This window comes from Trachypithecus francoisi, unplaced genomic scaffold (assembly GCF_009764315.1).
Source record: "Trachypithecus francoisi isolate TF-2019V2 unplaced genomic scaffold, Tfra_2.0 Lachesis_group5, whole genome shotgun sequence".
NCBI lineage: Eukaryota > Metazoa > Chordata > Mammalia > Primates > Cercopithecidae > Trachypithecus > Trachypithecus francoisi.
The window spans coordinates 85,688,887-85,829,863 of NW_022681470.1; the positions used below are offsets into that span (position 1 = coordinate 85,688,887).

The window sequence follows — 140,977 nt, forward strand, 5'->3', positions numbered from 1 at the left end:
GAATGAGAGGGAGACAAAAGAGACAGATGGAGAGAGATACAAAGACAGAGAATGAGAGACAAAAAGAGATAGAAAGGGAAAGACAATAAATGAATGAAATTGAGAAACAGAATAACAGCATGTGAGAGAGAGGGAGACAGTATGAACCAGTGGGAGAAAGGGAGCTTTCCCTTGGGGCAGGGAGGACAAAGAGCAGGAATCCCCACAGCCACAAGCCCCTGATTAAGCCCGTGCAGGAGGGGTGTGCGGCAGGGCTGCCTGAGCTGCCACAGTGTAGGCACCACCAGGACACCCTACTGGGCAAAGGCGTCCCCCCACCATGCCCACCAAGGCCACCTCCCCAGCTGATGTGCTTCTCTCTGGACTTGGCCCAGCTAACAGAGTACATGAGGATGGGGTTCCAGGGAGCTGCATACCACTGCTCTGAGCTCAAGAGACCATGGGGAGGCTCAGGGCAGGGAGGCTGTTGGCACCGCCCAGGGAAGGGGGGCCAATCTCTTGGGTGGTCTTGGAGGAGTGGGGCGAGAGGTTGCTTATCGGGAAACGTTGCCTCCTTGGGAAGATTTATGAGGCCAGGCAGAGGGTGTCCCTAGGGGAGAGGGCAAAAACCACTCATGAGTCATTTGAAATGGAGCTGGACAAAGAGCTCAAGCAGAAGCAACCCACCCAGACTGCCAGCCATGGGCAAAATGAGCTCACGGGCTGCGCCGTGTGTGTGTGTGTTGTGTGTGTGTGTGTGTGTGTGTGTGTGTGTGTGAGAGAGAGAGAGAGAGAGAGAGACAGACAGACACACAGACACACAGACACAGAATAGCTCCTGGGCTCATAAGGTCAGGCCTGGGAGGCTGAGCCCAGCCCAGGGGCCTCTGCGGAGCCTGGCTCCCTGCAAGGCGGGGCTGCACCCTGTGGATCAGCTAGAGAAGGTGCCTGCATCCCCACCAGCACACACACACCCCTCAGGCAGCATCCAGCACAGGACCTCTCTTGCTTATTCTCATGGATAATACCATGTCCTCTGTCAGATGCATGCTGGACACTTGCATAGAAATAGTGCAGAGAGACCCCTGGTATCCTTCCCCTGGTTTTCCCCAATGGTAACCGCTTGCAAAACTCGAGGATGTTATGACAGCCAGGAAGTTGACATTGATACACTCCACTGACCTTGTTACAGGCACTCATTTTTGTGTGTGGGTGTTTAGTTCTATGCTAGCTTCATGTGTCCACTGCCACAATCAGGATACTGGACATTTCCATCAGAATGGGACCCCTCATGTTGCTGTTGCATAGACACAGCCCAACCCAGGAACCCACTCATCTGTTCTCCATCTCTCATTTTGTCTTTCGAGGATGCCATTTACCTGGAATCCTACAGCAGGTAACTCTTTGGGATTCACTTTTTTACTCAGCAGAATTCCCTTGAGATCCACCCAAATGGATCAATAGTTCATGACTTTTCACTGCTGCATAATATTCCACTCTACAGATATACCACAGTGCATTTGACCATTCACCCCTGGAATCTGGGCTGTTTCCAGTTTCTGACTGTTACAAATAAAACTGCTGTAAGCATTCAAGTCCATGTATTTGTGAACGTAAGTTTCATATCTCTAGGAAATATGCCCAAGAAAGCAAAGACTAGGTCACAGGGCAACTGCATGTTGAGTTTTGTAAAAATCTACAAACTGTCTTCCAGAGGGGCTGTGCCAGCAGGCACATTTTACACCCTCACCAACAGTGAAGGAGTGATCCAGTTTCTCCACACACACCAGGATTTGTAGTTATCACTTTTTTATTTCAGCCATTCTGATAGATGTGCAGTGATGTGTCATTGTGGGTTTAATTTGCATTTTCTTCATGGCTAATTATGTTGAACATTCATGATTTTTATTTGCCATGTGTGTATCCTCTTGATGGAATGCCTGTTTGTCTGTTGCTCATTTTCCTTTTTATTTTAATTTTAAAAAATATTTTAAATAGGCCGGGCGCGGTGGCTCAAGCCTGTAGTCCCAGCACTTTGGGAGGCCAAGACGGGCGGATCACGAGGTCAGGAGATTGAGACTATCCTGGCTAACACGGTGAAACCCCGTCTCTACTAAAAAAATACAAAAAAACTAGCCGGGCGAGGTCGTGGGCGCCTGTAGTCCCAACTACTCAGGAGGCTGAGGCAGGAGAATGGCGTAAACCCAGGAGGCAGAGCTTGCAGTGAGCTGAGATCCCACCACTGCACTCCAGCCTGGGTGACAGAGTGAGACTCCGTCTCAAAAGAAAAAAAAAAAAAATATATATATATATATATATATATGAAACATATATATATATTTTAAAATATATATTTTAATATATATATTAAATATATTTAAATTATATATTTTTTTAATTATATATTTTTTAAAATATATAATTTATTATTTTTGCCCATGGAGGCAAAAAACTTCTGAAAGTCCTGAGAACATGTGCTCCTGCCCACTCTATAACTGGATTTTTAATGTTGAGTTTTGAGAGTTCTTTATGTATTTTAGGTATAACTCCTTTGCAAATGTGGTTTACAAATATGCCCTTCCAGTCTGCAGCTTGTCTTTTCATACTCTTCACATGGACTTTTGCAGAGCAAAACTTTTAAATTTGATGAAGTCCCACTTAACAATATTTCCTTTTGTGGATCATGCTTTTGGTGTCAAGTCTGAGAACTCTTGGCCTAGCCATAGATTTTGAAGATTTTCTCTCATTTATTTTATGTGTTTTATAGTTTTACAGTTACATTTAAGCCTGTGATCCATTTTATGTTATTTTTTGGGTAAGGTGTGAGATTTAGGTTCAGATTCAGTGTTTTGTTTTTGTTTTTGTTTTGCCAATGGCTATCCAGTTACTCCAGCACCATTTGTTAAAAGGGCTGCCTTTTCTCTATTGAATTGCTTTTGAACCCTTATAAGAAGAATCAGTTGTGGATATTTGGATGGAGCTATTTCTGCGTTCTCTGTTCCATTGATCTATATGTCTGTCCCTCAGCTGTTACCACACTGTCTTGGTTTCAGTAGCCATATACTGTAGGAAGACTTACCATCAGGTAGAGCAATTCTTCTCATTTTATTCTTCTTTTCTAAGATAATTTTAGGTAGTTAGGATCTGTGCCTTCCCATACATTTTATTTTTTTTTTTATACTTTATGTTCTAGGGTACATGTGCATAACATGCAGGTTTGTTGCATATGTATACATGTGCCATGTTGGTGTGCTGCACCCATTAACTTGTCATTTACATTAGGTGTATTTCCTAATGCTATCCCTCCCCACTCCCCGCACTGCACAACAGGCCCCAGTGTGTGATGTTCCCCTTCCTGTGTCCAAGTGTTCTCATTGTTCAATTCCCACCTATGAGTGAGAACATGCAGTGTTTGGTTTTCTGTTCTTGTGACAGTTTGCTGAGAATGATGGTTTCCAGCTGCATCCATGTCCCTACAAAGGACATGAACTCATCCTTTTTTATGGCTGCATAGTATTCTATGGTGTATATGTGCCACATTTTCTTAATCCAGTCTGCCATGGATGGACATTTGGGATGGTTCCAAGTCTTTGCTCTTGTGAATAGTGCCACAATAAACATACATGTGCATGTGTCTTTATAGCAGCATGATTTATAATCCTTTGGGAATATACCCAGTAATGGGATGGCGGGGTCAAATGGTATTCCAGTTCTAGATCCTTGAGGAATCGCCACACTGTTTTCCATAATGGTTGAACTAGTTTGCAGTCCCACCAATAGTGTAAAAGTGTTCCTATTTCTCCACATCCTCTCCAGCACCTGTTGTTTCCTGACCTTTTAATGATCTCCATTCTAACTGGTGTGAGATGATATCTCATTGTGGTTTTGATTTGCATTTCTCTGATGGACAGTGATGATGAGCATTTTTTCATGTGTCTGTTGGCTGCATAAATGTCTTCTTTTGAGAAGTGTCTGTTCATATCCTTTGCCCTAATATCCAGAACCTACAAAGAACTCAAACAAATTTGCAAGAAAAAAACAACCCCATCAAAAAGTGGGCCTTCCCATACATTTTAGAATAAACTTGTCTAAACCCACAAATTGGCTGAGGATTTGATAGGAACTACATTAAACCTACAGATCAATGTGGAACAATTGGCATCTTTGCTATTTGAGTCTTCCAGTCCATGAACATAGCATTCCTATTTATTTAGGGTTTTTGTTTTTTACTTCTTTCATTATCATTTTGCAATTTCAACACATACTTGATCCTATACATGTTTTTGTTAAGTGTAACTAAATATTTCATTTTCTGTAGAGTGACTGAAAATGGTGTGTTTTTATATTTATTTCAGATTCCACATGTTCACTATAAGTATATAGAAATAGGCCGGGCACGGTGGCTCAAGTCTGTAATCCCAGCACTTTGGGAGGCCGAGACGGGCGGATCACAAGGTCAGGAGATCGAGACCATCCTGGCTAACATGGTGAAACCCCGTCTCTACTAAAAAATACAAAAAACTAGCTGGGCGAGGTGGCGGGCGCCTGTAGTCCCAGCTACTCGGGAGGCTGAGGCAGGAGAATGGCATGAATCCGGGAGGCAGAGCTTGCAGTGAGCTGAGTTCCGGCGACTGCACTCCAGCCCGGGTGACAGAGCGAGACTCCGTCTCAAAAAAAAAAAAAGTATATAGAAATAAGATTATTTTTGTGTGTTGATATTTTATCTTGCAGCCCTACAGAACCCATTTATTAGTTCTACAAGGTTTATTTTTTAGGATTCATTGGTATTCCTATGTAGATAATCATGTCATCTGCCAATAGGAAGAGTTTTATTTCTTCCTTTCCTATCTGTATGCCTTTTATTTCCTTTTCTTGCCCTATTGCACTGGCTAGAACATTCAGTATTGTGTTAATAAGAGTGATGAGAGCTAACATCCTTGCCTTGTCTTGATCTTATGGAGAAAGCATTCCTCTTTTATCATTAATTATGACATTAGCTATAAAGATTTTTATATTTTTAATACAAAATATATTTTTAAAGTCCCCCTCTGTTCCTAGTTTGCTGAGAGATTTTGTTATTTAATGGGTGTTCCTATTTCTCTAAGAGATTTTGTCATTAGTGGGTGTTAGATTTTTTCCAAATGCTCTTTCTGCATCAATACAATCATATGCTTTTTCTTCTTTAGCCTGTCGATATGATGGATTACATTGACTTTCAAACATTGACCTAGCCTTACATACCTGGAATTAATCCCACCAGGTCATGGTGTATAATTCTTTTTATATATTGCTGGACTCAATTTGCTAATATTGTGTTGAGGATTTTTGCTTCTTAGTTTGTAAGGGATATTAAAAATGAGTTGGGATTGATTCCCACCACTTCTATTTTCTAGAATAAATTGCATAAACTTCCTAGAATAAATTGTATAAATTTTTCTTTATTTTTCCTTTTTTAAAAAGTACAGAGACAGATTCTCACTGTGTTGCCCAAGCTGGTCTTGAACTCCTGAGCTCAAGTGATCTTCCCACTTCAGCCTCCCAAAGTGCTGAGATTACAGACATAAGCCACTATACCTGGACTTGTTTCTTCTTTAAATGTGTAGTAAAAGTCTCCAGTGAAACCATCTGGCCTTGGACATTTGGGGAAGAAATGTTTATTTACATCAATTTTTTTAAAATGGCCATACGACTATTCAAGTTGTCTATTTCATCTTGATGGAGTTTTGCTAGTCTGTCATTTGTGAGGAATTGGTCCATTTTTCCTAAGCTTCTCAATTTATGAGAGTAGAAATGTTCATGGTGTTACCTGATTATTCTTGTAATGTTGCAGGATCTGTAGTAATGTCTCCAGTTTCATTCATAATATTGGTGATTTGTGTCTTGTCTCCTTTTGTCTTTTTCAGTCTTACTACAGGTTTATAAATGTTATTGATTTTATTTTTTTATTTATTATTATTATTATTATTATTTAGATGGAGTTTCAATCTTGTTGCCCAGGCTGGAGTGCAATGGCACAATCTCGGCTCACCGCAACCTCTGCCTCCCGGGTTCAAGTGATTCTCCTGCCTCAGCCTTCCGAGTAACTGGGATTACAGGCATGCGGCACCATGCCAGGCTACTTTTGTAATCTTTTTTTAGTAGAGACGGAATTTTTCCATGTTGGTCAGGCTAGTCTCAAACTCGCAACATCAGGTGATCCGCCCGCCTCAGCCTCCCAAAGTGCTGGGATTACAGGCGTGCACCACTGTGCCCGGCCCTGATTTTAGTTTTTAAAGCCAAATTTTTGTTTCATTGATATTTCTCTATTGTTTCTCTGTTTTTTATTTCATTTACTTATTTTTCTTCTTTTTATTATTTTCCTCCATCATCTCGCTTTTGTTTCATTTTGCTCCTCTTTTCCTAGTTTCTTGAGGTGGGAATTTAGAATATTGATTTGAGAGCTTCCCTCTTTTCTAGCATTTACTATTACAAATGTCCCTCTCAGCACTGCTTTAGCTGAATCCCATATATTTTGATATGTTATAGTTTCATTTTTGTTTCCAAATGTGTACATACCAAACAACAGAGCCTCAAAATCCATGAAGCAAAAACTCGTAGAGCTGAAGATGTAGACAAATCCACAATTATAGTGGAGGACTCAAAATCTCTCTGTCAGAAGTTGATAGAACTACTCTAAGAAAATCAGCAAGGATATAGAAGAACTCAATAATACCATTGACCTGGAGGGTCTGCTTGACACCAATAGAACACTCCACCCAACAACAGCAGAATATACATTCTTTTCAAATGCCCATGGAACATTTGCCAAGATGGAACACACTATACACCTCAATGAATTTAAAAGAATCGAAGTCACACAGGATGCACTCCCTAACCTCATGGTGGAAGATGAGGACACCAAGCATGAAGCTGGCCAGCCCAGAGGGGAGGCAGGTGAGGTGCTGGGCCGGGTTTTGGTGCTCCCACTGGGTTGGCAGCCCTTCTCTCCCCAGATGCTCTCCAGACTCAAGATTCACATCTGTGAAGTTTCCTTTTTCATCTTGGCCGGAGCTTTGAGCAGTAATCCAACTAAAAGCAGCTCTAGATTCTGCCTGCCTTTTCACCTTCCCATGGCTGGGACTCCCGCCCATGACTACAGCTCCCTGGTGGGCCTCAAGGGGCATGAATTCCTGCATCCAGGCCCTTCCTGGCCCCAAGTACTTGTCCCTCTAAACCCCAAAGCAGCCCAAATCTAGTCAAGGGCCCCTGGTCCAAGGGTGCTCACTGATTCTCCTGGGAGGAGGGTGTGGACAAGCAGGAAGATGCTGAGCTCTTCACTTGCTCATGGGCATGTCCCTGAGGGTGGGGCCAACAGCCTCCAGGGTTGGCTCTGAACTAGTAGCTTTTCTCAACATGTGACAGGCTCAGCCTTTGAGGCCAGGGAGGCCTGTGAGTGGCTCCTTCAACCCACTGAGCCTCTCTGCCAAATTTAATTGACTCCCTGAGCTAGAACAAGATTCCAGGGAATATAGACCCCAGGAACATTTTTGCCTGAGATTTGGGTAAAGGAGCACCTTATGTCTTTAAGCCTGGATGCAGACACAGGCAGATGTGTCCCACCCAACAGTCAGCATGGGACAGTGGCTAGGTCCATGGCTCCCTACTCCTGCTGCATCTTACTATATTTTATTTCATTTTATTTCATTTTATTTTATTTTATTGAGATAGGATCTCACCCTGTCACCCAGGCTGGAGTACAGAGGTGTGATCATGGCTTACTGCAGCCTCAAGTGATCCTCCCACCTTGGCTTCCCCAAGTGCTGGGATTACAGGCATGAACCACTGCACTCGGCTTTCCTGCTGGATCTTTTGCCTTGGCCCTGCCCCCCACAACCCTGGCCAGCCAGCGGGTGTTTAACGCAATACAAAAGGCAGCATCCTCTCCTGCATGGACCCATCACTGAAGGTAAAGTCTGGGAGGTGGCAGGAGATCCCTCCAGGTCCTGCTGCACCTTCCTGGGCTGTGACTCTGCCTCACAGGAGCCTCATGTCCACCTCATGCCCATCTTCCACTCCCATCTTCCCATTCCACGAACTTCCAAGTCAATAGCTTTCAAGAAACAGTATAGGCCGAGCGCAGTGGCTCACGCTTGTAATCCCAACACTTTGGGAGGCCAAGGCAGGCAGATCACCTGAGGTCAGGAGTTCAAGACTAGCCCGGCCAACATAGTGAAACCCTATCTCTACTAAAAACACAAAGAATTAGCCGGGTGTGGTGGCAGGTGCCTATAATCCCAGCTACTTGGGAGGCTGTGGCAGGAGAATCGCTTGAACCCAGGAGTTGAAGGTTGCAGTGAGCTGAGACCGTGCCACTGCACTCCACCTTGAGCAACAAGAGCAAAACTCTGTCTCAAAAAAAAAAAAAAAAGCCGGGCACGGTGTCTCATGCCTGTAATCCCAGCACTTTGGGAGGACAAGGTGGGCGGATCATGAGGTCAGAGATCAAGACCACCCTGGCTAACACAGTGAAACCCCGTCTCTACTAAAAGTACAAAAAATTAGCCGGGCGAGGTGGCGGGCACCTGTAGTCCCAGCTTCTCGGGAGGCTGAGGCAAGAGAATGGCATGAACCCAGGAGGTGGAGCTTGCAGTGAGCCGAGATCGCGCCACTGCACTCCAGCTTGGGCAACAGAGCGACACTCGGTCTCAAAAAAAAAAAAAAAAAAAAGAAGACAGTATAACCGTATAACCAGCTCTCAAAGTGATGTGAAGTCAAATTTCTGTCACATTTCCAAGCTGTTTACTTCTCCAATCAAACCCTGACTGATAGATACCCTGAGATATGATGGTAAAGACATCTTGTCTGGGGGCAGTGGCTCAAGCCTGTAGTCCCAGCATGTTGGGAGGCTCAGGCAGGAGGATCGCTTGAGTTCAGGAGGTCGAGGCCAAAGTAAGCTATGATCATGCCACTGCAGTCCAGCCTGGACATAGAGTGAGACCCTGTCCCTTAAAAGAAAATAATAATAATAAAGACATCTTCAGGTGTGAGTCAGCTTTGCAGTGGGCAAAGGTGCTATAGTCTAGAATTGGTTGGTAAGTAGTGGTTCTGGTATCCATATACACATCATTATAGCAGGGTTGTCAGGATAAAACTGGGGTAGATTTCAGGGCTCTGAGAGAACATTTGGTCCTGGGGATTCTCCCTCCCCAGCCAGACACGACGCCAGGCCCAGAAGCCAGTGTTATCCTGTGTATCTCCCTTGCAAGCACCCAGGTATGGCCCCAGCTCAATTTGAGGAGGAGAAGGAAGGAGAAATGTTCCACAAAGATGTGCCGATGGAAAACCATTTTGAAGACAGTGAATTAACTGTTTCACAAATAAAAATAAAGTCATACCCTAGCTTATGCCACAAACAATTTTCAGGTGGATTAAAGAGATTTTAAAATAATTGAAATACAGGAAAACTTTTTATTGATTCCAGAGTAAGCAAGCGCTTTGTAAGCATAGGAAGAAAGTGTTGGTAGTATCTGGGTAGAATGATACAAAATTTTGGTGGCCATCTGGCAATATACCTCAGAGGTTTTAATTTTGTCAAAGATTTGTACTAATATAAATGTCTAAGCATTTATACTAGAAAAGTAACAGAGATGTACAAAACATTCTGCACAAGGGCAGTGATCAAAGCATTATTTACAATAGTGAAAAGTTACAAGCATTATAAATGTCCCACAGGAGAACATCTGCTTTCAAATAATGTTTCCAAGAAACTTTAACTGTTTAAAGACATGAGGAAATGTCTGGTGGAAGACAGCAGTTTAATCTGTTTAACACTCACTGGTTTCTTCTTCAAGATCTCACTAAAATAATCATGAATGAATGAAAACATAGAAGACCCATAGGGACAAGTTGATCAGGAGAAGCTCACTCAAGATATTACAACAAAACTTGGAAAGAAAGAAAAAAACAACAGAGAAAAGGTAACTGATAAGGCACAGCAGAGAGAGCTACAAGAGGATGGACGGCAGGGTCTGGGCAGCAACCTGGGACTCTGCTAAGGGCCGCCAGGACTGGGATGAGGATGCAGTGGCAAACAAGAGGATGGGTTAAGCAGCTCTATTGTGAGACTTCTACTCCCAGCCGAGATTAAGTAAAAAGGATCAAATTTACCCTCCCTCCTGAAACAACTAAAAAATCTAGACAAAATGGATGGAACCACAATTCCCAACATTAGCCAACAGGCAGCACAGGACAGCAGGCCCTGAGAGGGGACAGAGTGAGGTGGGTCCAGGCAGGGGCCAGTAGTCTCCCTGAGGAGACAGAGCCAGAGTCCCAGAGGCTGTTCTGGGCTGAGTCCTGACCCTTTCCTACCCCCAAAATCCATATGTTGAAGTCCTAACCCCCAGTACCTTAGAATGTGACCAGATTTGAAAACAGGGGCTGGGCGTGGTGGCTCAAGCCTGTAATCCCAGCCCTTTGGGAGGCCGAGATGGGCGGATCACGAGGTCAGGAGATCGAGACCATCCTGGCTAACATGGTGAAACCCCGTCTCTACTAAAAAATACACACACAAAAAAAAAAACTAGCCAGGCGAGGTGGCGGGCGCCTGTAGTCCCAGCTACTCGGGAGGCTGAGGCAGGAGAATGGCATAAACCTGGGAGGCAGAGCTTGCAGTGAGCTGAGATCCGGCCACTGCACTCCAGCCTGGGTGACAGAGCGAGACTCCGTCTCAAAGAAAAAACAAACAAAAAAAGAAAACAGGGTCTTTAAAGAGGTAATTGAGCTAAAATGAGGCCATGAGGGGATCCCTAATCCAATCTGACTGATGCCCCTATAAGAAGAGGAAGTCTGTACACACAGACACCAGGCTGCGTGTGCACAGAGGAAAGGCCATGTGAGGACATAGCAAGGAAGTGGCATCTGCAAGCCACAAGGGGAGGCCTCAGGAGAAACCAGCCCTGCCCATACCTTGACCTCAGAATTCTGGCCTCCTGAACTCAGAACATAAATGTCTGTTGTTTCAGCCCACCAGCCTGAGATATTTTATTATGACAGCCCAAAGCAAGCTGGCTGGAGTTCACAGGGCAGAAGACTGGAAAGGAGGAGGGAGTTGCAGAGGGCTGCAGAGTGTCCTCGTTGGGACTGATCAGTACACAAGGGCAAGAAAACTACCTAAGACAGGGGAAAGAACCACCCAAAATGCAGGAGAAAAAACTGGTGAAGCTCACACAAAACTGGGAATAGGTCACTAATATCCAGTTCAGAAAACCTCGCAATTCATGGGACATTGAGAAGAGGACAAGAAGGACACAGAGATGGCCAAATGAGCCCTTGACTATGAGTCACTCTGTGCTTGTTGAAAAACACTCAAAAGCAGTCTTTGAAAGGATCAAATTGCATCCCAAAACAAAGCTCAAAAACATTTAAAGAAATAACATTCAACAAGATGAAGTTCACAATGCCAGACATCCAGTCAAACGTAACTAGGCACGCAAATAAACAGGAAAATATGACTCATAATGAGAAAAAAAAATTATCAACAAAAACAGATCTAGAAATGAAAGAGATAATAGTAGATAAGATCATTTAAGCAACTATTATAAATACACCCCACATGTCCAAGAAGATAGAGGAAAGCAAGAGTATATGAAGGAGGTCTGGGCGCGGTGGCGCATGCCTGCAATTCCAGCATTTTGGGAGGCCCAGGTGGGAGGATGGCTTAAGGTCAGGAGGTTGAGACCAGCCTGGCCAACATGGAGAAACTCTGTCTCTACTAAAAATACAAAAATTAGCCGGGTGTGGTGGCAAACACCTGTAGTCCCAGCTACTCAGGAAGCTCAGGAGAATCTCTCAAACTTGAGTGGTGGAGGCTGCAGTGAGCCGAGATCATGGCAATGCACTCCAGCCTGGGTGGCAGAGCGGGACTCTGCCTCAAAAAACAAAAACAAAACAAAACAAAATGAAACAAAACAGAAAAAATAATAAACAAAAAAAGAGTATATGAAGGAGACATGTGGAAAATATTTAAAATACCTAAATGGAGATTATGGAGATTAAAATTTTCAAATAAAAAAATACAATGGATGGAATTAATAGCATATTAGACACTACAGCAGAAAAGATTAATGAATTGGCAATAGAAACTATTCCAAATGAACACATGGATAAAAAAAAGAGACAGTAGAAAACAGAACAAAGCTTCAGTGAGCTCTAAAACCATTTCAAGCAGTCTAACACCTGTGTAATTGTCCTCCCCAAAGGGGAGAGGACAGAAAGATTTGAAGTAAAAATGGCTAAAATTTTTCCAAATTTTAAGAGAACTATCAACTCACACAACCAAGAAGCTCAACAAATCACCAGCAGAAGGAACACAGAAAGGACTACCTTGACTGGATGTGACATAAGCAAAATAGCAAGGCAGGCAGTGCCAATCTCTTGCCCCTACCCCACCAGAAACAAGCAGAAATGGTCAGAATCAATTTTGTCAGAATTCTGGGAAGCAGTAAAAGGGTCACAGCAACCAAACAAATGCTGAATCAAGAAACAGGTGACTTTAAAATGGTAGGATGGTTCCATGGCCCTTTTACTTGCCCTTGCCCACTCTCTCCCTGGTGCAGCAGCAGTCCTGGAGAGGGAAGTCAGTATTCCCAGTGTGGGACCCTGGTCTCTCATATAAGATGGAGCATACCAGACCTGACTGGCACATTACTGTGCATGTCTGTCCTAAGCTGTCTGAGGGCCTAGGGAGAGGTGGCCCAAAGGACTCATACAAGGTGCTTGTCTTTGTTTTGCCTAACTCAGAATGCAGATGGAAACACCGCAGATATTGTGTGTGTGTGTGTGTGTGTGTGTGTATACTGTATATATATAAATACTGTATATGATACTACATATATAAACATATGTCATATATATATATAGAAAGAGAGAGAGAGAGCAAGGTGAACTCATCCCGCAGATGCCTAGGGCAGAAGATTATATTTGAGACCTACAATAAAACACTTAAGACCCAGTAGTAAAAGCTGGTGAGAGTTTCTTTGGAAAATCAGGGCATTCAAAAGCACCCATGGGGATTTACAAGGCCACATGCATACCCAGGGCAAGATGCATGCTCAGAAAACACCTGAGGAGATCCTAAGCTTCCACTTTGGGCTAATCCCTAAGCTAAGTGCAGGCTTGGATAAGTGTTGAAGGAGTACCTAGCACAGAGTCAATCTGTAAAGTCTGTGAGTGGTTATTTGGTTTCTGCTGTTTGTTTGTTTGTTTCTTTTTAGTTCCTGATATTGAAGGGAATCTCTGTCAAAACACAAGCTGAGGTCGAGTGCAGTGGTTCACCCTTGTAATCTCAGCACTTTGAGAGGCCAAGGTGGGAGGATTGCTTGGGCCCAGGAGTTTGAAACCAGTCTGGGCAACATAGTGACATGTAGTCTAAAAAAATTTTAAAAATTAGTCCGGCATGGCAGCGCTCACCTGTAGTCCCAGCTACTCAGGAGACTGAGGTGGGAGGATTGCTTGAGCCTAAGAGATGGAGGCTGCAGTGAACCATGATCATGCCACTACACTCCAGCCTGGGTGATAGAGTGAGATCCTGTCTCAAAAAATAAAAATATGAAATAAAAAAGCACAAGTTGAACATGGGCTATGGACAAAATGTCAGTGACTGAATATGCCTAGGAATACAGTCTTTGCAAAAAAAATAGTTTGGGAAAGTCATTATAGAAATTATCTGCTATAGCCTTCAATGATAAAAAATCCAGCAAACACTGGGAAAAGGGATAATCTGATTTCCAGAGTTCCCACATTATAATATTCAACAGTCTAGTTTTCAAAATAATTACACAGCATAAAAAGAAACATGAAAGTATGGCCTATTCAAAGGAACAAAATAGATCGAAACTGTCCCTAAGAAGCCCAGGCATTGGACTATTGGATAAAGAGTAAAACAATGATCTTAATTATGCTCAAACAGCTAAAGACAATGAAAATCAGGAAAACCATGTATGACAAAATAAAACTCTTAGTAAGATATAGGAATTATAAAATGAGACCAAACAGAATTTTTGTCATAAAAGGTGGGATAACTGAAATGAAAATTTCACTAGAGGGGCTCAATAGCAAATTTCAGCAGGCAGGAGAGCCTACAAACTTGAAGGTAAGACAACTGAAAGTACTACGTCTCAGGAATAGAAAGAAAAAAGAACAAAGAAACGTGAACAGAGACTAAGAGCTGTATGAGACACCATCAAGTGGACCAACATACACAGTTAGAGATTCACAGAAGAAGACAGAAAGAGGTAGAAAGAATAGTTGAAGAAACAATGGCTGAAAACTTCCCAAATCTGAGGAAAGACATGAATATACATGTCCAAAAAGCTCAATGAATTTCAAGCAGGATAAACTTAAAGACACCCACACCAAGACAAATTATAATCAAATTGTTGAAAGAAAAAGACAAAAAGAAATATTTGAAGGCAACAATATAAAAACATCTCATGCACAAGGGATCCTCAGTAAGATTAACATCTGATTTCTCATCAGAAAAATAAATGATGCCAGAAGGCAATAGGATAACATATTTAAATCTTGAAATAAAAAAGAAAGCTCTGTCAACTAAGAATTCTATATTTAGCAAAAATTTATCTTTATTCTCATTTGAGAATAAAAGATAAGACATTTCTAGAAAAACAGAAGCTGAGAGAATTTATTATCAGAAGATTGTTCCTACAGAAAATGCTAAAGGGAGTTCTTCAGGCTGAAATGAAAGGACATTAGACAGTAATTCAAAGCCATAAGAAAAAATAAAGAACACTGGTAAAGGTAATTACATAGGTAAATATATAGGCCACCATTAATGTACTTTTGGTATGGTTTGTAACATCTTTATTTTTCTATATGATATAGACATACACATAAAATAATATCTATATATCTAACTTAATTGGCACATAATGTATAAAGATGTGATCTGTGACAACTAATAATATAAACGGGGAGGAACAGAGATGTATAGAAGCAGAGTGTTTGTATGCTATTGAAACTAAGTTGGTATTACTCAAACTAGGTTGAAAGTGGTTACCTTGGGGTAACCACTAAGAAAATAACTTTAAAATACACAGAAAAGAAAAGAAGGGAATCAAAATTTTACACTACAAAAAATCAACTAAATATAAAAAAGGTAGTAATTGGGGAGCAAAAATTATATAACACATATAGAAAACAAATAAATGGCGGAAGTAAATCCTTTTATCAGTAATCACATTAAAGGTGAATTAACTAAAATCTCTAAGAAAGCAGATTGGCATATTGAATTTTAAATTGGCATATTGAACACCATCTATATGCTGTCTACAAGAGGCTCACTTTACATAGAAGGATGCAAAGAGGTTTAATATAGAAGAATAGAAAAAAGACTTTCTATGTAAATAGTAATGAAAAAGAGCTGGGATGACTATATTATTGTCAGAAAAGTATACTTTACAAGAGACAAAGAAGAACAATATATAGAGAGAAAAGCCTTCATACAGCAAGACAAAAAGGCTATAAACATATAAACACCTAACAGACCAAAAATGTATAAAGCAAACATTGACAGAATTGAAGGGATGAATGGTTCTGCAACAGTAGTTGTAAACTTCAATGTCCCACCTCAATAATGGATAGAAAAACCAGACAGAAGAACATTAAGAAAAATAGAGGATTTAGAAAATACTATAAACCAATTAAATCTAAAATGCCTATAGAGCACGCCACCAAACAACAATAGAATGCACATTATTTTCTTTCTTTTTTTTTTAATTATTATACTTTAAGTTCTAGGGTACATGTGCACAACGTGCAAGTTTGTTACATATGTATACATGTGCAATGTTGGTGTGCTGCACCCATCAACTCGTCATTTACATTAGGTATATCTCCTAATGTTATCCCTCCTCCCTCCCCCCGTCCCCACAATAGGCCCCGGTGTCTGATGTTCCCCTTCCTGTGTCCAAGTGATCTCATTGTTCAATTCCCACCTATGAGTGAGAACATGCGGTGTTTGATTTTCTGTTCTTGCGATAGTTGAATGCACATTATTTTCAACTGCACATAGAACATTCTCCAGGATAAATCACATGCTAAGCCACAAAACAATTTTTAATACATTGTAAGAGATTGAAATAATCTGAAGTATTTTTCTGATCAGAATGGAATGAAACTAGAAATCAATACGAGAAGGAAAACTGGACATTTTAGAAATGTGTGTAAATTAAACGAAACACTCTTAAACAACCAAGGGTCAAAGAAGAAATCACAAGGGAAATTAGAAGATAACCTTGAGTCACATGAAAATAAAAACGAAACATACCAAAACTTCTGAGATACCATGGAAACAGTGGTAATAGAGAAATGCATAGCTGTAAACACCTACATTAAAACAGAAAAAATATTTCAAATCAATAATTATACACCTTAAAAATTAGGGTAAAAAAGAGCAAACTAAACCCAAAGCTTCCATCCAAGAGAATGGAAATAATAAAAATCAGATCAAAGATAAGTGAAAAAGAAAATAAAAACATAATAGAAAAAATCAATAAAACCAAAAGTTATTTCTTTGAAAAGGCCAGCAAAAAATGACAAATCTTTCACTAGAACAGCGAAGAAAGAGAGACACAAGACTCGAGTTAATAACATCAGAAATGAAAGTGGGGACATTACTACTGATTTTACAGAAATAAAAATATTATGACTAAATGCCATGAACAATTGTATACTAACAAATTCAATAGCCTAACTAAAATGGATATTTCTAAAACACAAAATGTGTTAAAACTGACCCATAAAGAAAGAAAAATTGGACCAGTAAGGAGATCTAATCAGTAATAAAATCAAGGCCAGATGACCTCACTGGAGAATTCTACCAAACATTTACAAAAAAGAACTGGGTGTGGTAGCTCATGCCTGTAAGCCCAGCAGTTTAGGGGACCAAGGCAGGAAGATCGCTTGAGCCCAGGAGTTTGAGACTAGTCTGGGCAACCTGGTGAGACCCTGTCTCTGCAAACAAACAAACAGAAAACAAATAATTAATTGGGCATGGTAATGCACACCTGTAGTTCCAACTACTTGGGAGGCTGAGATGGGAGGATCACTTGCCCGAGCGGTAAAGGCTGCAGTGAGCCATGATCATGTCACTGCACTCCAGCCTGGGCAACAAAGCAAGACTCTGTGAGAAAAAAACAGCAACTAATATCAATCCCTTTCAAACTCATCCAAAAAATTGAGGAGGAGGGAGCGCTTCCTAACTCATTCATTGAGACCAGCATTACCCTGATACCAACACCAAACAAAGACACTACAAGAAAACTATAGACCAATATCCCTTATGAATATTGATGCAAAAACCCTCAAAAAATGAAAGCACAATGAATTGAGTAGCATAGTGGAAAGACTATATATCTGACCAAGTGGGATTTATTCCTAGAGTGCAGTAATGGGTCAACATACAAAAAACAATCAATAGAATATACCATATCAACAGAATGAAGGGGAAAAAAATGACTATTTCAATGGATTAAAAAATGATTAGAAAAATCATTTGACAAAGTCAGACACCCTTTCATGATTAAAAAAAAAAAAAAAACACTCAACAACCCAGAAATAGAAGGAAACTTTCTCTAGTTAAAGGCCATATATAAAAACCCCATAGCTAGCATCATATAATCAATGATAAAAGACAGATAGCTTTCCTCCGAGGACCAGGAACAACAGAAGGATGTTCACTTTTGCTATTTCTATCCAGTGCGGTAGTAGAAGTTCTAGCCAAAGCAATTTAGCAAAAAAGAAAAAAAGAAAAAAAGAAGGCCAGGCACAGTGGCTCACACCTGTAATCCCAACACTTCGGGAGGCCGAGATGGGTGGATCACCTGAGGTCAGAAGTTCAAGACCAGCCTGGCCAATGTGGCGAAACCACATCCCTACTAAAAATACAAAAAATTAGCTGGGCATGGTAGCAAGCACCTATAATCCAGCTACTTGGAAGGCTGAGGCAGAAGAATTGCTTGAACCCAGGAGGCGGAGGTTGCAGTAAGCCAAAATCACGTCACTGCACTCCAGCCTGGGCAACAAGAGTGAAATTTCGTCTCAAAAAAAAGAAGTTAAAGACACATTGGAAAGGAAGAAGTAAAATTATCTCTGTTCACAGATAATATGATCTTATACAGAAGAAATCCTAAATGATCCACAAAGAAACTGTTAGAGATAATAAAGAAACTCAACCAAGTTGCAGGATACAAAATCAACTTGCAAAAATCAGTTGCATTGTATACGGTAGTAATGAACAATCCAAAAAGAAACTTTAGGAAGCAATTCCAGGCAGGGGACAGTGGCTCACGCTTGTAATCCCAGCACTTTGGGAGGCTGAGAAGGGCAGATCACTTGAGATCAGGAGTTCGAGATCAGCCTAGCCAAGATGACTAAACCCCATCTCTACTAAAAAAACAAACAAACAAACAAAAAAACAAAAATTAGCTGGGTATGGTGGCTCATGCCTATAATCCCAGCTACTTGGGAGGCTGAGGCAGGAGAATAGCTTGTTCCCAGGAGGCGGAGGTTGCAGTGAGCTGAAATCATACCACTGCACTCCACCCTGGGCAATAGAGCAAGACTCCAACTAAAAAAAAAATAAGTAAATAAAAGAGAGAGAAAACAATTCCAAAAGCTACAGTCATCCAAACAGTATGGTACAGGCATAAAGACAAACATATAGAACAATGAAAGAGAATAGAGAGCCCATAAACTCTCATGTACATGGCCAAATGATCTCCAACAAGACTGTCAAATCCATACACCAGAGAAAGAATGCACTCTTTGATAAATGGTGTTGGGAAAAATGGATATGCACATGCAAAAGAATGAAGTTGCACTCTTAAGTTTACACTATAAACAAAAATTAACTCAAAATGGATTAGAGACCAAAACTTAAGACCTGAACCTATAAAATTTCTAGAAGAAAATGTAGAAAATTTATTGACATTGGATTTTGCAATGGTTTCTTGAATATGACACCAAAAGCACAGGCAACAAAGGTGAAAATAGACAAATGGGACTAGATCAGACTTTAAAACTTCTGCACAGCAAAGGAGACAATCAACAGAAAAGACAACCTACAACATGGAAGAATGGGAGAGAATATTTGTAAAACATATATCTTGATAAAAATTAATATCAAGAATATATCTAAAAACTCTTACAACTCATCAACAACAACAAGCACAACCAAATAACTTGACTAAAAAATGGGCAAAGGATGATTCCCTATTTGGGAATAGATGATTCCCAAAAGAAGACATACAAATTGCCAATAGGCACATGGAAAGATGCTCAACATCCTAATCATCAGGGAAATGCACATGAAGACCAATGAGATACCATCTCACACTCCTAAGGATGGCCACTATAAAGAAAACAAAAATAGAAAACATCAAGTGTTGACAAAGATGTGGAGAAATTGGAATCCTTATGCACTGTTGATGGGCACGTAAAATGACACAGCTGCTATAGAAAATAGTATGGAGGTTTTCGACAAGACTAAAAATAGAATTACTGAGCCAGGCATGGTGGCTCACACCTGTAATCCCAGCACTTTGGGAGGCCAAGGCGGGTGGATCACCTGAGGTCAGGAGTTCAAGACCAGCCTGACCAACATGATGAAATTCTGTCTCTACTAAAAATACAAAATTAGCTGGGTGTGGTGGCACATTCCTGTAATCCCAGTTACTTGGGAGACTGAGACAGGAGAATTGCTTGGACCTGGGAGGTGGAGGTTGCAGTGAGCCAAAATCATGCTGTTGAGCTCCAGCCTGGGCAACAAGAATGAAATGCCATCTCAAAAAATAAATAAATAAAAATAGAATTACCATATTATCCATCAACCCCACTCTGGGTATAGATCCAGAGAACTGAAAACAGGATTTTGAAGAGGTATTTGCACATCCATGTCCATTGCAGCATTAATTACAGTAGCCAAGGGGTGGAAGCAACCTAAATATCAATTGACACAGGAATGGATACACACACACACACACACACACACACACACAAACACATGACATATAGTATATATACAAATGTGATATGTGATATATACAAATGTGATATATATACACAAATGTGACATACACATATATACAAATGTTGGCTGGGCACAGTGGCTCACGCCTGTAATCCCAACATTTTGGGATGCTGAGGCTGGCGGATCACCTGAGGTCAGGAGTTTGAGACCAGCCTGGCCAACATAGTGAAATTCCCTCTCTACTAACAATACAAAAGTTAGCTGGGCATGGTGGCACGTGCCTGTAATCCCAGCTAGTTGGGAGGCTGAGGCAGGAGAATCAGGAGAATCACTTGAACCTGGGAGGCAGAGGGTGCAGTGAGCCGAGGTCGCACCACTGCACTCCAGCCTGGGCGACAGAGTGAGACTCCATCTCAAAAAAGAAAAAAAAAAGTTATATATATGCCTATATAAAAATGTGATGTGTATATATATAATATATGTGTAATATATATTATGTATATATACGAATGAGATATATACAGTTGGCCCCTTAGCAACATGGATCTGAATTGCGTGAGTCACTTACACTCAGATTTTCTTCTGCCTCTGCCACCCCTGAGACAACAAGACCAAGCCCTCCTCTTCCTCCTCCTCCTCAGCCTACTCGATGTGAAGACAAGGATGAAGAGCTTTGTGATGATCCACTTCCAGTTCGTGAATAGTAAATACATTTTCTCTTACGAAGTTCTTAATAGCATTTTCTTTTCTCTAACTTACTATATTATAAGAATACAGTATATAATACTATAATATACAAAATATGTGTTTACTGTTTATGTTATTGGCAAGGCTGCTGTAGTTAAATTTGGGGGAGTCAAAAGTTATACATGGATTTTCAACCATGCAGTGGTTGGCATGCCCTAGATTAAGATGGCCACTATAGAGAAAACAAAAATAAAAAACAGCAAGTGTTGACTGTAGAATGAAAAAGACACCCTACAAAATGGAAGAAAATACTTACAAATTATATATCTGATAAGGGATTAACATCCAGAATATATAAAGAACTCTTACAACTCAACAACAAAAAACTAATTTAAAAATCAACAAAGACCTTGAACAGACATTTTTCCAAAGAAGATTTATAAATGGCCAATAAGCCACACTGGAGGAGGTTGAAGAGACATGACAGCTAAATGCAATGCATGATTCTGACCAAGACATTCTTTCTAAACAAGGCTTTTTGGGACAACTCGTCACCCTTGAAGTGCTGTGACAATTAGAAAGCAGTAATGGGTCAAGGGAGTGTCTTGATTTCAGTGGTTGTATTGTAAGTATCAAAGTTCCCACGACCCTGCCTTGTGGAAACCTACCCATCCCTCAGTAGGGACCTAACCTCCCAGCCAAGCCCTGGGCATTCACTCATTCTTTGGTCCTTTGACTCAGAGACCAGGCTGCTCAAAGATTAGACAGTCAGGTGGAGGGGTGGGGACAGTTGTTCTCATGCCATTGGTGAGGGTTCTTTCTGAATGTCAGTTTAATGATATGTAGCAAAATCTTCAATGTGCATGACACCTTGGGGCCAACTGTCCCACTTTGAGGAATTCATCCTAAGAAGGCCTTCAGGGAAGGAAGAACACAACTGCCTGTTAGCAGCCCCAGGACTCAATTGACAGGCCTTCCCTGAGGAATGAGATTCTCCCCATCCCGTAGTGTCTCTCCCCCAGAGGCCTTCTCCACCCTCTCTGTCTACAGGCTTGCAAAAGCAGAGTCACCCCAGAGGGGAGGAGGCAGATGGGGAGATGGACCAGATAGGACAGAAATGTCCAGAGCATGCCCTTGCGCGTAAACCCAAGATGGGATTCTCCTTGTGTTTGTCTTCTCTGGAAAGGGCCAAAATAGGTACCTAGAGAAGAGGGAAAGTCCCACAAGAAAGGGAGGGAGCAGAGACAAAAAGCAAGATAGAATCAGAGAATGTTCTGAGAGAGAGTTGCGGGGGACAGGCCAGCCGGCCAGGATGGAGGGTCTGGAGGCACAGGCGGCTCCAGCCCAGGCCCCATCACTATGTGCTATGTGTGGATGCAAGTCCATAATCTCTCTGGACTGGTTTGCCCACCAGTGAGATGTGAGGCTGGGCATTTGGGCTGGAATTCTGGGATTTTCTATTCCATGGCACTGCCTAGGACAGATTAAGACCCTGGAGGCTGGAAGTGTGGAATTAGTGTCTATTTTCCCAGTGTCACAATGGCTCCCCTTGAGTTTATGATGGTCTGAAAACTGTGCTATTTTCTGAGTCAAGATCTGACAGAACTGGGCTAGAAGAGGGGGCTCTTTGGAGACCAGAGCCCAACTAAGCATCTGCCGTACTGCAGTGAAGAGTAACTGCTAACTCTGCTGCAAAACCTGGAATCTTGGTCCATTTGCTATTGCTTATGACAGCATGCCTAAAACTGGGTAATTTATTAAAGAAACAAAATTTATTTCTTATAGTTTTGGAGGACAGGAAGTCCAAGACCAAGGGGGTGCATCTGGTGAGGGCCTTCTTGCTGGTGGGGACTCTCTGCAGAGTCCTAAGGGAGTAGCGGGCATCCCAAGGGGAGGGTGCTGAGCATGCTAGCTCAGGTCTCTCTTCCTCTTGTTATAAAGCCATCAGTCCCACTTCCATGATGACCCATTAATCCACTGATCCATGAGTTGATTAATCCATTCATGAGGGCAGGACCCTCTGACTCAATCACCTCTAAAGGCTCCACCTCTCAGTACTGCCACTTCAGGGATTACATTTCAATATGAGTTTTGGAGGAGACAAATGTTCAAATCATAGCAACCAGCTTGAACTAGGCCAATGTAAGGCCCACCTTGGACAGGTGATAGACAGGTGAGCTCTCCACCGTGGTTTTCCAGGCTGACTAGAGCCAGCTGAGCTCACACATGTCCTGCCTGCAGAGAGGGCAGAGCTCATTTCCCAAAGGAAGAGCAGGGACCCCAGGCTCTCTACCAGCTGCACTAGAGATTGAGCCATCCATGGTGGTAGCCACTGGCCATGCGTGGCTACCTACATTTAAGTTGAAATTCATTAAACTTAAAATTCAACACTGAGTTCCTCAGTTACATTAGCCACACTGTCTAGAGAGAGTTTACACTGCAGCAGGGAGGAGGACTGAGTCCAGGGAGTTCAAGTTGGCTGGGGTTCACAAGGCAGAGTGCCAGACAGGAGTGACTGCATGGAGAGAGCTCCCAAGACTTTCAGAAGCATTCCTCAATGTATCCATCTGAGTGCTGGCCAGTGCACACATGTGATGAAACCACTACCTCAAAGAATTAGAGAAGCAATCCTCAGAGCTCACACAGTGCCAGCAACAGTTTGTCTTCCCAATAGCCAGAGTGGAAAAATCTAGTGATTCATAGGACATCAGGTGGAATGATCAGAAGGGTATTGCCTCAGTACTGGGGAAAAATTAGCCCTGGAATAAGTGCTGCTTAGGTTCTGCCTAGCAAAGCTTAAAAGCAAGCCTCAGAAGAATTAAACTGTTTTCAAGTAATTTTACTCCATTCCAGAATAAAGCTGAAAAATATTTATAAGAATACAAAAGTATTCAGAACCAAGTAAGGTAAAATTCACGATGTCTGGCATCTAATCAAAAATTACTAGGCATGTGAGTAAGAAGAAAAATGTGACTCATGAATGAGGAGGAAAATCAAGCAATAGAAACAACCATTATGACACAGATGATAAAATTAATAGACAAGCACATCAAAAAATTGCCTCTAGTGCTTCTGCATGTTCAAGAAGACAGAGGAAAGATGGAGCATGTTATGTGTGGAGAAGGAGTAGATATTTAAAAGCACCAAATCAAACTTCCAAAGATGAAAACTATGATATCTGAGCGGACACATGCACTGAATGGCATTGATGGCAGTTTAACACTGCAGAAGAAAAAATTAATGAACTTGAAGACATAGCATAGAAAAAAGGACTGCAAATATGAAAAGAGAATCAGTGAGCTGTTGGAAAACTTCAAGCAGCCCAACATAGAAGTAAGTGGAGTCCCTGAAGGCAGGACAGAGTTATCACAAGGAAGTGCCTTACGCATTTGTGGAGTCTGAGCACATCCAAAGTTCACAGGCTAGGAACTCAGGAAGAGAAGACCATGGACAGGCTCAACCCATGGGCTTTCTGTCTCTATCCAGACAACCCAGGAAAAAGAGAGAGGACAATGACTAATATCAACAATTAGAAAGGTGACATCTCTACAGATTCTATAGATGTTAAAAAATGAACAGGAATAAACGTCTACATGCCAATAAATTCAACTTCTATAAAATGAACAAATTCCTTGAAAGACATCAACTACCAAAGCTCGCACAAGAAATAAATAACCAAAATAGTTCTATAGCTATTTGAAGAACTGAATTTGTAGTTACAAGCCTTCCTACAAATAAACCAGGCAAGATGACTTCACTGGTGAAGTCTAGCAAACATTTAAGCAAGAAATAATAACAATTTCCACAAACTCTTCCAGAAAATTAAAGAGTTGGAAATACTCATGAGTATTTCATAAGGCCAGAAGTATCCTAATGCCCAAATCAGACAAAGACATTATAAGGAAAAAGAACTCTAGATCAGTACTTCTCAGGAACATAGATGCAAGAGTTCTTAACAAAGTTTTAACATATCCAATCCAACAATATATAAAGAGGATGGTACCCACCATGTTCAAGAAGACAGAGGAAAGATGGAGCATGTTATGTGTGGAGAAGGAGTAGATATTTAAAAGCACCAAATCAAACTTCCAAAGATGAAAACTATGATATCTGAGCGGACACATGCACTGAATGGCATTGATGGCAGTTTAACACTGCAGAAGAAAAAATTAGTGAACTTGAAGACATAGCATAGAAAAAAGAGGATGATCCCACCATGAGCAAGTGGGATTTATCCCAGGGATGCAAGGTTAATTTAATATTTGAATATGAAGTAATGCAATTCATTAATTGACTAAATAAAAACATATAATTGTCTCAATGAATGCAGAAAAATCATTTAATAAATTCCAATATTTATATAAAAACTCTCAGCAGATTAGAACTAGCTGCGAACTTCCTAAACCTGATAAGTGGCATCTATGAAAAACTACAGCTCACGTCACACTTAAATAAAACACTGCATGTTTCCTCCCTAAACATCAAGAACAACACAAGCACATCCACTCTCACCACTTTTATTTGGCACTGTCCTAGAGTTTCTAGCCAGTGCAATAAGACAAGAAAAAGAAATGAAAGGCATCTAGAATTTAAAGGAAAAGGTAACCTGTCTTTATTCATGGGTAACACAATTGTTTACATGGAAAACGCCAACAAATCTACAAAAAAGAATAAATCTGCTGGAACTAATAAGTGAACTTAGGACAGTTGCAGGAAACAACATCAATATGCTAAAAGTCAGCACTAGCAATAAAACATGGAAATGGAAAGAAGTAATACCACTTTAAATAGCTGATAGCTTCTGAACTAAGAGGAAGCTGCAGGTAGAGGGGCAGGTGGAAGATTTAGGAGAGTATGGAGGTGGTTGCTGAGCCTGGTATGAGAAGATCCTGGAGAGAACAGGAACGAATGCTTTGCCAAAACTTCTGGATCCGTTGGGCTGGAGGACAACCAGCAAGGAAGGAACCAGCAAGGAAGCTTCTGGACCCACTGGGTTGGAGGACAATCTCAGCAACCCTCTGAGGAGGGAGAGACAGAAACTCTCTGCAGAGACTGCAGGTTGTGACACAGAAGCTGATGGCCTCTATTTCCCTCCGTGAAATGGGAGAGTATGGTGCTGTTGACAGTCAGAAGGGGTGTGCAGGCTGTGGATGCTAGGGAGGAAGCCCACAAAGGGGCTGATGGGTTGGCCTTGTAAGAAACAAAACATCCTGTCTCCTTGGAGTCATATCTCCTGTGCCTTGCCAGGCATAGCGGGCCCCAGCCTCTTCAACCAGGGAAGACGGCAGCCAATGGATATCCGAATGGCATTCTCTCTTCACCTGTTCCCCCACTCTCCTGTTCCCTAGAACCATGTTCCCACATAAACCATCTGCACGCAGCACTTGTATCAGGTTCTAAAAATCCCACCATGTCCCTGGAGCTCAGGATCTTTAAGGCCGAGGGGAGGCCCTAAAGGTGAAGCTGGGGTGAACCAGAGTGAAGGAGAGCATCTCCAGTGATGAGGGAGTCCAAGACCCATGATCCTGGGTGATGGGGGTAGACAGAAAGAGCGTGACTATCAAGCTGCCCGGGCCTAGGCCCAGGCCCATGTGTGAACAGTAACCCTGTGAATCTTGCTCTTGGCCTCTGAGCCCTGGCTCTGGATTATGCTCCAAAGATGGTGACATCGCATCTCCTGTGGTCTCAGGGATCAGCTGGGTCATGCAGGCTTCAGCAAGTGTTGTGGTCACCACCATTCCCATGAGATAGGTCATACCCACAATGTAAAATCCCACTTGGGCTGCAGGACAGCCAAGGGCTGGGGAGGAGGCACCGCTCATACCACCCACAACCTTGCCCAGAAGGGGCACTGCCTCTAAGGGAAGATTGGACCCAGGTACCCCTTCAGTGCCGCCCTCCTCTGGCATCTCCACTTGGTGGCAGTATTGGCCCAGAGGAGGAACTCCAGCAGGCAGCCACCAACCGGTCCCTAAGAGCTGCTGTGACAGCAAAACTTAGCTCTTTCCACAGGAAAGTCTGGGGAGTCTAATGTCCTCATTTCACAGGGAAGTAAGGTATAGCCTGGGAGCCAGGATTCTGGATAATTAATCTGCAGGATTCCAGAACTCCATGATACTGTGATTTTTTTTTTTTTTTTTTTGAGATGTCTCTGTCACCCAAGCTGGAATGCAGTGGCATAGTCATGGCTCACTGAAGCCTCGAACTTGTGGCCTCAACCAATCCTCTCACCTCAGCCTCCTGAATAGCTGGGACTACAGGTGCACACCACTATACTCAGCTAATTTTTTATAGAGACGGAGTCTCACTATGTTGCCCAGGCTGGTGTCAAACTACCGGGTTCAAGAGATCTGCTGGCCCCAGCCTCCCAAAGCACTAGAATTACAGGCATGAGATACCTGTTTGGCCCACTGCGATTTTCTTTTATTCCCAAATTTGATTTTCTTATGATTCTAAGACTCTCCATCTATGGGTCCATGCTTGGAGAATCATAAGTTTCTAAGATCAGAGGGTTCTGCTGACTCAGTTCCCCTGCATCCTATGATTCTGTGTTTGGGTGATTCTAGCATTTCATTGCCATTTCATAGGATCAACCAGGATTAACCACATGGCTAAAGAGAGAGGCTGATGGCCCTACTTCCATGGTTCCTGGATTCCATCTTCTCTTCCCCATAGGAAGGTCCACAGTTCCCCACACATCACCAGGCCACCTGCAAAGAGAGCAGGTTCAAGAAGTCACCTTGCAATGAGAATGAGATCGTGTGTCTCCTACATCATGCCCTAAGGGAGAGAGGACAGCATGGAACTGGGAGGTGGATGGCTGGGGTGTCAACTGAGAAAGACATGTCTGTTGGACCCCAGAGTTGATTTTCATGGCATCCAAGAGCTGCCTGTGAGAACACACAAAGTTTGATTTGCAAAGGGATGGTCACACAACAGTCATGTGTCAGCTTTCTCAAAGGTGGCATCCATGGCACAGCATGTGAAGGGCTTTGAGTCAACAGACATTCCTGGTAAGAAAGCGGTGTGGGGGTGTGGAATGATCCCTGGAGGCTGAGACCTGGGGACCAGGGTCTGCCCTGCAGGCCCATTGCTCCTTCCACTTTGCCTTGAGCCCAGTCTTTCTGTACAAGGAGGGGCTGGCCTAAGGTTCCAGTTGCTTTCATCAGGTGGGATCTGGTGAAGGGTCAAAATGGAACTTTAAGGTGGGTAGTTGAAGGGGTGACACCTGAGGAGACAGTACTATCTCAAAACAGACTGAATTATTTCCCAAAGAGGTGCCCCAAGCCCCTGCAAATGCACTCTCCAGGGAGTCTGGCCACTGGGCCCCTTGCCCTCATTCCACAGGGCAGCTCAGAAAGGCAAGCTCACAAGGACCGGCTCGTGTTCACCCACCCCCTCGTTGCCCACAAGGACTCCCAAGCATGACCCCCATCCTGGCACAATCTTCTGCCCTGAAGCCAGGAAAGGATGGCCTTCTGAGTTGGAGTCCTGCAGTCAGTCTTCCAATCTTGGAGGGAAACATATACTCTACAGACGGTGAGCCTCAGAGAGAGCCCAGCCCTGCTGTGCTACTCTAGGAGGCTCAGGCGGCTGTGCCTCCTCATTCAGCCTCACTGAGCCTTTTCCACTTCCAGAACATGGTGAAATTCGCTTCCTTCTGACCAGACAGTGCTTGGTGGAGCACCAGGCGCACATGGTAGTTGCTGTCATCACTCCACTCCAGGAGCCTTCAAGAAATCATTTCATCTAACAACCCACATTTACCATAAGGACATTTTGGAGGCCAGGCATAGGGGCTCACCCCTGTAACCCCACACTTTGGGAGGCCAAGGCGAGAGGATCGCTTGAGCCCAGGAGTTAGAAACTGCAGTGAGCTATGACGGCACCACTGCACTCCAGCCTGGGCGACAGAGTGAGACCCTGTCTCAAACAAATAAATAAAAAAGAACCTTCTGGAGAACTGAAGGAAAGTGGATATTTGATAAGAGATCTGGGCTGGAGAGAAAAGGCTTTTAAAATATAAATATAATGGCAAGCTCAGAAAGACAGATACAGGGCAATGGTACGAAGCAGACCGGTAACCAGACTGGGCTGCTGGGAGATGCTCACTGAGACAAGCAGTGCAGTGGTGGTGCCCCTGCCACCCTGCTTTGTGACTGGCACGCACAGCAAGGGGGCAGAGCAACAACCTCTGTGGACTGGACCTGTCCTGGGCAGGGGCCTCAGCGAAGCCACAGACCCCGGTCTGAATAAATACAGAGCAGGAACCCAGAGCTGCAGATATGAAGAACCCACACACAGCCTCCCACAGGAGGCAGGTGACCCCCAGGAAAACAGAGAGTCCTGAGTTCACAGCCGTAGCTGCAAAGCCCTGCCAGGACATACCCACATCAGTAATGTCCATGCAGGCTTTCATGATGATATTAACGCAGAGGAGGTAATTCCCACAGTGCCTGAGTTGAACAATGCCAACAAAGGTGGAGACGGGGCAGAGGAACAGAGACAAGGAGTGTAGAGAGGGGCTGCAGACAGGAAGAGCAACTCACAACTGTGCAGGAGGGGTCATCGGCTGTGACAGGAAAACACACAGAGACTGACGGAAAGACAGGACAGCCATAGACAGGAGGTGGGAGTCAGACAGGTCTGTGGCCCAGAGACTGTGTCTCACCACAGCGGCTTTGGGGAAGCGGCGGCCATGTCATTTTCCTTGTCTCTGTTCCGTTGACCTGCGCATCTCAGGCCCAACCCTGGCTGCTCCCTTTCCAGCTGCAGTTCCCAAACTGTGTGCTAAGGCACCCTGGGACGCCACAGCAAATTCCCAGGGTGTTCCAGAATATCACAGCTGTAATCCTAGCTCTTCGGGAGGCCAAAGTGGGAGGATCAGTTGAGCCCAGGAGTTCAAGACCAGCCTGGGCAACATGGTGAGACCCTTGTCCCTACAAAAAAAATTTTGTTTTAAAGAAAGTACAATTGAGTCTTGGACAACATGGGGGTTAAGGGCACCAACCCCCTGCAAAGTCAAAAACTTGAGTATAACTTTTGACTCCCTGAAAATGAAACTACTAACAACCTCCTGTTGACCAGAAGCCTTGTCAATCCCATGCACAGTCAGTCAGGACGTACGCTGCATGCCATGTGTGTTATCCACTGTGATCCTACAATAAACTCAGCTGGAGAAAGGAAACTCCTGCTCAGAAAACCTAGAAAAGAAGCCAGACTCACAGTTCACGAGGCAGCAGTGGGTCCTCATAAAGGTCTTCATCCTAATGGTCTTCATATTGAGTGGCTGAGGAGGAAGATAGAAGCAGGGCTTGGTCTTCCTGTGTCAGGGTGGCAGAGGCAGGAAAAATCCATGTGTAAGTCACCCAAGCAGTGCAAACCTGTGTTGTTCAAGGGTCACCTGTCCTGCATGAACATCACCTTGTATGGCCTGGGAGCCAGGACCTTGAACAACAAGTAAGGGTGTTGCTTCTGGAGGGCCAGTAACTGCAGTTAAGTGAGGATGAAATAAAAACATGATTGATTTATTTTTAACTAATATGATTTTTTTTCAATAGCTACTAATCATTAAGTTGTTGGACCTAATTACTTAACAAACAAAGCCCTTAGGTATTTATTTTAGCCTGAGGAGCTGGGGGAAAAATGACTATAAGTTGTTTTCTTAATTTATTTTATTTTGTTTTATTTTATTTTATTTTATTTTATTTAGAGTCAGGGTCTCACTCTATCATCCAGTTTAGAGTGCAGTGATGCAATTATAGCTCACTGCAGCCTTGAACTCCTCAGCCCAGGTGATCCTCCCATCTCGGCCTCCCAAAGTGCTGGGATTACAGGTGTGTACCACCATACCTGGCCAACTGAAAGTTTTGACCTCAAGAACCCACTGCCTGTGGAGAAGGCATCCAAAGAGTGACCCCCCACAAGGAGGGTCAGGGAAACTTCTAGAAGGGACCAAGTTCCAGTGGAACTGAGCGTGGAGGGGCACTCTGTCTTCTGACCCTGTCCTGCTGCTGTTCCTTCCGGGGTCCCTCAGCCAGAAAGCCCCAAGAGCCTTGAACTCTCTGTCTGCCCAAACCCCTTCCCTGTTTTCCCCCAACTTATTTCTGCTCAAAGGAGGAAAAAGAAGGAAGCAAAAGATGACCAGTTAGTGTCTGAAATCCTGGCTTGCCCCACCCATAACAGGGACTAACACCTGCTGGAGACAGGGAACTCACTACCTCACAAAGCAAACTGCCCATGAGAGATGTCCCTCCCACCTGGCTTACCCCACCCAAGCAGGGGTCTTACAAAGCTTCTGGGGTGGGCAGCGCCTCCTCTCGCCTGGGGGCCTATTCTGGAAGGAGGGAGCATGCTCCCTGGGCCCACCAGCAGGCCAGAAATGATGTTCCCTCCAGCACCATCCATACATGAGAAGTTTTGTTTCATTAAACACATGGCTGGCTGCTCAGGGCTTAGCTCCAGAGCCACCCAGTTGTCAGGCCTTCTCACACGTGCTGTCTCTGAGGACCATGAGCCCTTTCCTGATGCTGGCTTGTAAAGGTCTCACCCACCTCCCCATTCTACCTGTTGGAATGTAGGTCTGTGTCCTGGCCAACAAGGAGGTCTGTGGAGACAAAGCCGGGTCTCAGTTACCTTTCAGCACCCACCCGGCATGCCCCCAGGAGCCTGCCCTATGCCTTGACCTCGACCTACCCCATCCCAGTCCCCAGCGCAATGGTCAGGTGGGGACATAGACCTTGACAGGTTGGTCAGAGATAGCTCCCTTTAGGCGACAGCAGAGGGCGCTTCCAGGGAGGCCCCTCACCTTCCGCTGCACCTCAAGCAAGGGAGAAGAGGTGCTGTAGGCAACATCACCGGAGCCTCGAAGACACTCAAGGGCAGCCCCTTAGGCCCCTGACACCCAGCTGGGGTCCCAGTCTTGCTCCCCCGCTCTGCTCTCCACCCCACCCCAGCCCAGTCCCACTGACTTGGCTGCTCTGGAGCTGAGGCTCTCAGGAGGCTCACAGAGGGAAGGAGGAACCCCGCGTGGTACAGGCAGGTGCCCAGGAGCTAGTTCCAGAAGTCTCCGCCCGCTCCTCCACGCAGCCTACCCTGGCTCTCTGGTATCCAGAGTCTTCAGAAACAGGAGCCTTCACTTGAGAGCTGGGTCTGGGCAGGCTGAGCTCCTGCCTGGGGCCTGGGCGTCTGCGCCTCCCTTCATCTTCCGCAGCCTGGGAAGCGGCCGGCTCTGTGTGTCCACTACCCAGGTGGCACTGGCAGAGGATGGGGCCTGATAGGGGAGAAGAAAGCAGCCAGGAGGAGGGGCTTGGGAAACCAAGGGGCAGGAGAGCAGGACTGAGCAGTCTGTGCTCACCTGCCCCCTTCAGTGAGGTCACCAGGCCCATCCTGTCGTGGGCAAGGCTGCCCTACTTTGTGTGTGCAGAGCTGGCATCCTCTGGGGGGCTCCCCATCACCAAGGCTCTAATCCCTGAGCCTCATTGCTGGGGAGGTGGGGGTAACAAGAGTCTGCATGCCTCAGGCTGGGATCCGTCGCCCACCCCACCTGCAGCCCAGGTTTCCCCCAGTACCATAATTGGGTGGGAATTTTGCTGCAAGGCAAAGTCCAGAGGAGCACAAACATGCTCCCTCCCCTCTCCCTCCCTGCCCCCATCGCGGCTTCCTTCCAGCGCTCTTCCCTCCTTCCCTTTGAGGGTGGGGGCCCCCTCAGTGCCTGGGAGAAGGGGGTGGGTGGCCGGGCATGCGTAGAGGGAACTGGATTCCCAAGGTAGTGAGGAGCAAAGGGAACTTTTCTTTAAAGAGAACGGCTGTCACTCTGAATTCAGGACTCCTGACATAGTCACGAGGTGACACCTAGGGCTGGTGTCCACAGGACCACAGGTTCCCTCTGCAAATGCAGAACCAAGTTGTGAGTGGGGCACACTGTGGGAAGCAGCTGCCTGCATCAGCCAGCCAGCGACACACCTGGGGACATCTCAGTCACCCCCTCCCTGAGAAGCTGCACAGAAGCGGCCACATGCCCATCCCTGCCTCTCCATGCACCTCCTTCCCGCAACTCTGCAGCGGCACAGGAGGCCTGGCCCACAGGCTGGGCAGTGCAGGATCCCCAGAGAACACACCACGGATGAATCTGGAGTTGCTTGGAGCTCTCAGAAGCTCCCAGAGCCTCCTTCCTCAATTCCAAAGTGGCAACCAAGATTCCTGCTGAGCTTCGGTCACAGTGTGACTGCAGAAGGACCAGCCGCCCTGGGAGAGTGCCTCTTAACCATCCCAGTTATCAGGTCCCCCTGGGGAGGCTGGAGACACTTCCCCTCTGCAAATCGCAACCTCCCCAGGCGGCTCCCGGGGCTACACAGGGATATGCAAATGACTGGGAGCTGGAGAGTTGACTGGTCACTGGGTGACCTTGGGCAAGTCACTTTCCCTCTCTGGGCTTCCCCTCTCCATCAGCAAACTCCTACCACTTAACTAAATAATCAGAAATCCCTCTGGCTGAACAGGCTGCATAGCTCTGGGCACATCTGGAGGTTGGTGGTCCCAGAACCTGGGGGCAGCACTGCGCTTCCCCACCGTCCCGTCGTCCCATCGCGTCAGGGGCTTCCACTGTTCTCTTCCCTGGTGGAGTGATGGGGAGAAAAATGGAGGAGTCAATCCCTGCGCCACAGAGAGTCCCACTCTTCCCCGACTGTGACCCACAGGCGCGTGGCTGCACCTTGGAGGTCCACCTGGCCGCTGTCCCCATTGCAGGCTGCACCCATCCCGGACCCTTCCTATCCGCCGAATGCGCGGGCAGCCCTGGTCTCAGAGGAAGGAGCCGTGGTCTCAGAGGCAGGCAGACAGGGCCAAAGGACGTGCACCAGACAACCGTCACTCCCGCCTCAAACCCCTGTCCCAAGCAGGTTGTTGGATGAAGGGGAGACCTAGCCCAGCCACCTCGAGGGCAAGAGACGGAGCTCGCCATAGACCGGGAGCGAGAGGGGGACTGCGGGTCCCACCGTGAGCTCAGGGCGCGCGGGGCTGGAAACCCAGGACGCGACCCGGGAGACCTGAGGGGGGCGGCCCGGGAGCTCCAGGAGGGCGCTTGCGGATCGCGCAGCCCCAGGCCAGCCGCCTGCCCATCTGGCGCACCCCAGCGCCCCCCGCACACCTGGGCGCCCGCACACCAGCACGTCCTCAGACACACCGGCACCCACGGCAGCAGGAGGGGACCAAAGCCGCCGCCGCCGCTCGGGCTCCCAGGGCCCCGCCCGCCCCTGCCTGCCCCGCCCGGGCCCCGGCCCTGGCGGGCGCCCCCCGCGGCGCTGCCCCGCCCCCGCCGCCCCGCGCCGCCCCGGGCCTCGGCCCGCAGCCCGGCCGCCGGCCCACCTGGCGCAGCGCCGCCCTCGGAGCCCGCGCACACCCGCGCACCCGCGGCCGCAGGAGGGCCCAGCGACGCCGCCGCGCCAGCTCCCAGGGCCCGGCCCGCCCCGGCGCTCACGCTCTCGGGGCGGACTCCCGGCCCTCCGCGCCCTCTCGCGCGGCGATGGCCCTGCTGGGATACTTCTTACTCCTCTGCAGCCTGAAGCAGGCTCTGGGCAGCTACCCGATCTGGTGGTGAGTGAGCCTCCTCGCGTTCGCCCCTGCCCCTGTGCGCCGGGCCCGCAGCAGACGGCCCCCTCGGGCAGGGACCCCGCGGTGGCCGGAGTCCGCGCCCTTCTGCTCCAGCCCCGCGTGCGGGCAGCGGGCGGTTGGTTTTCCTTGACGGCCACTTTGGACCTGTTCAGGCCGCTGGGACGCGTGGGTGGCGGAGCTTCCGGAGACATTGATTCCCGAGCGGGGGAGTGGGGGAGGTTGCGGAGGTCCTAGCTGCCCCTGGCGTCGGACAGGGCGAACAGTGGGCTGGGGAGAGGCTGAAAGAAGGTCGGCACGCACGGTCACCGAGGGGACAGGCAACTCGAGGCCAGGGGACAGGCGAGGGAAGAGGGCAAGCGAGAGGGAATTCGCCGGAGACTTCCCTCAAAAACCGTATCTTACACACAAACACACACACACGTTTTAAAACAAAGTCGGTGAGACAAGACTGAACAGCTCGCAGCAGCGTGGTTACGTAAAGAAAGCTGGGACCCGGCAGGGAGTGGCGCAGAGCCGGCGGCGGGGCGCACTGGGGGCTGGCCCCGGGCCCCGCGCGCCTCCCCGCCGCAGTCCGTGTGCGGGGGTTTCCAGGGGTCCTCTCTGCGAGCCCTTCGCCTGGGTCCGCCTAGCGAGGAGAGGCTGCTGTAGAAAGAGGTAAGGCTGAGTTAAGCACGAGGTGTGAGGGGCTCCAGGACCCTCAATCAGAAAGCACTTAGCTGCGCCCTCCACGCCAGAAAAGGCGCGTTCCGTGAGACCCTCCCCAGCCTGGCGATGGAAGTGCAGATAAACCAAAGGAAGGGTCCCCAAAGGTCTCTCTCAGTCCTCCCACCTCCATCGCACATATCCTGTGGGAGGGGGAACGGGGGCCACACTTTCGCCACGGCTTGTGATCCTTCAGAGCCCTCACCAAGCAAGGATCACCGCAGTTCCGAATTAAGGGCGCTCTGAGATGCCCAAGATTGGGGAACACAAGTGGCAGGAATGTGGGCGCTTAGGGCCAGGCGCAGCGCTGGTAGGTCCTGCAGTTAGAGACAAGCCTCCCCACAAGCGTGCACACCCCCGCCCCATCATTCTCCGACGGCAGCCTGGAATTATAATAATTACGCTGAGGGGAAGGGGGGAGACCCAGCGAGCCGAGGTACATCTAATCCGATAATAATTTTTCTCTTCGAGATGGTTCAGGAGCGGAGGCTCCCGCGGTAGAGGCGCCGGGCCAGGAGCAGCCGGGCGGGGAAAGGGCAGCCCTAGGCAGCTGACGGGCCTGGAAGTGGCCGCGAGGCCGCGGGGACGCGCTTCGGGGACCCCCGCGCACCCCTACTTCCGCGAGCCCCATTTCCTATGCGGCACCTGCGGCGCCCAGTGGCCCACCTGAGGGCCATGCTCGGGGCGCGCCTTGGGGCGCTGGGATACTGACGCGCGTCCAGACGGCCGCAGGGAGTCAGGGGCAGCGCGTCTGTCGGAGAGAGCCCTGAGGGCGGCCGGCTTACGCACCAGGCAGGCTTCTAATTAGAACCCGCCGCCGCGTTCCTGAGCGCAAAAGGAAGCGCCTTGGCCCCCGCGACCTTCCCATAAATGTCGCCAGCTTCCTGGCAACCCTGCGCCCTAGGATCTTTGTCCTGTCGGCCCTGAGTGTTCCTAGCCTCGGTCCCCGTCCACCTCATACGCATGTATACCTCCCTTTCACCTGGGCCCCCTGTGTTCTACCATGGAATGGACCCTGAGACACCCTCCAGGACAGTCAGGCATTCTGCAGGGGAGCCAGGAGGAGCAGAGAAGTGAAGTCCCTGTACCCTCTCCACCCTCCCATCAAGAGTGCAGGACAGTCCTTTGGCCACACAGGGAAGGGGGGCATAGAACCCCACCTGACACTGAGGGGGGTGGGTGGTGAGAACCCCTCCCCCATCCCTACCCCCACTTTGTTCTCAGTAGGGTTCTCACACTTGGGGATTCTCTGCTTCCTGAGAAGCAGCCTCCCCTTGGGGGAGGCTGGCTTCCTGGAGACAAGTCTGCCCCCTTCTTGATCCCCTCTCTGCCCCCAGGCAGGCTGCTCAGGCTGGAGCAAGGACATGCCTTCCCCCAGGCGTGAGCAGCACACAGGCAGCATAGGGAGGAAGACTCACAGAAGGACACAGCGCTGCAGGACCCCTGCTGCTGGACCCCTGCCACTTGTGTCCTGCAGTTTAATAGCCAGGGAAGATTCTCTCTCTTTCTCTGAGTCTTCTACCCAGTAGAGCGTCTCCTCCTTTCTCCTGTCTCCCAGCATCCTCCCCAGATTAAGCATCACCAGGGGAGGAAGGGACCTTGGCCCCTGCCAGGTGGGCTCCTGGTGAGCCCCAGTGGAGCAGAGCAGGCTGGGGTGGGCGGCCTCTCTGTAGCTCCTCACCTGTGCCCCCAGCCCCTCCCTAACATGAAGCCGCTGGCCCCTTGCTTCTCCCCCCTCCACCATCACCAGCACATGAAAGTGAAAGTGAAGGGAAATCTCCTCACCTGGAGAAACAAACCAGGAAACAGCCCAAATCAGGGTAATTAGGCTTTTGAAGTTGGCAGAGGGAGAGGCAAAGGTGTCCCTGTGTGGCCAGCAGCACTGTGAGAGTGTGAAGGGCCACCTGCCTCCCCAGGGCCGGGTGGCCCAGAGGTGTCTTACACCCACGCAGCAGATGCCAGCAGTCCCAAGGCCGAGCGGGTCTGAAATGCAGAGAGATGGGCCTGGTCTAACACTGAATGGCTCAGAGCTGCACAGACGTCCGGGGCATCCATTCTGAGCTCATCCAGTGACAGAGAGGAGCCAGGCAGGAGACAAAACCAAGGCCTATGCACCTGACCACCTGCGTCCCATGAGGCCACAGACGGCAGGAACCTAGTGACCCCCGCCTCCCTGCACACCCCTTCTAAGCTGAGTTCTCAGGAACAAGAATTCATGGAAGAGCCCACATGGACAGAGGACAGGGCAGTTGTGCTGCAAGGAGACCGTGGCTCCACCTGAGAACAATCCCCAGGCACGCCCGCACTCCAGGGCACTCTGACCACCTCTCCCTTCTTTTTCCCATGTCTGGGTTAATGACATCTTGTCATCTCCCCAGGGACCCCACCAGGACCCTAGAGGTAGGCCTGTGCCTCCCGCCACCACCTCCCCAGGGTCCAAGCCCATTTTGGGGCTCGCAATTGGATTTTGTTCATCTTTCAAGTCCCTCTGCTGCCTTTACCAGACTGGGCTGTGGCACTCCCGCCACGGCCACCTCCTGCTTCGGTTCTCAGTCCTGGCCCTCCCCTGGGACCCACACCCTCCCAGCCACCTGGAGTTGCTGCCAGGCCTGGCCATAGCCACCCCTGCTGCCTGTCAGAGCACAGCAAGCTCCGCCCCTCACCCAGCCCTGCTCTCCCTCTCAGGCAGTTCCTTCTGCCCGGCCCATCACCAGCTCCTGCTGGACTGTGGGCTCCCGAGCACAGAGGCCTGGCTGCCTGCAGATGGCCACCCCGGTTGTCCCAGGGAAGTGCAGTGTGGGCCGTGTTCAGCCTTTTTCCTGCCCCTGGCCTGCTCCACAGCGTCACTCATGCTCCCTCCAGGGTGCCCCTCACATCCCTCTGGACCTCGAGCTTGTCAATATGACAGAAACACATCGTGACCTCCATTTTTATAGGGCACCTCACACAGTCCTCCACAGAACATGTAGAAACTTTCAGGCCCCCCACTCTCCTACACACTCATGGGTGCAAACAACCTCCTGGGCACAAGAGCTCAGCCCCTCATCCCAGCCCCTCATCCCAGCCCTTCATGGGCTGGAGGGCTGGCACCCCTGGAGGCCCTACTCAGCCAGTGTCTGCACCACACCACCGCCAGGCACCTCGCCCCGTGTCCTCAGTCCTGATGGGCCTCACTGTGGTGGGGAGACAGACTGACTGGAAGACGGGTCAGGTGAAGAGGCAGCTTAGGGGGCAGGAGCCAGGAAGGGGTGCAGGAGGGAAGGAGCTCGGCTGGAATGATGGGTCAGGCAGACATGTGCGGCGTGTGGGCAGGTGGCTGCAGCACGGGTGTTTCGGGGACCGAGAGGGGCCAGTCGGGCAGGGCAGGGACATGGCCCGGGGTACCCAAAAGCTCAGATGGGAAGGGCCTTGTGATAGGAGGGATGGGTGCCACTCCTGGAGTTGCCCTGCCTTCACATTAGCCTGCCACTGGCGCACTCCCTCCACAGGCCCAGCCTCACCCTAGCCCCTTCTTCCTTCCCCCTTCGCCTGCGTCTGTCTGTGTCTCTCTGTCTGTTTCTCTGTTCCCTGTCTCTGTTACTCCATGTCTCCATACCTTTGTCTCTCAGTCTCTCCCTGTCTGTCTGTCTCTTCCCTGTATCTGTCTCTGCCCTGTCTCTGTCTCTTTGTGTCTCTGTCTCTTTGTGTCTGTTTCTGCCTCTTTCACTCTTTGTCCGTCTGTCTCTCTCTGTCTCTCTGTCTTTTGCAGTTTCAGTCTCTCGTCTCTGCCTCTGGCACTGAGGACAGCAGTCACTAGTAAATAAAACTCATGAAACGAGTTGAGTGGAGTCATCAGTCTCCCAGAGCTGTGGGATCTCAGGGCCCTGGGGTGGCATTGCCCCTCAGAGCTGCCCACACACAAACCCCTCCTGAGGGTGACAGTCAGGAGTGGCCACAGATCCATAGCCACCACAGGGACCCACCACACCCTTTCAGAGCACAAAAGCTCCTCCTGCCTGGCGCTGGCACCTCAGGCACTGGCCGACTTGGGCCCTTGAGGCCAGCTGCCCCTCTGACTCAAGAGGCTTGTTCCAACGATGTTTGCTTCGTATAAGCCTCCTGGAATCCTTTGTAGCAGGGAGAACAGGATAAGTAGATACAGTCACAGCAGCCCAGTCTTAGGGGTGGTGACCACTCAGTGGCCACTTCTTCCACTGGGTCCCTTGTGTACATCGCCGTGCTGCGAGGAGGGAAGCTCCGGTGTCCAGCAGCTCTCCCAAGATGCAGGCAACAGGGCTCGTGCCATCTCCATCGAGGGACCCCATTGGGGCTTCTCAATGTGGGGCCTACTGTGCAGAGCCCAAATGTGAACACTTGACCACCTGTCCATGAAGAAACCAGAACAGAAACTGGGAATTTAAAAAGGATTTGGTGACATTGTAGCGGCTTGACAGTGCTGCAACTATTTCTGTGGATTTTGTAATAATGGAAATTTAAAAACAAACCAACAGCATCCCTCTGTTGGGACTCTAGTCTGAGAAAGCCAGCCTAAAGCCACACCTGGAGTGATGGGGGTGGGGAGGTCTCTCAATGTGGACCACTGCCTGTAGCCCTCATCCACTGGATTTTTGACCGAAACGTGAGACTTCTAACTTACCCCTTTACGAGTAGTTGAAGGACTGCGTTGCTGTTTCTGTTCAGAAGACCCGCTTCATGTCTCTGAAGGCAGTTGGTTGGGGAAGAAGGATTAAACTCTGTGTGGCTCAAGGGGCGGGGCTGGGGCAGAGGTTGCAGGTGCCAAGGAGGCTGGTTCTGGCTCCTGAAGAGAAAAGGCTCCCTAGGGATGAGAGCCAGTGCCCCGAATGGTACCTGGAAAGTGCTGAGCTGCAGCTACCGAGGCTGAAGAAAAAGAATGTCATTCACAAAGGAGACCTGTACAGCCCCACAGACAGGGTCTCACTCTGTCACCAAGGCTGGAGTGCAGAGATGTGATCTCGGCTCACTGCAGCCTCGACCCTCATGGGCTCAAACGATCCTCCCATCTCAGCCTCCTGAGTAGCTGGGGCCACAGGCACGCACCACCACGCCCAGCTAATTTTTGTATTTTTTGTAGAGACTCATTTCACCATGTGGCCCAGGCTGGTCTCAACCTCCTGGGCCCCAGCAATCCTCCCATCTTGGCCCCTTGTGAGTAGCTGGGATTACAGGCTCATGCCACTACGCCTGGCTAATGTTTTTTATTTTTTGTTGAGATGGAGTCTTGCTTCATGGCCCAGGCTGTGCACTTTAATGTTGGACAATCCCCCACCCCACCCCTCACTGTTTACAACCCTGAGGCTGGTGAGGGGCACATGGCCTCTTCCTTGGCCTCCCTACTGGCCTCCCCAGGTGACACCCTGGAGGTGTCTCTCACGTTGCTGCTTCCACATTCCTTCCCCGGCAAAACGTGCCGCTGCCGCCCAGGGAAACTGGCAAGTGCGTGGCCGCGGGCACAGGAGCCGCTGTGCCTGCTGGGACTCGTTCAAAGTATGTGTCAGTAATCCCAGCTGGGCCGGTGGGCAGGAGGAGGTGCGGGTTGGGAGAGCTCCAGGCAGGGCTGGGCAGCCTGGACTGGGAAGGGGTGCCGACACCCAGGAGGGACCTGAGGCCCCTAAATCCTGGGGACCCTAGCCAGCTCACAAGGTGCTTGAGCTGCCAAGAGTGGTCTTCCAGGCAGCTCCAGTTCCACCACTGGGTGTGAGGGGAAGCCAGAGCCTCAGGGGTCTCCCGGGCAGGTGGGCACCCTCGGGCAGCCCTCGGGAAGTCTCAGCCTGGGTGAGCTGGGATGTCATCCACCAACAGGCAAACACTCCGAGCTTCAGGTCTGAGGAAGGAAACCTTATCCCTGCCCATGGAGTGGCCCTGATCTTAAGAAGACAAAGATTTGGAACAGGATGTTTGCTCCAGAGGCCCCACAGAGGGAAAGCCCACCGGCCCAAGCAGGACCCTCCATGGCAGAGACACGCACCTGCCCTGGTCCTCCATACCTGCCTGTGTTGCAGCTGTGCTGGAGCCAGAGGGGTCCCAGGAGGCGGCCAGCTGGTCTCAGGGCACAAATGCATCCTGGAGGGGCAGCCCTGGCAGGCCTGCGAGTGGAGTGCACTGGGTCCCTCTCACGCCAGGAGGAGGCTGAAATGATATCCAGCAGGGCAGCAGGGCCTGAGAGCAGTACCCCCATTCCATGCACTGCTCCCCTCCTCTCTCAGACCTTCAGGTAGGAGAGGGGTCCATAACTCCTTTTGACAGATGGAGAAACTGAGGCCCCGGAGAGGAAAGAGAGAAAGAGCAAACAAACAAATGAGTAACAGGGCCCAGTTGAAGCCCATGCCTGCCTTCCAGGCCTCCTGTCCACACACCTGGGTGGAGCATTACTGTGAGGTCCCCACACTCCCAGCAAACATGCAAGCACAGAGCCGTGCTCCTGGTACATGGGTGCTCTGAGTTTGCTAAATTTTACTGCTGAAAGACACCAGGCCTGGACTTGAGAAACCTAAGAGCCTGCCAGCCTCAGAAGGACTTGCACTGGAATAGTGGAAGCTGGATATCATGGCCACTCAGGATCCCCACAGCTGTGTGGCTGCGAGAAGGCCTCCACGCTTTGCCCTGAGCCTCCGTCCGTAGGGATTAGATAGCACCTCCAGTGCCACCACATAAGATGGGAAATTGCTCATGGGACCAAACCAAGCCGGAGAGGCCAGCATGGCATGGACTGGGCTGGCCTACCGCCTGCCTTGTGGTCCTGGGCCAGCCTCCTTCCTCCCCTGCATGTCACAGCCAGCGTCTCTGCCGTACCCCTGGCAAGCTGCCTGCCCTTTGGACAGAAGTGAGGGAGTGAGGAAGAAAAACCGTTAGTGCTTGCGGGCTGCAGGCATGGCTGCTGTGACTTTGGCCACAGGCGGGAGCCGTGGGTCTAGGTACTGGGGCCATTTTACAAAGCTACATTTGTGTGTGTTCTGAGTGAATATGACAGCCTCCCCTTCAAAACAAACTATTAATGGGGGGGGGGGGGGGCGGGGAAGAACCTAACAGCATTTGTGAAAATCTGGAAGGAAAGACAAGTCTGTGATCTTATCAACTTTTTCAACTTTTTGTTTTTCTAAGAATAGAAACAGTTTATGTTCTGTTTTTGAAAACTCACTAAGCATCATCTCCGTTTCTGGGACCTTCTGGATGATCACACGATGGTTCCAGTAGGCCTTGTGGTGCTGGAGTGCTGTGATCTGCTAGCCCAGCTCTGCCATTCACTCCAGAGCTGGGATTCCAGGGAAAGGGGACAGAGCAAGAGAGGCTGGAGATATTGGAAGAGCAGGGGCACATTCCCTTGGGACACCAATTTTGCATGGCCAGAGGGATATCTGGTGTCCCATCCAGTTGGGCAGTTAGAATTCCAGCCACTCAGCTGTGTGGTGGCTGGACGTGGGAAACATGGACTCTTCCTGGGACACTGTGGTGTTGGCAGTGATAGGGGAAAGGGAATGAATTCCTCATCCAGTGAATCACAGGCTCGGGGTGCAGCGCATGGGGTCAGGGAGGGCAGGCTGGCCTCAGCCTCTCCCCGGGGATTGGGCCCAGCCTTCCTGCCCCTGCTGTTCCCACCGCCCTGAGGCAGGGCCCAGGCCTCACTGCGATCCAGATCGATGGCATCCAGGAAGTGAGTAGGGAGTGATGGATGACAAGAGCACCGCCCCCTCCCTCCCTCTCATGCCTTCCAAGTGCTTACCTGTGGTTCTTTGTGTGAGTGACCCTCAGCAAGGACCCTTCGTCCCTGACCAGACACTTGTTTGCATGCCTACAAAGCGTGGGAGAGGTTGAAGGAGAGATTGGAGAATTCATCAGAAGCCCCAGAAGCCCAAGTGGGAGCTCCTGGCCCTGACTCCTGGCTGGGGCCACGCTTGTCTTAGAGCACCAGGCAGGACAGTGGCCACTCGTGGCTGCTCCGCCCAAGGCCATGAGCAGGCAGGAGCCACGGACTGACAGCCAGTGCTCAGGGTCTGTCCGTGCCTGTCACCTTCTGGGCACCTGATGTTGCCCCTTTCCATCCCCCCACATGCTTTAAGAGTCTGCTACTACCTTGCTCTTTTGGGGGACCCTTTTTTGGGGTGGAGGTAGGTCCCTGACCCCCCAGGGTGATTATCAGCAAGATTGACTCCCCAGAGCCTTGGCCCAAGGGAGCCCCCAAGGACCTTCAGAGTCCTCGTGAAGACAGACATGGCCATGGAGCAAGTTTAGACTCAAGGAAGCCGTAGAAGTTTCCCCGTTAGCCTTAGAATGTCCAAGCCAGAGGCAGCCTGGGTGAACCCAGCACATGTTCCCCATGGCACTCATGCTTCTGGGGCCACCCTTTAGAGGAACCTGCTCTAAACCATGACCACCCAGTTCAGCTGGGGAAACTGAGGTTCCAACAATCCCAAAGCTGCTGGTGCAACAGTTAGGGCCACCACCCATGTCCCCCTGGGTGGCCTCCTGGGGTGGAAAGGGGGCTGCACTGGGGACAGGAAGCCCTATGATGTCTTGGGTCATCAGCTGCAAGGAGGCTGTCCAGGCTCTGTGTGACTTGCACCATTTATCTCTGACTCGTTTGTAAATGTTATTTTGCAGGGACTGGGGTTTCATACATGTACTGGTCCATTCTGCATTGCTATAAAGGAATGCCTGAGACTAGAAAGAAAAAACGTTTAATTGGCTTAGGGTTCTGCAGGCTGTACAAGCATGGCACCAGCATCTACTTCTGCTGAGGCCTCAGGGAGCTTCCACTCATGGTGGAAGGCAAAGGGGGGGCACATGTGTCACACATGGGAGAGGGAGCAGGGGAGGGTGCCAGTCTCCTTCTAACAACCAGCTCCTGCATGAACTCATAGAGGGAGAACTCCCTCATTACCTCAGGGAGGGCACCATGCCATTCACGAGTGATCTGCCTCTGAGACCTAAATGGGTGGGACCCACTAGGCCCCACCTCCAACACTGGGGTTCACATTTCAACATGAGATTTCGAGAGGACACACATCCAAACTACATCAACACATTTGAAGGGCACTGTAGGATCTTAGAAAGCAGCAGCCCCTGGAGGCCAGCATGCGGGAAGCCCTGTTCTGCTGTATTAGCCCCGTGGCTGTGGCAAAGCTCCATTCCCTGAGCCTTGGCTTGCTGCTCTGGGAGGTCCCAGTGCTACCTATGCAGGTCATGTGGGTTTTGGGGAGCCACATGACTAGAACCTGTGGTCAGGTCACCAGTGAGCTCTGCCCAGCAGGTGGAGGCCAGGTAAGGGGCTGGGTGGTGGTAGTAACAGGAGCAATGCTGGGTAGTGGAACGGAGAAACAACCAGCTTCAGCAAGGCTCCCTTTCAGCGACAAGAGTGCTGGAAAGGTGGAGAGGCCGCAGGAGGAGGGAAGAGGAGGGACTAGCTCTCTAAAGACCACAGTGGCCGGGCGTGGTGGTTCACCTCTGTAATTTCAGCATTTTGGAAGGCCAAGGAGGGAGGATGGTTTGAGTCCAGGAGTTCAAGACCAGCCTGGGCAACATAGAAAGACCCCATCTCTACAAAAAATACAGAAGTTAGCCAGGCATCATGGCACAGGCCTGTGGTTCCAACTACTTGGAAGGCTGAGGCTAAGATGGGAGAATCCCTTGAACCCTGGAGGTCAAGGCTGCAGTGAGCCCTCAGCCTGGATGACAGAGCAAGACCTCATCTCTAAAAAAGTAAATTAATAAAATTTTACAAATAATAAAGGCCATGTCGATAGTCTGGCAGAGACAGTGGTGGCTCAGGTCCCTGGAGCTTGCCTAGCAAGATGCCGGAGGTGGCAGCCTGGCCCTCAGATCCTTCTTCTTCTCTGGGTCTGAGAAGCTTAGGTGTTGGAACTCAGAGGTGGTCAGGAAATGCCAGCATGAGCAGGAAAGGGAGAGGGAGTATCTGCTACCTCCCAGTGCTGCAAGACCCTGTCTCTACAAAAAATACGCAGACTGACCTCCCCAGTTTGGGCCTAAGCGTCCTTTTCATGTTCCAAGGTCGGATCCGGGAGTCCGAGTTGCATCGTATCTGATGCATCCTGAGAACTTGTGCTGAGAACAGGACCCTGGGGACACACCATCTCGAAGACTGGGTTCTCATTCACTCTCTGTTTGCAGAGCCCCTCCCCCACTCACTGCAGCCAATACTCCCTGGCGAGACCCTGAGACAGGCCTGTCTGTCCCTTGTCCCAGGCAAGCCTGGCCCACAGGGTGTGGGAGGAGGAAGTTACAGGTCATGGTTTCTCAAGCACTGATGGATTCCAGGCATCTGCATTCTCCTTGGATTAGAAATTTGGATCCTAGGAGGTTTGGGGGCTGGGGAAGGGATAGTGCCTGTGCAATTTAGATTTTTTATTTTTTTTAGAGACAGGGTCTCACTCTATCACCCAGTCTGGTGTAATCAGAGCTCACTGTAGCCTTGTTCTCCTGGGCTCAAGTGATTCTTCCACCTCAGCCTCCCAGGCAGCTGGGACTACAGGTGTGTGCCACTGCACCCAGCTAACTTTTATATTTTTGTAGCGATGGGGTCTTGTATGTTGCCCAGATTGGTCTTGAACTCATGGCCTCAAGCAATCCACCTGCCTCAGCCTTCTAAAGTGCTAGATTACAAGCATGAGCCACCGTGCCCAGGCTTATTTTTGATTTTCTGTTTAATGACCCAACTGATCCTTCAAGGCCCAACCAAAATCTGGCGGCCCAGTGAGCCTCCTGGGCCCTCCTCTGCACTGTTTCCTGGCCCCACAGGAGCTCCCCCTCTGCCTGCCAGCTTTCCACCCTCCTCAGGCAGGGTCTATGTGACCCAGGCCTTCTGGTGGCCTGGTGCTGTCAGAAGGAGAAATCTCTCAGGAAGAAACTCAAGGAACTAGAGGGGCCCTGTGGTCCACAGGAGGCAGGAGAAGCCCATCCTGACCCCAAACCACAAGGGCCCGTCAAGGGAGGGGACCCATCAGGGCTGTTAGAGGCCAGGGATGCTGGAGCCACCTCTGGGATGGCAGCTGGCCACCTGCACCCTGGCCATACTCAGGAAGATGGTGGGCCAGGGCCCACCCAGGAGGAGGGTGAGAGAGGCACAGAGCTGGCTGACTCAGCACCCTGAGAATGGAGCCTTCAGACTTGGGAGTCCCCCTTCTCTGCTTACCCTAGAGACCAGGGAAAAGGCCACCCCTCCCAGCCCCGAGCCTGAGAGCCCAGGTAACCCTGACTCCATGCTGGTCATAGTGTTCTGGGGGTGGGCAGAGTGACAGCCCCCAAAATGAATCCAGCATCTAGCCTTAGAGAAGGGATGCACCTTGAAAATGGCCACATCCCCCAGGGCAGTCCCTGTTTTGTAAGCAGCGAGCTCTAAGTGGATTCCTTTGTTTCTCCTCATTCTAAGTCTCCAAGTAAACAAGGACATTCAACTACTCAAGTTTTTCCTTCTTTTGGACACCTCTTGCTCACTTCCTTGGCTGTAAGCCAGGCTGGCCCTAGAGCCTAGGTACCCAGCCCTTCTCAGACACACTCCCAGGCCCCAGCCATGACACTCAAATGTTTGTCCCCTACAACATTCCATTAGGAAAATTTTCAAACATCTGGAAAAGATGCAGCCTTTGGACATCAAAGCCTTGTGTGTCCATAGCTCACGCTGAAGTCAGCCTGCTTTATCTCACACCCACCACCCTCTCCATTCTCTATCTATCTGTCTTATCTTTTTATGCTTACGTCAGTCTGCTCTGTCCCAAACACTGTAGCAGGTACGTCCTGAACCAGTGCTGGATGTTTTGCAAGTAACATCCCACATGGAGTCTCGCCATAGAATGGGTGAAGGGGAAGCATCTGGGTTCATGGAATGGAGACACCTCACCTGGGGCAGCCACCTCACCTCACCCTGGCTTAAAAATGGAAGCCCCTTGCCTGTAATCCCAGCACTTTGGGATGCCAAGGCGGGTCGATCACCTGAGGTCAGGAGTTTGAGACCAGCCTGGCCAACATGGCAAAACCCTATCTCTACTAAAAATACAAAACTTAGCCAGGTGTGGTGGTGCACACCTGTAACCTCAGCTACTTGGGAGGCTGAGGCAGGAGAATCGCTTGAGCCAGGAGGGGGAGGTTGCAGTGAGCTGAGATCACACCACTGCACCAGCCTGGGCAACAGAGTGAGACTCCATCTCAAAACAAACAAACAAAAAAAGGAAGCCCCTGCAGTCCTGGGCGAAGCAGACAGTTGGTCTCCCAGCCTTACCCTACATGGGCACCTCAAGGCCCCTCTGCTGGGGTTCCTGGGTGCTCTGAGGTACATGGTTTGAAAACCATGAGTCCAGCCCCTGTGGTCACCTCCCTGGCCTGGTTCAACCCACCTTCTCCTGTCCAGAGGCCTCTCTCCCACAGTCCAGGTCAGAGACAGTTGACCCTGGCCACCACCACTTGGGCCTGGGCAGTGGCAGTGCACACTATACCCCAGGGACCCCGGATGGTCATCCAGTGGCCAGTACTCAAGGAAGAGAGAGGATGGGGGAGGGAGACATGGAAAAAGACTGCCCAGCTACCTACAGCAGGGACACCAACCCAGTCTGCATCAGGGCTGGCCTTCCTGGGAGTGCTGGGATCTACAAAACGGTGGACGGGGTGTGCAGGGACACCCGGGGCAGGGTACCTGCATATAGTGAATGGATAAAGGAGTGAACAAGGGAGCCGACTGTGCAAGGACAGACCACAGGGGTGCAGGCTTGGGTGGTGGCCTGGGGATGCCCATGGGGTCTGGCGTGAGGTTATGCACTCAAATGGGGGCCAGACAGGAGGAAAGGTGACCAGGGAGAGGGAGGCCAGATCTCCAGAGGGTAGACATACTGGGGACCCTGAATGCTGGGAGTCCGGTCTAGAGGCCAGACTGGTTGGATCTAGTGGACACATCGACAGGTGGTCATAAGCATGAGGAACTCTCTCTCCACCCATCTCCACCAGTGCCCAAAAGGACCTGGTGATTTCTTTAAATTGAGGTGTATTTTGTACAGCAAAATGGAAGACCCTAAGTGCATGGCTCAATTCGTTCTGATGTGAAGCACTCATGTGACCAACATACCAGTTAAACATAGAGCACTTCAGCCAGGCTGGCCCGGCAGAGCTTCCCTGATGACAGGCACATTACCTATCTAACTGTCCCATTCAGGGTAGCCATGGGCCACACATGAAGCATGGCTGGTGCCACTGAAGGGCTGAGTTTTACATTTCTTGTATTTTAATTAATTTTAAACTTAATTACATTAATTTAAAAGACACAGATGTTGAATGCCTTTTGCCAAAGCAGAGCACAGCCTGGGAGCTGTTGGGACCTAGAAAACAAGGAGTGAGGTCGCCACAGTGCTGACTCTCCCACGGATGAGTGTTGCCTGGTCTTGAGTTCAGATTGGGGGACGCGGAGGGCCCCAGGAACATCTCACGGTTGAGCCCCTCCTCCCCACGTGCTCACGGGAGCCCATGCCTTTGGTTTTCTGAGCAGGGTGGCACCCTAGAGGCGGCTTTCATTTGTTTATTCACTCTTCTATTGATGGATGCTTGGGTGGCGTCCAAGTTCCTGCTCTCAGGCTCAAAGGCCTGGGAAGATTCCTGAACACATCTCACTGTGGACACGTGTTTACATCTAGGGGTACATAGCCAAAAGCGGGCCTGTGGGCTGGCAGGATGGGTCTGAGTTCCACAGTGATTTCTGTGCTAGGTCATGCCTACATCCCAGAAACCAGGTCTCCTTCTCCAATCCTAAAGCCAAAGGCATCCCTCCTCTGGGCAGTCCCCACCTGACCCAGTACCCGGCCTGAATTCTCAAGTTCTAGCCCTCAGTCCCCCAATGGGCTCCAGGTCAACCTGGTGTGAACGAGGCCCAGGCAGTTATACTGAGCAGGAATGCGGGGCTGCATCATGTCCTATTACAGATCTGGGCAACTTGGATTCTGAGCTGAGTATTGGGGGTAGGGCAGGTCAGGTTCCTGGCCTTGTAAAATCAGATTTCCAGATAAAACATACAGAAAAACACATAGATGATATCAAAACATATAGAAAAAATTAAATAGCCAGCATTGAGTATTTATTCCGCACACAGCATTGTGTCAAGCACTTCATGTATAACATACAGGCTTAAGAGCTGGGCAAGGTGGCTCATGCCTGTAATCCCAGCACTTTGGGAGGCTCTAGCAGGAGGTCACTTGAGGCCAGGAGTTTGGGACCAGCCTGGGCAACATAGCAGGTCCTTGTCTCTACAAAATGTAAAAATAAAAATTAGCTGGCTGTGGTGGTGTGTGTCTGTAGTCCCAGCTAATCTGGAGGCTACAGTGAACCATGATCACACCACTGCACTCCAGCCTGGGCAACAAAGTGTGATCCTATCTCAAAAAAAAAAAAAAAACAGTTAGAAGGCATGGTTTATGAACATTATTTTAGAGGCCATAGAGAATCTTTAATTGGAAATTTAAGTAAAAATTATCTTACTTGCAAAATAAGAAATCGGATTTCCTTCATGGTGGAAGCTGCGTCTCGCCCACCCCTCCACCCCGAATGCACTTGAGGCTCCAGAGCAAAGGGTCTGTAGCCTGCTCATCTGTGTTGCTGTCCCAGCCCCACACTCACCGCCGGGTCTTGCCCTCTGCAGGTCTCTGGCTGTCGGGCCACAGTATTCCTCCCTGGGCTCACAGCCCATCCTGTGCGCCAGCATCCCAGGCCTGGTCCCCAAGCAGCTCCGCTTCTGCAGGAACTACGTGGAGATCATGCCCAGCGTGGCCGAGGGCATCAAGATTGGCATCCAGGAGTGCCAGCACCAGTTCCGCGGCCGCCGGTGGAACTGCACCACCGTCCATGACAGCCTGGCCATCTTCGGGCCTGTGCTGGACAAAGGTACGAGAGTGGTCTGGGGGAGGGCAGATGAGTCTGGAGTGGGACAGAGTCTCCCGCCTGGCGCAGCCTGACATTCTCATCTGTGCACACGGTGGGAACAGCGCCTCACGCGGACGCTAGGGTCCTTCTCGCTTACTGCCAGGAGGACGATCTGGGGCTGAAGCAGGACTGAGCCTGCGGGGTTATTCGGGTATCCCTCCTCCTTCTGCTCCCTGGACAGGAAAGCGGGCATTCTAGGGTGACTCCAACCATGGCCAGCGGCGGGGTTGCTCCCAGGAGCCAGGGCACAGGCCAGGCTTGCAGAGGAAATACACAAACTGAAAGACATACAAGAAGGGAGAGGTTTGGAGGCACGCTGGAGGAGAAAGAGAAACAGAGAGAAAGACAGAGAGAGACAGAGAGAGAGAGAGACAGAGACAGAGACACAGAGAGAGACAGAGACACAGACACACACAGAGAGGAACAGTGAGATGGAGAAAGAGACAGAAAGATGCAGAGAGTGACAGACAGAGACACACACAGAGACAGACAGACAAAGACACACAGAGAGAGAGACAGAGAGGGACATAGAGACCAAAAGAGAAAGACACAGAGGAATAGAGAGACAGAGACACAAAGATGCAGAGAGACGGAGAGATAGAAATAGAAAGAGAGAGTCAAAGAGTGACAGAGAGAGACACACAGAGAGAAACTGAGAGACAGGGAGACAGAGGCGGCGAGAACATGGGCAAGATTAAAACTTTAACGTCTTTTATAAAAAAGTTGAGGTGAAATTCACATACCAGAAAGTCTGCAATTTTAAAGTATCCAATTCAGTAGCATATGGTATACTCACAGAATTGTGCAACCATCACCTGCCTAGTTCCAAAACGTCTTCATCAGCCAAAAAGGAAACCTGTGCCCATTAAGCAGCCATTCCCGTTCTTCTCCATTCCATAGCCCCTGGCACCCACCCGCCTGCCTTCTCCCCTGTGATTTAGCTACTCTGCCTGTTTAAGAAACGGCATCGCTCAATATTTTGTGTCTGGCTTTTTTTCACTGAGCGTGTTGATTCACCTGCACTGTGGACAGTTTCAGCACTTCATTCCTGTTCATGGCTTAATAATATTCCATTGCATGGATGGAGCACACTTGTTTATTCATTCTTCAGGCTGATGCACATCAGCGTGGTCTCCACCTTTTGGCTGCTGTGAATAATGCTACTGTGGCCTTTTCTTGGACATGCATGTGTTTGAACACCTTTTTTCACATCTTTTGGTTTCTGTATCTAGGATTGGAATTGCTGGGTCACAGGGTAATTCTGTTTTGCTTTGCTTCACCTGGGAGGTCAAGGCTGCAATGTGCTGGAACCATCACACTATTTTCCACAGCAGTTGCACCATTTTATATTCCTACCAGTATTGTTTGAGGGTTCCAGCTTCATCCTCACTGACACACTGTTATCTGGTGTTTGTATTTCTTACTTCCAGCCATTCTAGAGTGTGAAGTAGAACCTCCTTCTGATTTCAGTTTGCACTTCCCTGATGACTGATGATGCCAAGCACCATTTCATGGGCTTTGGGGCCAGCTGTAGACCTTCTTTGAAATGTTTAGTCAAGTCCTTTGCCCATTTTTAAATTGGATTCTTTGTCTTTGTGTTGTTGAGTTGTGAGTGTTCTTTATATATTCTGGATACTGGACGTGCATTAGATGTATGATTGGTGAATATTTCTCTCTCATTGTGTAGGTTTTTTCATTTTTGTGAGAGTGTCCTTTGATATGCAAAATGTTTTAATTTTGGTGAAATCTAATTTATTTATATGTCATATTGAAGCAAGAATTAGCTAACCTAAGGTCACAAAGATTCACACTATGTTTTCTTCAAAGAACCTAATAGTTTGTCTTTTACATTGAAGTATTTGATCTATTTTGAGCTCATCTTTGTATGCGGTATGAGGTAGGAATCCAACCACATTTTTTTGCGCGTGGAAATTCAGTTATTCCAGTACTTTCTATTGAAAAAACTGTTCTTTTTCCCATCAAATGGTCTTGGCACCCTTGCTGAAAATCAATTGCTCATAGACGTATAGGTTTGTTTCTGGACTCTCAATTCCAGTCTATTGGTCTATATGTCTGTCTGTCACCAATACCACACTATTTTGATTATTGTAGCTTTGTGGTATGTTTTGAAATTGGGAAGAGTAAGTTTTCCAACTTTGTTCTTTCTTTTCCAGATTGTTTGGAGGGGACAGGAAAAAAGATTGTTTTGGCTATTTGGGGTCCCTTTCAACTATATGCAAATTTTAGGAGCAGTTTTTCCATTTGTGAAAAAAAATGCTGCTGGGATTTTCATGGGGATTTCATTGATTCTGTAGGTTGCCTTGAGAAGCATTGCCTCCTTAACAATATTAAGTCCTTTAATCCAGGAGCTCAGAATCTTTCCATTTATTTAGGTCTTCTTCTTTAATTTTGTTTTTTTGTTTTGTTTTGTTTTGTTTTGTTTGTTTGTTTGTTTTTTGAGACAAGATCTCACTCTGTTGCTCATGTTGCTCAGGCCAGAGTGCAGTGGCATGATCACGGCTCATTGCAGCCTTGACCTTCCAGGTTCAAGTGATCCTCCTGCTTTAGCCTCCCAAGTAGCTGGGACTATAGGCATGTGCCACTATGCCCCCGTGATTTTTGTATTTTTTGTAGAGATGAGGTTTTGCTATGCTGGCCAGACTGGTCTCTAACTCCTGGGCTGAAGCAATCCGCCCGCCCTGGCCTCCCAAAGTGTTGGGATTACAGGGCATGAGCCACTGTGCCCAGCTTCTGTAATTTCTTTCAGCCATGTTTTGTAGTTTTTAGGGTATGAGTTGTGTACCTCCATGGTTAATGTATTCCTAAGTACTTTTTTTCTTTTTGATGCTGTTGTCAATGGAATCATTTTTCTTTTCTTTTTCTTTTTTTTTTTTGGTTTGAGACAGTGTCTGTCTCTGTTGCCTAGGCTGGAGTGCAGTGGCACCATCTTAGCTCACTGCACTTCTATCTCCCAGGCTCAAGTAATTCTCCTGCCTCAGCCTCCTGAGTAGCCATGCTTGGCTAATTTTTTGTATTTTTTTTTTTTTTTTTTTTATTGTAGAGATGGAGGTCTCCCTATGTTGCCCAGGCTGGTCTTGAACTTCTGGGCTCAAGTAATCCTCCCACCTCGGCCTTCCAAAGTGCCCGTAACCACAGGCATCAGCCACTGTGACCAGCTTGTAATTGCTTTCTAAATTTTTTTTCAGATTTTCCATTGTTAATATATAGAAATACAACTTTTTAATCAAAAAATACATTTTTTTGAGTTTTGATCCTCAACTGTAACCCTGCTTAATTTGTTTGTTAGCTTTGAGAGGGTTTTGGTGAATTGTGTAGAATTTTCTACATATAGGTTGATGTCATCTGTGGATGGAAACTGCTGCCTTTCTTCCTTTCTTATTTGGATGTCTTTTATTTCTTTTTCTTTCCTGATTGCTCTGCCTAGGACTTCCAGTGCTATGTTGAACAGAAATGGTAAAAGTGGGCATCCTTCCCTTGTTCCTGGTCTTAGGGTGAAAACTTTGAGCTGCCTGCATATATGGTGTTGGCTGCATGTTTTTCTTTATTTATTCTTATTTATTTATTTTTAATTTCTATTTCAATAACTTTTGGGGTACAAGTGTTTTTTTGTTACATGGACGAATTGTTAGTGGTGAACTGAGATTTTAGTGCACCCCTCACCTAAATAATGTACATTGTACCCAATATGTAGTGTTTTATCCCTAGCTTCCCTCCCAACTCCCTCTTCTGAGTCTCCAATGTCCGTGATATCACTCTGTCTGCCTTTGTGTTCTCATAGCTTATCTCCCACTTATAAGTAAGAACACAGGATATTTGGTTATTTCACTTAGAATAATGGCTTCCGGCTCCATCCAAATTACTGCAAACGACATTATTTCGTTCCTGTTAATGTCTGAGTAGTATTCCATGGTGTATATATACCACATTTTCTTTATTTTCTTTTATTTTTTTTTGAGATAGAGTCTCGCTCTGTCATCCAGCCTGGAGTGCAGTGGTGCGATCTCGGCTCACTGCAACCTCTACCTCCTGGTTTCAAGTGATTCTCCTGCCTCAGCCTCCAGAGTAGCTGCGACTACAGGCGCCTGCCACCAAGCCTCACTAATTTTTGTTTTTTCAGTACAGACAGGGTTTCATCATATTGGGCTGGTCCTGACTTCCTGACATCAGGTGATCCACCTGCCTCAGCCTCCGTAAGTGCTGGGATTATAGGCGTGAGCCACCGTGCCTGGCCTTATACACCACATTTTCTTTATCCACTCGTGAGTTGATGGGCACTTAGGCTGGTTCCACATGTTTGCAATTGGGAATTGTGCTGCTGTGAACATATGTGTGAAAGTGTCTTTTTCATATAATAACTTCTTTTCCTTTGGGTAGATAACCAGTAGTGGGATTGCTAGATTGAATGATAGAACTACTTTCAGCTCTTAAGGAATCACCATACTGTTTTCCACAGTGGTTGAACTAACTGACATTCCTACCAGTGGTGTATAAGCATCCTCTTTTCCCCACATCCACACCAACGTCTATTATTTTTTTATTTTTTAATAATGACGTCCTTGCAAGAGTAAGGTGGTATCTCGTTGTGGTTTTAATTTGTGTTTCCCTGGTGATTAGTGATGTTGAGCATTTTTACCTATGTTTGTTGGCCATTTGTATATCTTATTTTGAGAATGTCTATTCATGTCCCTTACCCACTTTTTAATGGGATTATTTGTTTTTTCTTGCTGATTTGTTTGAATTCCTTGTCAATTCCGGATATAAGCCCTTTGTCAAATGCATGGTTTGTGAATATTTTCTCCCACTCTGTGGGTTGTCTGTTTACTCTGATGGCTATTTATTTTTGTGTGCAGAAGCTTTTTTAATTCAATTAGGTCCCATTTATTTATTTTTATTTTTGTTGCATTTGTTTTGGGGCTCTTCGTCATGAATTATTTGCCTAGGTTGATGTCTAGAAGGGTTTTTCCAATGTTGTCTTCTAGAATTTTTATAGCTTCAGGTCTTAGATTTAAGTCTTTGATCCATCTGGAGTTGATTTTTGCATAAGGTGAGAGATGAGCATCCAGTTTCATTCTCCTACATGTGGTTCGCCAGTTTCCCCAGCACCAATTATTAATTAGGGTGACCTTTTTCCAATTAATGCTTTGTCAAAGATCAGTTGTCTGTACATTTTTGGCTTTATTTCTGGGTTCTCTATTCTGTTCCATTGGTCTGTGTGCCTACTTTTATACAAATTCCATGCTGTTTTGGTCACCATGACCTTGTAGTATAACTTGAAGCTTGCTTCAAATTAGTATAGTAGTATAATTAGTAGTATAATTTGGTTTTGCTTAGGATTGCTTTGGTTATTCGGAATCTTTTTTGGTTCCATATAATTTTTTTTTTTTTTTTTGAGATGGAGTCTCACTCTGTTGCCCAGGCTAGAGTACAGTGGAGCGATCTCGGCTCACTGCAACCTCTGCCTCCCAGGTTCAAGCAATCCCTGCCTCAGCCTCCCAAGTAACTGGGATTACAGGCGTGTGCCACAACACCTGGCTAATTTTTTGTTGTTGCTGTTTTTGTTTTTTGTATTTTTAATAAAGACGGAGTTTTGCCATGTTAGTCAGGCTGGTCTCAAACTCCTGACCTCAAGTGATCCACCCACCTTAGTCTCTCAAAGTGCTGGGATTACAGGCTTAAGCCACCACACCCAGCCGGTTCCATATAAATTTTAGGATTGTTTTTCCTAATTCTGTGAAAAATGATGTTGGCATTTTGATGGGAATTGCCTTGAAGCTGTAGATTGCTTTGGGCAGTATTGTCATGTTCACAATATTGATTCTTACTGTCCATGAGCATGGGATGTGTTTCTGTTTGTTTGTGTTGTCTTTGATTTTTTTCAGCAGTGTTGGCTGCAGGTTTTTCACAAATGCCCTTTATCCAGTTGCCCCAGGTGGCAGTGGCTTTATTTAACTTTCAAGGTTTTCAAAGACCACCCTTCGATTAGCCACTGCTCCATCCTGAGAGAGTTCTGAGTTAAGCAAAACGAATTTTCTTTTTTACCCAAACAGGTTAAAACAGACAAACAATTCCTTGGGGAAAAGGTCTCCTCCACTCCCTCCAGAACTATCCACCTGCCCGGGGAACACTGGCCTTCACTGTCCCAGGGAGGCTTGTGGGCACCACCACATGAAAACACCACCAGGCTCTCCTAGCAAGTCAAGGTCACCATTTCCTCAAGTTGACATTCACTGGGTTGCGGTGACCCTTTGACTACTTTCCAGAGAGCTAACAATGTCGGTACTAACCATTTGTGTCTAATTTTTTGGAGGGCCCTCGGAGCTTCCTTTTGGGTTCCAGGCTGTATTCTGGGCTAGAGGACATAGATCCCACCACTTGATGGAGCATCAAGATCACTTTGGGAGACCAGCATGTAGGGCGGAATGTGCATAGTACCATCCACCCCAGGGTGGCCCAGCACAGTCCTGCTGGCCCAGGCAGGGCCCAGGGGACCACAGCTGTGCTGAGCATGTGATCAGCAAGCCGAGGAGACCTTGGAGACCACAGTGCCGAAGGAAGGCTACTCAGACAAAGACGAGATAGGTCATACTGGGAAAGTCCTCCCAGGGACCTTGCAGTCCTGAGGGTCCTGCTGGCAGAATGCCCAAGGCCACAGTTCATCTCACTTCTCTACAAATCTGCTTCCCTGCTGGCTCCCTCATTTTATAACAGACAACCCCAGTTTTCTGTTGCTCAGGTCAAAAACCCTGGGCCCTTGGCTGCCACCTTACCCTCCTCCCTGTCCTCCATGCAAGAGTATGAATACTTGTGTCCCTCCCTCATTCCTACACTGAAATCCTCACCCACAGGTGATGGTGTTAGGAAGTGGGGCCTTTGGGAGCTGGTCAGGTCATGAGGGTAAAGCCTCATGAGTGGGATCAGTGCCACTGAGGCCGAGGTGGGAGGATTGCTTGAGGCCAGGAGTTAAAGACCAGCCTGGGAAACATAGCAAGACCCCATCTTTGCAAAACATAAGTTAACATATACTAGTGAAGCACGATGGTGCATGCCTGTAGTCCTAGCTACTCAGGAAGGGTCACTTGAGTCCAGGTTGAGGCTACAATGAGTCATGATGGCACCACTGTGCTCCAGCTTGGGCAACAGAATGAGACCCTGTCTCTGAAAAATATAAAAATAAAAATAAATACACTGGGTGCGGTGGCTCGTGCCTGAAATCCCAGCACTTTGGGAGGTGGAGGCAGGCAGATCACTTGAGGTCAGGAGTTCGAGACCAGCCTGGCTAACATGGTGAAACCCCATTTCTACTAAAACACAAAAAAATTAGCCAAGGATGGTGGCGGACGTCTGTAATCCCAGCTAGTCAGGAGGCTGAGGCATGAGAATCACTTGAACCCTGGAGGCAGAGGTTTCAGTGAGCCAAGATCACATCACTGCATTCCAGCCTGGGCAACAGAGTAAGACTCCATCTCAAAAAAAAAAAGGAAAAATATAAATAAATAAACAAATAATAAATAAATAAATAAAAAGGAACCTCTCAGTCCTTCCACCACACATATACTGACCCAGTGAGAAAGAGAGGTCTATGAACCAGGAGACGCCCTCGCCGGGCACCAAACCTGCCAGTGCCTTGCCCTTGGACTTGTGCTGTTCATGAGCTCCCTGGCTATGGTGTTTTGTTAGAGCAGCCCGCACGAACTGAGACACTCCCTGTGTCTTCCAGCCCCACTGGCCTCTTGGCTGCTTCTCAAACACCAAGCATGATGCCCCCTCCCTCCCACCTTTGCACTTTGCAGTCCCTCTGCCAGGAATACCCTTTCTACTGTTGTAATTCCCACAGGCCCTCTCAGGAGTGTCCCCCATGCTTGCTCCTATCCCCTCACCCTGCTTCACAGCCTCTGGTCAGCCCCATGAGCTGATGATTCTGTGGAAGGAGAGCATGGCCTTGCTCAGCCCCTGCAGCCAAATGCAAAGGAAGACCACAAGTCCTCTGAAGAGGAGATGCCTGGCTCTGGGGGGCCTGCCTTGACCAGGAGAGCCTCCAAGTGCGCAGCTGACACTACCTCCAGGGCTGGTGGGGCCTGGCTGAGGCTGTCCATGGGCAGGAGCCCTCCAACATCCAGCAGTCATGGCCATACCCCAGCCCCCATCACGGGCCTGTGTCCTTCAGGGGTGGGGAAGGCACTGTGGGGCAGAGAGTGGGGACAAGAGGGTCAGGCTCAGAGTCCGGGCACTGGTCACTGTGGGATAAGGAGGATGTCCCTGAGGGACAAGTCAGGGTCCACGTAGGAGAAGAAACTGGAACTTGGGGAGCTCGGACAGTGGCCTTCCTATGACCTTGAGTGAGAGGCAGCTCACTTCCTGGAGCTAAAGCCTCCCATTTGTATAATGGAAGAATGCTTACAGCTTGTCAGACCTCACAGACCTGCTGGTCGGGGAAATACACCACGCAGCTCCCCTGGAGACAGCTGCCAGGGTGCACAGAAGTAAGGTCCCAGGGCTGTGCAGCTCATCGAGCGTGTCCAAGGGTGTGTGTGATGTGTGATGCATTGTGCGTATGTGAATGTGCATGTGCATGGGGATGTGGTGTGATGTGTCATGTGTGTGCATGCACGTGGTGTGGTGTGGGGTGTGTGCATGTGCATGTGTGTGCATGTGTATGTGTCAGGTGTAGTGAATGTATATGTGGTTTGGTGGATACATGTGCCTGTGCATGGATGTATGTGGATGTGCATGTGCACGTATGCATGTGGCTGTGGCATGCATGTGCATGGCTATGTGTGCATGTGATGCAATTGCTGCCTGCTAGGGTTCCTGGGCTGTCCTGTAGCCAGTGGTGGCACAGAGGGAGGCGTGGGCAATATATACACTGCAAAAGGCCAAGAGCACCAGACCTGGCCCTGTGCCATGTGGTTGCTGGCTCCAGAGCCAGGATGGGGTGCTTAGGGCTGCCCACTTCCCCTCTGAGAAGGAAACATGGATTTTAGGAAGAAAGCAGGAAGCCTGTCCTGCTTAGAGCCATACCAGGTGATGGAGGAAGGCTGTGCTGCATGGGGTCAGAGGGCAACATGCCATTCCCTAAAGCCCTGCTACCCTCAGGCATCTTTAGGATGTTCCATTGTCCTCCAGAATGTCAGGGTGTCTCTCACTTGTGGAAGAGGAGAGGACATCTCACTTGTGGAAGGGGGGAAGTCTCCTGCCCATAGACGGCATCAGCTCACTGACTCCCAACCTGGACATCTGAGCCCGGCTGGAGGCCAGGAGGAAGCTAGCCTCATGGGTCATACATTCAGGAAACCTTGGGTCTATCCTCCAAGCTGAGCCTTGGGGAACCTGTGCCATCGCTGTCTGGATTAATCGAACCACGCCCATGGAAAGGCACAGATCTGCACAGATGGGAATCCCAGCCAGCAGATTGGCTGGGGGACCAGCCAGCTGAATGCAAAGCCCCAAAGTCGGTGAACAGCACTGGGTCCTAAACCTAATTGCACCTCCAGCTGCTTCGAGAAGAGGCCTATGAACGAGTGCTGATCTGGAGTCCCCAAATCTATGGTCTAGGAGCCTGGTCATATACCAGAACTTCCTTCCCTTTTATGGCTGAGTAGTAGTCCATTTGTATGGATAGAACATATTTTGTTTACCCATTCACTCATTGATAGGCATTTGGGTTTTTTCAATTTCTTGACTATTATAAATAATGCTTTTTGTGTGAATGTGTATTTTCAATTCTCTCTGGTATATACCTAGGAGCAGAATTGGGTCATAGAGGAACTCCCTGCTTAACTTTTTGAGGAACTGTCAAACTATTCCAAAGTGTCTGCACCATTTTACATTCCCATCAGCAGGGTCTGAGGATTTTGATTTCTGCACATCTTCACCAGCACTTGTTATTTTCTGCTTGCTGGTTTTGTTCTAGCCATCCTAGTGGGTGTGAAGCAATGTCTCACTGAGGTTTTCATTTGCATTTCCCTGATACCTAAGGATGTTGCGTATCTTTTCATGTGCTCATTGGCCATTTGCCTCTCTTCCTTGTAGTAATGTCTATTCCATTCTTCCGCTCACATTTTAATTGGGTTGTTTGTCTTTTTGTCGTTGAGTTGTAAGAGTGCTTTATATAGTCTGCATTCAAGTCCCTTAGCCAATACATGATTTGCAAATATTTTCCCCCATCCCATGGGTTGTCTTTTCACTTGCTTGATGGTGTCCTTTGAGGCATGCAAGATTTTAATTTTGATGAATTCCAAATTATCAGTTTTTTCTTTGATTCCTTGGCTTTTGATGCCATATCTAAGAGACCATTGCCTAACCCAAGCTCACAAAGATCTACTCTTAATTAGTTTTTTTTTTAAATATATATAAGAGTTTTAGAGTTTTAGCTCTTACATCTCGGTCTTTATTTTAATTTTCATAGATGAGGTGAGGCAGGGATCTAATCACATTCATTTGCATGTGGAAATCCAGTTATTCCAGCACCATCTGTTGCAGACTGTTCTTTCCCCTTTGAATAGTCCTGGCACCTTTACTGCAAATCAGTTGGCCCTAGATGTATGAATTTATTTCTGGGCTCTTTATTCTATTCCATTGTTCCAAATGTCTGTCTTTATGCCAGTGTCACACTGTTTTGATTATTATAGTTTTGTAGTGTTTTGAAATTACAACATGTGAGTCCTCCTGCTCATCTTTCTTTTCAAGGTTATTTTGGCTATTTGGAGGCAATTACAGTTCCATATCACTTTTAGGATTAGCTCATCAATTTCTGCAAAAAACAAAGCTTAGATTTTTAGAAATTGTGTTGAATGCGTAGATCAGTTTGGGAAATATTGTTCTAATATTGTGTCTGCTGATCCATGAACATAGGATATCTTCCCATTTAGGTCTTTAATTTCTTTCATGACATTTCGTAGTTTTCAGCATACAAATCTTGCACTTCTTTTGTTAAATGTATTCCTAAGTATTCTATTCTTTTTGATGCTGTTGTGAATGAAATTGTTTTATTAATCTCATTTTTTAATTATTTGTCACTAGTGTATAGAAACACAAATGAAGCCGGGTGCAGTGGCTCATGCCTGTAATCCCAGCACTCTGGGAGACCAAGACAGGGAGATCATTTGAGGTCAGGGGCTCAAGACCACCCTGGCCAACATGATAAAACCCTGTCTCTACTAAAAATACAAAAATTAGCCAGGCATGGTGGTGCACACCTGTAGTCCCAGCTACTCAGGAGGCTGAGGAACAAGAATCCCTTAAGCCCAGGAGGCAGAGGTTGAATGAGCTGAGATCACCACTACACTCCAGCCTGGGTAACAGAGTGAGACTCTGTCTCAAAAACACACACACACATATGCCCGTGCGCACGCGCACGCACACACACAAATGATTTTTAATATGAATCTTGTACTCTGTAACCTTGCTGGAGTTGTTTATCAGTTCTAATGTATTTTTTATTTGCAGATTCTTTAGGGCGTTCTACATATAAGATAGTTTTATTTCTTCCTTCCTATCTGGATGCACTTTTTTCATTTTTCTTCCTTAATTGCCCTGGCCAGAGCCTCCGGTTCCATGATGAATAGCAGAGTTGAGAGTGGACAAACAGCTTTCAGTCTTTCACCACCGGATAGGATGTTAGCTGCAGGTAGGCCCATCTTGCTTCTGAACTTAGTAGTGCTAGATGCGAGAAAAACTTTGTTCACATAAATAAATAGATAAAAATGGGAGCACTTAGTTATCATGCATCTCTCAATTCTTTGAATGTTTTTGGAGTTATGTATGCCAAAAATCACATGGTGGCCTATCATCAAAATGTGGAAAAAGCCTATCAGCACATGACTCAGTTAGGTCCTCCTTAAAGTTTAAGGAAAACAGGGATTTAAAGGTGCCTGATTTTCACAAGTCCCAGTCATTATCAATAGCTCCCACTCTTGGTTTCTGGGAGAAACTCCCAAGGGTTTGGCATACTCCAGGAAGATCCAGAAGTCTCCTGGAACAAGAGCTGGGACCCTTGGGGGGTCTCCCATGGGTCTGGTGTGTGACAGCATCCCCATAGCACATGCCACAGGTATACATGTGGTGCAAATGTACACAGTCAGTCCCCTGTGAAAGCACAGAGATGCACTCTGCCACATAGCACATGCTTAGAAATGATGTGTTAAGTCAGTTACCCAAGGACAGTGGTGCATGCCTCAGGGAATCCCAAGAGGGCTTCCTAGGGGAGGTGGCCCCTGGGCTGAATCTTGAAGGATTTTCTTTCTTTAAAACACACATATCCAGTACTTTCCAGGCACTGTTTAAGTGTTCGACACACCGTGGCCAGTTGAATCCTAACACCCATCTGATGAGGCCAGCAGTGCGGTGACCCTGTTTTACAAATGAGGAAGCTGAAGCACTGTGACAAAACAGAGACTTGAACCTTGGCAACCTGGCTGCAAAGTCCCCGGGCAGAGGGGACAGCCCATGCCAAGGTTGCGGCTGATGTGGGGGTGAGCAGAGCCCTCAGGCAGGCCCAGCAGTGACAGGCCTAGCTGGAGCATCCAGTTTAGGAATCACTGGAGGAACCCGGAGCCCGCAGGGAAGGCAGGTGTAGCCTGGGAGGAAGCAGAGAGGGTAGGAGTCTAGAGGATACCCCATCCCCGTGTATGCATTCCTCCGGGCAGGGCGGGGATGGATCTGCGCGGTCACTGAGAATTTCTCAATGGGGCTATTGGATTAATGCCGCAGGCTCTCCAGGGGCAAGTGGGCCCCACAGATGCCCAGGTCCTGCCCCAAGGTGCTGACGTTGGGTGGGGGCAGGGAGCCCCCGTTTCGGGTTGCTTTCCTGCTGCTATGCCGGCCTCTCTGCAAAGGGCTAAACTGCTACTGCGCTTCTAGCCTCCCCTCCCACCCCACTCACCTCCCCTCAACCCTCTCCTTCTCCCCTTCTCTCATCCTACTACCCCCTTCTCCTCCCCTTTCTGATGGAGGAACACAGTCTGGGACCCCTCCTACCTCCTCATGGCTTAAATAGGTTTAAGTAAGAAAGGGGAAGTGCCGGCTCCTCCCTCCTGCCTGCCACAGAGACTCAGAAATACTTGGAGTCCTGGTGGCCTGGGAGCAAGGAGCCCGCTGGGTGCCTCAGAGAGAGGCCTGCTCAGGAGGCCATTGTGGAGGCCCTGGCCATGCTCTCCATAATCATCTGATTGGATTAGGGTCAGGGCAACCCTAATCATGTCAAAGGTCACCCCAGGCTTTGTGGCAGGGGCCGCAGGGTGCCTGGCCACCCCTGCCAAGATGGCCTTGTTGAACACAGTTAAAAACCCTCAGCCAGCTGTGAGGAGAGGGGCCCAGCCTCCTGTGTGTGTGTGCACATGTGACTGTGCACCCTAGTGTGTGCATTGTGAGGGGTGCATGTGTGTGCCTATATGTGCACATATGCCATATATGTGCATGCCTGTGTGTATGCATATGCATGTGTGTGTGCGTGTGCATGAGTGTGAACATACGAAGGAAGAAGCTTCATATGCTCACACCTCCTGCTTTCAGCCCCATCTGCCATCCACCTGGGCTGGGACTGGGGGCTGGGGCCACCAGACTGAGGCTGGGAGAAATCATCAGTCCTTGGAACATGGGGCTCTGCCACAGAAGCTGAGCCTGGTCTCTGAAGAGCCCTCTCTTCTGGGGTCCAAAAGGAGCAGGACATTCAACCTGCCTGGGGCAGAAAGCATTTGAGGAATTTTAAGTGTATGGAGACTGGGCACACCATACAGCTTCTCTGTCCACTGCCGCAGGCCCCAGGCACCGGGAGGGCTCACTTCCCTCAGAGTTGGAGACACTCCACTCTTGACCCCTGGCAAGGTAAAGCTGGCAAGGACACAGGTACAGAGAAAGGGCAGGGATGGCTGCAGTAGATGCAGCAACCCAGGGCCCAGCATCTGGATCTCAGGCGGCATGTGGCTCTGCAGAGAGCTGGCCTGCTCTAGGTCAGGTGGGGTATGTGCTCCCTAGAGAAGGGGATGGAGGCCAGGAGCGGGTGAGGCCTGGAGCCTAGGGATGCCACCTGTGCTCACACACTCGGTGCCCTCTAACATGGGCTGGACCCAGGAGTCCCCCCAGGTCCTGGCACCTGCCAGATGGACTGGGGGAAGCGTAGTGGCAGGGGGAGGTATGCAATCTCTTGTGCTTCCCAAGTAAGTGTGCTCCCCACAACTCCTCGTGGACACTTCCCAGAGCCCTGGGGTTTGCTTCTTCCTACCCAGTGTGGGTGGGGCCTGCAGCAGTGGCCTTCCCACTCAGCCTTCACACACCACCCCCTCTTCAAGCATTTCCAGTCACCACCCCCTGCCCTGGACTGTGAACCCCAGGGTATCCCCACTCAAAGCACACGGCCAGATTCCTGGTTGGTGTCCCAGGACCCCTCCAGCCCCAAAGGGTGGGGAGAGTAATGAAAGGGTTCCTGCACACCACATGTCAGTAAGCCTTGCTGGGTGCCCCACAAGTCCCCCATCATCTCCCCAATGTCATCCCCAGGCAGGAGACAGCCCAGCCTTCTCTCCTCCCCGTAGAGTCCCCAGGAGCCCCTGGGGTGGTCCACCACCTCCCTGTGTGTCCCCTGCCTATGAGGGCCGGCATAGGGGTGGGGCCTGCCTGCTAGGACATGGGGACACAGAGGGCAGCTCTTTAGGGAACCAGCGTCCCCAAATCCAGGTTGCGACCCCTGACCCCCCCCATCGGAAAGTGTTGCCGTTTAAGCTGCGTTGGGCTGGGGGGCTCCCCTGGCTCCAGCGGCCTCTCTGGTATATCATTAACTCTCCCCAGTGGGAGGGGAACCCCGGCTGACTCCCCGCCGCGTCCGGCTGGGAGCACAATATCCCAGCGACGACGACAAGATTAAGCACAAGGGGAGAGTGCAAATGCGCGGGCGGTTCACACGCCCTTCGCGGTGCTGAATTAAAGCTTCTGAATGGGGATTTCCCCTCGCGCCCGACGGCCTGGCGCGCGGCGCATACTTCCAGGTTGCTATGACTGGCCTGCGCTCGCCTAATCACCGACCAGGGGGAAATTCATATAAAATATCGCCGGCCATTGTGGGCCTAACTCGGCGTGACAGTGGCGCACAAAGCCGGATTCAAGCGCCCCAGCGGGTCAGCACGGCGCCCGGCCGCGCGGGCCGCCCGGCGGTGTCAGGGGCCGTGGCCGCGGTGGGGCGCGGGCCGCATTCCGCTCTCAGGTGGCTCCGGGGCCTTTTGTGCAGGCCATGATTACCAAATGCCACCGCGACACCCCCTCCGGGCCGCCTGGCTCCTCCTGGGGCCGCAGGAATGAGGGAAGGTGGGCAGCCCCTGAGGGGAGGCGCCCGGGCGTCGGCTCCGGTGGGGATAGGGGCGCGGGCTGAGTCCCCCTGTGTGCCCCACAGCAAAGGGTCTTCTCCTTCCCCTGTGCTCGGGCCTCAGTAGGGGAAGAGGGCCCACCCGTTGGCTGCTCTGGAAGCCTGTTGTGGCCTCCCGATGGGCACGAGAAGGATTTTGCCAGTCTGGTCAGGTGGTCCTAGCTGGGATCCAAGGCACGCCCTCACTCAGCCAGCCCCTTCCGGCAGCTGTGGCCTCAGCAAGCAGGAGATGGGGGCAGCACCAGGAGAGAGGGACCCAATGCATTCGGGGTGGCCACTGTCCCCACAACTCTATGGGTCCCAGGTGTGTGGTGGGGGTGTGGTAATCATACAGGGTGCAGTGTGCACGGTGGGGGGGGGGGGGGCTGTGTTCCCTGTGACCCTCCATCCACCAAGATGCCTGAAGACCAGTCCTTGGAGTACAAGGAGACTGCTCCTCACTGGTGCTGGAAAGGGCTGGCAGAAAAGAAAAGGGCTGGAAAGAAAAGGCAGGGGCAAGGCCTGGGGGATGGGGCATTTGCCCTGCAGACCTGGGGAGAGAAGCTGGCTGCAGTAGGGTGCACTTGGGGGGCAGAAGGAATTTTTTGTCACAGTGAAGGTGAGAACTTCTCAGTGGAGATTCAGCAGTTTTTCTCCTGGGCAGTGGGCAATGTTGGGAGTCTGGGCCCCCAGCACCTGGCTGAGCTGGCCACCATGGAGTCCTGCCCTCGGCCTGTGCATCCCTGCTGGAGCTGGGGGTGTCCAGTCAGACTGTCAGCATTGCCAGGGGAAAGAGACGAAGCCACAGGTTTCCAGGGGCTGGGGACAGCATTGGAGGGCCCCAGGAGGCATGACCAGGTGAGCATGGGTCAACATCAAGAAGCGGACTGGGCACAGGCGGCATCCCAAGCTCCTAGGAAAGGAGGTGTCAGCTGCCCCAGGATGGGGCCACAGAGGCAGAACCATAGCCCTGTTCCCAGGCTGAGCAGCCCAGCCACCAGCTGCCAGCAGCCAGGGCCCTGAATCCCAGAGCCTGTGACCAAGGTGCCCACCTCCAGGAAGAGGCCTGGCCAGAGACCCAGTGACCGCTGCCCACTCATGGGGGGATGGCCACCAGCATATCAGAGACACCCCCCAACCCCCTTCTCCTGGCAGGCTCCTATTCAGGGTCTTGTCCAGGGTCCCATATAGCCCTTACAAAGTCATGGCCAAGCTGTCCATAGCCTCCCTTCTGGTCACAGCCCAGAGGAGGGGTCAGCACAGAATGGAATCTGACCTTGGGAGATCTCACCTCTGTTGATGTGTCAGAATCACTGGAGACCCTCCCCCAGCCATGATCATTGTTGGAAGTCTCCAGTCCTAGTTCCCTGCTGGGCTTCCCAGAGGGGCCAACCTGGGTGAAGCCCTTCAGACTGAGCACTCTGCCTCCCTGAGGAGCTGGATTTCATTGTCCTATGGTTGCATTTAACAACAATCCCCTCCCCCGACCCAGAACTTTCCCTCCTTCAAGTTGTTTGTCCCTCAGAAAAGCCACTCAGGAGTCCCCTCTGGACCAACAGGCATGTCCCAGGAGCCCAGGAGTTCTGGACTGTCCTTCTCTTCTTGCCCTGTATCAGCCCCGACAGCCTTTCCACATATAGGCATGTCCCTCTCAGCCATGCAGTGGGGGCCCAGCCAGGCAGGTGGGGTGGGCTCCCTGCTCCCTTGAGCTACAGCCATAGAAACACCAGCCATGGGAACACCCATTGGAGCTGCAGGAGCCTGTAATGATGGGTTCAGGGACCTCTCTTGTGACCCCTCTGTCTGGGCTCTGCACTCACTGCTGTGCAGCCTGGGGCCCGTGGCTGACTCTCTCTGAGCCATCTTCCTGTCAGGGCCACTTCTCTCATTAGTTAATACAAGGATAGGCTTGGACCTGCTTTTCCCACTGTCACCCCAGAGCAGGGAAGCCTCCATGCTGTGCTCCCTCAGCACCTACCTTCTGAGCACACACCTGTCCCTGCTGAAATGCTTCCTGGGTCACCTCCCCATGGGAAGGTCAGCTCTGAGGGGACAGAGGCTGCAGCCTTCTTTGCCACTTAAAAGACAGTCGCTGCTTAATAAATAGTGGCAACTGAGCAACTTTAGTAAAATGTGAAAGACAAGGATTTTGGAATGATTTGGGCAAATGTTCAACATTTAAGAATTTGGAAACATGGCCGGGCACGGTGGCTCACACCTGTAATCTTAGCACTTTGGGAGGCTGAGATGGGTGGATCACGAGGTCAGGAGACTGAGACCATCCTGGCTCACATGGTGAAACCCTTTCTCTACCAAAAATACAAAAAAATTAGCTGGGCGTGGTGGCGGGCACCTGTAGTTCCAGCTACTCAGGAGGCTGAGGCAGGAGAAAGGCGTGAACCCGGGACGCGGAGCTTGCAGTGAGCCGAGATCGCGCCCCTGCACTCCAGCCTGGGCAACAGAGCAAGACTCCATCTCAAAAAAAAAAAAAGAATTTGGAAACATATCCTTCCTGTTTGATGTTCAAAGGTCCTTTTTTGAAATTGTGATGGTAGATATTTTATACATATATATACATAATATCTACCATATATCTACATATCTATATCTATCTGTCTATATAGAGAGAGATATGTCTCTATCTATCTGTCTATCTATCTATCTATCTATCTATCTTTTCCTCTCTCAACAAAATAAAAACACTTGGCAGTCCTCTCTTAGTCCCCAGATGCTCTCTGATACTTGCAAAGCCCATTAAATCCAAATCTAGAAACAAAGGATTGTTAAGATCCCTCTAGTCCAAAAGTTCTGAGATGCAAGAGACAAAGGAACCATCAAAGCTCATCTCATGATTCCCTGCAGCCGACAACTGCACTGCCCTCAGCTGTGATGGAGCCTTGCCTGGCAGCTCTTCTGCCTTTCCCTAAATGCCCACCTCTTACCACCTAGAACTCCCTCACCTTCTCAGACTTTATCCATCCATCCTTCCATCATCCACTCATCCATCATGCATGATTCACCATCCATCAATCCATCATTCATCTATCCATCCATCATCATCATCCATTTATCCATCATGCATGATCTACCATCCATCAATTCATCCATCCATCCATCCACCATCCAACATCTATCCATCTATCCATCAGTCTATGTGCCATCCATCAATCTATCATCCATCTATCCATCCACTGTCCATCGTCCATCCATCCAGCATCCATCAATCATTCATCCATCCATTTATCCATCCATCCACCATCCATCAATTCATCATCATCCATCTATCCACCACCCCTCAATCCATCATCTATCCACCCACCCATCCATCTATCCACTATTCATCGCCCCTCCATCCCAGGCCTGCCTCAGAGCTCATGTTGTCAAGCCTTGCTGTGTTTCCTTGTCCTCTCTACTGCCTCCCTTGTGAACTGTAAGCTCCCAAAAGCATGTGATTTAGCACAGTCCCAGGCAAAAAACCTAACACACACACCAGCAAAGCCTCCCACTAGAGATAGGGAAGGCTTCCCCTGGTTCATTCTCCTTACCAAGGCAAGGACTCTCTTCTCCTGAAAGGTTGTCATCCAACCTCTGTTTTATTTATCACCAGGACAGGAACTCCTTCAACTTTCAGAAAGCCTGGGTTGTTAGAAATTTTATCATATTGAGCAGCAGTCTACTTTCTGGAGGATTTTTTTTTCTTTTGATGGAGTCTCCCTCTGTTGTCAGGCTGGAGTGCAGTGGCGCGACCTCGGCTCACTGCAACCTCCACCTCCCGGGTTCAAGCAATTCTCCCACCTCAGCCTCTTAAGTAGCTGTGACTACAGGCACCAACAACATGCCCCACTAATTTTCGTATTTTTAGTAGAGACGGGGTTTCACCATGTTGGCCAGGATGGTCTCGATCTCTTGACCTCGTGATCTGCCCACCTCAGAGCCCCCAAAGTGCTGGGATTACAGCCGTGAGCCACCGCACCCAGCTTCTGGAGGATTTTTTTTCTGTGGTTCTTGAGAGTGGGCACCTTGCTTCTTATTCATCTCATATTCCTAGTTCAGCCCAGTGCCTGGCTCATTAGGGATTCTCAGATCCTGGATGGATGGATGGATGGATGGATGGATGGATGATGGATGGTGGGTGGTGGATAGATGGGTGAATGGATGATGGGTGAATGATGGATGAATGATGATGGATAAATGGTGATGGATGGATTAGAGATGGATGGATGATGGGCAACAGATAGATGATGGATGGACAGACGATGAAGGGGATGATGGATGGATGATGGTTGAATGATGGCTGGGTGATGAATTGATGATGATGGATGATGAATGGATGATGGGTGAATGGATGGATGAGTGATGGTAGATGGTGGATGATGGGTAATGGATGGACAATGGATGGATTGTGGATGGATGGATGGATGGATGGATGGTGGATGATGGATGATAGATGTATGGATAATGTATGGATATGGATGATGAATGGATGATTGGTGGATGATGGATGATAGATGGATGATGGATAGATGTGGATGATGGATGGATGGATGATGGATGGATGATGGGTGGATGTATAGATGGGTGGTGGATGGTGGATGATGGTAGATGATAGATAATAGATATATGGAGGATAGATGGAGGGATAGATGGTGAATGGATAGATGAATTGATAGGTGAATAGGTGGTAGGTGGTGGTAGATGATGGATGATAGGTAATGGATGGATGGATGGATGGATGGATGGTGGGTGATGCACGATAGATGAATGGATAGATGGAGGATGTGGTTGACAGATGGATGAATGAACAAAAGGAAGGAAAGATAGATAATTGATACTTTGGACGAATTCAGTAAATAACTGCTAAATGAGACGACAACAAGTTTCTGGGAAAGATGGTTTTCCCAGGTGGAAGATACTTCCCTTACAGAACAATTTTGTTATGTGGTTTCCTTTCGTCTTCCTTTCTCTGACAACTGATTGCTGTGTTAGAATAAAAGTCTTGGGCCTCAATAGGGCAGGCCTTAGATGACTCAAAAAATTCAACCAGGCTCCTTCCCAGGTGACTTGGCCAAATTGGCAGCATTTGTGTCTAAGCACCCTGCCTCCCAGTAGCTTGTGTCCCATTCCAGTGGGACCTCTGACAGTCCACTCTAATGAAGGCATTTTCCTGCTGACTGGGATGATTTCCTGGCCTTCTGGGATGGCTGGCACTTCCCACAGGCAAGATGCCTCTGTTTCACCCCCATAGATGCCTCTATTGTGTCAACAAAAGCAGAAACCCCTGACAAAGGTGTTTGTGGCAGAGAACTTGGCTTCCGTGGAGGCTGGCTGCCAGGACTCCAGAGCCTGGATGTGAGTCCTGGTCTCAGGGGAGCCCTGAATCAGCTCCTCTGTAAACAGAGATGACTCTGGGCAGTGGTTCATAACCTGTGTGCTTCAAACGCCTATGGAAATCTGATCAAAGCAATGTATTTTCTTTCCAGAACGACGCCTGTGCTCCCAGATATACCCCATCGTTTGTGCAATTTTGGGAGGGTAGTGAACCTGTTGCAGATTCCCCCTAGAACCTTGGGTGGAATCCATCCCATAGGCTTAAATCTCCTGTCGCTGTGGCAGCCACTTGGACATTCTGGGGGTCTTCCTTCTGTATGGTTTCAGGACATTTTTTAACTTTTTATTTATTTTATTTTATTATTTTTATATTAGAGATGAGGTCTCATTCTGTCTCCCAGGCTGGAGTACAATGGTGTGAACACAGCTCACTACAGCCTTGAAGTCCTGGGCTCGAGCAATCCTCCTGCCTCAGCGGCCCGAGTAGCTAGGACTACAGATGCACGCCACCGTGTCCAGCTCATTTATGTTTTGTTTTGTTTTGTTTTTAAGAAAGGGGGTCTTGCTATGTTGCCCAGACTTAACTTTTTATTTTGAAATAACTTCAGACTTACATAAACATCGCAGGAGTGGCACTGAGAGCCCTGGGTCCCCTTGCCCAACCCTGTGGTACATAACCATGCCAAATGTTCAAAACTAAGTGTGTTTTATTCACCACACTCAGGACGTCACTCAGCTTTCCTTCATTTTTCTATCAAGATCCCTTTTCTGTCCCAGAACCCCTTCCTGGGTCCCTTGTCACTTTTGGTGATGCCATGCCTCTGGCTCCTCCACTCTTCCCTGTCCCTCATGCCCCTGAGACCTCTGAGGAGCACAATTAGGCATTTTGCAGAACAGCCATCAATTTGGGTTGGTCTGATGTCTCCCGACGATTAGATGCAGGCTGTGCATTTTGGGCGCGAATACCTCGAAGGCTGTATGTGGCCTTCATGCATCATCCCTGGAGCCACATGGTATTGTGTGTCCCATTTCCGGCAAGGTTAACTCAGTCCCCAGCGTAAGGTGGCATCTGCCAGGCTTCTCTAGTGCACAGTTAAGGCTTTTCCCATTGTGCTTGATAAACACTGTGAGCAGTTGTGGAACTGCTTGGAGACCTTGTGGCTTCAACTTTAATGCAGCCTCTCTTTGCCAGAACATAGGGTCTCATGCTTTTCTGGCCTGTGGTCTTTCAGCCTGCAGCTTCTACTTTGGCCTCGGATGAGGGTGTCTGTCCTGGGATCCAAGCCTCTCTGCAGAGACTTCTTGTCTTCAGTCTTCACGAGTAAATTGAAGGCCTGCACCAGGGTTTTCACACCTGGTAGGGAGCTCCACCTCCACACGTGATGGAAGGGAAAATCAAGGTTCAGTCAGCTAGTGACCAAACTGAACAAGAATTAGCTCTTTTCTCTCGAAGTGGAAGCCCTGAGCACCACCTGCCCTTGCCCTTGAGTGTGTCTGGCTGTTGGGGCTGTTTGCCTGAGTTTTGATAAGCAGGGATCTCCAAGCCCTTGTTATGGGCAGGGCATGAGTGAGGCAGAGAGAGCCCTAGCCTCAGGCTCTGGTTCTCCTCTTATCAGAAGCTCAGGAGCAAGAGGGAGGGGCTGGCCTTGGAGACAGACTCCTGTAGTAGCCAGCCCACCAGGTGAGAAGGCAGGCTCAGCTGGAGTAGGGTATTCAAGGCGTGGGATGTCCAGGCCATTTGGGAGTGAGAGGGTCCAGCCAGGAGGGCAGGTGGAGCTGTGTGCCATGCATGAGGCCAGGAGCACCCAGGACACTCCTCAACCCTGCCCTCTCAGGCTGCCCTGGAAGGGAAGCAGGGCAGATGGCAGGGGAGGGGTGCTGACTAGGGAGCAGATGACCTGAGGACTACAAGAAGAGGCCTCAGGCCTGGAGGCACAGAGAGGAAGTGCTCTGCATCCAGCCACACATGTATTCACTCAGGGGCAGTGGGTTCAGCAAAGGCCCCTCCAGGCCTGTCTGTGAACTGATCAGTTGTGTTAGGGAAGTAACATGGGGTCGGGGGTGGGGGCTTCAAGTTTCCTGGAGAGGTGAGGAGGAGGTGGTTGCCTAGCTGCTCCCTGGGAAAGGAAAGAGCGGAGGTTGCATGATGGGCCTCGGTGCCCATCTGCACCCAGGGGCAAAGGTGGGCCTGCTGTGGGTAGGCTCAGACCCTCCTGGTTCCGTGACTCAGCCCAGGGCTCCTGCCCTTCACTCTGGCTCCAGGAAATATCTACGGGCTGGGCCTTGTGCTCCAGATTGGAAATAAAAGGTATGCCAAACAGTTCCTGCCCCTAGGCAGCCAGGACTGGGGAGGGAGTCAGTGGGCAAATCTTCCTGGTTGGGGAGGGGCAGCCAGGTGTAGAGGACACCCGGTCCCTGGCCGCTCCCCTCAGAGCAGGCAGGGGCACAGCAGGTCCAACCTGAGCCAAGTAAGGAACTGGAAAGAGCCCAAGGGGAGGACAAAGGGCTGAGTGCGGCCTGAGGCCAGGGATCGCCATTGAGGTCAGGAGAGAAGATAGATCCAGAGGGGGCCTGGCATGGCCAGATTGGCATTGGGCGAAGACCTCAGCCTGCAGAGAGTGTGTTGCGAGGGAGAGGTGTACATCTGTGTGCATGCATGTGTTTGCGTGTGGTGGGTTGTGGACGCATATGTGCATCCGTGGGAGGTGTGCATGTGTGTGGTGTGTATGGTGTGCATGCATGCATATGTATATGTGTGCGCATGTGTGTGTGTGCATGTGCATGGGGCATGCATGTGGGGTGTGTGTGCATGTATGTGCATGTGTATAGTATTCATGTATGTGTATGTGTATGTGTATGTGTTGTGTGGTGTGTATGTGTGTGTGCATGTGTGTGGGGTGGGGTGTGTATATGTGGGGGGTGTGCATGCATGTGTGTGCATGTGTATGGTATGTGTGGTATGCCTGCATGGTGTGCATGTGTGTGTGGGATGTGCATGTATGTGAGTGCATGTGTATGCTGTGCTTGCATGCATGTGTATATGTGTTCATGCATGTAGTGGGGTGTGTATGTGTGCTTAGGTGTGTGGTGGGGTGTGCATGTGTGTGCACGTATGATGTGTGCGTGTGTGTGGTGTGCATGCCTATATGTGTGTGTTTGCATGTGTGCGTGCATGTGCATCAGGTGGGGTGTGCATGCATGTGTGGTATGCATGGGTCTGTGTATGTGTGCATGTGGCTGTGTATGCATGTGGTGGAAGGAGGAAGCTGGAGGCTGGGGCCTCCTAAGGGCCTCTTCATGGCAAGGTGGGAGATGGACCCACAGATAAGAACCAGGAGGGGCAAATTGGCTGAGAGGCCCACCTGGGAAGGCCAGAGTAGTCTGGGCGACTGGGGCTGTTTCAGGACTGGACAGTCTCTGACCAGCAAGCAGCGCCCTTCCTGAGCTGGTGGTGGGAAGTGGATACAGAAGAAATGGAGAGTTTTCTTCTAGGTTTGTGGCTGGATGCAGTGGGTGTCCAGGCCTGACTTGGACAGGGCCCTAGGGAGGGGATGGGGCTGCTGGGACCCGCCATCAGGGAGCTGTTGGCCAATCCACAGAAGAGTCAACCAAAGCAGGCCCAAGGGGCTCAGGGGGCTTTGCCAGCAGCCAGGGGGACAGGGGATGCCAGTGCAAAGCCACAGCCTCGAATACCTTCCACTTTGTATGTTCTTGGTATGGGAGCAAACGTGTGTTCTTCTGTGCTGGCTGTGTGTGGATGTGTGTTGGGCTGTGTGGGAGCATCTGAGTGTGTGCACACTCACTCATGCCTTTCTGTCCCTGCCGGCCTGGGCTCAAGGACATCACAAGCCCCAGGGACTGCTCTCTCAGTCCTCTCCTAGGCAGCCTGCAATCACATGCCTGTGTTCCTGAGTTACACCATTCTTGCAATGCTATAAAGAAACACTTGAGTCTGTCCATTTATAAGAAAAGATGTTTAATTGGCTCACGGCACTGCAGGCTGCACAGGAAGTGTGGCTCTTGCTTCTGCTTCTAGGGAGCCTAGGAAGCTTTCAATCATGGCGGAAGGCAAAGGGGGAGCAGGCGTGTCACATGGTGAGAGCAGGAGCGGGAGAGAGTGTGGGGGAGGAGGTGCCACACACTTTTAAACAACAAGATCTTGCAAGAACTCACTTATAATCTCGACGATAGCACTAAGCCATGGGACCCACCCCCTATGACCCAGTCACCTCTACCAGGCCCCACCCCAGCCCTGGAGATGACACTTCAACGTGAGATCTGGGCGGGGACAAATATCCAGACTACATCAGCCCTATCCACCTGAGGATGAAAGCTCTCTGGATATCCAGGTGGCAGAGGAGGTCACAGCCCCCTATGATGATTCTGTTGTGACCCTGAGGGGACCATTGCGGGCCTTTGCCAAGGAGGAGCAGGGGGACACAGTGGGACACAGCCCTGTATCCCCCTCCTTGATCCATGGGAGGACCCTGGCTCCAGGAGAACCTCAGGCCTCCTTCTGTCCCCATCGAGAGGGCCCATCAGAGCTCCCTTCTCCCTCCTGCTCTCCCAGGGCCTCGAGGGGAGAGAGAAGGTCAGAGCCAAGGAAAGGTGGGGGCTCAGGACCCTCCCACAACAGAAGCAGAGACACGGAGGAACCTGCCCCAGGACACACCCAGCCCCCCGAGGCCAGCCCAAGGCTCAGGGGCTCCAAAGCCCAGGTGTCTTCTTGCTAGGTCTGTAAGATCCCTGCCCAGTAGCAGGTCGGGCTCTTTCCTGGTTGGCTCCCTGTTGGCTCCCCAGCTCAGACTGCAATGCTTGGCAAACAGCAGGCACTCTGTTCCTCACCTGTGTCGGAGGGTGGGTCCAAAGTGAGTGCCTGTCTTTTTTTATTTTTTTTTTTGAGACAGGTTCTCACTCTGTTGCCCACGCTGGAGTGCAGTGGTGTAATCATACCTCACTGCAGCCTTGAACTCCTGAACTCAAGTGATCTTCCTGCCTCAGCCTCCTGAGTAGCTGGGATTATAGGCCCCCAGCCCTGAGTGTCTTTTATCAATGAAAGCAGGGCCTGGCCAGGCCCACTCCTCTCCTCGTGCCCTTGCAGACGTGTCTGCATACACCCACCCCCAAGACACAGCTCATTCTTTCAACCTGTCTGGGGAAGCCTGGCTGCGGGTCTGGCCTTTGCAAAGCCCACACCACCCCTCATTCCCATCCCTCTGATCCTAGCCTCCAGAGCTTTCTCCTAAATTCCAGCCCTCCCCAACCACCCTTCTGCACAAGCAATGCCACTTCCCCAACTCAGCCTCTATTTCCCCACTTGGGGAAGAAGGAAGCTGTGTACAAGGACCCAGGCAGCTCCAATGTCAGCAGTGGCAGACACCCTGCAGCCTTCCAAGCTGTAGGCAGGGGCATTTGGGTCACTGGGGCTGGCCCTGGGGAGGCAGGCACTGGAGGCCACTGGTCTTGAGAAGATTCCAGAAGAGGTGGCCCTACCGCTCAGCCATGCAAGTGCCGGTGCTTGCGGTGGAGGAAGGAAATGGCAAGAGGCACAGCAGAGGTGGGAGGTGTGCGGGGTGGAGCCACACTCTGGGGTCTGCACCCCAGGCTGTCTGGGCAGCAGAAGTAAGTGGCTCTTGTCTGGTTTTACCCGTCTTCGTTCAGTTGTATGATTATTTTGAGATCCTTCATGCTATTTTTCTTGTTATTCCTAAATTAAATGCTGTTATGGACTTGCCACTGTTTTTTAACCATCCCTGTTGATGGACACTGGGGTACTTCCAGTTTATGGCTTGTGTGAACATTTGCTTACAAGTCTGTGCACAGACACAGGTTTCCTCTGGGGCAAGCCTAACGGCTAGTGTACGTTTAACCTTGAAGACACTGCCAAAGTGCCTCCCAAGAGGATTGCACCTTTCCCCTCCATCCAGCTGTGAATAAGGGTCAGGGTCTGATTTCTTCACATCCTTGCCAACACTTGCTACTCTTTGACCCTTTGATTGCAGCTGTCCCCGTAGGTGTGAGGCGACCCCTCACTGGGTTTTTTGATTTGCACATCCCCAGGATGGGTGATGTCGACGATCTTTCCAGGTGCATGCTGGCCTTCCTTGTGCCTTTTTTTTAAAGACAGGGTCTTGCTGTATCACCCAGGCTGAAGTGTGATCATAGCAGCCTCAAACTCCTGGGCTCTAGCAATCCTCCCACCTCCACTTCCTGAATAGCTGGGACTACAAGCGCACACCACTGCACCTTGCTAATTTTTAAATATTCTTGTAGAGATGGGGTCTCGCTACATTGCCAAGGCTGGTCTCAAACTCCTGGGCTCAAGCAATCCTCCCACCTCCGCCTCCCAAAGGGCTGGGATTACAGGTATAAGCCACCTTGCCCAGCTGTTTGTTTTTTGAGACAGGGCTGGAATGCAGTGGTGCTATCATGGCTCACTGCAGCCTCAGCTTCCTGGGCTCAAGTGATCCTCCCGCCTCAGCCTCCCAAGTAGCTGGGGCCACACCCAGTTAATATTTTTAGTTTTTGTAGAGATGGGGTCTTGCTATGTTGAAAAGGCTGTCCTGGTCTCAAGCAGTCCTTCTACCGTACCCTCTCAAAGTGCTGGGATTACAGGCATGAGCCACTGTACCTAGCCAAAGTTGATTGTTAAAAAGAGCCTGGTACCAACCTCCCCTCTCTCTGGCTTCTGTCACCATGTAATTTCTTGCACACACTGGTTCCCCTTTACCCCCCGCTTTCCCTTCTGCCACAAGTAGAAACAGCCTGAGGCCCTTGCCAGAGGCAGTTGCTGGAGCCATGCTTCTGTGTAGCCTGTAGATCCGTGAACCAAGTAAGCCTCTTTGCCTTATACACCACCCAACCTCAGGAGTTCCTTTACAGCAATGCAAATGGGCTAAGACCCCTGCCCTGCCCAAGGCAGTCCTTTGAGCTGAGCCCTGTTAACCCTGCATCTCTCCTCTCTCTACAGCTACGAGGGAGTCAGCCTTTGTCCACGCCATTGCCTCAGCTGGTGTGGCCTTTGCAGTGACACGCTCATGTGCAGAGGGCACGGCCGCCATCTGTGGCTGCAGCAGCCGCAACCAGGGCTCACCAGGCAAGGGCTGGAAGTGGGGTGGCTGTAGCGAGGACATCGAGTTTGGTGGGATGGTGTCTCGGGAGTTCGCCGACGCCCGGGAGAACCGGCCAGATGCCCGCTCAGCCATGAACCGCCACAACAATGAGGCTGGGCGCCAGGTAGGTTCACTGCCCGCAAGGGTGCTTGGGAAAAAGGAGCCTCTTCAACAGGGTGTGTGCCCTGGTTCCTTGGGGCATATGGCAGGATGGTGGCCAGGCTGAGGGTCTTCTCGACTCCTGCCTGGGGTGTGCAAAGCTTAGCACCATCCAACTGCACCACAGCATCCAGTGCGCTCCTGGGGATGGCGAGCCCACCTGTGGACTAGGGTAGCCAAGAAGGAGGGAAGAGGCAAAGGCCTGGTCAACAGGAGCCCCTGCAGAGCCCAGGGTTGGAGACAGCCAGGCAGCCACAGAGATGGGGAGGAATTCTGCAATGAGGAAATGCACACAAGGTGACCCGATGTTAAGGACAGTTGGCAGTAATTTAGGGGGAGGGAGGCTGGGAGAGCCTCCCAGGCAGCCTGGAGGTGAAAGACGACAAGCGACTTGGTCTGGGCAGAGTACAGAGTGTAATGGAAAAAAGAACATCTTGATGTGGAGAGGCCAACCCAGACCAAGCCATGTAAAGCTTCGTGAGCCTGTGTCTTAGTCTGTCTGTGCTGCTGCAACAAAATACCTTAGACTGGATAATTTATAAACAATGGAAGTTTAGTACTCACAGTTCTGAAGACTGGGAAGTTCAAAGTCATGGTACTAGCAGATTCCTTGTCCAGTGAGGGCCTGCTCCTCATGGATGATGCCTTCTGTGTCCTCACTCAGGGTGTGGATCTCTCTGGGGTTACTTTTATAAGGGCACTGTTTTAGGCCATTCTTGCGTTGCTACCCGAGACTGGGCAATTTATAAAGAAGAGAGGTTTAATTGGCTCACAGATCTGCAGGCTGCACAAGCTTAGTAACAGCATTTGCTCAGCTTCTTGGGAGGCCTCAGGGAGATTTTACACATGGCAGAAGGTGGAGTGGTAGCAGGCACGTCACATGGGCCAGAGCAGAAACAAGGAAGACAGAGTGGGGGCGAGGTCGCCACACACAAATCTTGTGTGAACTCACTCACTATCATGAGGACAGCACCAAGCCATTCATGATGGATCTGCCCCCGTAACCCAAACACCTCCTGCCAGGTCCCACGCCCAACACTGGGGATTACACTTCAACATGAAATTTGGAGGGGACACAGATCCAAACCATATCAGGCACGAATCCCATTCACGATGTTCCACCCTCATGACTTGACTTGATCACCTTCTAAAGGCCCTACCTCTTAATGCTGTCACCTTGAGGGTAAAGATTTCTTTTTTGGGGGGTGGGGACACAGAGTCTCGCTGGAATAGTGGCATCATCTCAGTTCACTGCAGCCTCCATGTCCCGGGTTCAAGCGATTCTCCTGCCTCAGCCTTCTGAGTAGCTGGGACTGTAGGCGCATGCCACCACACCCGGCTAATTTTTGTATTTTTAGTGGAGATGGGGTTTACCAGGTTGGCCAGGCTGGTCTTGAGTTTTTGACCTCAAGTGATCCACCCACCTCGGCCTCCCAAAGTGCTGTGATTACAGGTGTGAGCCACCATGCCCAGCCAAGGGTAAAGATTTTAACCCATGAATTTTTGAGGAACACAAACATTCAGACCACAGCAGCTTGTTAGAAAGGACTTGGTCAGAAGATCAATGGATTACCAAGGGAGGAAATATGGCTGATGGGCAGTGATGGGTGTAAGGACCAAGTGGCATCCACAGGATTTAGCAACATGAAGATGGCAGCTGGCCTTGGCTGTAGAATCAGGGGATCACACAGGAGTGAAGAGTGAACAGGGGATATTCACCTTTTAACAGTGAAGAACTAGATAACTCAGACTAATCTTCCTACAGAAGACAACTTCAGATGCAGGATGAACTATAAAAAGCACCCTGTTAAAATTGTGGAGTCCCCATAATTACCCGATTCATGATAGATGAGGCAGTGCAGTGCCATGGGAGGAATGGGCTTTTCAATAAATGGTGCTCAGTCAACTGGGTGGTGTTATGGTCTGGATGTGTCTCCCAAAATTCATATATTGTAAGCGTGATCCCCAGTGCAATAGTCTGGAGAGGGGGCACCTAATAAGAGGTGTTTAGGTCATGAGGGCCTTGCCCTCATGTAGGGACCAATGCTGCTGTAAAAGGGCTTGCAGAAGAGGATGTCTCTCTCTCTCTCTCTCTCTCTCTCTCTCTCTCTCTCTCTCACCCTCATGCCATATGAGGACATGATGTTCCTCCCTTCTGGAGGACGTGGCATTCATTCAGGGTGCCCTCTTGGAAGTAGATAAACCAAGCCGTAACCTGCCAGCACCTTGATCTTAGATTTCCCAGCCTCCCAAACCATGAAAGAATACATTTATGAATTACTCAGTCTCAGGTGTTATGTTGTAGCAATACAGCATTGACTAAGACAGATAGCAACACGGAAAAAAAATACCCTGGCTTGCTACCTCGCATCATCTGTAAAAATCAATTATAAATCCCAGTGGGAAAGGTAAAACAATGAAACTTTTACAAGAAAATATATAATATCTTTGTGACCTTAAGAGTAGGCAAAGGTGTCTTAAACAGTTCAAAAAACACTCACATTGAAAGAGAAGTGGAATAACATAGACTATATTCAAATTAAGAAATTTCATCCATAAAAGCACACCACTATGGGATTGAAAAGGCAACCCATAGAGGAGGACACATTCACATACATACATCCACACTCACATATGCAGCAAATGTAGAGAAGCTACAGTAGGAAAAGAACTCTGCAGACTAAGAAGAAAAAGATAGACAAACCAATGGGAAAATTGGCCAAAAAATTAAAAGCCATGTATGAAAGAAAATATAGAAATTCCTGTACCTACACAAAAGGTGCTCAATGTTATGAGTCATCAAGAAAATGCTGTGAGAATCTATGTCCTGGAAAGAGAGAGAGGAGGATGGGGGTTTCTGAGACACGGTGTTCTGGGGCAGGTAATTCATAAAATTTTGTATATTTTGCACTTATGACACATATACTTTTTTGTATGTCTATTATACTTCCATAAAATGATAGCTAAGTGTCAAATAACTGACCATTTAGTGAGGAATTAACAGCCCCTGATCCAAGAGAAAATCCCAAGCCTGGTACCTGGGGTAGCTTTTGTCTAGGGTCCATTTGCTGACCTGGAAGAGACTACAGAGGTTGCACTGCATTTCCAGCAGACTCACAGAGCTAAGGGGCCCACCAAGGGTGGGATCTCTGGTAAATCCTTCCTCAGTGTAGGCTGTGACCCTGAAGAGCAAAGCCAAGCCAGAAGTAGTCTTGCCCTGTGCACATGGGCAGACTAGAAATCTCTCAAAACCTGAACTTGGATTAAGGTAATCCCAAATTGCTGATACTCCCATACACTGGAAAAAGCAGATAAAATCCTCTTTGGAGAAGGACGATATCCCTCCTCTAAGCCTATAAATGTTTCTATCATAATTTTTTAGAAAACACAATGTCGGCTGGGCCCAGTGGCTCATGCCTGTAATCCCAGCACTTTGAGAGGCCGAGGCGAGCGGATCATGAGGTCAGGAGATCAAGACCATCCTGGCTAACATGGTGAAACCCATCTCTACTAAAAATACAAAAAAAAAAAAAAAAAAAAATTAGCCGGGCATGGTGGCGGGCGCCTGTAGTCCCAGCTACTCGGGAGGCTGAGGCAGGAGAATGGCGTGAACCCAGGAGGCAGAGCTTGCAGTGAGCCAAGATCACGCCACTGCACTCCAGCCTGGGTGACAGAGCAAGACTCTGCCTCAAAAAAAAAAAGAAAACACAATGTCCAGCACACAATCAAAGATAATCTATCACATGATCTGATGACACAATGAGTTTAATCAGAAAAAAAAAACACACAGAAACAAGTACACAGGAAATTCAGATACTGGAATTATTAGACACAGACTTTGAGGGGGAAAACGCTTACTTAGGTTCCCAAGGCTAAAACACAAGTGTGAACATTGCAGCAGGAAACTAGAAACTATAAAAAGAATATAATAGGCCGGGCATGGTGCCTCACACCTGTGATCCCAGCACTTTGGGAGGCCGAGGCAGGTGGATCACCTGAGGTCAGGAGTTTGAGACCAGCCTGACCAACATGGAGAATCCCCACCTCTACTAAAAATACAAAATTAGCTGGGTGTGGTAGTGCATGCCTGTAATCCCAGCTACTTGGGAGGCTGAGCCAAGAGAATCACTTGAATCCAGGAGGCAGAGGTTGCGGTGAGCCGAGAGTGCACCATTACACTCCAGCCTGGGCAACAAGAGCAAAACTCCGTCTCAAAAAAAAAAAAAAAGAATATAATAGATTTGGAAAAGAATTACATATAAATTGCAGAACAAATAAAGACTTCCAGTTAAAGATGAGAAGCTGAACACTTCCATCTGCACTCTCCTGGAACCCACTAAAATAACAATAAATTAATTTAAAAATAAACAGATATGTAGAGATAAATATAAATAAAATATAAATAGATATAAGTAGAGACAGGTAATAGTAGATATAGATGATAGATATAAATGGATATAAATAGTGCATAGAGATTATACATAGATATACATGCTAATATAGATAGGATATATGGATAAATAGATTAGATAGATGGATGAATAGATAGAGATGGATACTCATGAGAATACAGAAAATAAAGAGGAAACAATGCTAAGAAAACTTTGAAAGCTAAAAGCAGACAGATGAATACTCAAGCAGACCCAAGAAAACTGAGTCTTAAGCCAGTAGAGGAGAAATTTGAGAACCAGTCTAGGAATTCCCAGTATCTGATATCTTGATAAGTTGAGATAAATATGGGACTGAAAACAGGAAGACTGGTTGAAAGATGATTTTCAGAGTATTTTATAGCACACTCACTCCACTACCCAACTCTTTGTAGCCAAGCAGCAGCCTCTCCTTTCCCTGTGGCTGAAGCCTGGAGGTTTGTTTTCTGCAAAGCAGAGGTCTCTGATCTGAGGGACGCCAAGCACATCTCAGAGTAAAGCTTCCAAAGTGAAAATTTTCTCTCTACATATGGAAGTTCATGCCTTTCTCTCTCCTCCTGATTTCCTAATGCTAGCTGTGATCCTTAGTTATCCTCCAGGCAAGAGGATGGAAGATTCTGCTCTGGGGACTCTGACCAACTCAAAAGAGACTTCAAGACAGTAACTTGTGAAAGGTCCCAATAAAGCAATGCAGCTAGATCACTCTATAGAGAGGACCAAGGCTGACAAGTCTCTCCCATGTACAGGAACTTCCAATAAGATTTTTAGCGTCCCATGTTTAAATATGAACAGACAGCCAAGGATCATCAGACCTCTAAGGAAGGCCTCTAACAACAACAATGGCAGAGTCCAAAACAAACAAACTCAAACAAAATCTATGGGAAAGAGACATTGTAAAGAGAGATGAAACTTCAAAGGATGATCATTAATATCCCCAAAGAGATAAAACACTATATCCATGAAATTGGAACAGGATGGTAATTTTAAACATTCAGGTTACAAAAGAGCCCTTAGAAATTAAAAATATGATAACAGAAGCAAAATCTTCAAATTGGAAGATAGTTGAGACACCCTCCCACAAGACAGAAAAAAAAAAAAAAAAAAGACAGAGATTAAAAATAAGAGCAAGGAGAAGATTTGGAGGATCTGTCCAAGAAAGACAATGACAAACAAAAAGAGGAGGCAGTCAGCAAAGAAACAAGGCAGGAAGCTTCCTCAGAACTGTGGAGCACAGGTTTCAGACCAAACAGGCCCACGAAGTGACTAGAACAACAGAAGAAAAAGATCTACTTCAAGACACACTGTTGTGAAGTTCAGAGCCTACCACATAGAACAGCCCTCCAAGCTGCCAAGGAAATGTTTGGGCTTTAGGATCAGGAATCAAAATAGTACCAGACTTTTCCGGAGCAATAATGAAAGCTAGAAGAAAACAGAGTAATAATAATTTTGAATTCCAAGATGTAAAAATGAATTTTAAGTGAAGAATTCACTTCCCAGAAAAACTATCAATTAAATGGGATAGTAGAAAAGATTGTTTTTAGACATGGACATTCCAAAAAATTTACAAGATCTTTTCTGGGAAAAAAAATATCTGCAAGAAGATGAAATTGATAGAATAGCTGATGTGTTTGGACATTTTGAAGAGAATATTTAGATAAGTAAGGGAGAATTTGAGGCTGAATCAGTTACAGGTACATTGATAATACCAACTACAAAAAGTCATTGAGGAAAAGAAGTCATCATAATGTATGACATTTAAAGTTGTCCCAATACCACCAGCAGTGAATACTGATGTGAAATTAAGCTAGTTTTTAGGGCAAGAGTGGTTGGTGGTTGGGAAGTGTACATCAGTATGGTGGAGTAAGGAGAGAAAACTAACTGCCATCCACCATGGCGAGAGGCCAATAAATAATGCCTAATGCTGAAAAATCAAGAGGTGTCTAGATAAGTGTGTTATTAGAGTTGTAAACATTGCAAGGGGCTGCATGTAGGACCAGAATTCCTGTTTATCTAAACAGATCTTGGAAACTGTTGGACTCTCTAAAGTATGGACCTATGTAACTTTGATCCAACATAAAACTAAAACAAAAGAGGAAATAAAATGGGTATTAGATAAACTAGACTGGGCAGGGTGGGGCATATGTTACTCTGCAGATGCCCATAGAAAACAGTCAATATCAGAGGGAGGAGTTCAAGAAAGAGCCAGAAGGGGATGAGGAGGAGGCAGGATTGGGACCCAGAGCCCAGTTGAAGCCTTAGATTAGAACTGTCCAATAGAAGTAGAATGGGAGCCACAAATGGCTCATAGATTATTATAATTTGTCCCACAAATGACACAAAGATCATTATAAATTTTCTAGTAGCCACATTTAAAGAGTAAACAGGTAAAACAAGTTTTTTTGGTTTTGGTTTTGGTTGGGTTTGGTTTGGTTTGGTTTAGTTTGAGACAGACTCTGTCCTGTAGCCCAGGCTGGAGTGCAGTGGTGCAGTCTCTGCTCACTGCTACCTCCACCTCCTGGCTAAAGCAATTCTGCCTCTGCCTCCCAAGCAGCTGGGACCACAGGCGCCTGCCACCACACCTGGCTAGTTTTTGTATTTTTAGTAGACACCTGGCTTCGCCTCAAGTGATCCACCCGCCTCCGCCTCCCAAAGTGCTGGGATTACAGGCATGAGTCACCATGCCCGGCCAGAAACAAATTTTAATACTAAATTTTATTTAACTCAGGATAGCCAACATGCTATCATTTCAATAATGTAGTCAGTATTAAAATTATGAATGAGCTGTTTCCTATCCTTTTCCTATACTAAGTCTTGGGAATCCAGCATGCAGTTGGCACTTATAGCACTTCTGAATTTGCACTGCCATGCCTCACGGGCTCCTGTCTGGCCAGTGGCTGCCACAGTGCAGTGCCACCTAGACTGTTCTGATGTTCACACGCCCCTTTACGCTCACCCCCACCCCTTCCCCAAAGAAAGAAGGGAAAAGAAGCTGAGTTCTCTACTGCCCGTAGGGGAAACCATTTGCTCCTCAGCCAGGTCCTGCCCCATCCCCTCACAGCCTTACCTCCCAACATTGCCTTCCTCTTCCTCTGCAGTACCCATACAGTGACCAGCTTCTTGGGCCACTCTTATTACTCATGCTCAGGACTCCTGCCTTTCCACCCGGCCGTGTACACCTCCTCTGGGCAGCGTGCCTGGGTCCTCAGGGTCAGAAGGAACGCCTATCCCCCTGCATCCTTGCACTCTGACTGCCGTGGCTCTTCGTGTATGGCATCCCACGTTGCAACCCTGTCCTTCCTTCACTCCACCCTAGACAGTGTAGAAGTACTCAGCTAGGAGACGGGGACAGGGGAGCCCCCCAAGCCCTGACCTGGGAAGGCTTGGGTCTGGCAAGGGAGCAGGCACCAGTATCTGCACCATAGGAAGGGGGTGGCCCTGGGGCCCTATCTGGGAGTCTGCCCCCTCTGCCCGGGGACTTTATGGAGCAGGTGGGCTGCGGGCGACATGTAATGCTGTTTCCTCCGGGAGACGCACCAGGGAGCCGCCCTGACGCTGGCTCCTGCGCGTGCCCCGCAGGCCATCGCCAGCCACATGCACCTCAAGTGCAAGTGCCACGGGCTGTCGGGCAGCTGCGAGGTGAAGACATGCTGGTGGTCGCAACCCGACTTCCGCGCCATCGGTGACTTCCTCAAGGACAAGTACGACAGCGCCTCGGAGATGGTGGTGGAGAAGCACCGGGAGTCCCGCGGATGGGTGGAGACCCTGCGGCCGCGCTACACCTACTTCAAGGTGCCCACGGAGCGTGACCTGGTCTACTACGAGGCCTCGCCCAACTTCTGCGAGCCCAACCCCGAGACGGGTTCCTTCGGCACGCGCGACCGGACCTGCAACGTCAGCTCACACGGCATCGACGGCTGCGACCTGCTGTGCTGCGGCCGCGGCCACAACGCGAGAGCGGAGCGGCGCCGGGAGAAGTGCCGCTGCGTGTTCCACTGGTGCTGCTACGTCAGCTGCCAGGAGTGCACGCGCGTCTACGACGTGCACACCTGCAAGTAGGCATCGGCCGCGGCTCCCCCTGGACGGGGCGGGCCCTGCCTGGGGGTGGGCTTTTCCCTGGGTGGGGCAGGACTCTCACCTAAACTGGGCAGTACTACTCCCTGGGGGCGGGACTCCTCCCTGGAGGTGGGGCTCCTACCTGGGGGCAGAACTCCTACCTGAAGGCAGGGCTCCTCGCTGGAGCCAGTGTCTCCTCTCTGGCGGCTGGGCGCCTCCTGAATGAGGCGGAGCTCCAGGATGGGGAGGGGCTCTGCGTAGGCTTCTCCCTGGAGACTGGGTTCTGCCGGACAGAGGGGGAGCTACATGGTGGGCGGAGCTTCTCCTGGGTGGGACAGAGCTTTTCCTGCGAGGGCGTGGCTCTCGGTGGACGCGACACTACGTAGGCTTCTACCTGCAGGTGGGGCTCCTCCTGAAGGAGGCGGGGTTCTAGGATGGGGCAGGGCTCTGGGGTAGACTCCTCCCTGGGGGCGGAGCTCCTCCTTAGCAGTGGGGTTTCATGGTGGATGGGGCTTCTGCCTGGATGGGGCAGAGCTTCTCCTGACCAGGGCAGGGCCCCTTCCATGCGGACTGTGGCTCTGGGTGGGCGTGGCCTGCATAGGCTCCTTCCTGTGGGTGGGGCTCCTCTGGGACAAGGCTCCGATTGGGCGGGGCTTCTCTCCGCGGGTGGGACTTCCCTGGGAACCGCCCAGGAATCCGGGATCCAGAGCAGGGAATTCAGCCCACTAGCCCCCTCCTCCCCAATCCCCTGTAAGGTTCCATCCACCCCTGTGTCTAGTTGGGAAGGTTCCATGAAGCGAGTCGGGTCCCCAACCCGTGCCCCTGGGATCCGAGGGCTCCTCTCCAAGCGCCTGGTTTTGGAATGCTCCAGGCGCGCCGACTCCTGTGCCACCCCTTCCTCTGCCTGGGGTTTGACCACCCACCTGACCAGGAACCCACTGGGGAAAGCCTGAAGCGCCTCCCAGCCCCCAACCCCAAGACCAAGCTCGGTCCTGGGAGAGGACCGGGGCTTCGCGGAGGCAAGTGACTGAGGCCCTCCCAAAGAGGTCCGCCCTGCCCGGGCTACCACACCGTCAGGTCCTCCTCCGAGGGAGCCGGCCTGCTGCGCCCCAGGCCCCGCCTGTCTCTGCGCTGCTCAGCTGCGCCCCCTTCTTTGCAGCTGCCCAGCCCCTCCTCCCTGCCGTCGGGTCTCCCCACTTGCACTCCATCCAGCCACAGGAAAGATAGAAGCCTCTCGTCCCGTCCCTCCCTTTCCTCCGCCTGTCCACAGCCCCTTATAAGATAAAGGTAGGAAGAGGGGTCCAGTCCTCCCAGGCTGCCCAGAGCCGCTGGTCTCATTTGGGGGCTGTTCGGGAGACTTGGGGGGTATCACCCCCCCACCCCACTGTGCTGCTCGCAAAGGTCCCACAGCCCTGAGATGGGCCGGTCCCCTTCCTGGCCTCTCATGGCGGAACTGGAGCAAAGGTCCGCTTTCCTGGAGCCAATGGCCCGGCCCCTCCTAACTCATCTGCCTGACCCGGGAATGAATAGGAGGCCGCTGAACCCACCCGGCCCATATCCCTGGTTGCCCCATGGTCAGCCCCTCAGCCTCTGCCACTGTGAACCGGCTCCCACCCTCAAGGTGCGAGGAGGAGACGCGGCTAGGCGGGGCGCCCCAAGAGCCCAGAAGAGGGGACACCGCCATCCTCTGCCTCAAATTCTGCGTTTTTGATTTTAATGTTATATCTGATGCTGCTATATCCACTGTCCACTGGAGTTAGACGAATAGATGTGTTGTGTTTTTTTTTCCTTTTCTTTCTATGAAAGAAATTATTTTAGTCTTAGCTTGTGAGTTTCAAACAATGGGAAAAGTGAAAAAACAGAAACAAGCCATCAAGGCTGTGGTCTGGGCTGGATTTTTGGTGGTGGGTCAGCACGGTGTTGAGAGAGTAGAAAAGATGCCTACTCAGGATCTCAGGGCCTGGGTCCAGGGGCAGGGGAATGCCCCAAGGCCATGATGGGTAGGGGACCTCCAGAGCTGGAATTCCAGGTGGAAGGAATAAGGATAGCTAAGCTGAGGGAATGGCCACTGGCACCAAGGCCTGGAGTGGGGTAGAGCCTCTGATAGGGAGACAGCGGCAGGCATCTGGAGTCCCCAGGTAGGTAGCCCTAAGGTAAGGGGCTTGGCTGAGCCCCCAACAAGTCAGAGCAGCAGGATGCCCACCACCTCCCCTCCCGCAGAGCCCATACTCACTCAGCGGACACCCTAGCACCAGCTATGGACATGCCCCCAACTCTCTGGGTTTGCGGACAGTGGCATGGTGGCTGGTGGCCTCTAAGTGTAGGATCAGCTGGATCCAAGCAGGACCTTGAGATGGGGCTGGCCATAAGGAGTTCTTCTGGGATCCTCACCTCGTAGGGTTGTGCACAGGGGTGCCCTGCCTGTGGGAGCCCCCCATCTCCTTTCCCCAGCCAAGGAAGGCAGGGAGAGCCCCTGGAACAGGTAAGCCATCCTACTGACAGGAGCCCTCATGTGGCCTCACTAGAGGTGCTGGGTGTGCCTTTGGAAACAGGCAACAGGGGCCCGAGGGCTGTCTCAAGGCCATGCCTTCCCCATCCCAGCCTCACCAAAGATCTCTGCTCCACTCTCTGCCGTCCCATGCCTGCCCGGTCCCCGTGCCCATCTCTGGGCCCTGTCTGGATGCCCAGCCAGACCTTCAGGGCAGTGAATGCCAAGGGAAAAAGCCATGGAGGTGGAGCAACCAGTGCACTTGCCTGAAGGCCAGGCCCAACACACCCACCATACTCAGGCCATGTGCACGCCGGCGGGGAGCTAGGCCTGCAGAGAACAGGAAGGGCTGGCCATCCTCTGGTGTGCCCTGTGGTAGGAAGCGGGGGTCAAGGCAGCCCCAGGAGTGGGGCGGGTGCACCAGCATCCTAGGCATGGAGGCCATGGGAACACAATCTCCCGGCCCCAAGAGCCAGAGACGGGCCAGCCCCAGGCAGGAGCATGACCCCTCCAGGCACAGTGTCCCGTGACCCTGCCAGGCACCTGCCATCCCAGACCCTGAGGGCACAGGCTCAGGGCATGTAGCTCAGGCTGGGCAGAGGGGTCTGAGGGACTGCTGACCTCCCTCCCCACACCCTCGCTCCAAGGTGCCCTCATGGCTGCCCAGCAGGACACCCTCTCTAGGCCACACTGGGCCTGGCTGCCCTCTCTGGGCACCATTTTCAAGCTACACCCCTTGCTCCTCGCCTTTGTGAGTGGTCCACCAGAAGCCTGGCCTTCCCAAACCCCCTACCTGCCCCTCACTACCCACTCCCCAGGACCCCTTGGTCCTGTGCCCCAGCCACCTCCCTGAAGCTACAGATCCAGCCCGGCCTCCACCAGGGCCCTGCTCCTCCCCACCCCAGGTCAGGTCTTTCCACCCCACTCAATGCCCAGGGCCTCCTCACAGTGCTGGCATAGTGGGGCAACATAGCACCCACAGAGCAAGATAGCATACCGCCCTCTAGCATACCCTGATGGCTGCACAGGACTCCTGCCCAGGTCTGGCCACTGCCCAACCCCTGCCTGCAGCAGCCATGCAGAGCCTCATGAAGCAGAGGCCCCTGCAGAGGACAGTCAAGGAGGCCAGGCTAGGAGAGGATGAGGGCTGAAGTGTGGCTGCTGGGGTGGTTGTGGGGAGGGAGTGCTTCTCCAGAGCCACCAGCCATGGGAGCACAGAGCTACCCAGGGCCTGTCAGGGCCAGGGGAGAAGGGACCCGGTCCAGGGCTCTGGAGGTCAGGTTCCCCTCTCCCTTGCCTCCCAAAACTGTGCATCAGCTTCGAGGTCTGGTGGGCACCCTAATATCACTCCCAGCCATGGCCTCATTGTCTGGGGCCGTGACACCCATCCCAGGCAGGTCACCCACTGCTCCAGGGCAGCTCTGACCCTCCATAGGCAGGGCCACTGGAATTCCCAGGGGGACCCCGGGGGGGCAGCTGTGCTGCTGTCTACAACGAGGGAGCCAGTGACTAAGGACACAGGACCCCTCTCCCCCATGGTGCATCACCAGTGAGGGGACCCCAAGCCCGCTCAACCCGCCAGGCCTTCCTGAGCAATAGCCATAAAGCGTCAGTCCTTGGGGGAGGGCAGCACCCGACAGGAGCCCCTGCTCAGCCCCAGCCCATGGGCACCATGCCTCTTAGTCGGAACCCAGGGCAGAGCCACCCTAATTGGCACCTACTGGGCCCCAGTGCTGGGGGCATTGCAGATGAAAGACACTGACCCAGTCGGGAGGCAGCTGGGCAGGCAGAGGGCGTGAGAGTGTGGGGCCACCTGGGGGCTTGAAGCTGAGGTAGGCCCCAGAGGCCCCAGAGAGATCCCCAGCACCCAGGCTCTATCTCCACTGCTGGGGTCCAGAGAGGGGATGGTGCTGGCCTGAGGACACACAGCCTGCTGGAGACCCAGGGGGCCATCTGGGTGGAGAGCCCAAGGTCCCGTTGCAGGCCAGGTGTGAAGGACCACTGTGAAGATGGTCTCAGCAGTCCTCATCCCCATTGTGGCCCTAGCACAGACAGAGGGTGACCCCACAAGAGGTCCTGGATGTGTCTCTGAGGAATGGCGTGCAGCTGGTCTGCAGCCCCTGGGGCCATAGGACACACCCCAGTTTATAGGCGATGGGGGCTGGGAGGTAAAACCCTCAACTCACCCTGTGTAGAAGCAAGCCCTGCCCCTGCCTGGGCTTCAGTTTCTCTTCTATGCAAAAGGCAGTGAGCTGAGAGAGGTCTTCCCTCTCAAGGGCCTGCTGGCCTGGGCTGCTGCACCTAGTGCACAGCCTCCCTCATCTGCCAAGGGCAAGCATCACCCTCGGAGCCCCAGCCCCCAAACCCCCAGAGCCTACAGGCCTCCAAGTCAGTATCAGAAGCCACCCCCCAGGGCGTTTACAGCCCATCCTGCCCACCCGCCCTGCAGAAGGAGGAAATGCGCCTGGTGGGCCTGTTCGCAGGTAGTTGAGACAGGACAGGAATAACCATATAAAAGGCCCGGAGGTGGTGGGGCCCCACCCCACCAGGGCTCCCCTGCCCAGCCCCCTGCACATCTCACCCTCCGGGCTTTGAAGTCCCAGAGGGGTGTGGCTGGCCCTCACCTTGGGCACCCCTCCTCTCTCTGACACCCCCTCCCCACACCTACTTTCAGGATCCTGGGGCCTCAGTTTTCTCCCTTCAAGGAGAAGCCTGGAGGCTGCCAGCCTGGCCTCCCCAGGACGCTGGGACCGCAGCAGGCAGGTGCAAGGCCAGCTCCAGGTCCCCATGCCCAACACGGGGTGGGGGTGAGGCCCTACTTACTGATTGCCCAGTGCCCATCCCCAGCGCTGAGCCTGGGCTGGGTGTGCCCCGGGGCCCTGCCAGTCCTGGTCCTTGCCCCTGCTCCATCATGGGTCCTCTCTGGGCCATGCTGGATTGGTGGGGGCCTGAGAGGCCCATCAGTGGAGATGGCCCCTCCCCTCTCAACTGGATTCCACATCCAGCCCAGCTCCCCTAGTGCGGGCCTGGCGTCACCACCCTCCAGTGGGTGGGAGAGGAGAGGGCAGAGGGCAGGACCCCTGACCAAGCTCTGGGCCTGTCAGCTCCCAGGGGCACAGCTGCTACCCCAGGAGTTGACATAGCCCAAAAGATGGCCTTGGCCCAGGGGTTCCTTGGCCTATCTGAGGTTGGAGTGGGGTCTGTCATGGCCTCCAGGGAACTCCAGGACACAGGCTGAGCAGCCAGGAAGGAATTCAGGGGTTCCCCACAGTCCCTGGGGCCATCCTCAAGAAGGAACATTCTAGAAGCTTATTGTTGGGGAAGGCAAGGCCTGGGGGACGTCCCTGAAGAGGATGAGAAGCCGGGACTTGGGAGCGCCACACCCCAGTCCTTGGAGGGGGTCCTCCAAGGATCAGGGCATTGCAGAAATGGTGTCAGGTCCAGCTTGCCATCCAGGCCTCAGTATGCCTGTCTGTGTATGAGGTGGAGTGTCTGAGGCGTCGTCAGACATCAGCCACTCCTAAGCCCTAGCAAGGCTGCCCTGGCCACAGGTTCCCCGATAAGCTGACCCTGTAACTTCATTCCCTGGAGCCTTCCTCTAGCCTGGCCCTCCCCAGTGTTTCAGCCAGGTGGATACCTCTGCCCTTTCCCCTGCAGATAGCCTCTTACCAGGAATTACAATCAGGGCCGTGCACTTAGAGCCTGGCATCATCAGAGTGGGGGACCCTGGTCCCCGAGCCCAGGGCGGGCCTCGGTGGGTGGACTGTCCACCGTGCACTGAAGCCTGGGGTGAGAAGCCATGAGAGAAAGTCCACGGGAGAACCAGAGGGGAACCCCTGGGATGCTGAGCCAGCCTCTGCCCTCTGCCAGGCTCTGTCCCGAGACCCTGCCCTTCCACCTGTAGGCCCTGCCCTTCCTGGGCTACTGGCAGAGGGTAGAGGAGGTTGGAGCACCCTGGGCTGCGGGTCCAGGTAAGACAAGTGCAGACCCTCAGCCTGGACTGAGCTGGGGATGTGCCCCACTCTGGAATATGAGAAGACAGGGCCCTGCCCTGGGGTCTGGGAGACACAGCCTCATCCCAGGTCCTGGGGGAAGCAGTCCCACCCTGAGGTCCAGCTGTAGACCTGGGATGGGCCCTAGTTCCCTCTGCCCTACAGTGGCACCACCACCCTCCACAGGCCCCAGACCCTCTCCTGGACAGCTCAGCCCTGTTTCCCAGTCTCCTCTCCTCATGGATCCCCCTTTCTGCCTCTGAACCCCTCAGGATGGATGCCTCAGGACAGGGCACTCAGGTCCCTGCAGGAGTCTTGCATGGGTCTGGAGCCCTGGGGCCCAGGGGCAAGACCTCCTGGAGCAACTTCCAAGGTCTGGGGGACTAGGTCAGTGTTCCTCCCTGCAGAACTGGACTGCTGTCAGTGATTCAGGATCATCTGGGAGGGCTTCCAGGAGGAGGTGAGCATGGGGACACTTCCTAGGGCTCCAAAATCCTCCTGTAATTCTGAGACTGCATCTCTGCAGATGCCAAGAAAAAAAGTGGGTGCCCATGGCACCAGGAGAGCCCTCGGAAGGGGCCCCACTGAGGCCTGGGAGCCACCACCCGCCTGCCTGGCCAGGATGGGAGCTCAGCAGAAGGTGCTAATTGCTGTTTAGCTCCAAGCTGACTCCTTGCTCTCTTTTTGTCTCTCTCTCTCTTTTTTTTTTATTTGAGCCTCTAGAGCACACAGTAAACAGTCATTTGGCTCTCGGGGCCCTGCAAATTGGTGTTTATGGTGCGAAGATGAGGAGGATTTGTCCACCCAAACACAGGCTAGCTGGGAGGGAGGAAGCAGGGGTGGGACATCCCATTCAGGCCCAGCTCAGGGGAGCCTCCTTCAGACTGAGGAGCTGTGGTCTCACAAGCAGAGGACTGTGATTAACCCAAGAGAGCTTCTAGGAAGAGGTGAGGTGTCGGCAGCAAAAAGACCTCCTCCAGTGGAGGTTGCAAAGGCTCCACCATACCCTCAGGTGCCCCTGGGGAGTACTGCCCTCCAGACCCAGCTGGGATCAAAGCTTCCTGGCTGGGTCCCAGCCTGGGTCTCCTTCCAACAGCACACCTCACCTTCCCACCCAGCGGCCAGCTGCAGAATTACAAACTGGAATGCCAAGGCCCGGCCTCCTGGCAGGAGCAGGAAACACAGAAGTCCAGGCGCAGGCATATGGGCTGGATGTGTGGCTGGGAAAAGTGGATTTCCCCAGGTGTCTCCCCATCGTTCACGAGCCTGAGGTGGGCAGACTATGCCCCAGAGCCAGTGCCCGGGCTCCTGTCTTCTTCTGCTGCCCAAACACCCCACCATGGCAGAAGGCCAAGAGGCCAGACTGGCATTGACCTCTCTCCACTCCATTCAAGGCCTGGTATGAGGCACTAGCCCTGCAGTGCCACTCCTCATTGGAGCAGGCAGCCTGTAGCACCAACACCGAAGGCTGGGGAGGATGTGGGATGCTGGACATCAGGAGAGTGCAGGAGGGGCAGTGTTGGCAAGTAGTGTAGACCAGAGTGTACAGGGCATGTAGAAGAATGGATAGTGTAGACAGGGTAGTGCAGAGGAATAGCACAGGTGGGATAGTGTAGGGGGATAGTGTAGGGGGGATAGTGTAGAGGGATAGTGTAGGGGGAATAGCGTAGGGGGATACTGTAGGGGATAGTGTAGGAGGATAGAATAAGGGAGATAGCATAGGGGGATAGTGTAGAGGGATAGTGTACGGGGAATAGCATAGGGGGATAGTGTAGGGGGATAATGTCAGGGGGATAGCATTGGGGAAATAGTGTGGGGGATAGCCTAGGGGGACTAGCGTAAGGGGATAGTGTAGGTGGACAGTGTAGGGGGGATAGTGTAGGGGGATAGTGTAAAGGGGATACTGTAGGAGGATAGTGTAGGAGGATAGCATATAGGGGTAGTGTAGGGGGGATAGTGTAGGGGACAGTGTAGGGGGATAGTGTAAAGGGGATAGTGTAGGGGGATAGCGTAGGAGGGACAGTATAGGAGGATAGCATACAGAGATAGTGTAGGGGGGATAGCGTAATAGGAGCATAGTGTAGGGGGGATAGCATGGGGGATAGCCTAAGGGTATAGTGTAGTGGGGATACCATAGGGGGATAGAGTAGTGGGGATAGCATAGGCGGATAGCGTAGAGGGATATCGTTGGGGGATAATGTAGGGGGGATAGTGTTGGGGGATAATGTAGGGGATACTGTGGGAGGAATAGTGTAGGGGGAATAGTGTAGGGGGGATAGTGTAGAGGGATAGTGTAGGCAGATAGTGTAGGGGGGATAGCATAAGGGGATAGAATAGGGGGATAGCATGGGGGATAGCATAGGGGATATCATGGGGGATAATGTAGGGGGGATAGTGTGGGGGGAATAGTGTAGAGGGATAGTGCATGGGGATAGTGTAGGGGGGATAGCTTAGGGGGATAGAGTAGGGGGAGAGTGTAGGGAGATAGTGTAAGGGGGATAGAGTAGAAGGATAGGGTAGGGGGATAGCATAGGGGAGATAGCGTAGGGGAATAGCATAGGGGGATAGTGTAGGGGGACAGCATAGTGGTGATAGCATAGGGGGATAAGGGATAGCGTAGGGGGATAGTGTACAGAGATAGTGTAGGGGGGATAGATGAAGGGAATAGAGTAGAAGGATAGTGTAGGGGGGATACTGTAGGAGGGATAGCATAGGGGGATAGTGTAGCGGGGATAGTGTAGGTGGATATGAAGGGGTAATAGCGTAAGGGGACAGCATAAGGGATGGTGTAGGGAGAGAGCGTAGGGAGGATAGCATGGGGGATAGTGTAGAAGAAAACCGTAGGGGGATAGAGTAGGGGAGATAGCGTAGGGGGATAGTATCGGGGGATAGTGTAGGGGGATAGTGGAGTAGGGATACCATAGGGGCATAAGGTAAGGGATAGTGTAGAGGCATAGCGTAGGGGGGATAGGGTAGGGGAATAGTGTAGAGAGAATAGTGTAGGGGGGGTTAGTGTATGGGGAGATGGTAGGAGGATAGTGTAGGGGGATATTGTAGGAGGGATAGTGTAGGGTACAGTGTAGAGGAATAGTGTAGAAGGAGAGTGTGGAGGGTAGCATTGGAGGATAGTGTAGGGAGGATAGTGCAGAGGGATTGTGTAGAGGGATAGCGTAGGGGGATAGCATTCGGTGATAGTGTAGTGGGATAGTGAAGGGAGGATAGTGTTGAGGGAGAGTGTGGGGGATAGTGTAGGGGGATAGTGTAGAGAGAATAGTGTAGGGGGATAGTGTAGGGGAGAACGTAGGGAGGAGAGTGTAGGGGATAAAGTAGGGGGATAGTGCAAGGGAAAGGTGCACGGGGATGGTACGGGGATTGTGTAGGGGGATAGCATGGAGGGGTAGCATAGAGGGGATAGTGTCGGGGGAATAGTGTAGGGGAAGAGTGTAGGGGGGATAGTGTAGGGGAAGAGTGTGGGGGGATGGCGTACGGGGATACTGTAGGGGGATAGTGTACACGGACAGTGTAGGGAGATAGTGCAGTGGGAGAGTGTGGGGGGATAGGGTAGGGGGATAGTGTAGGGGAGATAATGTAGGATACAGTGTAGGGGGATAGTGTACTAGGATAGTGTAGGGGGATAGCGTACGCGGAGAGTGTAGTGGGGATAGAGTAGGGGGATAGTGTATGGAGATAGTATAGGGGGGATAGTGTAGCGGGATAGCGTAGTGGGACAGTGTCGGGGGGATAGAGTAGCGGGATAGCATGGGGGTAGCATGGGGGGACAACAAAGGCGATAGTGTAGGGGAGATAGCATAGGGGTATAGCGCAGGGGTATAGCATAGTAGGGACAGTGTAGGGGATAACGTACAGGGGATAGAGTATGGGGAATAGCACAGGGGCATACCGTAGTGTAGGGGGATAGCGTAGGGGGATAGCATAGGGGGGTAGTATAGGGAGATAGTGTAGGAGGGATAGTGTAGGGTGATAGTGTAGGGGGAGAATGTAGGGTGATATAGCAGGAGGAATAGTGTAGGAGATAGTGTAGGGTGATATTATAGAGGGATAGCATACAGGAGAGAGTGTAGGAGGATCGTGCAGGGTGATAGTGTAGAGGGATGGTGTAAGGGGATAGTGTAGGGAGGGGTAGTGTAGGGGGGATAGTGTAAGGGGAGAGTGTAGGGTGATTTTGCAGAAGCAATAGTGTAGGGTATAGTGTAGGGGGATGGTATGGGGGAGAGTGTGGGGGACAGTGTAGGGGGTAGTGTAGGGGATAGTGTAGGACAATAGTGTAGTAGGGTGATATTGCCAGGGCGATAGTGTAGGGTATCGTGTAGGGGATGCTGTAGAGGGATAGTGTGGGGAGATAGTGTAGAATGATAGAGTGGGGGGATAGTGTAGGTGGGAGAGTATAGGGGGATAGTGTAGGGGAGATAGTGTAGGGCGATAGCGTACGGTGATATTGCTGAGGCTATAGTGTAGGGGGTGCTGTAGAGGGATACTGTGGGGGGGGAGAGTGTAGGAGGGATGGTTTAGGGTGATAGTGTAGAGGGATAGTGTAGGGGAATAGTGGAGGGGAACAGTGCAGGTGGGATACTGTACGGGGATACTATAGGTGGAAAGTGTAGGTGGATAGTGAAGGGGGATAGTGTGGGGCATAGCGTAGGTGGATATGTAGGGGGATAGTGTAGGGGATAGTGCAGGGGTCACAGTGCTGTTGGGGTGTCAAGGCACCGTACTCAGTGTCCATGATGGTTTGTATACTTTGTGTCTGGGGCATCACGTGGGGATCCTGCAGACACAGAGTCCTGGTCACCTTCCCGTTTCTGTGTCACTCGGCCTGCCTCAGGTGGAGGGTCAGAGGCCAGTCTGTTCCCTGTTAGTGTGGGCACTTTCCTGGGCTGTGCCTAACCACAGGTGGCTCTACTCAGGCCATCCTGGCTCAGTGCTGCCTAAAGGTGTGCAGTTGGCCACAACCCATTCTGAGTTGCTTCTTTGTGGGCCGGTCCAGAGTCAGGGAGATCTGGCGTCTGCCTCTGTCCCCTGTTCTGTGGCCTGAGACTGATAAGCAGCCTCCACCTTTATGGCATGAATCCCACCCTGGCCCCTTGGACATCATGGCCTGCTGTGTAGCACAAGGGGCTTCCCTGGGCTTCCACACCATCAGCCCGGGGTGATGCCTGGCTCCCAGGCTCCAGGCCATGTGCCTACTCAGCAAATGGGGCCCCTTGACTAGCACTCAGTGTGGCTGCTGTCTGCACCTGCAAGTCCATTGCACCAGTGCATCGGTCGTTTAGATGTTTCCCAGCTGTTGCCAAGGGTTCATTTTTCTCTTGGATCACAAGCATCCCTGCATGCCAGGTGCACAGGGCCTCCTCCCACCACCTGCCTACTTACTTAGACTCTGTGGAGGCCTCTGGGCCTGGACCACAGCCCTGGGAGGCCCGGATGGGTGCCTAGGCTCTGGGCGGGTGGCTGTCCTGCGGGCCACGGTGACACTCTGTCACCTCATCTATCACCCCCTCCATTGGGACAGAAGGGGGCCCAGCACTCCCTGACTGCTTGAGTTCTTCTTTGTGGTCCTTCTGCTCCAAGGAGTCTGTCTCCCTCACTGCGGCCAAGCCCCAGGGCATACACTGAGAGGGCAGTGCGACAGCCCTCCCCTGCCCTCCGTGCCAGCCTCCCTCATGGGGCCACCCACCCTCTGCATGTTCCTGTGGCACCCAGAACCTTCTACGGCAGCCCTGGCCACTCCCTGCCTCCTGAGAAAGGGGTCTCCCAGGTGTAGGTGTGTAGCTGGGCCGGCAGGTGATGGGCAGCGGAGTGGGAGAGGGCAGGGTCACCGTGCAGCCGCCTGGGAGCCGTGGGCAGCACCCAGACCCCCAAGGTAGGAGTTAGGAGCTGACACAAGTAGGCCAGGACAGGCCAAGGTACTCTGGTGTCCCAGAGCCAGCTTCGCCCTCGCCCTCCCACGGTGGGAACACTGGGGCCCATCAGTTCAGGGTGTCCAGGGGGAGTCTCCTTTTCATTAAGGCCCCAGCAATGAGCAAGGTCCCCCACCTAGGCTGGTTGCAGGCTGCAGTATGGGGGCTGGAGGCCCCTGGGGCATGGTTCTGCCCACCCCGGTAGCCCAGGCCTTGGGCACAGGTGGGGCATAGGCAGGCGGGTGCTGGCAGCAGATGCTAGGAAGACAACAATGCCTTCAGCTGGGCTTTTTAATTAACCTCAGTAGCCCCTCCCGAAGGGCCCCAATTAACAGAAGAATGCACGGTAGAGTGGGGTCATGCTCGGGGCGGGTTTCAATTAAAGCTCCGTGGCCTGGGCAGGAGCGCCCCCGCCTGACTGCCTCCTCCCCTGTTCTTGTGCTGGGCAGCCATGCACCTCCAATGGGTGCTGCAGGCCTCTCCTCCTCTCACCTGTCAGGCCCCAGACCAGGCAGCCCCTCTCTGAGCCACCATCCAGTCCTGGCATAGTCCCACCTGCCTGCTGGTTCAAGCATTGGCTGAGCGTCTATGGTGTGTCCACAGCAAAGGCAGACAGAAATCACACGAGTAACCATGTCAGATGTGCACACGCTATGAAGAAAGCAGGTGAGGGAAGGACAGAGGGAGACAGAGAGGGCTAGGCCACCACGCCCTGTGCATCTGGAACCTGCAGGAGGTGGGCAGGGAGTGCATCTGGAGGGTGGGCCCTGTGGACAGGAGCAGGGGCCTGGCTGAGCAGCTGAGGGGTCAGCCTGTGGACATCCGCACGCAAGAATGAGAGGGAAGACAGATATGTCTCCCGAGAAGATCTATAAACAGCAGCAGGCACATGGAAAGATGCTCAAAGTCGTGAGTCCTTCAGGACACGCAAATCAAAACCACCACGAGACACCAGGTCACCCCATCAGGATGGCAGCTATTAAAGAAACAAACAAAAAAAAGTCACTGGATGCAGTGGCTCTCGCCTATAATCCCAACTACTCAGGAGGCTGAGGTGGGAGGATCGCCTGAGGCCAGGAATTTGAGATCAGCCTGTGCAACATAGTGAGACCCAGTCTGTACAAGAAAAAATATATTAATTAGCTGGCATGGTGGTGCGTGCCTACCATCCTAGGTATTCAAGAGGTTGAGGTGGGAGAATCGCTTGAGCCTAGGAGGCGGAGGCTGTAGTGAGCTAAAATCACGTCACTGTACTCCAGCCTGGGTGACACAGCAAGACCCTGTCTTAAAAAATTTAAATTCTTTCTAAAAGGTTAAAATGGTAAGTCCTATGTTATGGGTGTTTTACCACAATTTTTAAAATGAGAAAAATTTGAGGACAGAGGGCTGTGGGTATGGGGGGTTTTCAGCCGCACTCAGCAAAACAGGGGCTGTGTGGGGCTTCTGTGCAGGGACCCACACCAGGGGCCTGGCTCCCCACAAGACCCCCAGCCTCACACAATGGGGTGTGCCCCAGGACTGGGAGCCACACATTTACCGGTCCCACCACAAGAGCACATGCATCCGAGAATAGCAGCTGGACAGGGCTAGCAGGCAGGTACATGTGTCCCGCTTTGTTCAGGGCATCTTTGCATTAATCGCCACTGCAGGACCAACATTCTCCACAACTGGCTTCCTTTAGAAACACCTGTCCTTGGGAGCAATGAATGAAGGAAGGGTCTCCTCCAGGGTCACCATGAGCACTCTCCTCTGCCCGAGCCACGCCCCCTGGCCAGCCCCGACTCTCTCTCTCAAACCTGTGCACCAAGGACTCCCTCCCCAACAAGGCTTGTGCTGGGGGATCCCCTTGGTTCTTCCGGGGATTCGGGATACAGTGTGCCCAGGAAGGGAGGCGTCTGATCCTAGCAGCCAGAGTCACTGTGGCAACAAGTGACATCAAAGCCCAGCAGTCCTGAGCCTTACACGGGACCCAACCTGCTCTCAAATTGACCCATGGGGGAGATACATGCCTGGCTGGGCAGGTCAGGTGGCTGCCTGCAGAAAACTCATGACCCTGAGGCTGTGTGGGCAGACACTCCATGCAGGGGTGCAAATAGGATCATCTGAGGAACCCCAGTGCTTTTAGCCCCAGGTATTTGACTTTCCCAGCCTTGGCACCAGACATGAGGGAAGGAGGTGTACTGGCATCATACGGTGGCCACAGCAAGTTACCACAACCTGGGTGGCTCACAGCAGCAAGGGAGTTACTTCCTCGCAGCTCTGCAGCCAGAAGCCCCACATTGAAGTGTCCTGGGCATGCTGTCTCCAAAGGTTCTGGGGAGGACCCTGCACAGCCTCCTCCAGCTCCTGGTGGCTCAGGTGCCTCAGGCGCATGGCCACACACTCATTTCCACCCTGTCCTCTCACGGCTGGTTCCCCATCTGTGTATCTCAGATCCCCCTCCCCTTTCTCTTAGATGATCGCCTGTCACGGGTCCAGGGCCCACCTTAATCCAGAATGGCCTGGTCTCAATGTCACTCATTGAGGACGTCTGCCAAGACCCTGGTTCCACAGGAGGTCCTGCTCCAAGGCTCCAGCTGGACGTGAAGGGGGGTGCCCAACCTACCCCACCGCAAAGCCTTCAAGGTAAACCCAGGCACTGACACCTCAGCTGAGACCTTAGAGCAGAACCAGGTTGCCATGGAGCCCAGGGTCCTGCTTCCCAGGAACTGAGAGACGAATCTATGCGGACTGCCGTTTTAAACCACTAACGTTTGCTGGAATTTGTCACCAAGCCTTGGACCACATACCGGGACCAACAGTTCCCCTCTCCCCAAACAAGACACGGGCTGTTCAGAATCCAGTGCCTTTGCTGCGGACTGCTATGTCCTCTGGGTCCTGTCTGCCCTATGTGGAACAAGATCCATTTGGTTTTTTGTTCTTTTTTTTGTTGGAGACAGAGACTCGCTGTCACCCAGGCTAGAGTGCAGTGGCATGATCAAGGCTCACTGCAGCCTCAAACTCCTGACCTCAAGTGATCCTCCCACCTCAGCCTCCTGAGTAGCTGGGAATATATATACATCACAACACCCAGCTACGTTTTTAATGTTTTGTAGAGACGGGGTCTCACTGCGTTGCCCATGCTGGTCTCAAATTCCTGAGCTCAAGTGATCCTCCTGTCTCAGCCTCTCAATGTGCTGGGATTACAGGCTGAGCTACCACGCCTGGCCACTTTGATTTTAGTGTCCTTCTCTGGGGTGGTGAAAAGTTGACCACCCTACAGGAGTCCCCAATATCGTCCTGAGACATTACTGCTCCGTGCAGCCCCCAAGCTGGGGAGGTCACACACAGAGTGAGTCTGTGACGCATCTTGGAGACAAGGACCCCAGCCCAGGCGTACCCCTCCTGCTAGCCTCTGCCTAGAAGCTTGGAAGGTGGAGAGGAAGCCCTGAGAGGTACAGACTCCAGTCCCCTAAAACCTGGAGGTGGGTCTCAAAAGAACAGCTTGACCCAAGGGGAGCCCGGCAGGCACCTTCACAACGTGCCTCTCCCTTTCCCCCATCTCTGGGGGCTGGCCCCTTTCTCACTCCCCACCCCACCACCTCATGGGAACGTCACCCAGGGGTTGCCATGGCCCCATGCCCTGGTGAGCCACCTGCTGGTGTCCTCATCACACCTCCATGTGGAACCTCTCTCACACCCACCTACAGGCCTCAGCCAGATGAGACTCCTGCCCCTTCACTCACACTGCTCTTCCCAAACGGGGCACAATCAGTCATTCTCTAAGGACAGAGGGAAGCCCCCCCAACCAGCTCTCCTCACCAACACATCTCTCCCATCTCTGACTTCCTGCCACATAAGGTTCGCCTTAAACAAGCCTTACTTGATGCCAATATCCCCTGACAAGCAGAGCCTTTTGTCAAAAGTCTGCCTAGCCTCTTGTGTGCCCACAGCAACGGTAGCTCACTGCCAAGATGCTTCTACATTTGGAGCTGCAATCTGTTCTTCTGTGTTGGCCCCGGTCACGAGGCTGGCTGTGTCCCCTGCCACAGACCCCGTCTGTCCCCCAGTCCCTGGTTGCCCCCAGAGAGCTCTGATTCAAAAAGGCCCTAGAGCAAAGTAGATCCACACCTTCAGACATGTCTCTTCAAATCCTTGGGGCAGCACCCAGTTCATTTCCAGGGCTCTGAGCTCAGATACAGGTCTCAATGTTGGCCAAGGAGATCCCAGGCAGGCCCCGAGCTGTGGGGCAAAGTTGGTCACTCTGCAGAATCCCAGGTTCTGACGTCCAGCCTGGAAGTAGACTGGAAAGATCCCTCTCCCCCAGGATCCCCCCCCGCCGGGGTCTCAAGGCTCAAATAGCCATTATCATGCCACTCTACTCCATCTGGGGTGACAGAAGGAGGGAGGGGGGGAGGGAAGGAGGGAAGGAAGGCAAGGTATTAGGGTGGAGAGTTGGCAGGCAGACAACTTGCCGAAGTCCCACGGGCAGAAGGGAGTGTCTGAAAGTAGGCAGAGGCCCACAGTCAGGGCCACTATCTGAGTCCAGGACAGGGAGAAGGCTCATGTGTGCAGGCAGGCACCACTCTAGCCAAGTGGGGTTTGACCAATGCTTAAGATAAGTGATGAACGGGACTGGAGAAATGGCGCCATCAGACGCTTTAAGACTTGTGGTATGTCACTTTGGGGATGCCATGTATTTTGTTATCCTGATGGGAGGAGTGGATCAGTACGTGTACCCAGAGTCAGAACTTCTTTTGTTGTTAGCACCTGAAATGGTAAAACCAGGCCACCTCTGTCACTTCAGTTGATCAGGGAGTTTAAACAATATTTCCAGCCAGGCGTGGTAGTACCCCCCTGTACTGCCAGCACTTTGGGAGGCTGGGTTAGGAGGGTCACTTTCCCAGGAGTTCAAGACCAGCCCAAGCAACAAAGCAATACCTTGTCTTTAAAAATAAAAAAGAGAAAAAAATCTTTACAGATTTCATGCAACAGCTCTGAGATGAAAAGTTCTGATATTTCAGCAACAAAAACCACAGGTACTGCTAATACTGCTTTTTGGGAATGCTGCTTGCATTCGAGATGCGAGGAAATGCTAAATGTCACTCAGAGGTTAAGAAGAGCCAAGATGTGCTTTTCTGCAACCCCTCCCCAGACTGCTCACCTCACTGGCTCCCCATTTGTCCACCTAGGCATGACAAGAGGCTGGAACCAGACAGAAAACAGTCCTTGCCCTGAGAAGCCAGCCTGCCTGGGAAAACAAGGTCCCCCGAGAGCTAGTCCAGAGGAGGGGCATGTGCAGCTCTAGGCTTTCATCTGAGGTTTGGAGGGCTGGCATGAGATGGGGAAACTGAGGCCGGAGTATTAGGGGAAACAGGCGATGCTTCAAAAGGACCAGAAGTCAGAGGAATATGAGCTAACTCCCTGGAGTTCACGGGACTCAACTGTAATTTCCTAAGCCACTGTGTAGTGCAGGCAAGCCCCTGGAACCCCCACCACTGGCCACCAGCTTCCCGAATGACCCCAGACCCCAGCCCAGGCTCAGAAGGCAGGGCAGGGCCACCCTGAGCTGGGAGGTGGGGGCCTCTCCCAGGGCCCATGCAGTCAGAACAGCCATAATAACTCCTGTGGCATGCTCCAGGTCCTGTAGTGAGATCAGTCAGAGGGGAGGCTTTGGGTAGGGGTCTGGGGGAGAAGGAAATAGGGCCAGGCAGAGGGGACAGCAAGGTCCTATCCCCACCTCACCCCCCAGAGAAGTCTTTAAGGGTATGAATTCTTCCTGCCACAGGTCTTAGAAGTTGAGTGCTTGGACTAAGCCCTGAGTGTGAGGAGAAAGTACTGATTCTGGTGGAGGCAGTGCCACCCCACAGAATGCCCTGGCATCTTGCAGTGTGATTCTCCAGCTTTAGCTCATCTATAGTCTCCCAACAGAGAGAGCCGGCAGAGCAACCATGTGGGAGACAGAGTGGGGCAGGAAATCCACAGAGGAGAACTCTGTCTTGGGATGCCTGGTGTAGTAGTGAGCTGCCCATCACTGGAGGAATCCAAGATAACATTGCAGTCTGCAGAGGCACCAAAGCGCTTGTTCCCCAAGAGGGAGGGCAGGGCTGGGGAAAGAGTAAAGGTGTTGGCAATAAGCCGACTTGGGCATGGAGTAGTCAAGCTTCAGAGGGGTTTCATCCTAGCTGGGTGACATCAGGTACATGTGAGACCTCTCTGAACATCTGTGACCTGGCTCAAATGCCGCACACTTCATAGCCCTGCACTCAGAGGTTGACCAAAGTGCCTGCCAGGCCTGAGGTGGGCTGGGGTCCCCTTCACCTAGCCACAATGGCTGCCTACTAGGTCTCCAACATGGGTATTCCTGCTTCTTTGCTCCAGACAGCTCATCTGTCCCTCTAGCCGCATTCCTAGGAGGCCAGCCCGTTCTGTTGTTTGGCATCCATGTCTCTGACCTGGTTCTCAGGTGCAGCCACCCCCAGAAGAGAGAAGCCCAGCCCCACCTGAGCTGGCATCTTTGAGATTGACAGTGGAGGCAGCCATGAAGGCTGGAGGGTCCCTGTCCAGCCTGGCCCCCAATCCCCTCCCTCTAGCCAGCTCATCCCACCCCTCTTGGCTAAACCTCATCTGATCCCAGGGACCTCAGAGTAGAGAGAAAGGGATCCCTACTCCCTAGGCAGTGTTGGGAGAGCACCAGGGCCTCAATTTCCCCAGGAACTCACTGCCTGACACTTCTTAGCTCCCTAGTGGGTCTGTTTCCAGGGACAGAAATCTGGGTGTGACTACCCAGGCTCCCCTGTACCTGTCTGGCTTGAAGACATCACTTTTGTCCTGGTGGTGGTGGGGAGGCCAAACAAGGAGCACAGAATCAGTGGAAAGGGACTTTTTAAAAAAGTATTATTATTTTCAGACAGGGTCTCACTCTGCCACTCAGGCTGGAGTGCAGCGGCAGAGTCCTAGGTCACTGTAACCTTGAACTTCTGGGCCCAAGTGATCCTCCCACCTCAGCCTCCCAAGTAGCTGGAACTACAGGTATGTGTCACCATACCTGGCTATCTTTGTAAAATTTTTGTAGAGATGGGGTCTCATTATGTTGCCCAGGCTGGGGAAGGTACATTTCTTAACCCTAGGGCTGTTTATACAGAAATCCATTACTTTTTAAACTGTGCATGTATCTGACATACACTCTTTCCTGTCTGCATTTTTTCACATTTGAAATAAAATATTTTAAAGGGGCCAGGCATGGTGGCTCACACCTGTATTCCCAGCACTTTGGGAGGCCAAGGCGGGTGGATCACCTGAGATCAGGAGTTCGAGACCAGCCATGGCCAACATAATGAAACCTTGTCTCCACTAAAAATACAAAAATTAGCTGGGCATAGGGGCAGGCGCCTGTAATCTCAGATACTTGGGAGGCTGAGGCAGCAGAATTGCTTGAACCCAGGAGGCGAAGATTGCAGTGAGCCAAGATTGTGTCACTGCACTCCAGTATGGGCGACAGAGCAAGATTCCATCTCAAAAAAAGAAAAAAAAAAAATAGAGTATTTTAAAGGAAGGGGAAGCAGGCTCTAGTTCCCACACAATACCCACTCAGTGACACTGGAGCCACCCCTGGCCACGCTCTGCCATCAGAGAACGAAAGCCAGGTCCCTTCAGCCCTAAAGTGGCCATAACTACATGTATCCCCCATGAAATGTCCGCACATGGCCCAGTTCTGGCTGAGCGGGGAGAGGCAGCACAATCAAAAGGCTCCACAAGCATCCACACCCCTCCCTGGGGCTTTCCAAGAGTACCTGAGATGCCTGTAGGGTGGGAGGGAGACCTCCTTCCCCTAAACAGACAACCTGCCGCAGCTTCACAGAAGTGAGATTTCAGACGGGAGCCCCAGGCAGAAAATGGGACTGAATTTGGGGGCAGGAGGGTCACCACTTCTGGGGTTCTTCGAAGCCACCGCAGGTGCAGCCCTGGGGGAGAACTCCGACCATCGCAGCCTGCAGAGGCAGTGAGGACGCCCTGCCCAAGGGGCAAGCAAGGTAGGTGATGGCGGCAGCAAAGGGGCGCAGGAGGCCTGGGCCAGGCCCAGTGACCCCACCCCTTAGGCCCTGTCCCCGGGCCTCCCCCTGGACAAATCAGGTTGATTCCCGACTTCCAGAATACCCAGAGAACTGTGCTGCACGGACACTCTCCCACAAGCCCAATCCCTCACAGTTGCACAAGGGAAGAGGCAAGAAGAACTGAGGGTGGTGGGCAGAGCCAGTCCTCTGTTCCCTTCTGACCAATCCAGGAGGGCTTCCTGGGAGCGGGGTCTCCTCCGCCTCAACTGGATCTCAGCTGAAAGGCCAACTCATTAGAGACCGCTGTGACCTCCCTTCTGGGCACCCGTCCCCAATTCTGGGCCCCACCCCCACAGCCCCGGACTCCCCCTGGGGTTCCCAGGCCACCTCCTCCTTTGCTTCATCTGTAGCCAACTCCCCGGCATGAGTCCGCGCGAGTCACTGCGGCCGCCGGGGCACCGAGGCCAGTGCGGGGACACAGCAGGCCTCCCTCCTTCGGACCTTCCGCCGCGGCCCCGCGAGTGCCACAGGTTTCCACAGGGCCGGGGCACACGGACCCGCGCAGCCTGGGAGCCAGGGACCCCAATCTCGGCGAAGGGGCGCCTCGCACCCCAGTCCTCATGCGGTCCCCGAGGGCTCGCGGTGACTGCCGGGTCGGGGAGGAGGAGGGTGGCAACCCGGCCCCGCCGCTCCAGTTGCTGCAGCAGCCGCGCGGGCCTCAGTCTCCGAATCTACCAAACAGGCGTGTGGGAGCCACAAGGTCTTTTCGGAAGACTCACAGGCGCAGGCGCAGACGGGTGCGCGCCTCTAGGGCGCGCGCGAGCTAGGACCGCGGCCCGGGGCGGGGTGTCCCCGGCCCCGCCCCCTGCAGCCCTTCTGGAGCCAGCGCGCCTGCGTCGCGGGCGCACGGTGGGCGGAGCTCCCGGCGTCCCCGCCCCTTACCCGGCGTTCCCCGCGCCCGTAGGCGCTGACGTGGCCGCCGTCAGAGCCGCCATCTTGTGGGAGCGAAACCAACGCCTGGCTCGGAGCAGCAGCCTCTGAGGTGAGGGCGAGGGGCGCGGGTCGGTGTGGGCCGTACACAAGTTGGAGCTGGCGGAGTCTGGGGACTGGCCTCAGGGCGACTTAAGGTTCGCGAAGGGCACCGCGATCCCGGCGGCGGCGGCGACAGGGCCGGGCCGGGGGCGGACGAGGACGGGCCGGGCTGAGGCTGGGGCCCGGCCGGAGTCGGGGCTGGGAGGGCGGGCGGGTCGGTGAGCTCCTCGCGCCCCTCACAGGTTCCTGGAGTCGCCCGCGGCCCCTTCTCCTCCTCTGCAGGTCCCTGCCCCCGCCCGTCGCCCGGAAGTCAGCCGGGACGCCAGGCTCTTCTCCAGGAAACCTGGGCTTCCTGCTTCCCTCGCCTCTGCCCCTCACGTTTCCCGAGGCCGCCCGCGCGTGGAGGGTTGGGGTAGCGGCCTCGGGGGCCGGTGGGGGTTGTGGGGCCTCCTCCACCCGAGTGCCGCTAGCGAGCGGCATCCGGGCTGACCGCCGCCTCGGGGACCGGGAAACTGAGGCTCAGGCGGCCCCAAGACGCCGTCAAGGTCACGTAGGTGGTGGGGGCTTGCACCTTCGCCTCCCGACTCCATCCAGTTCGTGTTTCCTCTGAGGAAGGCACTGGGTCAGGGGCGGTGAGAGCGAGCGGGCGGGCAGTGGACAGGACCCCTCGCCTTTCCCTGTCTGCTGAACGGAATGCGTGGACCTTCGGGGAAGCCCAGAGTGCCTCCCTTCACACCAGTGAGACGCGATTTGGAGTCAGTATGAAGTCTCCGGTGGCTTCCAGAGGGCCGGTCGATGTTCGCTTTAACTCCAGGGTGGTTTCCTTGACGTTCTCGGCAGTAGATAAGAAGGCCTCTTTTGAGCTGGTGAATCTTTAACTTGCCTGCGGAACGACCTGCTCGCAGACTCTAGGCCGCAGAGGCCGGCCCCAGCGCTCTCTCGGGGCACAGCCTGGGTGGTTACGGCTTGTGAGATTGGGGCTGGACAGCCGTGCGCACCTAGTGTTAGATAACCGTTCCGACGGCACCTCCTGGCACTCTCCCTTTCCGTCCAGGCAGCCAGTTGCTGCTTTGCAGGAATTGAGCAGAAATGCGCTCGGAATCGCAGACAGGAAAAGAAGGGAGGTCGGAGTCTTTGGATGGTCCCCGAAGTCGCCGCCTAGTTGAGAGCTGTAGAGTTGGTGCCACTGCCCCTATTGGAGTGGGCAGTTGTATTTCTTGTTACAGAACTAGTGGTCAGCAGTTTTCTTTGCCGCCGGCTGTTGCAAGGCTGGTGGTTCTGGCGTTTTCCGCAGTGTGTTGGGAGGAGTGTGAGTTGCCGAGGTGCAGTTATGTGCGGCCCCTGTGGCCCTCTGCTTTTGCGTTAGCCATTGTCTAACACGTGTGACTACATGGATGGTGTCCTCATTTAATTTGAATTTTCACCAGCACTACCAAGGTAGCCAGAACCATAAGGTCCTGAAATGCCGTACTATTAGCTGGGTCCAAAACTGAGAAGAATTGAGTAGTATAAATGTTAGTCACACATCTGATTGGCCACATTGTTAGAGGTGTGTTGTCCACGTTTTCACATGTTGGTAGACCGGAGAATATCTGTCACTTGTCTTTAGGTGTATCTTGTTGAAAATAAATCCAAATCATTGCAGCAGTAGGAATATGCTGTTGCCTCTCAGGCAGTTTTTCAGATTTGCTAGTTGGAAAAGATTTGAAATAGTTGGTGTGGACAACAGCTGAGTCACACAATGACTGTGAGTGAAAAGCAAAAACTGGTTCTGTGCCCCTCACAGTTCTGGTTTTGTACATCATGTAGTCTAGCTATGCGCTGTACCTCTTGCACAATATGGAGAGGACATTCAGACATCTTCACCTGCTCATATGCCCCTACGGACTGGACAGGCTTGAAACTATAGGAAGATGGATTTGGCCTTTCATTTTTCACTTCAGTAAAATTTAATATGGACTGTCAACTGCTGCAGTGATCATAGAAGTAGACCTAACTAAGAGAAAAAAACCTGTTGTGCAAGTTCACACGCGAAGTATATGACTGGTTTCAGAGAGTTGAAGCAGTTCTTTCTAGATTCTTCAAATTAAATGTCTCCTTGGTGTATTTAAACCTGCTCTTACTCACAGGCCGTGCTCACCAAGCTTTTGTACACACTTTTTCCTGAGCTGTGACCATTCTCTTGAGCAAGAGGCTGCAGCCAACCTGGGCTGGCGGGCCCATACTGTCTCTCATAGGCATTCTGTCCTCTCCCCCTGACCTTTCACCTGGGTAAGCTCAAGAGGGTGAAAGGAAGTAGAGTGCACTGTCAGAGGTAATTGGCAGAGAAACACGAAAAGGCCTTGCAGTGGGGATCTTAAATTATGAGAACTTGTGTTTTCTATGTTGTGCCTGCTCCTCATTGGTGTGGTTGGTTGGTAGGGGTATCCTGCCCGTAGCATCTGAAGTGGTCTTTTGGAAAAGGTTTAGCCCCTTCATGTTGGGATTCCAGGACTTGCCTTCATCCTCAGGTTGGTATTCTCCTGTGGTGGTTATAAACTCTAAGGCATAGTTGCACTTACCGCCTTACAGCTGTGCAGGTGCCCAGCACCGTCTTGGAAGGTAGTTTCACATTCTCAGGTGGGTCAGATGACCTTGTTAGCAACTTGACAGACATGTCCTGGATGTTTTTTGTTCCCAGGAGGCTCTCAGGTCCTCCCCCAGGGTCCTGTCACTCAACCATCTACAAGGCTGAGGAGACAGTGAGGCTGGCTGATTAGCCATAATGTCCTTGACTAATAATCCTGGTTTCCTGGTTCTCACACAGTGGTAACAAGGGCTTGCAGCCGGTTGTCAGCCAACAGACTGGGAAGGGTGGTGCTTCTTACAGGCCCTGATAAAAGGAGAAGCCTAAATGACATCAAGAGAAGAGACAGGGAAAGCATAAAAGGCAGATTTTCACAGGCACAGCAATTGAGAATGATTCTGTTTAGAAGGCAGACGTTCTCCCACACCCCTGAGGGCCAGGGCTCACTGCTAGTATACAGCATGAAGTGAACGGGAGACTTGATTCAGTCCATGAACATTTCAGGAAGTTAGAAGTCTATAGTTGTGGATTGCAAAATACATATCTGGCCTGCCTCCCATTTCCTGCCATACAACTACTAAAATACTTGGAATTTCCAAACTGATGATGTCTTTTTGTACCCTAATGAGTTGACCAGTGATGGGCAGCCCCTACGAAACTTCAGGGTAGGGCTAGTCACGGGGCCAAGGCAGGATTAGAGGGTTTCAGCCCCACTCTCCAATTTCCCCAGAGTGGAGAGGGACTGAAGATTGAGCTGGTCACCAGTAGCCAATAATTTAATCAATCACACCAATATCATGAAGCCACACTTTTGCCTTCAGTAGTTAACAGCATCTACAGCCCCGTGTTTCCACATTTGTACAAAGGAATGTACAGACTGAACCACACTTAAGTACATTACTGAAATAGCATGAAATTCCTTGTTGATGGGAAATATCCAAAAGGCCTGCCTGGGCTTTCAGAGAGCTTCCAGAAAGCTGAATTCATGGAGGTTCCTGGAGGGTGGCACGCCCAGGAGGGCAAGGTAGCTCTCTGTCTCTTCCCTCATACCCCACCCTATGCATCTCTCCATCTGTATTGTTTGTAATATCCTTTATGAAAAACCAGTAAACTTTAGTGTTTTTCTGAGTTCTATGAGCCACTCTAGCAAATTAATTGAACCCAAGGGGAAGGAGTTATGGGAACCCTGATTTGTAGATGGTTGTCCAGAAACACAGGTAAAATAACCTGGAGCCTGTGATTGCCTCCAGGTGGACAGTGTCAGAATTGAACTGAATTAAAGGACACCTAGCCGGTGTCTGCTGCAGAACGCAGAACTGGTTGCTTACTTGGCATGTGTGGAGAAACCCCTGCTCATGTGGTGTGAGAAGCGACCTGTGTTATAAGTGAGAAACTGAGTTTGGGTTTTCCTGTGTCCTCAAAATAGTGTGTTTTGAAAATCTTCTAGGCAGAATGTATTAAAATAGTTTTTACTCCCTGAAGGGATGCCAGCAAGCTAGAAAGATTCATTTCCAAAGGACTTCCAGTGGTAGCATGGCTAGATATGAGACATCTTTCCATTTGTGTCATACAGCAAGTTATTTTTGCAGTACCATATACACTATACGGGAAACTTTTAAGTATTTTATAGGTTTGATTTAGGTACAAATGGTCAAGAGGACTATTGCTAGATATCATCTAGACTCATCCTGAGGATTGGGAACGCAGGCAGTTAGATGTGCCTGTGCTTCATACATTCTGTAGATGGGAATGCAGTTGCTCACTCACTAATCAAATTTATTGATTTATATTTAAAATACTATGAATACATCTGGCAATTTTGGCGGTGACATATTCCTTAAAATATTTGTATTAACCAGGCACTGTAGCTCACACCTGTGTAGTGCAATCTACTTGGGAGGCTGAGGCAGGAGAGTAGATCACTTGAGCCTAGGAGGTGAAGGTTGCAGTGAGCTGTGATCATATCACTGCACTCCAGCTTGAGTAACAGAGCAAGAACCTTAGCTCTTAAAAAGAAAAAATGTATACCTTCTCACCAGCTGAGGACCTGGGGGCAGGTTTAGAAAACAGATTTTGAACATGCATCCCTCTTGTGGTGTCTAACATCACTGAGCTGCCACACTTTTTTGCCTTCAGTAGTTAACAGCATCTTCAACCCCATTTTTCCACATTTTTACCGTCAAATGAATGTTCAGACTAACCCACACATGAGTACAGTTTTTAAACAGCATGAAATTCGTTGTTGACGCGATAGGTTTTTTGTGACAAACTTAATTTTTAGGGAAAGCACATCTGCAGATGTATACAGTTGATCTTTATGAGCCCTAGGGGCCTGATAAACATTCTTTTGCCATTGTTTTCTCCTCTCCTTGGTAGTGAGTCACTTGTGCAATGCCCAGCGGAAGAGGGTGGGAGGCTGGGGAGGAAGGCCTGTTCTGGGCAAAGGAAGCCCTACTTGATGAGCATGAGGCTCCATGGGGGCAGGGGCTGTGACAGTGAGTACCACACAGAGCCACCCACACTGGTGGAGGGAAGGCAGGGAGATACCAGGACCATCCAGAAGGGGCTAAGTGTCATTTGACAGGTGCCATGTGAGCAGAGATGCGGAGTGGCCTGGGACAATCAGGGTAGAATCCCTGAGGTGGATGCGCTGGCTGAGTTTGGAGACCTGCCAGGAGCAGGGTGCATACTGGGTGGGAAGCCTGCTGGGGTGTGCACCGGCCCTCAGAGGGGGTCTACGATCCCCAGAAAAAGGATTTGGGGAATCTGGGGGGGGGGCATTTTGGGTGGCAGCACTGGCACCTTTGGCAGTGGCAAGAACACTTCCTGTCTGACCTTCATGTAGGGGAGGTCATCTAATGTCCCAGATGACCTAGACCTATGTCCTAGACTTGTTATAAATATGGAAAAAAAAAAACTTTTTTGTGCATAGTTTTAACAGGTGTTCTGAAGTTTCAGGAACAGAATCACCTTATAAATCAAAGATGATTGTGTATTGTTCTCTTCAGAATCATAGCAAGAATTCGGTTTCCAGAAGGAAAAACTACAGTGTTTGCTTCGTGGACACAGCTTGCCCTTGAGATTGGAGGTGTCCGTGCATGAGCAGCCTGGTAAGGGTGGTTCTCTGGCTGCCACCTTTGGTCCTCTAGCGTAGTTGTGAAGTCACTTTCCTTTACTCCCCGTTGCATCATAGTTGGGGCAGAGCAGTGGTTCTCTGCCATCTTGTGCGAGTGCTGGGATGCTGTCTCCACTTCCTTTTGGGTTGCCAGAGGCAGCATTTAGAGCACAGTGTGGGCATTATGTTGTGGACCAAGGCAGCCTGTTGCAAGGACCTGATCTGGAAGCAGCCGTGGGGCAGCTCTGAGCAGAGCATCGGGTCACCTGGCTGACTGGTGTGCTGAGAACATGCAGGAGGAGGCTGGAGACAGGGTTCTTGCCTGGGGAGCAGGAGGGAGGTTACTCGCATCACAGTGGAGAATGCCTGTTGGGTTTGGGTGGGGGGTTTCGGCAGCAAAGCTAGCTGTCAAGGGGCAGGAATTGGGAGGAGGGTCTAAAGCCTTGAAGAGAAATATGGGGTCGCTGTGTAGGGGCCACCATCACCTGGAGAGCAGGGCAGATGCCAGTGTGTGTGTGAGACCTAGGTCACCTGAGGGGAGGTCCCCAGAGTGTGTCCCTGCGGTGTGCCTTTCTCTTACCTTCTGGAGTGCATCCAGAAGCGAGGATTTCCTGCAAGGGTAGTGGCCTCCCAGGGCCTGTTGGGGGTGTCCCTGTCTCTTTACATGTCTGACCAGGGTGGGGTGGAGTGGGGTGGCAAGGCAGTGCTCATCCCAAAGCTGGGGGAAACCTGGTGATGGCTCCCACTCCCATTGTTGCACTTCGCTTTTGATTCCTCTGGAAGAGCAAGTCTTTGTGTGGTGTTTCTCCTCAGCCCACATTTTAAAAATGAAAGTTTCTTGAAGGCAGAAATCAAGTTTTAGGCATTGGCTCAATTACTGGTGCAGCCACTGCATTAATTTTCTTTAACCTGGTATGGAGAAGCTGCAAGGGCCCCACCCCCTCCTAGTAGTTGGAGGAAGGAGCAACTTGCTCTCCCAGTTTATGACAGCAACACCAGCAGTGTGCTGTTCCAGTTCCCCATTTTTTTTTTTTTTTCAAGTGATGTGGAAAGGGGCCTTCAGGGCGCTGGATCCCCTGGCCCCACACAAGGGTGGGCCCATGTTCACCCCAAACAGCGCCTGGCAGTAACTCAGTGCCCAGCATGTCTGTGGTCAGTGTGTAGTTCAGGAAGTGAACTGGCAAAGCTGAATAAATGAGATTTACTTCCCAGCAGAGGTCAGAGGCCCTTTCATCCTCTCTTCCTGGGTTCTTGGCACTCCCCTGAAAACCAGGGTAGCATTGTCACATCAGATAGCTCTGCCATGTCTGCGCTGACCTTGCCAAGATGGGCGTTGTGCACTCAGCCTCTGGTCATTGCTGGAACCAGCGGCCTCCATGTGAGGTACAGGGGAACGCACTGCTAGCAGATGGTTGGGGTATGGACACTCATCCTGCCCTCTTGACTTGGTGCTGTGCCATCACAGTCACTCGCTGTTTAGCATGCTGTTTAGAGTGAATCACAAGGGTCCAGGCCCCTGGGAGTGCCTCCCCTCAAGTTGGAAGAGCCCTTAGGCACGGCATAGGCTCCTGGCAGAATTGGGCTGGGCCATGATCCAGGGCGTTGGCATCTCACCTAGGAGTTGGGGTTCTGGTCAGAAGTCCTGTGGAGACAGGGTCTCCCCTGTGGGCACCAAACTGACCTCAAACTGCTGGTTCTTTGGCCCTGGGGATGGGGTTGGTTGAAGTATTCTCCCTGCATCTGTCACCTGCACAGCAGGGATGCTGTGTTTCTTGACTGTTCCCCGTTGCAGTGTTAAATCCCTGCAGGTTCCTCATTCTCAGCTTGTGTTGTGAGTTTCAGTGTTGTGGGCTAATGTGGATTTGCATTTCTGGTCTTGGTTTTCCCAGTGACTAGTCTGTCAGCCACTGCACTGGGGACCAGGTAGAGGTCAACTGCACCCTACCTGCCAGAGTAGAAATACTGGTAGGCCCCAGGCTCTGCTGCCCCTTCCATGTCCTTGTGTAGGCATCCATGGACAAAGCTGACTCACAGGGTTTGCACAGCTGCAGGGAGGCCAGGAAACATGGGTTTTATTCTAGAGGGCCTTGTGCTCAGTGACAGACCAGAGTCCCATCACTGAGAGAGCAGGGCAGGGGCAGCACAAAGGACTGGATGGCGTTTGCTATGATGCTGTATGCATAGCCAGCGCAAGTCCCTCATTGTAGCTATGGTCAGGGGTCATAAGACACTGCCCTCAGAAGCCCTAGGAGCCCACCTGGTGTGTGCTCAGAGCTGTGCATCTGCATATTTCAGAAGGGCTTATGTTTGGTGAGGTGCTTTGAGGACAGCAGATGTGTTAGAGGGGACCCTCGTCTCCTAATGGCTTGTGGGGTCACTGCATCAAGTTGTAATGCCTAATGAGCTCCTCTAAAAACATCCTGAAACTTTTGTAAAAAAAAAAAAAAACCCAGCAGATTCAGTGGGACTCACCTTCAGATGCAGGCCAGAATGAGAGTTCTAGAATGTATGTGCTGTTCTTTTGTCTCAGTCTGCATGATTGCAAGTCTCTTCAACATGATTGGGTCCATAGAGTGTCTCGGTCGTGTGTCTTCCCCTCTGATCATGCCTTTTGATTCGCACCTGTGTCACAATTGTGCTGGCTTGTGAGATGTGTCTGCCTGTCACCGTTATCGGCACATTTAGTTTTCCCTTTACATGAGTTTTGGTAAAATAGTGACAAAATGTAATGCAGTGCTCAGTTGCAGAAAAATGTCAGGTCTACAGAAATGGAGCATTTGGCTGGTGGGTAGACTGATGACCACAGGCTTTATTTGGCTGCTATGGTAAACAAGCAGCAGCTTGTGCAGGTGAGAATAAATGGCCATATTGCATTTCATTTTAAGGACTCTCTTAAAATGAAAATCCCCATGTGGGAAATTAACACAGGCTTTCACAAAATTGATCATCTACACTATATGTATGACTGTTGAAAGGCTGCTGTTCCTCAGAAATCCTTAAAATGTTGTATAATGTACATGAGTCCCTTCGGAAAGTCATCAACTTTGTTCAGTTTCCTCAGATTAGATAGTAAAATTGAGATTATGAACTATAAAGATGTGTGTAATTTATCTGTCAGTGAACTTGACTTTAATAAAAGCTTTTTAAAAAAGAACTCTGGGTGGGGTGCATTGGCTCACACGCATAGTTCTAAATACTGTGGAGGTCAGGGCAGGAGGATCACTGGAGCCCAAGAGTTCAAGACCAGCCTGGGCAGGATAGCGAGACCCTGTCTGTAGAAAATATTAAAAATCAGCCAGGCGTGGCGGCGTGCCTCTGCAGTCCCTGCTACTTGGGAGGCTGAGGTGGGAGGTTCACTTGAGCCCAGGTGTTCAAGGCTGCAATGGGCTATGATCGAACCGCTGAATTCCAACCTGGGTGACAGAGTGAGGCCCTGTCTCAAAAAGTGAACTCTGGATGTCACTGGCTTTCCATGTAAGCAGAGCACACATCATGTGAGCCCCATTCGTGGATGTCAGTCAGCGGAACAAAATCTTGGACCTGGAGCTTGTTTGTCCTGTGCTAGAGGTTGGAGGTATCTCTGTCTTTTTGTTGGTTCTTGTCAGTTCAAGTCACTTAGAGATTCTGTTCCATACACCAGCTCTGACAGGTTGGGGAAAATGATCTACCTTCTGCCTGCGCCTGTTCCCTTCCCTGACTCATGCCAAAGCATCCCTGAGATCTGCAAGGGACTGAGGATGGTACTGGCTGGTGGTCTGGGTACAGGCCACAGAGGCGCTGGCTCCCCTGTGCATCTGGACCATTTTGGTCGGATCCGTTCATAGACACAAAACGGATGTGAACTCACAGAGCTGCATTTTCTCCCCACCCCGTTCAGTGAGGTGTCAGGGAATGTAGCTGCCAGAGGTGACTGTCCTGTTCTCTGGTGTAATGCCTGAAGGCCACCTTAACCATTGGTCTCTGGTCCTCACTGAAGAAAAAAACATTCTTCCTAAAAGACTTTTCTTCCCCAGAGTTGGAGCCCACAGGGTGGTCAGGAAAGAGAAGTAGCCACTGGCGGCTCCTGGCATCCTCCTGCTGGGCAGCCTTCCTCTCATAGTGTGAGGGGTCCCATCGTGTACAAGCAGGAAGGCTCTGAGAAAGCCAGGGTTTGCTGCTACCACAGGATAATTCCGATGAACCTGAAAAGAGGGTTTTGGCTTGTGTGGGGGGAACTCTGGTGGAAGAAAGGGTGACAGCACTTGGCCTGGGCATGACACAAGTTAGGCCCTGGAATTGAGAGCGGGGTTTGCTGTGGATCTTTCTCCCTCGTCCGAGACTCTGTTGGGTCTCCACCTGTCACAGAAGCAGTAAATGGTGCAGGGGCTGGCAGGTCCAGGGTCCTGTGGGAATGCTGGAATGTGCCAAGGCAGGATGTGCCAGCCACCCTCTGCCCATGTGTGCAGCAGGGCCGCAGATGTGCTTGTGGGTGGGAGAAACTAGGCTGGCTGTGCTGATGTCTTGACACCTGAGGTTCAGCCCTCCTGGTTCTGCCATTCCCTTGCAGGGCTGCTTCCCTCCTCTGGGGACTCTAATGCTTTGGTCTGTTAGAAAAAAAAAAAAAAAAGGCTGGGCATGGTGGCTCACTCCTGTCATCCCAGCACTTTGGGAGACCCAGGTGGGCTGACCAACATGGTGAAACCCCGTGTCTACTAAAAATAAAAAAAAAAATTAGCTGGGCGTGGTGGCGTGCGCCTGTAGTCCCAGGTACTCCAGAAGCTGAGGCAGGAGAATCTCTTGAATCTGGGAGGCGGAGGTTGCAGTGAGCCGAGATCGCGCCTGGGAGGTTGCAGTGTGCTGCAATTCTCCCAAGCGCCAGCATGTGTGGATCGTGGACAGTGCTGGAGTCAAGTCCTCCTAGACTTGTTAACTTGTAAAGTTAACAAGCCTTTGACACCACACACCCTTGCCTTAGCTTTCCAACACCCCAGTAATAACATCAGGACTCCCTGAGTATCGTACACCATATGTTTTCCTGGAGTAACTCATAAAAGGCCCTCTTTTCATTCCATTTCATGTTTTTGAGTTTTTCCTGCGAACCTGTCATTAGTTTTTCCCCATTGCTCAGAGTTGCCCAACCCCATAATACAAGAACACGTAGGTGATGTGCCCCATTCTTGCAGGTGTCCACTTCCTGCTCCAGTCCGAGGGAGTTGGCTAGGCTGCTGCTCTCTCTCCACGTTGCTGTGGGCTTGCATCCTCTCCCTGGATCCCTGGGGGAGCTTCTTGCAGGGAGCACGTGAGAGGTCTGAGGCCCTGCGGTTTGGGAGTTATTTTCATTCTCCCTAACACTTGTTGGATACTTTGGCTGGGTATAGAATTAAAGGTCATGTTCTAGGGTTTGAAAGCACTGTTTCAGAGACCCACCTTGAACCTTTAGTGGGTCTCATCTAGGTCCTTGGCTTTGTGCTTCGGCCCTGGGTCCCCACTCTGGAACACAGAAAAATTTCACCCCGTAATTTCATACGTTCTTTCTTTTAGGGTTTCCGTTAGTTGATATCTTCAGTTAACATAGTCTTCTGTCTTCAGTCTCCTGTCTTGGTTGCCTTCTTCCAGATTCCTTTTATATTTGGGTCTCTTATGTTGGTGGCCTTTCAAAGGCAGACAGGCCAGTCTCTTTAGGGGGTGGGGGTGGAGCTCCAGTTGCTTGTGTGTGGATCTGCTGGGGCATATAGGACTCTCAGGAATTATTCTGGAATTTCATGGCTCAAGTGTGTTGTCATGGCTCAGCGCAGGCCTAAACCCTGCTGCAGCTGCTCCCCTAGACCAAGCTTGTCCAACCCTTAGGCCGCATGTGGCCCAGGATGGCTTTGAACCTGACCCAACACAAATTTCTAATAAAACATTGATATTTGGGGGGGTGGGGGGGGTTGTTTTGGTTTGGTTCATCAGCTGTTGTGTTAGTATATTTTGTGTGTGGTTCAAGACAATTATTCTTCCATTGTGGCCCAGGGTAGCCAAGATTGGACATTCCTGCCCTAGACAGTCCCAGCTTCATCCCTTGGGTCCCAGGTGGTCCAGCTTTCTCTGCCTGGTCAGTCATCACGTCTAGGGTCTTCCTCCCTTTTCTCTGCCCTTCAAGGTGTGTGTGTCATTTTGGTGTCTTCATTGGCAGTGGTTGCAGGAGTGGACTGAGAGGGCACGTATTCAGGCTCTTCTGTGTTCCATGGGTGGTGGTCTTCCTCTGGGCTTAGAAAACCTGGCTGTCCCCAAAAAGGGAACACTACAGTGAAGGTCCTTATAAATTTCAGAATTCATTTAAGTTTCAGAATAGGTGATATGTTCAAAACCAAGAGCAAAGTGTCCAGAGGACACTGATCCAGCTTGAAGGAGTTCTGCGGCTCATCTGGGATGATGGCAGTGTCAAATCAGCCACGGGCGGCCAGTTCACACCCACTGAAACACGCAGGCATGTGTGGGCTCTCACCAATGTTGAGAAATGGAGAAGAGGCATTTCGTTGAAGTAGTGCGCGGGGGTGACTGGATGAGAAAGTCACAGCAGACAGTCATGGCCATGATTTAGCCAAAAGCTGCCTCCATGTGGAACCCCTGGTGGAGGAGGTCTGATGAGGGGTGGGCGTGGTAACAGGCTCCTTGCATGTCCTCTTGAAGGCAGAAGCCTTCTTTACTCAGGGTAAGCCCCCCTCCGGGTGCAGTGAAGAAGCAGTCAGTGTTTCAGAAAGTGACCAGTTTTTTCTCAAGTCCCTGTTGGGAATAAAATCACCTGATTCGTGAAAGTGCCCGCTGGGCAGTGAGGCCAAAGCCTAACAGCTTCAGTGTCCTTACAGAGGCGTCTGGGCATTGGAGGCCCTTCCTGCTGGAGTCTCTGCAGGGCTCTGATGGTGGGTGCCAGCCAGTCGACTTAATTGCTGTCCCTGATATTTGTGTTCTGCTGAGGGAACCCCTACCATTGCGGCGTGAGGCACTCATGGCGTGCGTGCCGCATCGAGGCATTTCCTCATGGGAGTGTGTCCCTGAAGGTGGCCTGCTGTGTCTGGCCTGGTCCTGTGTGCTCTGGTCCTTGTGAGTGTGGGGAAGCAGAGTGAGTTCTGTGTTGGAGTGTAGAGGAGCCTTGCACGCACCTGGAAGCCAGTCCTCAGGCAGCCAGCGTCCCCTCCTGCGTAGGCTGGGATGAGGCAGCCTTTCTGGCCATGCCGTCATGGGGATGGCTTCCCAAGGTGAGGGCAACAGCTTCTCAATTCTGACACAGCTGTTTTCCCTCAGCCCCCATCCTGAGGTGGATTTGGGGGCCTTGGGAGGCAGGGCTGTTTCCCTGTAGGCTTCCAGGAGGTGGGGTGAGGCAGTGGTGTGTCCCTGGGTGGGTGGGCTCTGAGCAACTGCTGCTGGGCAGCACAGAACCAGACATGGAGCACCTTGTCTCTCCAGGTGTCCCTGGCCAGTGTCCTTCCACCTGTCCACAAATATGGGGAACATCTTCGCCAACCTCTTCAAGGGCCTTTTTGGCAAAAAAGAAATGCGCATCCTCATGGTGGGCCTGGATGCTGCGGGGAAGACCACGATCCTGTACAAGCTTAAGCTGGGTGAGATCGTGACCACCATTCCCACCATAGGTGAGGTGGGGGCCAGTAGGGAGTGGGTTGGGCTGGACTGGGCCAAGGTACAAGGCCTCACCCTGCATCCCGCACCCAGGCTTCAACGTGGAAACCGTGGAGTATAAGAACATCAGCTTCACTGTGTGGGATGTGGGTGGCCAGGACAAGATCCGGCCCCTGTGGCGCCACTACTTCCAGAACACACAAGGTGAGTGGCTGGGGCCTGGTCCCATGGGCCCTCCTGCTTCTAGAGAGGGGGGCAGCCCATAGATGCAGCATCGATGCCCATAGATGTGGCAGGGGGCCTGTGTTCCCATGACCATTTGACACTGGCTGCCCCGCAGGCCTGATCTTCGTGGTGGACAGCAATGACAGAGAGCGCGTGAACGAGGCCCGTGAGGAGCTCATGAGAATGCTGGCCGAGGACGAGCTCCGGGATGCTGTCCTCCTGGTGTTCGCCAACAAGCAGGTAGGCACCCGGGCCAGCCTGGGTAATGTGAGGCGCCAGCATGGGTTCCTCCAGGGCGCCTGGTGGTAGGGGTTACTGGAGGCTGGTGGGGCCCCTTTCTGTGTCCTGGGGACAGCCCTTCCCACGAACCCTTCCTTCCCCCAGGACCTCCCCAACGCCATGAATGCAGCTGAGATCACAGACAAGCTGGGGCTGCACTCCCTACGCCACAGGAACTGGTACATTCAGGCCACCTGCGCCACCAGCGGTGACGGGCTCTATGAAGGACTGGACTGGCTGTCCAATCAGCTGCGGAACCAGAAGTGAATGCGACCCCCCTCCCTCTCACTCCTCTTGCCCTCTGCTTTACTCTCATGTGGCAAACGTGCGGCTCGTGGTGTGAGTGCCAGAAGCTGCCTCCGTGGTTTGGTCACCGTGTGCATCGCACCGTGCTGTAAATGTGGCAGACGCAGCCTGCGGCCAGGCTTTTTATTTAATGTAAATAGTTTTTGTTTCCAATGAGGCAGTTTCTGGTACTCCTATGCAATATTACTCAGCTTTTTTTATTGTAAAAAGAAAACTCACTGTTAAGTGCTGAGAGGGGATTTAGGCCCATGGGCACCTGGCCTCCAGGAGTCGCTGTGTTGGGAGAGCTGGGCATGCCCTTGGCTTTAGAGCTGTGTTGAAATCCATTTTGGTGGTTGGTTTTTAACCCAAACTCAGTGCATTTTTTAAAATAGTTAAGAATCCAAGTCAAGAACACTTGAACACACAGAAGGGAGACCCCGCCTAGCATAGATTTGCAGTTATGGCCTGGATGCCGGTCACCAGCCCAGCTGTTCCCTCAGGAACATGTGGTGGCGCAGCAGACCGCGATCAATTCTGCATGGTCATAGTAGAGATCCCCGCAACTCGCTTGTCCTTGGGTCACCCTGCATTCCATAGCCATGTGCTTGTCCCTGTGCTCCCACGGTTCGCAGGGGCCAGGCTGGGAGCCCATAGCCACCCCACTCTCCCGCAGGCCGCCCCACCCACCTTCAGGCAGCCTATGGGATCCCGCAGGGCCCCATCTGTCCCTCGGTGACCGTGTGGCCAGAGTGGGTCCGCCGTCCCCAACCCTCGTGCTCGCTCAGACACTTTGGCAGGATGTCTGGGGCCTCACCAGCAGGAGCGCGTGTAAGCCGGGCAGGCGGTCCACCTAGACCCACAGCCCCTTGGGAGCACCCCACCTCTGTGTGTGATGTAGCTTTCTCTCCCTCAGCCTGCAAGGGTCCGATTTGCCATTGAAAAAGACAACCTCTACTTTTTTCTTTTGTATTTTGATAAAACACTGAAGAAGCTGGAGCTGTTAAATTTATCTTGGGGAAACCTCAGAACTGGTCTATTTGGTGTCGTGGAACCTCTTACTGCTTTCAATACACGATTAGTAATCAACTGTTTTGTATACTTGTTTTCAGTTTTCATTTCGACAAACAAGCACTGTAATTATAGCTATTAGAATAAAATCTCTTAACTATTTCACCGGCTCTCCAGTGCTTCCACGTAGGCATACTGCCCCCAGGAGATGGTGGGTCAGCCAGCTTTAGGAAGTGCAGGTGACTGCCTAGGGCCACCACCTGAGTCCATACCCTCCCCATGTCCCCTCCTGAGTGTGTGGACACTTCTCTGTGTCTGTGTGAGAGGCTCTTCCAGCATGGTTGCCCACACTGACCTTGGTCTCTGCAGTCCTGTTGGGCCCAGCCAGTGAGAACTGGGCCACACAGGGCAGGGGTCAGCAGGCACCATGGAAGACCTCAGCCTCCATCCCCCCCTCCCTCGGCCTGCTGCTGAACCCGCTTTATATAACTGACTATGGGGCAGGGCTACTGCTAGCATACATAGTGCTTTGTGCCAACCGGGGAATGGTCCCGGAGTGGGCACAGCCCCCAACTCTCCTCAAGATGCCATGCAGCAGGGAGCTGCCAGTCTGGGGGTACCTGTGTGGGATGTGGCCATCAGCAGGTCTAAGGTCTGCCTTCTGTTGGGCAGAGTCCCGACGACCTTCATCCCCCTTGACAGCACCCAAGACAGCACAGTCTCCACTCCAGTAACCACGTGAGGGTGAGGGCAGAGGTCAAAGCCACCGGAGCCACACCTTGGCCAGGGCCCTGAGGAAGGTCTGCTTAACTTCCTTTGAAGTCAGAAACAGGCCAGGCAAGGGAGCTCATGCCTCTGATCCCAAAACTGCAATGCTGCAGTGAACTATGATGCAGCCCAGGTGCCATCTTTATGCCATGCAGTCTGGTGGCCACACACATCCTGAACAGCCCTGAACCTTCTTAGGGTCAGGCAGAGGGGACACCCAGCCCACTGGCCCAGGAAAAGCAGACCTGGGGGCTGGGGCAGCAGGCAGTTGGTGGAGCCCCCCAATCCCCACACCCAGTTGAGGCTGTGCCTCCACAGACTGCAGTCCTTGACCTCACCTGTCGCAGGGATAGGGCTCTCTGCCCCAGGTTCCCACACTGCCAGCTGAGCACCCGCTTCCATGGCCTCGGCCCTCCCTGGGTTTTGGTGGGGCTCTGGGCACACATGGGAGGACTACATTCCCCCAGGACATTAAGAATCAGATGGACGCCGTGGCTCACACCTGTAATCCCAGCATTTCGGGAGGCCAAGGTGGGTGGATCACCTGAGGTCAGGAGTTCGAGACCAGCCTGGCCAACACAGTGAAACCTCGTCTACTAAAAAATGCCAAAAATTAGCTGGGAATAGTGGCAGGCGCCTGTAATTCCAGCTACTCAGGAGGTTGACAGGAGAATCGCTTGAATCTGGGAGGCGGAGGTTGCAGTGAGCTGAGATAGTGCCATTATACTCCAGCCTGGGCAACAAAAGTGAAACTAAAAAAAAAAAAAAAAAAATCACCACGCCTCAGACTCGGAAGACAGACCCCAGCTCCAACCTCCCAGTGGGATCTCCTGACACTGACCTTCCAATTAGGATGATACACCTTCCTTTTAAAATATATTTATTGAAATATAAAGAGTCAATATAAGGAAAAATAGAAGTCACCATACTTGGCCACAGACCGCTCATAGGCCCATGGCTGCTGTCTACTGGCAGAGGGAGTCCAGCTTCTACTGGTACCTCTGGGCAGGTTCACCTTCGCAGGGCAAGCCAGGGACCATCCCCGCTATGTGAAACCTGGAGGTTTTCCAGAGCTAGCTGTCCAGCCTTTAGCCCCACAGGCTGGTGCCCAGAGCCACTTCCACAGGAGCAGCCCCGGGCTTCACCCACACACGAGGGGCTTCCAAGGCAGGAGGCAAGCAAGGCAAAGGGAGAGTTCAGGGTCCAGCCATCAGGCCTCAGAGCCTCTGTCATGCCACCTGCGAGACGGGCTTCTCCTGTCCCCACTGTGTCCCTGCTTCCTCCTCTTACAACAGGGGGAGTTGGAATAGGAGTTGTGGTGGTGCCTGGGCCTGGGGAGACCAAGGGCAGTCACTCAGAAGGAGTCAACCAGGCTCCCACCCACAAGAGGCAGACATGGACCAGGACATACCTCTCAGGAGATGTGGGAAAGGAGGCGGTCTCAGCTGGCTGCCTGTGCTCTTTGTCTTTCTTCTTCTTCTCTTTCTTGTGTTTCTTCTTTTTCTTTTTCTTCTTCTCCTTCTTGCTTTTCCTGTGGCTCTCAGAGCTACAAGGAGAATACAAGGCGTACCTCGGACTAGTCTTGCAGGCCAAGAGAGTGAACACAGGCCCCAACCAGGAGATGAAGCCACCACTCACAGGTGCGTCTTTAAATCAGTTAAATCAGACTACAAATTCCACTCCTCAGTAACGCAGTCACGTGGCCAGTGGCTGCCCTGGGTTAGAAACAGATGCGATATCCCTATCTCCACAGCACGGCCCTGTTACACCCCAGCTGTGCCCTTGACAGGTTGACACCTTCCTACTTGCACCCACCAGGCCACTCTTGGGGTCAGGCCCAGGCTCACCACCCAGGAGAAGCCCTGGAGGTGCCACCCACGGAAGGAAAAGGCCCCGCCCCAGGTCCTGAGCGCCCTCCCACGGCGCAGCCCGCGACCACTGCCAGTACTTAGGACCTCTCTTCAAGGGTGACCCGAGAAACTCCCCTAGAGAAAAACCTAGAAGTGGGACAGGAGGTAAAGTAGGGCAGGCCACCGGCTGGGCCGCTGCGCCAAGAGAAGCTGCTACCTGCCGGAGCGGGAGCCGGTCGGTCCTCCCGAGACCCCCTCCGGCGCGCAGCTCGCCCAGTAGGTGCAGCCTCACCTGCTTTCCGTCTGATCCTCCGCCCGCGGCTTCCTCCTGGCCGAGGTTGCCGAGGTCCCCGGCCCGCCGCTCTCTACGCGGTGATGCTGCGGAAGAATCGCGCTCTGGGGAGGAGTCTGCGGGCCGGCCCCACACCACGCCCCGCAGCGCCCCGGGGAGCTCCATTCAGTGCCCCCGCCCCGCCCCACCCCTGTTGGCCCCTGCTGCGGTCAGGCGGGGCGGGGGATTACCGTGAACACAGACAGCCCCAGTTTGGCGGCTTCCTTGTCCTCTCGGGACATCGCCACGCGGCCCACGGAGCCACTGCAGGAACACGGCGATGAAGACAGTCCGTCAAGGGCCCGCCTCACCCGAGCAATTCTGCCCTCCCCTGGAAACCTGCTCGCACCTGGCGCTCCCCAGCCCCAGCAGCCGGTCCACGCCCTTCTCCTCGGGGTCGCCTCCTTCCCGCTTGCAGACCTCCGCGAAGTCCTGCAGGTGCGGGAGCACAGGGAGCGTTCGGGACGGCCCCACACCCACGGCCCTCCACGTGCCCCCCACCCCAGGGAGTTACCTCCTTGCTCAGGCCCGTGGGCTGCTTCTTCACGTTCTTGTAGCCACTGCGAGAGGACCAGGGCAGCCGTCAGGACGGACGGACCTCCTCCCACCACTGGCCCTCACCACTCCAGCCTTAGTCCTGAGGGTCCCGCCCGCGCAAGTCCCCGCAGCCCCGCCCCCGCCCAGCCCGACCCCCTGGCCCCACCCTGCCCCGGCAGCGCAGTCCCAAGCACCGACCGCTGATGTCCGCGGACACTCACAGGGCGGCCAGCAGCGCCTCCCGCTCCGCCTCCCGCACTGCTGCCAGTTCCTCCTCTCGGCTCGGGCCCGCGCACGGCGCCCGGCCCTTGGCGTACCAGGTGAGGTCGCGGCCCTTCTGCCAGCGGCCTACGGGCGCCATCAGCGAGTTGCCTGCGGACGGAGGCGCCGTGAGCCCAGCGCCCGCCCGGGAGCCCGCCCGGAAGCCCGCCCGCTGCGCACACCGACCCAGGTAGTTCTCCCGCTGCTTGTCCGTCTTCACGTCCTCCCAGTTGAACTGGTCCTGCCCGCCGCGCACGCCTCCGCGACTGGAACCGAACATGGCGCCCGGGAGGCAGTTGCCTGGGGCCTGCGGCCCGCGACCCGCAACCCCGGACCCTCTGTACCCACTACCCTCGGACCCAGGCCCGACCCCGCCTTCGCGTCGCACGCCGTGACGTCACCCGGCGCCCACCCGGCCTCGCCGCGCGCGCCTGCGCAGCGCACTGCCCCGGCTCTGTGCTCCCGCGCATCAGCTCCAAGCAGGATTTGGGCGCCTGCGCACTGCGCCTACCCTGCCCAGCGCGGGAACGCCTTTGAACTGGACGTTTAAAAATGGTTACAATGGAGCTGGGCGCTGTATCTCTCGCAGCACTTTGGGAGGCCCAGGCAGGCGGATCGCTTGAAGTCGGGAATTCCAGACTAGCCTAGCCAACATGGTGAAACCCCGTCTCTACTAAAATACAAAAATTAGCTGGGTGTGGTGGTGCACACTTGTAATCCCAGCTACCCAGGAGGCTGAGGCAGGAGAATCACTTGAACCGGGAGGCGGGGTTGCAGTGAGCCGAGATCGCGCCACTGCACTCCAGCCTGGGCGACAGAGCGAGACTCTGTCTCAAAAAAAAAAAAGTTAAAATGGGCCGGGCGCGCGCGCGCCTGTAGTCCCAACGCTTTGAGGCTGAGGCGGGAGGATCTCTTGAGCCCAGGAGATCGCGCCACTGTACTCCAACCTGAGCGAGTGAGCGAGACCCTGTCTCATAAAAAAAGAAAACACACAGGATGCGCCTAGCTAACACCGCCAATTGGTCACTGCCAGCCGCGATTCCATATGGGGAGCTTAACAAGGTAATGCCCTAATGATTGTGGAATTTCTGAGTATTACCTAGTAAACTTCTGGATGAACCAGCAGCTATCCAGACACCCTCAGAGCACTGGTCCCATCCCTACCATGGTAAACTGAATGTGCACCCTAACTCCCACGTGAAATCCTCAACCCAAGGCATTGGTGCTTGGGAGGTGACTAGGTCATGAGGACAGAGCCTTCATAAAAGAGACCCCAGAGCTTTGTGCAGCTTTCCACTGTGTGAAGGCAGCGGGTAGTCTGTAGTCTGGAAGAGACCCCTTACCAGAACCTCAGCATGATGGGCACCCTGATTTTGGAGGTTGTGGCATCCCCCTGCTTCACCTTTCCACTTTCATTCCCAGTGCTGACCAAGAAACGAGTCCCTTGGCCGCTCTGTGACCTCGCCAACGGTATAATTTCCCCTGCAGACTTGAACCTGAGCCATAGCCATGAACGTTCCCAGGCACGGATGACAGCATCTAGGTTGTTGCTCAAAACACAGAAACTGGACCCAGCCTGAGCCAGATTCCTTAAACCCTCATATAAACTCCATTCGACAATCCCCTCCCCATGGACCTACCAAGAGAGAACATTCACTTCTCTCACCACCCGTTGCAAGAACTGCTGCAGCCCGCTTTGTACAAAAGCCCTGCTAATTAATGCTCTGGGCGCATTGTCCTGGCATGCTCAATCTTTCTGTAGAATCCTAACCAGCCCCATCTCAGGATGGTGTGGGGCAATCCCTTGTGGGAACTCTACTGCCACCACTTTTGGGGCAATTCCAGCCACAGGTTGAACTGCATGAAACACAGGTCTAGTGTCCAGAACTGTGGGAAATTTCTGTTTCTTAGTGACCCAGTCCATGGGTCAGGCTGTTAGAGCAGCCTGGCAGACAGCCCATCTGGCTCATCTATCTACTTAGCAAGTACCAGCTGCCATCTCCCTCATGAGGTGCTGCGTGAGCTTGCATCATGGAGCAGGTGCATGGCAAAGGCAGAGCAACAGGCCACAGCCAGGCACACAGAAGGTGACTGGCCCACTCCTGGGAAGGCTCCCTTGGGTGTAGGGCATCAACTCCTGGGTACAATTGTGGCTTGCCAGGCCAGGGTGGACTTGGGCCATATGGGCAGGGCCCGGCTGTGGAGTGTGACCACTGACTGGATATCAGGTGTGGTGGAGAGGGGATAGCAGGGCCAGGTGGACGTTGGGGAGGAGTCCAGGACAGCTCTGAGGCTCTGGTCTGGGCAACTGTGAGGATGAAGCAACCACCTGTCAACAAGAGGACCAGGTTTCTGGGGAAGACCTGGTCAGTTTTGAGCCCATTAGCCTGACAAGCTGTAGGCCACGGGAGGGGTCACCGTGGTAGAGGTTGCATGTCCTGTGCCTGCTGGGTGGAGGCCCAGCTGGGGGCACTGGTCACAGTGGTGTCCTCCGTGACAGCAGCAAAGCTGGACCCAGGAGGGTGGAGGTCAGGGAGTAGAGGGGCAGTGGAGTTCCCAGGGGAGCCCACTATAGAGGGAGGAGGCTGGGTACACTGGAGGAGGGGGCCAAGTGACTGCACAGTGTGGCCAGGCAGCTGGCTCTATATGCCACAGAGATTGAGCCACAGCTTCAGAGACGGGGGCTCCAGGGAGGCTGCTCAGGAAGTAACCCTGCAAGGCAGAGTCCCAGGCGGCCGCACAGCCCATCCATGTGAGGTCAGATACTGTTGGGTCGCAGGGACAGGGGCAGGGACAGGGGACGTCCCTTGCAGGCTCTTCTCAGCAAAGCTGAAGGCCGGCAGGATGAGCAGAAGGTCAGGAACAAACTTAAGGGACAGGGGAAGGGCCTGCGAGGTGGGGACACTGCCCAGGCTCCTCAGTTATAAGCACTGTCATCACAGGGGCACAACAGCACACTCCCACCTGCCTGGCAATCCCAGAATACCACTGCAAGAAGTCTTTGTTGGGCACTCCGGGTGTCAGTGAGACAGCCTGCCAGCTGGGACCCAGTAACACCCCAGGACAGGGACAGGAAGCAGTCCGGGCCCTGAGCTGTCCAAAACCTGGGCTGATGTGTGTGTGTGTGAAGGTGCCTGCACATCAGCTGGAGCTGGTCCTAAGTGAAATCAGCCTCTGGACAGATGGAGCAGGGTCTGTGGATCTCCCTGGGCTGTGCTTTTCAGACCCCATTAGCAGTCAAGGACAACCAGGGCTGGCTGCTCTTCTGGGGACCCTCCCAGGGCAGGACCTTCCCTGGGGCAGCCTGGGAATGCAGGGCCAGGGCAGGGAGCTGCAGGCTGTGGTCCAGATGGTCCTAGGGCTGCCCCACCAAGGTTGATGCCTGAGTCCCAGAACACCCAGGCCCTCCTAGGAACCAACCTGAGGGCCACTGTGCTGTCAGGAGGGCAGTTGCCTCTGAGGCTGGGAAGGCACAGCTTAGAGCTTGGAGGTATTGGGTACTGCCCACACAGTTGTCCGTGTGCACCACAGCCCCAGAGCGGTGTCCAAAACCCACAGGTTTGATCTAAACCAACCCTCACCCTGCTAGTCCACTAAGCCCTCTCCATGCTTGAGCTGGTGCCTTTCAGGGGACGAGCTGCCAGTCTGGGGCTTACACCTAGTGTGGGGACAGACACAGACTCCAGGTGGCAGCTTCGAGAATATGTGATTTAAGAACAGCCCTCCCATCTTATCAACATCCCGGGGTGGCTGGAGCCACGGTCACTTCTTGGTCCTGTTCCAGAACTGTTGGTAGTGCTCCACATGAAAGTCATCACTGAGCTCTTGCTCGTACTCCTTCCTCGGCTGGAGCTGAGCCTCACGCTTCCGCAGCCTGGCCCGGCGTTCCTCAGGAGACAAGGTGTCCAGATCTATGGGCATCTGCAGGGGACAGACCAAGTTTTGTCCATGTGGATCGAGGGACCTTGAGAACTACTGAGGGGACAGCCCAGGGCCTTCCTGTCAACTTGTGTCTTCCATCCTATACTAGCTTAATTTTCAAACATTCTTATTGGTCTCTCCCTTCAAAGCTTTCAGTCTTTAAAATAAATTGTTCTGTGTTTTCCTCAGATTTGATGTTTTTAAAAACACACAAGGCCAGGCATGGTGGCTCACTCATGCCTGTAATCCCAGTGCTTTGGGAGGCTGAGGTGAGAGGATCGCTTGAGCCCAGGAGTTCAAGACTAGCCTGGGCAACACAAAGACACCCCATCTCTACAAAAAATATTTCAAAAAGGTAGCGAGGCATGGTGGTGTGCACCTGCAGTCCCAGCTACTCGGGAGGCTGAGGTAGGAAGACCATATGAGTCCGGAGGTTCAGGAATGCAGTGAGCTGAGATCGTGCCTCTGCACTCCAGCCTGGTTGACAGAGCAAGACCCTGTCTCAAAAAATAAATTTTAAAAATAAAAACACACTACTGGTTAGTCCTATCTAATTTTGGCGCTTAAGAGTCAGTTTTGGATCTAAGCCTTCCTCCAATCCTCCAACAACCACCTACTCCCCTGACTCCTGTCATGTGGTACAGTGATCACAGCCACATGTCCATCCTAAGGCGACTGGCCACCAGCACCCCCACCACAGCCTGAACCCAAGCCCAGCACCTGGAAGCACCTGGAGAGGGAAGCTTACCGCCAGCATGCGCCGTGGCTCCCTGTAGCGGATGTGGATGGTGGAGCCATCCTGCTTCACCAGCAGTACAGGGTAGAGTCGTGCATAAGCTTGGCGGTGCACACGACTGAGTGAGGCCCTGCTGCTGTCGGCCTGCCAGGAGGATGTGTGCAGGTGGCGGAGTGCAGGTTCGGTGGCCTTCACGGTCCTCTGCCTCAGCAGGCTGCAGATAAACATGCAAGCACTGGTCCAGCATGACTGAGGCTGGCCGTGATGGGGCACTGACAGGCAACAGGAGACACTACCAGAGCTGGTGACCCATGCTAGGAGCAGGATGAGCCTCAGGGCTTCCTGAGGAGCCGCAGGCGGTGGTCAGAGCCGCTCTGGCCCCCTAGCCAGGAAGAGGCTGCCAGGCTGAGCAAGGGCACAACGCTTCCAGCACAGGGGACAGTGGACAATAGCTGGGACTAGGGAGGATTAGAATGGCCATTTCCTGCTGAAGAGAGGGGTTCCCTGGGGTGGCCCCTGGCAGTAATACCCAGGGACCTAAAAGTCCATGCTTACCCAAGCAGGCTGCCCACAGCCGCCATTCCTCCTTAGAGTCCCGTGGCACGTGGTGGTGGTAAGTACAGGCCCTGGCGTGCAACCTGCTAGGTAGAGAATGAAGACATGTTTTTTAAAAGGAAGGTTCTTCCACCTAATGGGTTCTCATCAAATCCCAGCCCAGGATGCTTCCAAGACACATGTAATCACCACGCCACTCACCAACCTCTCCCAGCAACCCTTGGACTTCTCAGAACCGCCTGTAGAGGTTTTTCCAAAAGCAGAAGATGGTCACTACTCCCAAAAATTCTGAGTAAGTCTGCGGCAGGGCACAGGCTGTCTGCTCTGGCCGTTACCGAGTCTGGGAAACCTCTCTAAATGGACTGCAGCCTCAAAAGTGGAGCTGAGATCATGCCTTGCTTTCTAAGGTCATTGCTAGTTTTAATAAAAACCCAGTCAGGTGAGGATTGTCATGCTTGCTTAAAGGAGAGTGGAGGCCCAGGGCTGCTTTGCTGTGACCTGGATTCCCATGGGAGTCTGTGCTGAGGTATCCGAGGTAAAAGCCCAGTTTCCAATACTCAGATTCCAGGAGACGAGGCTGCACGGCGGCCGAGCGCCCAGCTTCCTCTGGCGTACCCCTCTCACCAAGGAAGGGACCTGAAGACAGGTCCGGCTGCCTCTAAAATGGAAATCCTGCTCCGTGTCCTATGCCGACATCCCTCTCCCTCGGCCTCACGAGCACAGGAGCCTGGGGCTGTCCAGGAGGGTCTTCAGGGGAAGTTACCTCTTCCTTCCTGCTAGACCGCATGGGGACAAGGGCCCAGTACAGGTGCAGCCCCCAGTCCCCTTCCCTGCTTCCCTCTCTCTCTCCCTCCCTCCCGACTCCACAGGGAGAGTACAGCGCTCCCCGCCTCTACTCCCGGCCCACACGAGGCGCCAACCTGCAGCCGCCACAGTCGCTGCGGAGGGGCCTGAGGACAGGCGGTCCTGACTCCCACTGCCCGGTGGAAACTAAGACCAGGGACGAGGCCACGCAGGAGGTCACGGCACACTCACTGCGTTGGGTGCTGCAGCGCCGCAGCCCACAACGTCACTGGCAGGCGCTGCGTCGCGCAGTAGGACGTATTCCATGGCCGGGCGAGGCAAGAGTGGGCGGTGAGACAGGAAGATATACCCCCCGTTGGGCGGGGCCGGCGCGGTGTGATGTAGTCTCGTGGGCGGGGCGAAGCCTAGGTAGGCGGGGCCTGCGGGGCGCTGTGGCAGTACGAGGAGCCAGGCGGGGTCGGCCAGGTGACCTCCGTTCTTACGAGAGGACCAGGGCAGGCCAGCGGGGTCGAGGGGGACCCGCGGGTCTGAGGGAGGACCCGGGGTGGGGAGCTGAAGGAGGATCCGCAGGGCTGAGGGAGGATCCAGGAGAGTTGAGAGAGGTCCCGGAGGTCTGAGGGAGGACCCAGGAGGGGTCCTGAGGGAGGACGCAGGGGAACTGAGGGGGGATCCGCGGGCCTGAAGGGGCACCAGCTGGGCTGAGGGAGGACCCAGGTGGGGCTGCGGGAGGATCCCGGTGGGGCCTGAGGGAGGGAGGATCCGCGGGGCTGAGTGGGCACCAGCTGGCCTGAGGAAGGATCCAGGGGGAGCTGCGGAAGGATCTGCGGGGCTGAGAAAGGCTCTAGAAAGGGTGAGAGAGGTCCCAAGAGGCTGAGGGGGGGATCCGCAGAACTGAGGGAGGTCCCAGGAGGCAGTGAGGGAGGATCCTTGGGCGCTGAGGTGGGAATCAAGGGAGGCTGAGGGAGGATCTGTGGGGATGAGGAAAGTTCAAGGTGGGGCTGAAGAGGGACGCAGCCGGCTGAGGGGGACCTGAGAGGCTGAAGGAGGATCTGAAAGGCTGATACAGCAGAGCTGAGGGGGGATCCGCGGGGTTGGCGGGGGCTGAGGAATGACCCTGTAGTTCAAAATGGAGTAATTTATGTCACAACGTAACCAAAATGGAGTGGGGAGGGCCCTAAGGAAGCAGCTGTCACGCATTTCTGAAATGCCAGTGAGGCTTGCTGTTACCTTGTAAGCAGAGTTTATTCCGGGCATTTCCACTGGCCTGCAGTATTCCAGATGAGATGTTTGGACCAGGGCAGGCAGATAGCATCGCTTATCTGCCCAAGCGAAGCAGGGTCACTTTGTGCAGTGAGTTCATGAGACCAGGGCCTTGTTTTGTGAAAGTTACAAATAAGGAATGAAATCACGTTGTCAGGCCCAGACAGACAGGGCTGGGAAGGACAGGAGGCTCAGGCTTAGTGTGTGAGATAAGAACTATTGCAAGGACTTTCGAAAAACCCCGCAAGAAACCCTTTTGTGTCATTCGCGGGTCTCCTACTTTGATAAAATTTAGACGATCTTTGTGACTACAGTAATTCAGATAAGATGCTCGGAAGAAACATTTGCCCAGTAATGGCAGCTCCACCAATGAACTGAGGACAACTTTGAGCTTTGGCGTTGGGCCTCTGGAACCAATGAATTCTTTCTAAGCAGCTTCTGTCAACCTCTCCCATTTCGCTGATAAAAAGTTCCCTCTACCCTTCCCTCACCAGGAGTGCTGATGGCTTGCTGTTGTTGACAAAAAGAGTCAAACTGTAAAATATTTCAAGAGATTTATTCTGAGCCAAATATGAGTAACCATGGCCTGTGACACAGCCCTCAGGACAGAGGTCCTGATAACATGTTCCCAAGATGGTTAGGGTGCAGCTTGGTTTTATATGTTTTAGGGAGGCATGAGACATCAATCAAATACATTTAAAACCTATATTGGTTTGGTTCAGAAAGGCATGACAACTCAATGCGGGGGTCGAGGATGGTGGCTTCCAGCTTATAGGTGGACTTAAAAATTTTGTTTGACAATTGGTTGAATTTACCTAAAGACCAGGGATAACAGAAAGGAATGTCTGGGTTAAGATAAAAGACTGTGGGCTGGGTACAGTGGCTCACGTCGGTAATCCCAGCACCTTGGGAACCTGAGGCAGGCAGATCACGAGGTCAGGAGTTTGAGACCAGCCTGACCAACATGATGAAACCTCCTCTCCACTAAAAATACAAAAATTAGCCGGGCGTGGTGGTGTGTGCCTATAATCCCAGTTACTCAGGAAGCTGAGGCAGGAGAATCACTTGAACCTGGGAGGCAGAGGTTGCAGTGAGCCGAGATTGCACCACTGCACTCCAGCCTAGGTGACAGAGTGAGACTCCATCTCAAAAAAAAAAGGAAAGAAAACAAACAAACAAAAAAAATATATATATATATATGATTGTGGAGACCAAATTTATTTGCAGAGGAAGCTTTCAGCTATTAAGCTTCAGAGAGAATAGGTTGTAAAGTGTTTGCCAGACTTAAAGTCTATGTTGATGTTAATGCCAGAGAGGTATAATGAGGCATGTCTGACCCCCACTTCTTATCATGGCCTGAACCAGTCTTTCAGGTTAAATTTTAAGAGTTCCAGGCCAGGCACGGTGGCTGACACCTGTAATCTCAACACTTTGGGAGGCAGAGGTGGGTGAATCACTTGAGGTCAGGAGTTCAAGAGCAGCCTGGACAACATGGTGAAACCCAGTATCTACTAAAAAATATACAAAAATTAGCCAGGCATGGTGGTGCACGCCTGTAATCTCAGCTACTTGGGAGGCTGATGCAGGAGAATCACTTGAACCGAGGAGGCAGAGGTTGCAGTGAGCAGAGATCACACCACTGCATTCCAGCCTGGGTGACAGAGCAAGACTCTGTCAAAAAAAAAAAAAAAAATTAAGAGTTCCCTGGCCAAGGAGGAAGTCTATTTAGATGGCTGGGGAACCTTCTAAGTTTTTTTTTTTTATTTTTGGTTTACACTTGATACAAGAAAAACTTCAGCTGAATTACATTTAAAGTTTAATTGAGCAATGAATGATTCACTAATCGCGCAGCCCCCAGAATCACAGCAGATTCACAGAGACTCCAGCACAGCCACGAGGTGGAAGATGACAAAAAAAAAGGTAAATGATGTACAGAAATTGGAAGTGAAGTACAAAACAGCTGGATTGTTTTCAGGTTGGTGTTTGCCTTATTTGAACACAGTCTGAACACTCAGCAGTATATGAATGATTGAAGTACAGCCTCTGGGATTGGCCAGGAGGCAGCTATTACAGTTGCATGCCCCTGTTAGGTTTTCAATCTATCTACCTTAAGCTAGGTTGCCGTTCATCCGCAAGAACTCAAATATAGAAGTATGATGTCCTTCTCAGGCCATATTTAGTTCGCTTCAACAACTCCCCTCTTTTGGTCATTTTCTCAATTTTGAGAGATTGACCAAAACTTTAGTTGTTGTCACTGTCACCATTGTAGATATACTTATTTGCTCCTGAAACCCACTGGAAACAGTAAAACAATGAGTTTTCCAAAGGTAGGAACAAAGACTGAGTAGAGGGTATGTCTTTATGCTGGAACATTCTGTTTACAGGAGAAAAAACCTGGTCTGTTCTAGGATTTATGTGTATTCTTAGTTTGATTATGTCACATTTAGCATGAGTGACTCCATTTTAGTTTGGTTTGGCCTGTTGGGACCTAGTACATGAGCTTAGTCCAAAACAATGGCCTCCCATAATTGTATTTTTTTTTTTAATTCCCCCTTTTTGGTCAGGTTCTCACTTAGGTGAGACTGTGACCAAAATTTGGGGCCTTAGCACCACTCTATTACCATCATTTTGGGTTTCTGGTGTCAGTACATCATTCATAGGTTATGGTATCCTCATGGTCACATATTTCTTTCAGCTCTTTCATTCTAGTTGAAGAGAGACCATTTGAGATTCTAGAGATGGCTACATGCAGACATTTAAAACCTTAGAGAGAATACAGTGCACCAGGGAGACTATTATTATGCCTATTGGGAGGATAATACCAAGAGTTTGGAGTATGCTTCTTATCCAGGGTCCCCATAAACCAAACCACCTAAAATTAAATAGATTAAAGAATGAGTGAGATAAAGGGTCTACTTGCTTGACTAAATGATCTTTTCATTAATCCTCTACAACTGAATTTTTATAATCTACATTTAATGTATTCCTCCATAGGCCACAAGTGCCAGCAGCTGCACAGGTACTTTTCTGTTTAGCTAATTCTATTATTTAGCATAACTTTCACAAGAGAATTTAAAGTCTGTTGTGTAATGATAGCCTTTACAGTAGAATCTGCTAGAGAGCCTATTATGAGGAATACATTTTTAATTATTGCCTATTTTATTCTAAACCGAGGAAAAAGGACCTAACAAAGGACGTCCTTTTAGAAAAGTGAAGGCCCCCTGGCAATGTTCTCTAAAGAGACTCTGTTAAAACCCATCATGTGGGTTAAGAGGAGTTTTTACTGATTGTGAGGAAATGTATGTACAATTAAAGTTTTTCACCTACATTGGGCCTTCATCTTGTCTTTATCAAAGTATAAGGTTATTCATGTATAAGGCTAGCTGCAAAATCCTTCACAAATAAAAGTATACCCTATAACTGAACATAATAGAACCCATTTTCTATTGTTCATAGAGGCATAAACAAGGACAAAATATTCAAAGATAAGAGTCTCATGATAGAAGTCTTGATCTGTGATCTTGGGAAAAACTGGTCACGTCAAGGATGCCATCTTCTTCTGGGAAGAAACTTTCTGGGTTAGTTTTACCTTAAGGATTCCAAAAGGTGTACAGTTCCAAGAGTGGAGAGGGACCCCTCTCAGTTGTTTATGAACCCAAGGTTCAAGGTTCCAAAGTTTTTTTGCAGTATAGAAGGACAGTCTTTCTCTGATGTTCTCAGAGGATTCAGTCTTCAGGTTCTAGATTGTGAAGGGGTTGATTGTCCTCAGTGAATCATAAAAGGTTTTCTTTATCTGGTGAAAATATACTCTGGCATAGTAATTAGCTGTTATAACAAAAACATGCATTGAAAATGACAGTGCAATGAAATTTATTTATACATGTTTAAATGACCCATTGGCTTCAGGTAGCCAAATGTACCTGAAGGTTTGATTACCTTCCCAGGAATATGGAACCAACCATTGGTTTTATTTTTTATTTTTATTTATTTATTTATTTTTGAGATAGAGTCTTGCTCTGTCGCCCAGGCTGGAGTGCAGGGGCCTGATTTCGGCTCACTGCAACCTCGGTCTCCTGGGTTCAAGCGATTCTCCTGCCTCAGCCTCCTGAGTAGCTGGTACTACAGGCACCGGCCACCACACCCAGCTAATTTTTACATTTTTAGTAGAGACAGGGTTTCACCATATTGCCCAGGCTGGTCTTGAACTCCTGACTTTGTGATCCTCACATCGGCCTCCCGAAGTGCTGGGATTACAGGCGTGAGCCACCGTGCCCGGCTGCTTTTTTTTTTTTTTTAACAAGAATCATCTGCTTATTTATTTTACAGAGTAATTATTTAAATTGAGTACATTTGGGCACAGTAGATATTGGACATGAAAAGTATTTGCATCAGAATGGGCATCAGAAAAATAGCAACTCATCTTACACATGATGACTAGAAAATATTATTCCGATCATTTAAGTGTTACAGATCCTGAGAATGTTATACACTGAACAAATTAGGTACTACCTTAAAATTAAATCTTGCTTGGAAATAATCCTTTAAAAAATGATCTGAGGTACAAATCATCTATGTATTAAACGTGAGTCTTTGACATTATACAAAGAGTTTAAACAAATATATCAATTACAGGTTAGTGACTCTTAAAATACCTACCAGTCAGGTTCAAGGACACACTGTTCCACAATTTCCCATAAGCTGAGGTTTTCCATTGCAGCCTCTACTTGCTCTTTGTTGTTTATCTGTGTGCTGATGTCTTCTTCTGTTGAGTGGGTTCCTTCAGAAATGTAGATTTCCAACTTATGTTTAAATGGTAAACACCGCTGAAGTTTTATTCTCAAGCACAGCCCCATAAGAATCGCCAAATATCAATGAGGTACTCTGATGTAAACTTGGTAATAACCAGATAGTCTTCTTCATTTATCTCCTTAACTTCCATATAACTTTCCTTTACCAATTCCAGTTCTTCTAATGTATTGAGCTTTTCTAGGTCCCAGATAGTTTGAATCAAATCATAAACCTCTAGCACTTTCTCTTCCATGATCCCAGGCTGCCCAGCAGCTCCCCACTCAAAAAGGCCTGAGAGCCACAGGACTCTGCTCAGTGTCCAAGAGAGCAGCCTCAGCTCTGCTGTCCCTGGCAACTGTGGAAGCACTGGTTTTAAACAGTTTTTGCACTTACAAATTAACCACATCAGTATATTCAATTTGGATCATTTTATCTTTTCCATGATGAGTCATAAAATCCAGAGCCTTTAATAACAAAAGCCTTAGAGTCTCAAGAGGGACAAGGTGGCCATCCTGGTTTTCCATGAGTCCATGCTTAACATTGGACTTACGTCCTCTTGAATACCAGTTTTTTCTCCAATTTAGGTACACAGCGCTGATAACTAATGGGTTATCATAGGTAATTTGACTCAGACCTTGAAGTTCAAATTGTATATCTAAACAATTTTAGTATTGGCTGGTTTAACATGAAAATCTGGCAAAGTATTTTCTTGGAATTTAAGTAATTTTTTCTTTTTTCTTTTTTTTTTTTTTTGATACAGAGTCTCACTCTGTTGTCCAGGCTGGAGTGCAGTGGCATGATCTTGGCACACTGCAGCCTCTACCTCCCAGGTTCAAGTGATCCTCCTGCCTCAGCCTCCCAAGTAGTTGAGATTACAGACTTGCACTGCATACCCAGCTAATTTTTGTATTTTTAGTAGATACAGGGTTTTGCCATGTTGGCCAGGCTGGTCTCGAACTCCTGACCCTGTCAGGTGATCTGCCCACGTTGGCCTCCCAAAGTGCTGGGATAACAAGTGTGAGTCACTGTGCCTGGCCTGTATTTAGTTAATTTTTTCTGTTCCACTCGGGTTAGCAGTTTTATATAAGGGAATCTGGTTATTTCTGTCATGTATAATAACATAATAACCATAATTATGATTGACAGTATATACTCAGACATATTAGAATTTTAGAAATCCTATAAAAATTTTTTTTTTTTTGAGATGAAGTCTTGCTCTGTAGCCCAGGCTGGAGTGCAGTGGCACCATCTCGGCTCACTGCAAGCTCCGCCTCCTGGGTTCACGCCATTCTCCTGCCTCAGCCTCCCTGAGTAGCTGGGACTACGGCCACCCGCCACCACGCCTGGCTTATTTTTTGTATTTTTAGTAGAGATGGGGTTTCAACATGTTAGCTAGGATGGTCTCGATCTTCTGACTTCGTGATCCACCCGCCTTGGCCTCCCAAAGTGCTGGGATTACAGGCATGAGCCACTGTGCCTGGCCTACAATTTTGGAACATATATTGTTGTCCACTAAAATATAAACTGATGATTAAACATTATTTTTATTTTGACAATGCTTCCATGTAACTTAACATGTTAAATAATTCTGTTTACCTCTCTTTTGGATGCTTTAGGGGCCCTCTGTAGCATTCCAAAGTTACAGGTCAGAAAAGACCATTTTGGGGCCAGGCACGGTAGCTCATGCCTGTAATCCCAGCATTTTGGGAAGCTGAGGTGGGTGAATCACCTGACGCCAGGAGTTTGAGACTAGCCTGGCCAACATGGTGAAACCCCCTCTCTACTAAAAACACAAAAAATTAGCTGGGCATGGTGGCAGGTGCCTGTAATTCCAGCTACTCAGGAGGCTGAGGCAGGAGAATTGCATGAACCCAGGAGAAGGGGGTTGCAGTGAGCCAAGATTGCACCATTGCACTCCAGCCTAGGCAACAAGAATGAAGCTCCAGTCAAAAAAAAAAAAAAAAGAAGAAGAAGAAAGACCATCTTGGGCTGGATGTGGTGGCTCACACCTGTAGTCCTAGTAATCCTAGCACTTTGGGAAGCTGAGGCAGGCAGATCACTGGAGGTCAGAAATTTGAGACCACCCTGGCCAACATAGTGAAACCCCATCTTTACTAAAAATACTAAATTTAGCAAAGCATAGTGGTGCACACCTATAGTCCCAGCTACTTGGGAGGCTGAGGCAGGAGAATTGCTTCAACCCAGGAGGTGGAGGTTGCAGTGAGCCAAAATCATGCCACTGCACTCCAGCCTGGGTAACAGGGCAAG

The 140,977-nt window shown here is 50.9% G+C and overlaps 4 protein-coding genes and 1 long non-coding RNA gene across 14 annotated transcripts; 2 read left to right on the forward strand and 3 right to left on the reverse strand.

Moving 5' to 3' along the window:
* The first annotated feature begins 34,086 nt into the window (after positions 1-34,086).
* WNT3A (Wnt family member 3A) lies at positions 34,087-88,123 on the forward strand. Its single transcript, XM_033196083.1, has 4 exons — positions 34,087-34,282; positions 49,647-49,888; positions 77,578-77,843; positions 85,882-88,123. Exons 1-4 carry the CDS (start codon positions 34,212-34,214, stop codon positions 86,359-86,361), a joined length of 1,059 nt encoding a protein of 352 aa, XP_033051974.1. The 5' UTR covers positions 34,087-34,211; the 3' UTR covers positions 86,362-88,123.
* On the reverse strand, positions 34,750-36,888 carry LOC117074536. Its single transcript, XR_004433608.1, has 2 exons — positions 36,788-36,888; positions 34,750-34,942 (listed from the first exon to the last, which is right to left on the reverse strand). It is a non-coding gene; the product is annotated as an uncharacterized LOC117074536 (long non-coding RNA).
* A 19,567-nt stretch (positions 88,124-107,690) lies between the features above and the next one.
* ARF1 (ADP ribosylation factor 1) lies at positions 107,691-123,061 on the forward strand. 2 transcript variants are annotated; one of them, XM_033199118.1, is made up of 5 exons: positions 107,691-107,831; positions 120,928-121,112; positions 121,192-121,302; positions 121,439-121,563; positions 121,708-123,061. In XM_033199118.1, exons 2-5 carry the CDS (start codon positions 120,965-120,967, stop codon positions 121,867-121,869), a joined length of 546 nt encoding a protein of 181 aa, XP_033055009.1. In that variant the 5' UTR covers positions 107,691-107,831; positions 120,928-120,964; the 3' UTR covers positions 121,870-123,061. The 2 variants fall into 2 exon arrangements, with proteins under 2 accessions (XP_033055009.1, XP_033055008.1); XM_033199117.1 differs by lacking the exon at positions 107,691-107,831 and adding an exon at positions 108,153-108,576.
* Positions 123,062-124,529: 1,468 nt separating this feature from the next.
* CUNH1orf35 (chromosome unknown C1orf35 homolog) lies at positions 124,530-127,149 on the reverse strand. The gene is made up of 8 exons (XM_033199116.1): positions 126,832-127,149; positions 126,606-126,756; positions 126,362-126,407; positions 126,197-126,279; positions 126,039-126,111; positions 125,809-125,894; positions 125,078-125,212; positions 124,530-124,997 (listed from the first exon to the last, which is right to left on the reverse strand). The coding sequence occupies exons 1-8, from the start codon at positions 126,923-126,925 to the stop codon at positions 124,877-124,879; spliced, it is 789 nt and encodes a 262-aa protein (XP_033055007.1). The 5' UTR covers positions 126,926-127,149; the 3' UTR covers positions 124,530-124,876.
* Positions 127,150-130,326: 3,177 nt separating this feature from the next.
* On the reverse strand, positions 130,327-133,023 carry MRPL55 (mitochondrial ribosomal protein L55). 9 transcript variants are annotated; one of them, XM_033199124.1, is made up of 5 exons: positions 132,778-132,986; positions 132,059-132,630; positions 131,858-131,940; positions 131,315-131,516; positions 130,327-130,566 (listed from the first exon to the last, which is right to left on the reverse strand). In XM_033199124.1, exons 3-5 carry the CDS (start codon positions 131,881-131,883, stop codon positions 130,408-130,410), a joined length of 387 nt encoding a protein of 128 aa, XP_033055015.1. In that variant the 5' UTR covers positions 131,884-131,940; positions 132,059-132,630; positions 132,778-132,986; the 3' UTR covers positions 130,327-130,407. The 9 variants fall into 9 exon arrangements, with proteins under 9 accessions (XP_033055015.1, XP_033055014.1, XP_033055013.1 ...); XM_033199123.1 differs by having other exon boundaries at positions 131,858-131,943; XM_033199122.1 differs by having other exon boundaries at positions 132,482-132,630; positions 132,778-132,985.
* Positions 133,024-140,977: the final 7,954 nt, after the last annotated feature.

Excerpts from the sequence above, each read along its gene's own strand:
- WNT3A (XM_033196083.1), top strand. The coding sequence starts at position 34,212 with ATGGCCCTGCTGGGATACTTCTTACTCCTCTGCAGCCTGAAGCAGGCT. Across the intron at positions 34,283-49,646 it reads GGCAGCTACCCGATCTGGTG|GTCTCTGGCTGTCGGGCCAC; the intron begins GTGAGTGAGCCT and ends TGCCCTCTGCAG. Across the intron at positions 77,844-85,881 it reads ACAATGAGGCTGGGCGCCAG|GCCATCGCCAGCCACATGCA; the intron begins GTAGGTTCACTG and ends CGTGCCCCGCAG.
- ARF1 (XM_033199117.1), top strand. The coding sequence starts at position 108,515 with ATGCGTGGACCTTCGGGGAAGCCCAGAGTGCCTCCCTTCACACCAGTG. Across the intron at positions 121,303-121,438 it reads CTACTTCCAGAACACACAAG|GCCTGATCTTCGTGGTGGAC; the intron begins GTGAGTGGCTGG and ends GCTGCCCCGCAG. Across the intron at positions 121,564-121,707 it reads TGGTGTTCGCCAACAAGCAG|GACCTCCCCAACGCCATGAA; the intron begins GTAGGCACCCGG and ends TCCTTCCCCCAG.
- CUNH1orf35 (XM_033199116.1), bottom strand. The coding sequence starts at position 126,925 with ATGTTCGGTTCCAGTCGCGGAGGCGTGCGCGGCGGGCAGGACCAGTTC. Across the intron at positions 126,112-126,196 it reads CTGGGGCTGGGGAGCGCCAG|TGGCTCCGTGGGCCGCGTGG; the intron begins GTGCGAGCAGGT and ends GTGTTCCTGCAG. Across the intron at positions 125,895-126,038 it reads TGGGGCTGTCTGTGTTCACG|CATCACCGCGTAGAGAGCGG; the intron begins GTAATCCCCCGC and ends ATTCTTCCGCAG.
- MRPL55 (XM_033199126.1), bottom strand. The coding sequence starts at position 131,883 with ATGGCGGCTGTGGGCAGCCTGCTTGG. Across the intron at positions 131,517-131,857 it reads GCTGTGGGCAGCCTGCTTGG|CCTGCTGAGGCAGAGGACCG; the intron begins GTAAGCATGGAC and ends GTTTATCTGCAG. Across the intron at positions 130,567-131,314 it reads AGCCACGGCGCATGCTGGCG|ATGCCCATAGATCTGGACAC; the intron begins GTAAGCTTCCCT and ends TGTCCCCTGCAG.